The 142,461-nt window shown below is 47.1% G+C and overlaps 4 protein-coding genes and 1 non-coding gene across 6 annotated transcripts in view; 1 reads left to right on the top strand and 4 right to left on the bottom strand.

Annotated features, from left to right (window-relative positions):
- The window catches only part of Etf1 (eukaryotic translation termination factor 1), a 27,563-nt gene extending 16,231 nt beyond the window's left edge, over window positions 1-11,332 (top strand). The window contains exons 3-11 of the mRNA XM_036204900.1: window positions 285-460; window positions 736-875; window positions 4,310-4,448; window positions 4,627-4,817; window positions 5,139-5,268; window positions 6,652-6,807; window positions 7,147-7,211; window positions 7,780-7,927; window positions 9,109-11,332. Coding sequence (XP_036060793.1) covers window positions 285-460; window positions 736-875; window positions 4,310-4,448; window positions 4,627-4,817; window positions 5,139-5,268; window positions 6,652-6,807; window positions 7,147-7,211; window positions 7,780-7,927; window positions 9,109-9,191 — 1,228 coding nt within the window. The 3' untranslated portion in view covers window positions 9,192-11,332. The remainder of the gene's footprint in view (window positions 1-284; window positions 461-735; window positions 876-4,309; window positions 4,449-4,626; window positions 4,818-5,138; window positions 5,269-6,651; window positions 6,808-7,146; window positions 7,212-7,779; window positions 7,928-9,108) is intronic.
- LOC118595098 lies at window positions 6,021-6,139 on the bottom strand. Its single transcript, XR_004946471.1, has one exon. It is a non-coding gene; the product is annotated as a small nucleolar RNA SNORA26 (small nucleolar RNA).
- Window positions 11,333-46,987: 35,655 nt separating the features above from the next.
- On the bottom strand, window positions 46,988-50,802 carry Egr1 (early growth response 1). Its single transcript, XM_036204792.1, has 2 exons — window positions 50,196-50,802; window positions 46,988-49,523 (listed from the first exon to the last, which is right to left on the bottom strand). The coding sequence occupies exons 1-2, from the start codon at window positions 50,500-50,502 to the stop codon at window positions 48,220-48,222; spliced, it is 1,611 nt and encodes a 536-aa protein (XP_036060685.1). The 5' UTR covers window positions 50,503-50,802; the 3' UTR covers window positions 46,988-48,219.
- Window positions 50,803-65,504: 14,702 nt separating this feature from the next.
- On the bottom strand, window positions 65,505-74,432 carry Reep2 (receptor accessory protein 2). Its single transcript, XM_036205085.1, has 8 exons — window positions 74,195-74,432; window positions 72,537-72,609; window positions 72,127-72,203; window positions 67,851-67,971; window positions 67,541-67,654; window positions 67,141-67,288; window positions 66,706-66,836; window positions 65,505-66,625 (listed from the first exon to the last, which is right to left on the bottom strand). The coding sequence occupies exons 1-8, from the start codon at window positions 74,224-74,226 to the stop codon at window positions 66,557-66,559; spliced, it is 765 nt and encodes a 254-aa protein (XP_036060978.1). The 5' UTR covers window positions 74,227-74,432; the 3' UTR covers window positions 65,505-66,556.
- Window positions 74,433-75,974: 1,542 nt separating this feature from the next.
- On the bottom strand, window positions 75,975-141,152 carry Kdm3b (lysine demethylase 3B). Of its 2 annotated transcripts, XM_036204541.1 has the most exons (24): window positions 140,853-141,152; window positions 126,556-126,723; window positions 123,711-123,824; window positions 122,121-122,226; window positions 120,628-120,752; window positions 117,921-117,995; window positions 112,646-113,245; window positions 107,518-108,769; window positions 106,568-106,769; window positions 102,401-102,615; window positions 101,247-101,399; window positions 95,466-95,573; window positions 93,402-93,529; window positions 92,345-92,624; window positions 91,018-91,274; window positions 87,897-88,163; window positions 86,861-87,032; window positions 86,417-86,507; window positions 86,142-86,272; window positions 85,410-85,529; window positions 83,814-83,953; window positions 81,972-82,148; window positions 80,587-80,721; window positions 75,975-77,418 (listed from the first exon to the last, which is right to left on the bottom strand). In XM_036204541.1, the coding sequence occupies exons 1-24, from the start codon at window positions 141,045-141,047 to the stop codon at window positions 77,338-77,340; spliced, it is 5,292 nt and encodes a 1,763-aa protein (XP_036060434.1). In that variant the 5' UTR covers window positions 141,048-141,152; the 3' UTR covers window positions 75,975-77,337. The 2 variants fall into 2 exon arrangements, with proteins under 2 accessions (XP_036060434.1, XP_036060435.1); XM_036204542.1 differs by lacking the exon at window positions 112,646-113,245 and having other exon boundaries at window positions 76,267-77,418; window positions 140,853-141,072.
- Window positions 141,153-142,461: the final 1,309 nt, after the last annotated feature.

Here is a 142,461-nt window from a genome sequence, read left to right as displayed (position 1 = left end):
ATAGCTTCTCCCACTGAAGAGCTACCAGAATCTGATTCCAGCTTGTTGGTCCTGCATAGCAACCTTCTCTCTTCATCTTTAGAATGAAGTATTTCCCCTTGAGTGCCTAATCTCAGTACTGAAGTCATTGAGCACCTACTGTCTGCTGACTCTTGTTAGCTTCCTTTGGAAAATGCTCCTTTGGAAAATGCGCCTGTGTGTTTCTACGATTTCTGGAGTGTCTCACCGGAGCTCAGTTTACTGATGGTAAACATGAATTTAAACTGGTGTGTTTCTCTCTCCAGCAATGGCACGAGCATGATATCGCTGATCATTCCTCCTAAAGACCAGATTTCACGAGTGGCAAAAATGTTAGCAGACGAGTTTGGAACTGCATCGAACATTAAGTCACGAGTGAACCGCCTTTCTGTCCTGGGAGCTATCACATCTGTACAGCAGAGACTCAAACTTTATAACAAAGGTAACCATTTCCCCCTCTCTGTTGCCCAGCTCCTTCCATGGTGCTTTCTTCCTGTGTCTTAAGCCAGTTGACGTCATTGGTCTTTAGCTTTTTGTTTTCATTGTGCACTAAGTAGTATTTGCTGTACTTAAGGAATAATAGTACTGGAACATCTTCGAGGAAGTTTTGGAATTGGGTTGAGAATTTTGCCTATGAGTCTTAAGGGTTTTTCTGTTTTATGTAAATTGTAGCTATGGGAACTATTAAAGTAGAGAAATTGTTTATGTTCTTTGCAGTACCTCCAAATGGTCTGGTTGTTTACTGTGGAACAATTGTAACAGAAGAAGGAAAGGAAAAGAAAGTCAACATTGACTTTGAACCTTTCAAACCAATTAATACATCATTGTATTTGTGTGACAACAAGTTTCATACGGAGGTAAGATGAGCACAGAGCATTCCCAGCTACAGAAGCCCCGTGCCCATGAGCGGCTGCCCTCTTCCCTCGGCTTCTCCAGCCCCAGGCCACCACTAATCTACTCTCTGTTACTAGAGAGTGGAATCCCATAGGCTAGCGTTTCTCTTCATCCTTTTTCAAGACTGTTTGTGTGCCAGCCTAGTTCTGCACTATTTGACCACTTCATCACTGAGTGCTCTGTGCTATTAGATAAGCCACATTCCCTACGTGTTTATACATTGATGTCTTTGGGTTGTTTTTCACTGTCTGGCTTTCATGAACATGTCACTGTAAACATTCATGCACAGGGATTTGTTTGTAACCATTTGCTTTTCTTTTTTTTAAATTTATTTATTATGTAGACAGTGTTCTGTTTGCAGGCCAGAAGAGGGCACCAGATCTCATTACAGATGGCTGTGAACCACCATGTGGTTGCTGGGAATTGAACTCAGGACCTCTGGAAGAACAGCCAGTGCTCTTAACCTCTGAGCTATCTCTCCAGCCCTTGCTTTTGTTTTTGTAGATTATATATGTAGAAATAGAATTGGTAGCTCAGATAGTAATCATAGTTAATCCTTTGAGAAGTCACTTTTCTAAACCATAGGCAACTGTAACCTTTTACACAGGCTTTTTTTTTTTTTTTCTTTTTTCTTCATTCCTTTGTGTGTGGGGGGGGTGCTGGTGGTGGAGGAGGATAAGGTCCATGTTGCTGAGGCTAGTTTTAAATTCCTGGTCCTCCTGCCTCCACCTCTGAAGTGCTTGGCACTTCATCTGGGCATCCTCCATCACAACTATTTTCAAAATACCGTATGTTGATTATGATGTTTGAGGAAAGTGCTAAGTTGGATTTAGAGAACTAATTAGAGGCAGGTGATTGCCTGCTGATTGATGGATACCTCTCACTCTTTACTAGGGATGCTTGCCTATATTCTTGCACGTTAGTGCTAAGCTCACAAATTGTTGAAAAATAAGCAAATAAAATGCATTTAATGACTGGGTTCTCTCCCTCTCTCCCTCCCTCTCTCCCTCTCTCTCTCTCTCTCTCTCTCTCTCTCCCCCTCCTTCCCTCCCTCCCTCCCTCCCTCCCTCCCTGTTCTTATGAAACCTGAGTGACAGAGCTAACTGATGAACATTAAGTGTGGAAAAGAGACCTCATTAGACTGACCTAAATCAGTCAACAGGAAGCAATCAGGAATCCACAGCTGGCCCCTCCTTTAGTCCCTTGTCTCTCGTCAGCCTAGAGAAAACCCTCTGCAGTGGAATTAGAGCTGACATTTGTCCACTGTGAACAGTGGGTGACTTGCTAACTTGACAGGAAGTCCAGTCCCAGCCGAAGCTTGGTTGACTGTATGATGATCTAGCTTCCTTCTTCGTAGCCTCCAGTGTCCTGGCAAAGGCCTCTTGAGACTGTTAGGCACTCTGGCTTATGGATTTGCTTATATCAACTTTGATGAAAGCAGACTTTGGATCTTTCTGATTTAAAAAGTACCCAGTAGGTGTATTGTCTGGCTATTTAGCTTAGTTATTACATTAGCATAATTGATTTTTAACTTTCCTTCCAATAATTAAAATGACTAGTAGAGCTAAGGGTGAAGATTTTAATACCCCAAGCACCCAGCATTCCCCCATACCTAGTTTTTTACATGGATCCAAACCAAGGTCCTTATGCATAGCAAGTCACTTCCTTAGCCCCTATTGGAGTTTATTTTGTTGAGACAGGATATTCTCAAAATTGTTGTATGACCAAGGATGACGTTGAACTTCTGGTCCTTCTGACTACCTGAGTGCTTAGGATTACAAGGGAATCCCACCACACCTGATTTTCTTGTTTTAAGACAGGATCTTGCTGTCTGGCCTAGGCTAGCATTTTGGACTCAGTTCTCATGCCTCTGCTTCCCAAGTGCTAACATTATAGGCATGCCACCACACCAAACCTACTACTAAATTTCATTTGTCTGAAGATAGATCGCTAATTGAGGTAGCTTACATTCTAGACCTTTTTATAAAGAGGGTTTCTTATTTAATTAAAATAGAATAAGTGATTTCTCAAGGCTATATAAGTCTCAGTCCATCACAGAAAGTATGTCTCTGTGGGCCCCAGGGCTGCTTACATGCCTCTCAGGAGAGGCAGAGATACAGCATAGTGTGTATCTCAGTAGTCCACCTATAAAACCCTAGTCCAGGGCTGGAGAGATGGCTCACCAGTTAAGAACACTGACTGCTCTTCCAGAGGACCCACATGGCAGCTCACACCTCTCTGTAAATTCCTGTTCCAGGGGATCTGACACCCTCACATAGACATACATGCAAAACATCACTGCACATTAAAAAAGCAAAAACAAAAAGTCTCTGATCTCAGGAGTCAGAGGCACTCTGAGTTTGTAGCCTAGGCTACATAGAAAAACCCTGTTGGGGGTGGGTACTCTTTAAAATTGAGAGAAACATTCTGAAACGAAAGTCTTTTCAGACGCGTCTGTTTCCCTTTACTTGTTACTATAGAATTGATTTACAAAATTCTTTTGCTGTGGTAGTGCTGTCTAGTAATGCTGAGGTCATTGATAGTTAACAGAAGCTAAGTTGGCTGGGAGTGACTAGCTCAGAGTGCAGGAGGCTCCCTGGGGCCAAGCCCTTCAGCGCACTACTCTAGAAATTCAGAAACCAAATTTTGAAATTCATCTTTAATTTGGTCGTTGCAGTCTATATGCCTTCTATCTAAATAAAATGATGGAAAGGAAAATAAAGAGACTACACTTTTCTACTGGCATTTTGTTTGATTGGTTGGTAGCTGGTTGATTGGGTTTGGAGATGGTCTCTCACTATGCAGCTCAGGTTGGCTTTGAACTTGAAATCCTCCTGTGTCTGCTTCTCCGGTGCTGGAATTATAGAATGCCACTGTGTCTATCTTAAGTTTGTGATGTGTGCATTGGGGTGGGTAAAAGGGGACAGACACTGTGGCTTGCTTGTGGAGGTCATGACGACTTGGTTGATTCTGTCCCTTCCACATTGGTTTTGGGGACCAGGTATAGTCAGTCACTAGGCACCTTTACTTGCTGAGCCATCTTGCCTGCCCAAGTTTAGATTTTGAGATATTTTGTTTCTTCTTGGTTTTACTGTGGTAAAATCCAGATAAATCACCTTAGCTGCTTTTAGTTGTGCAGTTCAGTGTGCATCATCACTATCTATTTCCAAAACTCACTGTAACTGTACACAGTAGGTACTTCCCCTTCTTCCCTGCAGAGTGGAAAACACCATTCTACAGGAGTGTTGCATACAGGTTCATAGCTGAGGTCTCTAAATGACTCCGTTCCCTCCATAGTGACATACCATGTTGAGTGGGGTAAGAGTTGGTGAGTCGCTGTGAACGCGGCCCCGCCTGGCAGGCCCGGAGCTGATGGTAGTGTTGTGTTTGTTTTTAGGCTCTTACAGCACTGCTTTCAGATGACAGCAAGTTTGGTTTTATTGTAATAGACGGCAGTGGTGCTCTTTTTGGCACGCTCCAAGGAAACACCAGAGAAGTCCTGCACAAATTCACTGTGGATCTCCCAAAGAAACACGGTATATAGGAGGGCTGCTTGAGTCCTTTTACTTATGTCTAACAGTACTCATCAGTTTGTGCTAACCAGTTACGGAGGTGGTGGTTTTTCTGTGTTTAGCTTGACTGGTTGTTTTTACTTGATGGCATGTTGTGCTCTTTAATAGTTACCCTGTCTTCCCTACCACTTTTGTGTCAAAGGCAGAGGAGGTCAATCAGCCTTGCGTTTTGCCCGTTTAAGAATGGAAAAGCGACATAACTATGTTCGGAAAGTAGCAGAGACTGCTGTGCAGCTGTTTATTTCTGGAGACAAAGTGAATGTGGCTGGTCTGGTTTTAGCTGGATCAGCTGACTTTAAAACTGAACTAAGTCAATCTGACATGTTTGATCAGGTAAGAGATAAGGAACTGCCGTTTCGGGAGTCTGGGATACATTCATCCTCAGCATATTATGCATGTGTTTGCATCCCTAGCCATAAATTCCCTAGGTTAAAAAAAATCTCTGGGTGGAGAGATGGCTCAGTGGTTAAAGGTGCACATAGCTTATGCAGAGGACCTAAATTTGGTCCCAGCACCCACATCAGATGGTTCACAAATACCTATAACTCCAGCTCCTGGGGGATCCAGTAACATTTTGTTTTTGTTTTTTAAGAGAGAGTGGGATTTTAGTAAAGGTATTTGAGATCCTAATGTTTTTGTTTCTATTTGTGCCAGAGGTTGCAATCAAAAGTTTTAAAATTAGTTGATATATCCTATGGTGGTGAAAATGGATTCAACCAAGCCATTGAATTATCTACTGAAGTTCTCTCCAACGTGAAGTTCATCCAAGAGAAGAAATTAATAGGTATTACTGAAATGCTACTATTTTGCTTATTCTGTGAAATGTTTTTGGTGTATGTCTGAAGACACTGAAAAGGTATAAAAGAAAGGCCTAGGGGGTAGTAGTCCATACTAGTAATCCCCACACTAAGGTGGCCACAAAAGCTTTTAGGCCAGCCTGGTTTGTATGAGACTGTCTCATACAAAACTGAAGTTAGAAAGAGTAAAAGAATGGAAAACTGCCCGGCGGTGGTGGCGCACGCCTGTAATCCCAGCACTCGGGAGGCAGAGGCAGGCGGATCTCTGTGAGTTCTGGGCTACAGGGTAAGATCCAGGACAGGCTCCAAAGCTACACAGTGAAACCCTGTCTGGGGGGGGGGGGGGACGACGGAAAGCTAAACATTTTCACTGAGGAAAAGTATCAGCTGGACATGGTGGCACATGCCTGTGTAATCCCAGCACTCAGGAAACTGAGGGTGTGAAGTTGCCACAAGTTCCAGCCAGCCTGATCTCTCAGGGGGCGACCCCGGGGTGAAGGTTGGGGCCAGTGGGGCAGTGGCTCAGTAGATAGAGTGCTTGCATAGCATTCACGAGCCCCCTCCAGTCAGTCCACAGCACCAGTATGATATTCTGGTTGGGGAGCCTGTAATCCCAGCACTCTGGGTGCTAGAGACAGGAAGATCAGAAGTTCAAGGTCATCCTTAACTATATAACAAACGTGAAGTCAGCCTGGGCTGCATAAAACCAAAACCTGCATGGAATCTTTTTTCTTCCCCCAGCTGTAACTCTAGACAGGATCCAAAGGGGAGGCTTCCAGTCTCTCCCTGGATCTCATGGAGTTCCTTTACCCTGCTGTGTTAGCTTCTTAAAGTGCAGCCGCAACCTTAAAAGGATGACTTGGGAAGACCTAGGAGCTCAACAGAGATGGTCCAGGAAATCTTGGTCTCAGCCACGTGGGCCTGCAGCTAGGCACTGGGAACAGGCTCTGGTGGGTTATCTGTCAAACATGGGCTTGAAAGTAGGATTCTCTTTATAGTGATCAGGAATGTGGAACTGATTTCATAATCTTGTGAGTTATAAAATCCACAGCTGTGCAAGACCCTTAGAGAAATTGTGTAGTATTTGCATATAATCTATGTACACCCTCCCATGTACTTTAAATTATCTCTTGATTACTTGTAATACCTAGCACGTTGTAAATATTATGTAAATAATGGTATGCTATCATTTAGGTTACAATAACAAGTAAAGGTCTGTGTATATTCAAACATAACCATCATGGGCCTAGCCCCATAGTACACTTTGGCATGCCGTGCTTACTCTTCTGAATGTTTAATCCATAGTTAAGATTAAGTTCATGGATACCAACAACAACCATATATTTTATTGCTATGTCCCTAATCCACAGGGCGATACTTTGATGAAATTAGCCAGGACACAGGCAAGTACTGTTTTGGAGTCGAAGATACACTAAAGGCTTTGGAAATGGGAGCTGTAGAAATTCTAATAGTCTATGAAAATCTGGATATAATGAGATACGTTCTTCATTGCCAAGGCACAGAAGGTAAAACAGAAGAAAATATTGTTGCTATTACATTTCCTGTGTTCAGGAAGCCTTGGTTTCAGGCCCAGTTAGACGGGAACATAAAACTGCATAGGGTCTAGGGTTATGTGTCCCCGCCCCCCACCCCACCCCCAGCTACTTGATGTCTGTTACCAGTTAAATTTGCCAAGGAATGTTTCCTTATAGGAGCAGGGTACCAGGGGTGTATGCTGTTCATGGGAGGCTTGCTAGCGTTGGCCGAAGACTCCTTTTCTTATCTAATCTCCTTATTATTTATATCTATTAGTATTGTGATGTTAGGTTAACATTTTTTTTCTTTTTTAACTTTTAATACTACAGAGGAGAAAATTCTCTACTTAACTCCAGAACAAGAGAAGGATAAATCTCACTTCACAGACAAAGAGGTATGTCCTTTTTTATTTAATGATAACATACAGAAAGCATTGTTAGAGCATTAGTAACATAGAGTATCAGCCTTGGGAAACAAAGCCTTATTCTCGTCTAACTGCCACACACTGATCTGAAGTAGTCAAGGAAGCTGGAGGATTGGGGGTGGTAAACGTCTGTAATCCCAGCACTTAGGAGGCAGAAACAGACACTTGTAGGTTTGAGGCAAGCTAGAACTACATAATAAGTCCCTATCTCTTTAAAAAAAAAAAAAAAAAAAAAGCAGGAAAACATTATTATCCTTGAAATAACATAGATTTGCATTGTCTGGCCCTGTGAGACCAATGTTGCTGTATTAGTTGACAACTAAGTATGGTTTGACAGTTTGTTGCTGAGGCTACAGCTTGAGGGTAAATTTACTGAAATAATCAGTTTATCTACCCAAGAACCAGGATATATTTAGGATCATGCATTTCTAGTACCCAGTGGGTAGGAGGATGAGTAATGACGGGCAGGGATATTGAGAGGGTCAGGCTGCAGTTTGTATTCTAATCCGAGTGTTTCTGTGTCGTGACTGCCCTGTAGACTGGACAGGAGCATGAACTGATTGAGAGCATGCCCCTCTTGGAATGGTTTGCTAACAACTATAAAAAATTTGGAGCTACACTAGAAATTGTCACAGATAAGTCACAAGAAGGATCACAGTTTGTGAAAGGATTTGGTGGAATTGGAGGTGAGTAGCAAACTCCAAACAGGGTTTCTTACCAGGGCCTGAAATAAGTTACTTCAGGGTGGCATATGCTTGCTCTACTTGGAAGAGGTGTGGACAGCAGCAGGTGGCAGCACATTCCTTAGTTTAAACCACTTTGCTTATCTTTAATGGTTTTTATTAGCATGTATTTATATGTAATAATGATCTCCTGAGGGGGGGTTTTGTGTGTGGTATATATGTGTGTGTGGTTTGTTTTGGTTTTTCAAGACGGGGTTTCTCTGTGTAGCCCTGGCTGTCCTGGAACTTACTTTGTAGACTGGGCTGGCCTTGAACTCAGATCCGCCTGCCTCTGTTTCCTGAGTGCTGGGACTAATGGGATTAAGGCATATGCCACCATACCGATTTTTTTTTTTTTTTTTTAAAGCATGTACATAATGTATTTCAGTCTTTTGAGCTGAGGATCCAACCCAGGATCTTACGCTTGCTAGGCAAGCGCTCTACCACTGTGCTAAATCCCCAACCCATATTTCAGTAATATTTAATCTCTGAGATTTTGTTGTTTCGTGTGTTTCTATGTTGGCACAAGAGTGCCATGGAGGGCTGGAGAGATGGCTCAGAGGTTAAGAGCACTGACTGCTCTTCTAGAGGTCCTGAGTTCAATTCCCAGCAACCACATGGTGGCTCACAACCATCCATAATGAGATCTGGTGCCCTCTTCTGGCCTGCAGTCATACGTCATACATGCTGTATACATAATAAATAAATCTTTTAAAAAAAAAAAAAAAAAAAAAAGAGTGCCATGGCATGCATATGGAGGTCAGCCAGCTTGCAGGAGTTGGTTCTACCGTGTGAGTCTGGTTGTGCAAGTGCCTTGACCTGCAGAACCGTCTTGCTGGGCCTGTGTTGTGTTTGAGGGAGTATATTCCATCATGTGGGTTCCAGGAATGGAAGGGTCATCAGGCTTAGCACAGGCACTATTATTGTCCACTCCATCTCTCCCCTCTCCGTTGTGGGTTTTGGAGGTGCGCACAGGGGGCTGGCCTGGGACTCACTGCCACCCAGATTGGCCTCCAGCTGGGCAATCCTTGTGCCTTGGGGCTGATCGTGACCATTTTGTAATTCTGGAAGAGGATGGGCTTCTGGGAAGAGCAATCCCTTCCTGCTTCCAGCACCCAGGTCACTGACTCTGCTCTGTTCTCCAGGTATCTTGCGGTACCGAGTAGATTTCCAGGGAATGGAGTACCAAGGAGGAGACGATGAATTTTTTGACCTTGATGACTACTAGGTAGTCGACATGGGTCCGGCAACATGTGCCTCACCCTCCAGCATTCGACCCAAGGAGCATACCCGTGGTGGAGTCCAAACAGATCCCTGCCTTACAATTGGAGCATTTCCAGAACTTAACCCGTGAGCATTGGAGACTGATGACAAAAGGGAAACAAAAGCAGCCCCAACCCACACTTTGGCCTGTCATGGCGTCAGCGCAGCAGCCACAACTAAGTTCCTAAATGCCACTTCGGACTAACTTAAAAACGAATCCCAGTTTTTACTTTTACTTGATGGTAAAATTGGTTGCTCTTGTATTTTATGAAAAAAATGATTTTTTTAACCTTCATACATAGAAGCAAAAATACTTTAACTGCTGTAAACCTTCAAAAGTTAGTAGAAGTGAGATCATACTGGTTTGTTTCTTACTTTGATCGGAGAATAACTCAATTGCTGCATTTCGCAGTGACCCATTTACATGGCATTCTCAGACTAGACTGCACAAGCAGAAATATATGTGGTGAAATATTGGAACTGTTTCTCTCTTGGTCTCTGTTTAATGTTGAAAGGGTGAGCTGATAGGAGGCCGTTTTGGCCTCACTCCCTCACTTCCCACTCCCAGACTGTTTCAAAGGTGCAGGTTGACGAAAAGTCAAACTGAGTGCTGGAACCCGGGGCCAGTGCGCTCCTGACTTCCATCTCTTTGGAGGCACATCTGTGCCACGCATTTGGGAGCCCTTGGTGTCACTGACGTTAATGAAGCTGCTGTGATCTCAGCCTACTAGAAACCAGTTGGGGATGGACACAATGGGGCTTCTGTGCTATTGCTGGGATTGGAGAAATAAAACATGCAACTTTAGTGGAACCAAAAAAAAAAAAAAAAAATTCAAAGGTGATTTTGCTTGGATCTATTCTTGATAAAGGGAGGTGGTCGTGTTTCCTTGTGTTGGATGGCATGAGATTATGTGAATGTTTTGATTTTTTTTTTTTTCCTTTCAAATGAACTGCAAGATTTTTCACAGGAACGACAGACAAGACATGTATGACTGTGCATGTTTCTCGAACCCCTGGTGGGGCTGGAGCATCTTTTTCAAAAGTGGGATTTAGAAGCACCTCTCAGATGAGAAAGTATGGGAGGAGGGTGGGGAGGGCAGGGGTGGGGAGGGATGGAACACAGTTTCTGGCACCGTGGATTAAACCATGTTAGATCCAAAAGTTGGTGTACAAGGTCATGGTGTGCTCAAGGTGCAACAGCAAATGAGTGTAGGATGTGCCCAGTGGTAGCGATGGGGAAGTGTACCAAGTGGACTTTTAGGACCAAAGGTTGTTAAAGTCGATTGGTATCACACACACTCACCAGGGTGGTGGGGTACATTGGGCATCAAATTGGGTACTTTTAACACTTTAGTGCCTGACTGCTGTTCTTCACTGACTTGACTCAGTCACTTGTAGCTTTATTGGTCTGAACCAGCTCCTTGTTCCCAGGTTACAGACCTGCCTATCGTTCCAATAATCCTGTCTCACTTGAATGGAGGGAGTATGTCTGCAATGTCAAACTTCTGGTTCTCACACTGTACTCTGAGGTCCAAATGACTGTCTGTCGTGTAACCTGATGTCTCAACCCCCCGTGAGAAGAGTCGATCCTTTGGTGTTCACCAACATGGGAGGCTTCACCAGAACAGGCTTTTGCTTTGGGCTCTGCTGTTGGTTTGCAGAACACCCAAGAGCAAGCAAACACACTCTTCCCAGCAGTACCTTAGGGTTTTGCCATTGTAAATGGGTCTAATGTGAGATGACAAGACCAGAGAAATTGGATGTAAATTTACATTTTTGAATATGCTTGTTGTTTCACATGATACATTTAGGGTATGCAGCTCCTTTTGTAGTTTTTATTTTTACTATTTAAGTTTGGAAATGATGCCAAATTTTTGTATTTCTTTAATCAATGTGTTCTCCTTGGTGATATATATTGCATTATATATTGATGTGTGTATCAATATATACCGATATGTGTTACACTTACGCATACAAACACACATAAGTGAGAGGGGTAAAACCGTAGCCTGCACTCCCTAGCCTCTGCAGAGAGACCCTAAGAGCAGAATCTCGGTGTTGTGATGTACAGAAATGGAGAAGAGTATTAAACCATATTTAAGACTATTTTGTGTGCTTGAGATTTTTTAGGAATGTTCCTAGAAAAGTCTGAACTACAGAGACTGTCTCCTCCTATTTGTCAGATTAGCTATTCCTAATGAATGCTCAGCCTTAGAGTTATTCCCACAGTATCTGTCTGTGTGAAGGATAGCTGAGGTTGCAACCAGGCTTACGCTTTCACACCTGTGCCAGAAGGAAATCTGCATGTGTTTGGCTTTGGATTTTTGTTTAAGATATTTCAAACCTACCTGTACTCCATAGGGGCATAGGTGGTGCTACCTTCTAACAGGTAAGAAGGGTTTCATTAGCAGCTTTTCAGTGATGAAATCAAAGTTTTATCCCAGTCTCAACTCGTAAGTTAATCCTATGTCCACTTGCCTTTGAGTCCTATAAAAGGGCTCATGATCCAGTGTGGTGGTACATAAACTGGAGGCAGAGGTGGGAAGGTCGCAAGTTTGAGGCTAGTCTTGGCTTCATAGCAAGACTGTCTCAGAAAATGAATGGAAGAATAACTAGTCCAGGGGGGTGAATAGTTGGCTCAGCATTTAAGGGGACTGGCTGCAAGCCAGGCGAAGTGGCAAGTGCCTCGAATCCCAGCAAGGGAGGCAGAGGCAGGTTCCAGGAGAGCCAGGGCTACATGGAGGGGAAAACCCTGTCTTGGAAAATGGGAGGAGCAGGGCACTGGCTGTATGCTAGTGCATGGCTTCAGTTACCAGCACCCACATGGTGGTTCACAATGGCTGGAACTCCAGTCTTAGGGGATCCAGTGCCTTCTGACCTCTACTGGCAACTGGCTCACACAAGTGCACATAAATGCAGGCAGGCAAAATTCTCATAATATCAAGAGCAGAAATTAGCCTGGCACTTTGCTTTATCTGGCCTCACCCCTTGTTTTGGGCTAGAAGAGCAAGGTTCCAAGGCAGCATTAAGAGTAAATCTGGAGCAGGGCGGTGGTGGCGCACGCCTTTATTCCCAGCACTGGAGAGCCAGAGGCAGGTGGATCTCTGAGTTCGAGGCCAGCCTGGTCTACAAATGTTCCAGGACAGCCAGAGAAACCCTGTCTAGAAACACCACCCCCACCCCCACCCCCACAAAAAAGTAAATCTGGTGTGGTGTGGTGTGTGGCTGGCACATATATTTAATCCCAGCAGGTGATCTCTGAGTTCTAGGTCAGATCTTGGCTCGATAACATTTCTTTTTTCTCCTTAAAGGTTTAGGAACCTAGAGGTTCTTTGAGCGCTTTAGCCTAGTTGAGAAACGGCTTGTATGTTCAGAGAAAACTGACGAACAGGAGCTTTGCTTTTTCCGGTGCTCTTCCTGTGCAGTCCAGAAGGTACTCTGATTAAACCAGACTTCCTCTGCAAAGAGGCAGGCATGCATGCAGCACAGCAAAGGTGGCGTTTCTCCTACAGCACGCCTCAGTGTATTCTTAAAGTCAAGCTGCTGGGAGTGCAGGATGTGTGAGCTACGCACTCGCCTGTCTGGCCGCAGCACTTACCATCTTTTGTTCTCCAGCTCCATTCCCACACCACAACACTCCCAGACAGGCCCACTCGATTGAGGGCTGAACGCCAGGGTGGAATTTAAGGCTCCTGCCAGCATCCTCCCTGCAGCCAACTTGAGTGCCAGTTGGAATTTGCACCTGTCCCACCCTGATGGGACTGTGCCTCAAGGGATGGAGGAGCTGACTGGCCAGGGGGTTTGGAAACATGGCGTTGGAGCTGTGAGACAGGACCCTTTCTTGTCTCGCAGCTGTCTGGATGTTCCCAGGTGCCGTGAGGCCGAGTGGGAACTAGAGGCATGTGCAGACAGCCATCTCCACGGTGTTCTATATGTGTACATCTTAGCTCATGAACTACCCTGGAGGATAGAGCCGTCTCCAGGAATTGAAAAACTTGGCAGGCTTAGCCTTACCAGGGTTCAACTAGGAACCAGCCTGGTATTAGTAATTCCCTGTAATCCCTGCTACTTGGGAGGCTTGGGCAAATCAAAGTCAGCCTGGACAAACTAATGAAATCCTATCTCAAAACAAAGGGCTGGGGGTGTAGTTCAGTGCATTGTTTGTCCAGTATATGGGAAGACTAGGTTTGACCCCTGGACCTGGCCAGCACATGACGTTAACACCTGTAACATCAGCACTCTGGAGGCAGGAGCATGGTGAGTTTTCCCGGCCAGCCTTCTTATCTGCAAAGACCCTGTCTTACAGACTAAGAATTTCATGAAGGTCTGTACCTGGAACTGATTGGGCCTATAATGAGACTTATCAGGGTTCCTTGGCTTCTAACCTCCATCCCATGCAAGTGTCCAGAGTGACTTTCTGCTGGTGACCACAAGGTGGTGCTATGCTGCTGGGGATGAAACTTGGTTCATCTAAAAAGGCTGATTTCTGACCCAGCATCAGCAGATGTCTGGGACAGCTTGCTTTGTCCTTAAAATCTAGAGAAAACGCTGGGCGGTGGTGATGCACACCTTTAATCCCAGCACTCAGAAGGCAGAGGCAGGTGGATCTCTGTGAGTTCGAGGCCAGCCAAGAGTAGGTACACTGAGAAATCCTCTGTGTGTGTGTGTGTGTGTGTTGGGGGGGGGGGGTGGGAATCTGGAGAAATAGGGCAATCGACCAAATGGAGGAGGGTTCGAGTGTATGAAGAACTCAGGAGGCTCACTCCACCTCTGCACAGTTTCTGCCCTCTGAAATCTATATTCAAACTGTCACCTGTAAAATAACTATGGTCACTGACATTTGTTAAATTATATAATCCTTAAAAAAAAAAAAAAGAGACAGATGTTTCTATCTGTCCAAGCTTTTATATGGCAGTCTAGGACTTAGGTCTATTTGTTTCCAAAGCCATGAAATGCAGGCTATTTTTTTTGGGGGGGGGGGTCTTTTGTTTTGTTTTTCGAGACAGGGTTTCTCTGTGTAGCTTTGCGCCTTTCCTGGAACTCACTCTGTAGACCAGGCTGGCCTCGAACTCACAGAGATCTGCCTGCCTCTGCCTCCCGAGTGCTGGGATCAAAGGCGTGCGCCATTCTTGAGTTAAGAAAAAAAGAAAGTTGGTTGGGACAAGTCAGGTTAAGTGGGTTAACTGCCCAGCCACTGGCATGCTTTCCAAGGTGACCGCATGCCTTAGTTGTGTCTGGAAGTACCTATTAGCACGTCTCCCTTCCCACAACACACATTTCGACTGGCTAGCTGGCTTATCCCCCAGCACAGTTGAGGATGAATAAGGGGGTCCCATGACCTCCCTGGAGGGGACTCCTAGAAGTTCTCCAGCATCATCAGCCAGACCTTGGTGAAGCACATTTAAAATTCTAACACTTGGGGGTTGGGGATTTAGCTCAGTGGTAGAGCACTTGCCTAGCAAGCGCGAGGCCCAGGGTTCGATACTCAGCTCAAAAAAAAAAAAAAATTAAAAAAATTTTTTTAAAAATCTAACACTTGGGAAATGGAGGCAGGAAGATCAAGGTCATCCTACACTGTGTTTAATGCCAGCCTTGGTTACATAAGGATCTGGTCTCAAAGGAGAGGAAGCAATTTATCCAGTGTCTTCATGGAAGAATAATACATACAGAATTTTTCAAATGATAGTGTTTGTCCTTGGTCTTGTATTAGTTAATCCCAGTTCTAGGATTGAACACTGACCTATAGGCTAAGCTTGTACTCTACCACTGAGCTACACTGTTATCTCCCACCCACCCCACCCCTTTGTAGCAAAGAAGGTCTTGCTAACCTACCCTCAACTGCCACAAACTCTTCCTCTCAAGTAATTTTTGTTGTAGTTGCTGGGATTTTGTTTTGTTTTTTCGAGACAAGGTTTCCCTGTGTAGCTTTGGAGCCTGTCCTGGAACTCACTTGGTAGACCATGCTGGCCTCAAACTCATGAGACCTGCTTTCCTTTGCCTCCAGTGTGCTGGGATTAAAAGCCATGCACCACCACTGCCTGGCTGTAGTTACTGTTTTTATTTATTTATTTATTTTATTTATATTTTATGTGTGAATGCTCTGTCTGCATATATATCTGCACACCAGAAGAGGGCATCAGATCCTATTATAGTTGTGAGCCACCATGTGGGTGATGAAAACTGAACTCAAGACCTCGGGAAGAGCAGCCGGTGCTCTTAAACTCTGAGCCATGATTCCATCCCTGCTGTTTTTGTTTTTTGAGACAGGATCTCTACATAGCCCTGCCTGTCCTGGCATTCACTCTGTAGACCAGGCTGGCCTTAGACACAATGATGCTCCTGCCTGTCTCTGAGTGCTGAGATTAAAGTGACCATTCTTGCCCTTCTTTCTTGGCATCACGAGTAGCTGGCAAGGGTGGCAGGTACATGCATTGTGCCAAGTTTGCCCCGTCTAGGTTTTGTAAATAAAAATATGGTAAAATTGAAAACAGTTTTTAGAGGTGTATGCCACAGCATATGAGGAAATCAGAGGATAGCCTGTAGGTGGTGGCTCTCTCCATCTCCCTCCAGCTGAGCTCTCCTGCCTGCCCCCTGCCCCTGCCCTTCAAATTATATCATTGATAGGACACAACACTGAGATGTGAACTATAGAAAGAACTACCACAGTTAAATCCTAGCTTTATAATTACTGTGGTTTTGTTAGGGATTATTTTAAGTACATGCTGAGGTTTCAAATAGGTGAGGCTTATTAAGGACATGTTCGAAATTTCAGAAACTTGGAGGAAAAATAACATCACTGAGCATGGTGGCACATACCTGTAATCTCAGCACTCAGGAGACTGAGACAGTGGGATTACCAGGAGTCCCAGAACTCCACAACCAATCTCAAACCAAACCACAACAGCATCATGTAACTGGAATCATTTAGGGACAATGTGAACATCCATGATAGGGCAGGTATTGGAGTCCTAACTGGTTCAGAAGGTGCTGAAACTGGTTTGATTATTTGTGCAAGTTGGCTTTGGACTCACAATTTGGGTTTGACTCAGGTCAGTCCCACTGAGTCAGTCAACCTGGGTCTGAGGCCCAGGAGTTGCCTAGGAAAGAGAAGAGGCAGGGCTGGCCGAGGAGCTGCTCTCTGGCGCACTGGGGATAGTCTCGGGCTTTGAACTGGGATGTCTAAAGAACATGGACTAGCAGGTGCACACCGTTAATCTCAGCACATGGAAGCCAGAGGCAGGCAGACCTTTCTGAGTTCAAGGCCAGCCTGGTTTGCAGAGAGAAACCCTGTCTCAAAAACCAAGGACGAATAGTAGGCCTCTGATGCGAGACAAGCACCAGGTGGTGGAGAAGCACAGCCACCTGAGAACGTGGAGCTCAAGCCGGATTCTGTTCTTTGTCTACAGTGGTTGTTCCCTCTTCACTGCAGTAACCTAATACTGCCACTTTTCAAAAATAGTGTTTGGGGATGGGAGAAGTAGCTCAGTAAGAGCACTGGAATCTCTTCCAGAGGACCTGAGTTCAATTCCCACCACCCATTCACAACAGCCTGAGATCTGATACCCTCTTCTGGCATTTACAGGTATTGCACACATGTGCACAGACACATGCAAGAAAAACACCCATACATATTATTTTCTTTTGTGTATGAGTGTTTGGCCTTCATGTGTGTATGTGCACCAACATGCCTACAGTGCCTGCAGAGGTGAGAAGAGGGCATCAGATCCCATGTAACTGGATGGCTCTGAACCACCATGTGGGTGTGGAAACAGAACCCAGGTCCTCTACAAGAGCAACAAGTGCTCTTAACTACTGAGCCATCTCTCCAGCCCCCAATACTTTTTTTTTTTTTTTTTTGAGCTGAGGATCGAACCCAGGGCCTTGCACTTGCTAGGCAAGCGCTCTACCACTGAGCTAAATCCCAACCCAATACTTTCATTTTTGAGACAGGGTTTACTATGTAGCCCAGGCCAGTCACAAACTTGCAGTGATCCTCCTGCCTCCACCTCCCAAGAGCTGGATTACAGGCACGTGTCACCATGCCTGTTTCTATCTTTGAGAATCATAACTTTAGCACTCAAGAACCTTAGATCTTATCCGGTTCCCTTCACAAACAAGAAAAGGTGGCTGAAGACCAGAGAGCAACACCATAAATGGTTTGCCAAGCTGAGTTTAACATAAACGTCCAACAACTCCAAAGTCTTGGTCTCAGCAAATAGGTGACCTTGTTCTTCACCTAAACCCTGTTCCCTCCGATGTTATGGATGAAAGAAGAGATTATAAGAGAGGGCAGGTGAATGGCTGTCAGCCAAAGAAGGCTGGGAGGGGAAGGGAGGTCAGCATCCAGGTGGTTAGGAAAGTGTTCTGAAGTCACTTCCCTGTGAGTCAGGGTTGGCTTGAGTGGATGACTCAGTTGCTTCTCCTGCCCCAGGCTTCCAGCACCCTCTGCTACTGTGCCGAGACACCCTCCATGGCTGTGCCGAGTCATTTCTGCTTGGCTCTCCAAGACCACTCCAAAGGAAAGCTGGAGGGTCCATTCCTAGGGATGCCAGGGAAAGAGAGCAGCAGCTTCAGAAATAGGTCCCAAGCAAGCAGGAGCAAGGATTTTGTGAGGTAGAGGCAAAGGAGACACTCTTCTCTCTGGGGGCAAAGAAGAACTTGAAAAGAACAGAAACCAGGACTCGATGCCAGGACACAAGCCTGTTCCACGGCTGCCCAAACTGAACGAGTCCCCGGACTTGGGGAGGGAATGAAGCGGATGAAAAGATCACCGGAGGGCATGCAGGGCAGGCTCTAGAAGACAGGACGGCCACTGGGGAAGAAAGAACGCTCCTTCACATAGTTCAGACTGTTGTACTGGCCGGGATAACGGCAGTCGATGGAGAGGATTACCATGCAAGTGTCAGGCCCTGCAGTTGATCCTCAGCGGATGCTCAGCCTTCTGAACCCTCCCTTGCCCCACTTTAACTTTGTAGCTCAGGTAGCCCTTGGATTTGCTCCCCATCCCCTTCAAATCTGATTTGGAAGGGAGGCAACATGTTAATTCTAGCCTGGGGACCTCAGAAACTCAAATGCTCCAGCCTGCTGTCTACATACACACCTCACTGCCACGCCCCCCCAGAAACCCAGACTCCTCCAGCCTGCTGTCCACATACACACCTCACTGCCACCTCCCACCCCCCACCCCCCACCCCCAACTTAGACACGGGCTAACCTCGTATTCTTTCACTCAGCAAGCATTCACAGGTGGGACCTACACACTGCACCCTGTGCAAGATGCTGAGGCTCGGTGGTGAGTGGGTGATGAAGAGCAGAAGACACCCCCCCACCCCCGTCTCTGTCTTTAGTGGTTATTGTCCGGAAGCAAAAAAAACCAGTTAATGAGGCGTTAAAGATGAAGAGTGGGGAGTGTTCAGGAATGTGGAGGATTCAGAGCAGCCCCTCCTCATGTGGAGTTCTAGACCTACACGTGAGTTTGAAGAGAGATGAGTCGGTCCTGACTGGATTCAAAAACAAGTCACTCAAATGTCAGGATGCTGATATTTTATACTCATCATTTCTCACTTGTTTATTAACTTTATAGTTTACATAGAGGGAGACTACCTTAAGCCATTCCTAAAATAGGTGACCATAAAAGTCACACTATAATTTCATTTTTTGAGACAGTTTCACTATGTAGCCCCAGATGGCCTGGAACTTGCTATATAGATCAGGTTGGCTTTGAACCTGCCAGGATCCCATAGTGTACACTGCTATGCCTATTTTTTTTTCTTTTTTTTCCCCCCCATAACCATGGTCTTTTGTTTTTCGAGACAGAGTTTCTCTATGTAGCCCTGGCTGTCCTGGAACTTGCTCTATAGACCAGGCTGGCCTCCAATTCACAGAATTCCACCTGCCTCCGCCTCCCGTGTACTGAGATTAAAGTTTTGCGCCACCACGGCCTAGCTTGGCGTGGTCTTATACTATATCCCAGGGTAGCCTGGAACTCACAACACAGCCAAGGCTGGCCTGGGAGCTTCCTGCCTTAGCCTTCAGGGGCTGCATTCTCACGTACCACCACACCTGTGAGGACCGAACCCTTAAACTATGGCGTCTGCACTAACTTCAGCTGTCAAAATTGAGCTGAACTGTTGGACACCCAGTTCGTGTCTGAGGAGATGGAGGGTTGGTAGGTGTGGGAAGAGACCCCACGTACTTGGTGTTGAAGTGTTGCATGTAAAAATCACAAAGAAGCAGCACCCCACTGTACGGTATCCCAGTCACTGCTTCCCCTGTGGATCTGGGTCACTCCTAGTTTTTAGCTATGGTGACGAATGTTACTATTAGCATTCATATATGTTTTTGAGTAACTCTTGAGGGGCTAGGGAGACAGCTCAGTTGATAAAATGCTTGCCCTGCAAGTATGAGGGTCTGCGTTTGAACCCCAGAACCACACAGAGAGCTGGGCATGGTGGCGTGCCTTGTAAACTAGGGTTGGGGAAGCAGAGCAAACCCCTGGGGTCTATGACCAGCCAGTCTAGACTACTTGGTAAGCTCCAGGTCAGTGAGAGATCTTGTTTCAAAAAACCAAGTGAGGAGCTGGAGAGATGGCTCCGCAGTTAAACGCACTGGCTGCTCCTCCAGAGGACCCAGGTTCCACTTTAACCACGTGACAACCATACAAATTTCTGTAACTTTAAAAAAACAAAAAGGGGGGCTGGAGAGATAGCTCAGCAGTTAAGAGCATGGTCTGCTCTTCCAAAGGTTCTGAGTTCAATTCCCAGCAACCACATGGTGGCTGACAACCACCTGGGATGAGATCTGGTGCCCTCTTCTGGTTGGCAGGGATACATGTAGACAGAATACTGTATACATAATAATTAAATAAATCTTTAAAATAAAAATAATAAAAAAACAAAAAGGTACAGGCATGGTGGCGCACGCCTTTAGTCCCAGCACTTGGGAGGCAGAGGCAGGCAGATCTCTGTGAGTCTGAGGCCAGCCTGGTCTACAGAGCAAGATACAGGACAGCCAGGCCTACACGGAGAAATCCTGTCTGGAAAAATCAACAAAACAGAAGGAGGCTCAGCCGGTAAAGCACTTGCCATGTAAGGGTGAAGAATGGAGTTCCAATCCCTAGAGTCCAGATAAAAGACAGAGGAGCATTGCAGCCCACCTGAAATCCCAGCAGGTCAGAGATGGAGGAGACAGGGATGCCCAGAGCAAGCTGGCTAGTAGCCAAAGCGGTAAGCTCCCAGCTCAGGGAGAGCCTTGTCTCAAATCCCAGGTGGGGGGCGATACAGGAAGACACTAGACAGGCCAACCTTAGGCATCCACTGGAAAGCAGAGACACATGCACCTGCATCCACACACATGCAAAAGAAGACAGTCTACATGGGACGTGTGCACATGTGTACACACACAGGCTGTTCTGGCTTCTCGTGTCCTAGTTATTTTTTTCAGGTGCTGTGACAAAGCACCATGACCAGGGCCACTTGTAGAAGTAAGGGTTTATTTGGGGCTTACCGTTCCAGAGGGACGGAGTCCATCCATCACGGTAGGGAGCATGGCAGCAAGCGGCGTGGTGCTGAAGCAGCTGCTGAGCACTCACATCTTCATCCACAAACAGGAGACCGTACAGCAGGAACGAAATGGGGCTATTGGAACCTCAAAGCTCATCCCCAGCACCCCAGCACGCACCTCCTCTAACAAGGCCACACCTCCTAATCCTTCCCAAACAGTTCCACCAACTGGGGACCAGGCATTCAGACACAGGAGCGTATGGGGGCTGTTCTCATTCACACCACCAGTCAGGCTGACATTTCAGAATAGAATCACTGGGTTACATAGTGTATCTTGGGTTACATAATTTATCTTGGGTTTTATTGGTTTTACTGGATTTTGTCCTCGTTCTTTGTTGGTGTTTTTGTTTTTGGAAAGAAGAGTATCAGGCAAAGCCCAGGTTGGTGATAATCCTCCTGTCTCAGCCTCCTGAATGCTCGGGTCCCAGCATGCACCCCTATAGCGGAATGTTTAACACCCTCCACAAGCCTCCAAAGAGCCGTTGTCAGTTGGCTCATTTTACATTCCCAACAGCAGTGCAAAGCTCTCTGAGCTCTCCACCACCCTGCCAGCCTTCTAGTCTGCTTCTTTTGTTGTTGTTGGGGTGCTTTATTTTGTTTTGTTTTACAACACAGGGTCTCTCTATGTAACTGGCTGTCCTGGAACTCATTCTGTAGACCAGGCTGGCCTCGAACTCAGAGATCTGCCTGCCTCTGCCTCCCCATTGCTGGGACTAAAGGCGGGCACCACCACTGCCCAGCTAGTCTGACTTTTTTGTTCCCTCCTCAGTGAGTGGGAACCAGAAAGTCAGCGTGGTTTTCATTTGTATGCCCTTAACGAATCTTATTCAAACACATATTCATGTGACTGTCGGCCATTTGCGCAGTACTGTGTTCCTGTCCTTTGTTCATTTTTCACTAAAAACAAAACAACAACAAAAACTTGCCAGGTAATGGTGGTGCTCATCTTTAATCCCAGCATTTGGGAGGCAGAGGCAGTTGGATCTCTGTGAGTTCGAGGCCAGCCTGGTCTACAGATCAAGTTCCAGGATAGCCAAGGCTACATTGAGAAACCGTCTTAAAAAAAAAAAAAAGTCCTGCAACCCAAGAACACAGAATGACTTTCTACTTATTTAGATTTTTCTTTCTGTCAGCAATGGTTTATCATTTCCATTGTATAAATCTTTCTAACCTGAGTTAAATTTATTCCTGGGCATTTCTTCGTGGTTGAAAGTGGAATTGTTTTCTTAATTTCTTTTTCAGATTGTTCGTTGCTGGTATTATTATGGTTTTGATTTGCATGTTCTGATGACTAATAGCGGGGAGCATCTTTTCATATGCTTATCAGCCATTCAAATGCCTTCCCTGATCTTCTTTAATCTCAACTCTGCAGTTCCCGATTACAGAGAACAGCTCCTTGGTTTCCTTCCCTGATACCGTCTTCCCCTCGCCTCTTCTCTGTTTTTCTTTTTTTTTTTTTTTTTCAATGAATGAGCATGTGCCTGCATTGTGTCTGTGCACCACAGGTCAAAAAGGACACTGGATCCCCTGGAACTGGTGGAGTCACAGACAGTTGTGAGTGGCCATGTGTGTGGGTGCTGGGGATCAAACCTGAGGCCCAGCCCCTTCTCTGCGGTTTTACTTTCAAGAAGAACTTAACAGATGTGAGGTGGACATTGGAGTCAGCTGTCCAGGTTAACAGTGGCATTCTACTTAAAGGCTTGGTGGCTTTGAACATGTTACTTAGCCTTTCTCTCAGGCTCAAGTTTGAAATAAGGTTTTATTAAATATCCTAAGTTGTTTCTTACATACTCTAGACAAGCAAAGGGCCAGCTCCAGGAACATTTCATGAACAAATGAGATCACCCTAGACTTTCGGACTAGTGAATCACTGACGGATGTTACATCCTAATCATGACAAGTGCCTGAAGGAGACAATGTGTGAAATTGTGGGGCAACCTGACCTGACAGAGGAAAGGGACCCCTAGTCCAGAACAACTCATTGAGGAGGCCGATGTGAATGGAATCTTTTGAGCTGGGGGAGTGTAACAAAGGGTGAACCTCGAGAAACCAGGCAGACAGAGCCCGAGGATGCACCTCTGTCCTCCCAGGATGTGGGAGGTGGAAGGAGGACCAGGTCAGTTTCAGACACAGAGCGAATCTGAGGATTGCCTGAGACCCTACTTACTGCAAAAGGAAGAGAGAGGGAGGGAGAGGGAGGGGGGAGAGACAGAGAAGGGGGGGGGAGAAGCAAGCCAGGGAGCAGATCCGGCTGAGTGTGAGAGGTGGGGCTAAGATTACAACTCATTTGAAGAAAAACTGCTGAGATACTTTAAGCAGAGAGGTGATAAATGCAAACCTCTTTTTCAAGAGGTCCTTATGTGCACAATGCAGTTTGGAGAAAGGGGCCGGAGCATTATCAGGAAGCTCCAAAGCTACTTCATACCCAAGCAGAGAATGCCTACAGAGCCTGTGAGTGTGATCTTGGAGAAGATTCGGAACACGTGGAACAGCAAAGAGTGTATCCTCCTCCTACACCACCCCAGTCCAGTTTCCAGGACCCAGGCTCAAAGCTCCCAGCAACCCCAGCTCCAGGGGGGTCTGACACCCTCTTCTGGCCTCTCAGAGCACCTGCATACCAGTGCACACACCCATCACATGCATATGCACATAATTAAAAATAAATCCTTTTGTTTGTTTTTTCAAGGCAAGGTTTCTCTGTGTAACAGCCCTAGCTGTCCTGAAACTTGCTCTGTAGACCAGGCTGACCTCGAACTCACAGAGATCCACCTGCTTCTGACTCTCGAGTCCTAGGATTAAAGACGTGTGCCACCACAACCAACCAAAAATAAATGTTTTTGTTTTGTTTTTAAGATACGGAAGTGCACCAGATATGGAAGTGCTGGAGATATGGTTCCATAGCAGAATGGCTGCCTAGCCTGGGGGGGAAGACAATGGCTTTGATCCCAGGGATGCGAGGAGGGAGGAGAAGAAAAGATGAAAGCGCTTATGAGGCAGAGGCGTGAGGACAGCTCCAAGTTTGGGTTTGTTTTTTGGTTGTTTTTTTTTTTTTTCCTTAAGATTTATTTATTATTTATACAGAAGAGGACGCCAGATCTCACTACAGATGGTTGTGAGCCACCATGTGGGTGCTGGGAATTGAACTCAGGACCTCTGGAAGAGCAGTCAGTGCTCTTAACCTCTGAGCCATCTCTCCAGCCCTGGCTCCAAGTTTAAAGCTAGCCTGGTCTACACTGCAGAGTTCCCAGCTAGCCAGACTGTCCTTTGTGTTGTTGTGTCCTGTCAGAGCTGAACAGTACTGAGAAGCCAGCTAGATGCCAGGACTTGTCACAGCTCTGGGGGAAAGATCTAAACACCCCAAGCTGCTTTCCAAACCATGAGCCAGCATGGTGATGAAGTATGTGTGAAACATCATTCCACAAACAGTGCTGGCCACCATCTATTCAATTTATTCACGTGACAGCGGGCCTATAGCAGTCACCTCGGCAGACGTGTCAATCAGAAGTAAAACCCAGACAAAGGACAGGCACAAGGCCCTGGGCAGGAGTCCACGGGATGAGGGAGACAAAGTCAACAGACTTTCTTCCCGAGAGCCCATCTCCCAACCCCAGTGATTACAAATCTATAAGAAAAAGCTGGAGGGAGGCTTGCCAGTTAAAGGGCACACACTGCTCTTGCAGAGGACCCAAGTTCAGTTCCCAGAACTTACACATCTATGTCTCCAGTTCCAGGGGATCTGACACCCTCTTCTGGATTCTGCAGGCACCTGCATGCACATGTTCACCCACACACAGACACACATATACACAGAATTTAAACAATAAACAATAAAATGTTCTTTAAAATCTGCATTAGGGGGGCTGGAGAGAACACTCAGCAGTTCAAAGCCCTTACTGCTCTTAACCAGGATTTGGTTCCCTGTACCTGCATGGGTGGCTTACAATTGTCCATATGCCAATTCCAGAGACTCTAACATCCCATCTGACCTCCAGTGACACTAGGCACACCCACGGTGCACATACATACATGCAGGCCAACACTCACACACATGAAAAAATTATGCATATTAAAAGTTTCTTACTAAGGGTTGTGGACATAACTGAATGGGTTAAACGCACTAGCCACCAAGCCTGATGATCTAAATTTAATCCCTGGTTCCCACATGGTAGAAGGTGGAACTCCCAAGAGGGATCCATATGTGTACACTGTCAGATTCCCACCACCACCACCATCTCTCTCTCTCTCTCTCTCTCTCTCTCTCTCTCTCTCACTCACACACACACACACACACACACACACACACACACACACTAAATTAATTTTAAACCTCTAAGATATCCTAATAAACTCCAATATTGCTTCAAAAAGAAGAAAAAGGCATCCAATCCAGGTGAGGTAGGGAGAGGTTGGTACTATTAGCAGTGGGTGCCTTTTTTTTTTTCTCTCTCTCCTATGGAGATTTGGTTAAGGTAAGAAAAATGCACAAGCCGGGTGTGGTGGCACATACCTTTAATCTCAGCACTTGGGAGGCTGAGACAGCTGGATCTCTGGGGATTTCAGAGGCCAGGCTGGTCTACATAGTGAGTTTCAGAACAGCCAGTGCTATGGACGGGGACGGAGACCAGGGACACACACACACACACACACACACACACACACACACACATCCTGTCTCAAAACAAGATCTTGGAAATCCCAGGTAACAGTTACACTGCGTGTCACGTGGCTTTTTTTATTTCTTCAAAAAGGTTCACCTTCTCAACCCCGGTCAAATATCCAGCCCTCGAAAGGAACCAAAAAGCTGGCATCAGAGCTTTCTAGCCGACTCAGGACTGCTGCCAATTCGTAGGATTTTCTGAGACCCACAGCTCCCTCACCCAGAATGAGGTCTGCCCAAGCAGAAGCATGGGGTTCCCGCGAATCCTGTAGCATCCTAGGGCAGTTCAACACCTTCCACACCGGTCCTCCACCAGGCTGTTATAAATAGCTCTCTGGTTTCCAGCCCGGGATCTCGGTCTCACCAGCAGTGGCCGCCTCCACACCCTAAACTGCCCTCGACCGGGAGGCGTCGGCCAGCAGAGGGCGAAAGGTAGCGATCTCCCAGTGGAGACGTAGGTAGCCATGCTAAGGACGATGCTCAGGGCCCGCCGCTGTGGTAGGAAACCAGGCAAGAGGCCCCCAGGACTGGGGTGTGGTACCTAACTCCTGGACCTTTGAGAGCCTCTCCAAGCACCCTATTCACAGGCACTCAAGACGACCCGGGCACACACCGGGAAACTGAAAGGCCTTAGTTATAGCCACAGGGCAGAGTGTTTGGTAGCTAGTGGAGACTGGAAGCCTGTAAATCAGTCCCTTCTGGATCAAAACCAGAAAAAGGAAGTCTGGAAGGAGGAAGAGGAAGTAACAGTGACGATAAGATAGTTCTGCAGAAAGCACCTGCTGCCAACACGAGGACCTGAGCTTGCGCCCTGGGACACTCATGGTAGATCAGACTCCTACATATTGTCCCCTGATCGCGCGCGCGCGCGCGCACACACACACACACACACAAATAAATAGCCGGGTGGAAATGGCGCACACCTTTAGTCCCAGCACTCAGGAGGCAGAGCCAGGCAGATCTCTGTGAGTTCGAGGCCAGACTGGTCTACAGAGTGAGTTCCAGGAAAGGCGCAAAACTACACAGAGAAACCCTGTCTCGAAAAACCAATAAATAGATAGATAGATAGGTAAAATGTAATATAAAAATAAACATAACAACAGCTCACAGGCTGCCTGACACTAGGAACCCCTTCTCTGGCGGCAAGGCTCTCGAGATGGATACCAGGCAACATGGAGGCTTGCTTGCCTCCTCCCAGCACGAAGCCTGGACTTAATGGCCGTGGTGCCTGTCCCTCTCTCTGACCTTTTCTTCGTGCAGATCACCTCAGGGTACCTGCGCGTCTGGCCCAGGTTTAAGTCCGGCAGCTGCTGTAGCAGGGCCTGTAGGGGCTCGTCGGTGCTTGCAACAGTGCATTCAAAGCTGTCAGGCAGAGGAGGAGAGGCCACTCCGCATGGGGGTGGGGGACACCTCGTGGGTTCTGCTGCTGTAGCTGCACACCTGGCCTAGCCGTTGCTACTCCCCCACCCCACCCCTCCTCCATCTTCCCCTACAATATTGGATCACTCTGCTCGGGTTCTGGAGCTCCTGAGCCTCCACGCCACAGGAAACCTAAGAGGGCTGCGGAGGCCTGATAAGAGGGTCCTTTCCTGCTTCACTTTCACTCAAAAAATAGCATCATTATGTGAGGTGGGAACTAGGAAGGCCGAGACTGCAGTCTGGACAAACCAAGGGGCATAGAGCGGCCGGGTGCATCGCCAGCCGACCTGTGGGATGAGCATCGGAACGGTTTCCCTCGGGCCAGTAGCTTGAACCCCCTTAGGGGGAACTGGGAGCGCTCGCTCTACCGCAGGGGTGTGCGGAAGGCATGTGAGTGAAGGCGGGGAGCAGCGGGAAGCAGCCAGATGCTCCTAAAGGACCAAGTCGCCAAGCGAGAGGGCGGGTGGGGCGGAGGATGAAATGGCTGGCGACGGTGGGCGCCTCTGACCTTACAGGGCTGGCAGGCGGCGCTGTCCCGAGGGGCTCCGGAGCCCGGCCTGTCTGGCGTTCCCCTCCTTGGCAGGGTCACGGCGCCGCGGGCTGTTCTCGGAGGCCGTGCTCAAGCCCGCGGGCAGCCTGCCAGCTGCGCCGGGAAGGAAGCGCCATGTATGGGCCGGTGACAGGAAAGGAAACTCCTTGTAGGGCTCGGGAAGGAAGCGCCATACATGGCGCGGGGAGGCGGGGGGCGGGGCGGGGGCGGGGCGGGGGCGGGGCGCGCGGGACCCAGGCACTTCCGCCGCCTGGGGGGGCCGCCGGGCCCGCGCCGCGTTCCCGGCCCCAGGACGCGGGGCCCGGAGGGGGCGGCATGCACTCCATCCCAGCCCGGAGGCAGCAGCGTGCACTCCGTCCCAGGACTCGGGGCCCGGAGGCAGCAGCATGCACTCCGTCCCAGGACTCGGGGCCCGGAGGTAGCAGCATGCACTCCGTCCCAGGACTCGGGGCCCGGAGGTAGCAGCATGCACTCCGTCCCAGAATGCCGGGCCTGGTGGATTCCCCAGCCGGCGCGGAATCCCAGTGTGGTCACGCACGCTCTGCAACCTTGAGCAACCCGCCTTCTGTTTTGCGGGTGAAGCACCCCTGAGCCCAGGCACAGCCCAGAATGGCCACCCTGTTGTTGTGAGCTGAGCGGTTTCCCCAGATGTCTGCTGACTGAGTCCCCATAACCTCCTCCGGTTAAAAGATGGAACAGGGAGCTGCTTCGGAAGACATGCATAAAAGAAAATAAGGCGTCCCTCGGGTGTGAGGTTTCCCCTCCAAGGGCTCAGAGGAAGTCTAATCCCAGCTTCTCTCCTTACCCGCTGGTTAATGTTGGAAAAGAAACCTTCTCAGAGGCTCCAGGTCTTTGGTGAAAAGGGTCTAGGTTCCTGTGTGTGTGTGTGTGTGTGTGTGTGTGTGTGTGCTCTTTTTTTATTTTCCACTTTAAAACAGGGTCTCACTCAATGGCACAGGATGGCCTTGAACTCCAGCAGTACAGACTTGCCATCTTCCTACCTCAGTCTCCAGAGTAGCTGAGATACAGGCCTGTGACACCAGGCCCAGTTACATTGTATTGTCTGTACCTGAGGTGTGTGTGGTCCTGACTCTCTTTGGACACTGCCCTCAGGGACCTGTCCCACTGTCCTGTACTTCCTCCTGAGGAGAAAGGTGGCAAAAATGAACCCAGAGGAAACTGAGTTCCCATCACAGCCTGATCCTGGTATGTAGGACACCCTCCCGTCCACACCTGCTGTCAGTACCACACCCACACATTTCACCATCAGATGGGTATCACTCTCAGAAGAGCATTTCCCAGTCCAGCCTGTCCTGGAGTCCCATTGAAATCTAACCTGAATTTCCCTGCCCTGTCCTGCTGAGCAGCAGTTAGCAGCCACAGAGAGATTCCAGGCAAGTCTGTGAACACACAATGGCTGCCTGTCACCCAGGGCCTTGTTTCCTTTCATCCCTGTTGGGCAAGGAGGCTGTGGTTGGCATGGTAACCTTCCCTGTAAAAGTTGCAGCTTTCAAGGATGATTTTCAATTCCAGCGGGGACACAGCTCCTTCTGTGGGCCACAGAGTGACATGTGGCTTGTCATCCAGGCCTCCCCGGGAACAGAAATGTGCTGGTAGGTTCCCAGAGACTGGTTCCCAGAGAGCCCAGGGCTCAAAGGAGATGCAGATTGGATCTCCTTCCCTGTGTATCAGTCCTCACCTACCCAGAGAAGCCAGTTCTGAAGCCTTTTTGGGGATGCCATTGGTGAATGGTAAACATTTGACTACACAATCAGGCACCCAACAAATTGAGTGGTACTTACAGTTTCCATTGCTGTAGAATAAAACTGATAACTCACAAAGACTCCAGAATTCAGTGATTTTTTTTTCTCTTCAAACATCTGTGGAATAAATGAAAATCGACTCTCTCCTGCATTCTAATTTCCCACAGAGTATATCACCTAAGTCCTTGTGCAGTTCTATGAGATCTTAAAACACTTGTTTCGGAAACTGGAGGGTTAGAATTTGGGCAAACATCATAAATAGCATGACCAAAAAAAATCACATAGCCTAGCCACAGCATTAGGACCTTTCACTTTCAGAGTCCTGTCCCACATCTTCTGTGTGAAATCTTCTGCTCTGTTATATTTGTGCATTTGTTCTCTCTCTCTCTCTCTCTCTCCCTCTTTCTCCTATTATTTCTCCTTTGTATTTCCTTTTGTGCTTTGAGCTAGCCAACCTCCCCCCAGAGCACTGACTTTCTAGGGAACGCTCAGGAAAGAAGGGTGTAGCCTCAGCATCTATCTCTGGCCTGAATGTTCCGGTGTGGTCCCTTCTGGCTCCAAAGCACCCTCAAGTCAGCCGACTTGTCTCCCTCCGTCATGGAGTTTTCCCAGCAGAGGGCAAGCCTGGGGAAAGTGGTTCCCAGCTGCCAGTTCCATCTAGGCAAAATCACATTAGAGCTAGCCCGGCTTCCCTCAGTCCCTCCAGAGAGCACAGTCAGCTCCCCCGCAAAAGGGAGCGGAAGAGAGGCTCCCAGGAAAGGGAGGAAACTTCCACTTCTTCTCTCACTGGCTAGGAAGAATTTGGTGTCGGGCTGCCACCAGTGTAGGTGGGGAAGATTGATGCGGATCCGCATGGGAATATAGAAGTCTCTAAAATGAGCCTGAGGCAGAGCCTGGCTCGGCAGGGGTTAGCGGGAAGTCCCTGGGTAGCCGGGTGGAGACTCAGGAAGGAGAGGCTCCCAGATCTCCTCCTGCTGCTCTCTTGATGGCATTCAACTGTAAGTATGTCTCACTGTAGCACACCTACCTACACCAAATTAATAATTGTAACTTGAAACTTTTTAAAATGAGGCTCGGGGTTGGGAATTTAGCTCAGTGGTAGAGAGCGCTTGCCTAGCAAGTGCAAGGCCCTGGGTTCAGTCCTCAGCTCTGGAAAAAAAGACTGGACGCATGGGCCTGAAGAGTCAGGGATCCCCGAGACTGGAAGGAGCCTTGAGATGGCTCCACTGCCTCTCTGAACAGTAGTGATTCTTGGGACCCGATGGGAAGCCTGGTGAGTTTAGTCTGAGAGACTAACCACAACTGTTTGTTAACATGCCTGTCTTCATGCAGGTCAGTGGATTGCTTCCCAGAGCCCTTTGCAGACTGCTCTGCATTGGTACAGGAGCATGATTCCATTGCTCCCGCCCTGCGGCAGCCTGAGCGGGTGGAAAACACTTGAAACTGAGTCAGGGAAAAGGTTCCATTCTCCCTGGAACTGAAAGTCAAGGATGCAGAGTATGTGGAGAGGAAAGAACACTGGAGAGCGAGGAGAATACACCGCTTCCTTCCTTCCCGGCCAGCTCTTTTGTTTAGTTTTGAAACACTTTTTATTCCACTGTAGGCAATGCATGTTCATTGCAGAGGACCCGGGTGCTGCCAATGAGATTTGTTACTATGTTTATCCATTAAAAATAAAATCTCTCACACATCCATAAATGTCCAGCTTAGGATCTGTGCCCACTCACCCACTTGGAGTTTGGCCTTTGGGGCCTCAGTCCCGAATCTGTTATAATGCAGAATAAGGGATACTTGGGGTGTAGTTTGAAGAATGATATGAGGAACCTGATCGGTTGGAAGAGAGAGGCTTCAGCAGAGAAACGGCATTCACCCATGTAAGAAAAACGTGACGGCTGAAGAGAAGGAAAAAGGAATTTCTTCTCTTTCTTTCTTTCTTTCTTTTTCTTTTTCTTTTTTTTTTTTTTTTTTTGAGACAGGGTTTTCTGTATATCCCTGGTAACTCGATCTGTAGCCCAGGCTGGCCTCGAACTCACAGAGATCCGCCTGGCTCTGCCTCCTGAGTGCTGGGATTAAAGGCATGTGCCACCACTGCCCAGCTTCAATATTTTATAACTGAAAAAAAAAAAAATCAGATAGTTATCTTCCAGAGGTCATGAATGCCTGTAATCCCAGCACTTGGGATGCTGAGGCAGAAGGATCAGGAGTTCAAGATCAACCTCAGCTACACAACCAGTCTAAAGCCATCCCAGGCTACAGGAGACCCTGTCTTTAAGAAAAAAAAAAAAAAAAAGGTGGGTGCAGAGGAATCTGGGAGGGATTGGAAGGGGGGTGAATATGATCAAAGTACACTGTATGCATTCGTGAAATTCTCAAAGAATTAACTATAACTATAAGTGAAAAAGGATGAATGTTTAAAAAGCATTGTTTACCTTTTTCTCCCATCTATGACTCAGTCGAGAAAAATCCTGACTAATTATGCAAATAGAGTGGTAGAACTACAGAACCATTGCAACACCTAATGAGATCATGGTTAGACAAGAATCCTCAATAATGGGAAGCCAGGACCTGCACTGGGGCACCTGAGGTGAGGATCATTTCAGCCCTGATACTCAAGACCAAACTATGCAACACAGGAAGAGCCAACCCTAAAAACAAAACAACAACAACAAAAGCCAGGTCGGGGGAGGTTCCTGGAGCCATCAGGGAGTAGCGAGCAGAAAGGCTCTTTATACCATTATAATCTGGTGGTGCTTGAACCCAACAATTGTAACACCACAGAAATAGACAACCAGCCAGAGAATTGAAATTGTATGTTCATGGGAAAGCCTGGATATGATGGTCACAGTACCAATATTATTCTTGATAGCCTAAAGTGGTACCAAGCCAAATGCCCACCAATTGATGATGGGATAATTAAGATGGGATATAATCCTTTACTGGAATACCACTCAGCAGAAGGTACGGGCTGATGCTACAACATAGGTGTGCCTTAAAAACCTCATGCTAAGTGAATGACCCCAGACAAAATGGGACATACTGTATGATTCCTTCTGCACAGAAGCTCCAGATGAGGAAATCCAGAGACAGAAAATGAGGTTAGCAGTTGGCAGGTGCTGGTGGGTGATAAGGAATGATCGTGACAGCTACCTGGTAAAGCTTCAGGATGGTTTTAGTGTTCTAGAATTAGATAGTGACAGTCACCATACAACACTGTAAATACACTGAAAATCAGTAGAGTGTATGCTTTATTTATGGCAGTTAGGCTTTTCCAGTCAGTCTCTTATAGCATAGACTGACCTTGAATTCAGGATGTGGTTGAATATGACCTTGAACTTCTCAGCCTCTTCTACCCCCAAGTGCCAGATTATTACAAGTGTGCACTCACCACATCTGTATCACTGAGGCTCAATCCAGGACTTCCTGTGCCTGTTAAGTGGGCACTGTGCCAACTCAGCTCATCCATGTCCCTGACAGAACAATTTTTTTTTTTTTGAGACAATTTCACTGTGTAACAGCCCTGGCTGTCCTGGAACTCACTCTGTAGACCAGGCTAGCCTCGAACTCACAGAGATCTGCCTGCCTCTGTCTCCCCCGAGTGCTGGGACTAAAGGCACATGCCACCACTGCCTGGCTCCAACAGAACAGTTTAAAATGACAGATGGCTCCAAAGTCTAAATAGCACTTGCTGCTCCTGCAGACAACCTGGGTTTGGTTCCCAGCACCCACATGGTGGCTCACAACTCTGTAACTCCAGTTCCAGGTGATCTGACACCTTTTCTGACCTGAGCACCAAGACCACATGCTGCATATACATACATGCAGGCAGACACTTATGCTCATAAAGTAGATGAATCTTTACAAAAATAAAATAAAATGTTTTATGAATTACATTGTAGCTTTTAGGAATCACATCTGGGAAATTGAAAGGAGGAAAAGAAAGGGAAAAACCAGAAATTATGTACTCCTTACATTGTACTAGAAAGCACATAGCATGGCCTAAACATTGATCTGACCCAGCCTTTGGGTCACACAGCCAGTTCATAGGAAAGTTATTAGATTAAAAAGGCATATGAAGGCCTGGGCAGTGGTGGCTCGTGCCTTTATTTATTTATTTATTTGGGGGGGAGGGTTTTTCAAGACAGTATTTCTCTGTGTAGCTTTGTGCCTTTCCTGGATCTTGCTCTGTAGACCAGGCTGGCCCCAAACTCACAAAGATCCACCTGCCTCTGCCTCCTGAGTGCTGGAATCAAAGGCGTGCGCCAACCACCATCTGGCTAGGCTCATACCTTTAATCCTAGCACCTAGGAGGCAGAGGCAGGCAGATCTCTGTGAGTTTGAGGCCAGCCTGGTCTACAGAGTGAGTTCCAAGACAACTGGGTCTACACAGAGAAACCCTGTCTTGAACCCCCTCCCCTTCAAGAAGATATATGAAGCAAAAATTAGAAACAAATGCAATCTGTCAAATTCTACTACAGTGTGATAGGATGACCCAACTCTAAAGGCACATGCCCCTTCCCACACCCAATAAATAAAATGTTAAATAAATAAATAAATACCAGGAGGAACTATCGTGGCTGAAAAGAAACTTTAAGACATATTGACCAAATGCAAAGTGTGGCATTTGGGATTCTGATTCAAACAAAAGTACTTTTAAAAGTTTACAAAGGTGTCCACTGACATATTTATAGATGGAGGTTATGTGATGTGTGGGATTTGCTTCAGTATTGTCCAGTGGGGGAGGAGAAGAAGGGTGCTAGAAAATTAAGGCTGGCTGTGAACTGGTAAGTGTTGAACGGCTTAATAGACAGAGATGGGGTCATTTTGCTGTTCCTTCCTGCTTCTGTGGATGTTGGAAACTTTCCATAAGAAAAAGTATGAGCCGGGCGGTGGTGGCGCACACCTTTGATCCCAGCACTCACTCGGGAGGCAGAGGCAGGTGGATCTCTGTGAGTTCGAGGCCAGCCTGGTCTACAGAATGAGATCCAGGACAGGCTCCAAAACTACACAGAGAAACCCTGTCTCAAAAAACCAAAACCAAAACCAAAAAAAAAAAAAAAAAAAGTATGAAGCTTTGGGCTGAGGTGGGTCATTTGGAGTTTCTATCCCGAACACTAAGGAGAACAGTGTGTGTGTGTGGGGGGGGGGGGAGTCTGGTGTCTCTGTGTCTATGTGTGTGTGTCTGTGTGTGTGTGTGTGTATGATTCAAGACTTGACCTGTCCATGAAATTAGGGTATATTTAAATGCATAGATATTCTTGTTTGCTTTTGGTTTTATTTTGAGACAGGGTCTGTCTACATAACCCTGGCTGTCCTGGAATTCACTATGTAGAGCAGGCTAACCTCGAACTCACAGAGACCTGCCTGCCTTTGCCTCCCAAGGGCTGGGATGAAAGACCTGCACCACCGCACCTGGCTTGTTAGATGCATAAACATTCTGTCTTAGAGAAAATTGAGTAAAAGTTGAATAACTGAATCTAAAGTGGTTCTCATTGACCGAAACCTACATATTAAAAGGAATGAAAGAGCCAGGCCTGGTGACTGTCCTGGTTAGTTTTCTGTCAACTTGACACAAGCTAGTCATCTGGGAAGAGGAACCTCCATTGAGAAAATGCCTCCATCAGATTGGCCTGTAGGCAAGTCTGTGGAGTATTTCCTTGACTAATGGTTGATTAGTGGGAGGGCCCAGTCCATTGTGGTGATGTCTCCCCTGGGCAGGGGGTCCTGGGTATGTATATAAGACAGTAGTCTGAGCAAGTCATGCACAGCAAGCCAGTCAGCAGTATTCCTCCATGGTCTCAGCTTCAGTTCTGCCTCAAAGGCCCTGTCTTGAGCTCCTGCCCTGACTTCTCGGGATGATAGGCTTTAAGCTGTAGGACGGAATAAACCCTTTCCTCCTCAAGCTGCTTTTGGTAACGTTGTTTTATCACACCAACAGAAAGCAAACTAACCCAGTGGCTCACAGCTGAAATCCCAGCAATGAGCCGCAAAGGCATCTCAGCCTCAGCACGGCAGGGTTGAAGCTCAGCCTAAGCATGGCTGGCCTAGAACTCATAACATAAAAGGCATGCATGAAATCTGGGGTGATTAGTCTAAATTATTGTCATTATTGTAATTGTTGGGTCAAGGGCGGACACTTGGCTCTTCTGAGAAGGCCAGAAGCATGCAGCCTTTCACACACACACACACACACACACACACACACACACACACACACACACAAGATGCGCCTGCTTGTACTGGAGCATCACTGAGGCTCTTCCAAATCTGGCCCCAACCTGCCTTTCCAGCTGCATTCCCGCCCCTCCTCCGCTTGTTTCCTGGCTGGCTGCACCACCATTAACTCACTGGTTTCTGCACATCATAGTCGGAGGTGCCTCTGCCGTGCACTTACTGTTCCCTGGCCTGTGGGACCTTCTCCTGTGTACTCCCAAGCTTCCTTCTCCACCCTGTTCCTGCATCCCTCCTCCTGGGCAGAATTAGTCACTCATACACACACTGTCTGGTAATTATTTCTTTCCAAATATCCCCCCACCCAATTCCCTGGAGTACTTATCTTATTTCTCTTCCTGTGCTCAGGGTTGGACATAAAAAGTGGCATTTGCTAAATGTTTGGGGAATAAATTTTGACTGAATAGCTAAAAGAGCCAAAGGATTCTGGACGGCCCTGCTACTCTGTGCTCTCGAGAAAATCACACTTGGGCTCTTTCTTAGTGACCACTAAACTAGGGTACTCTAAATCGAGCAGCCTGACTTGTGAATACCGAGACCACCTTGCTAACACCGACTTGGCAACATGTAGAAGAAAGAAATTGCAGAGAAGAAGGCTTGACCTAGTGCTCCATGTGAGTCCTGGTTGGAAATGGGAATTCAAACACGATCCGGTGACAGGCCAGATCTCCCCAGTTCTCTAAGAAATAGTTGAGGAAGGGCCGGTGAGGGTGAGATGGCTCAGCAGGTAAAGGAAACTTGCCATTAAACCTGATGACCTGAGTTCAATCCCCAGGACCCATAGAGTGGAAGGAGAGAACCAATCTCTGGAGGTTGTCCTCTAACCTCCACACAAACATTATAGCAAACAGGCACACACACACACACACACACACACACACACACACACACACACACAAAGTCAATCAATCAATGTAATGATAATTTTAAAAAAAATAGTTGAGGAAGTGGGACCTAGTGGTATGCTCCTGTAATCCCAGTTCCTTAAGAGGATGAGGCAGGAGGATGGCTGGAACCTGAAGTCTGGAGCCCGCCTGGGTAATCAGCAGCAAGGAGGTAGGTATCTGTAGCTAAATAGATAGATAGTAGACAGGAAGGATAGATACGACGGATCGGCAAATTACTAAAATAACTCTGCTTGGGTTTTTTTTTTGTTTGTTTTTGGGGTTTTTTTTTTTTGGTTGTTTTTGTTTGTTTTGTTTTCCATTGTAACAAAGACCAAACTCAGGGCCTTGGGCCTGCTAAGCAAACATTCTTCCTGTGAGACAGGGTCTCACTATGTAGTTCAGGCTGAAGCTTGCTGTGTCACTCAGGGGGACCCTCAACTTGAAATCCTCTGCATTAGCTTCCCTAAGAACTGGGGTTACAGGCCTGCACTACCAGGCCCAGCTTCATGTTTGTGCCTTATGGTTGTTTTGTTGTTGTTGTTGTTGTGGTTTTTGTTTGGTTGGTTTTGATTTTTCTTAGAAAGGGTCTCACTGTGCACTCTTGTACTCTGTAGTTCTGGTTAGCCTAGAACCCACTCTGTAGACCAGACTTGTCTCAGACTCACAGAGCTCCATCTGCCTCTTCCTCCTGAGGGCTGAAATTAAAGGGGTGTACCATCACGCCCAGGTCTTTCCAGTTTTTGAAAACCACATAGCAGTTGTTCCCAACCTTCCTAATACGTAGTTCGACTCTTTAATATAGTTCCTTATGTGGTGACCCCCAACCATAAAATTATTTTCATTGTTGTTGACTGACAACTGTAATTTTGCTACTGTTATGAATTGTAATGCAAATATCTGTGTTTTCTAATGGTCTTAGGCGACCCCTGTGAAAGGGTCCTTCAACCCCAAAGGAGTCACAACCCACACATTGAGAAACCTTATAGCCTAGAGATTTAGAAGCCAATGGCATCTGTCTGGCACTTCCGTCCTGTCGGCTTCTAGCAGAGAGAGCATCAGTCCACAGGGAGCACTGGATGGTCAACTTGCAACCATCCAGTAAAGAGCCTACAGTCCTGAGTCCCTAAAAGATATCCCCCTTCATATATTCACACTCTCCTCTAACACTCTGTTACTGAAGGAGCAGATCCCGAAAGGAGAGGAGATACTCCATCAGAGGCCTTCAGAAAGATTCACATCACACCTGGTTCTAGAAAATGATTATGACTTATCTAATCCTTTTAAAAATTGTACTTATAAGCCAGGTGTGGCAGCACACTTTAAATCCCAGTGCTTGGGAGGCAGGGGCAGGCAGGTCTCTGAATTTGAGGCCTCACTGGTTTACAAATCAAGTTCTAGGATAGCCAGAGCTACACAAAAAAGCCCTGTTTCAAAAACAAATAGCCGGGTGGTGGTGGTGCACGCCTGTAATCCCAGCACTTGGGAGGCAGAGGCAGGTGGATCTCTGTTCAAATTACATACTGGGTTCAAGGTGATGTTATATATGTGCATGTATTTCATAAAACTGGAATAATGCCGTGTGTGTAAGACTTGTTCTGTTTCTGAGGTAGCTGAGGTAGAGTCTCACTGTGTGACTCAGGATAGGCTACAACTTGTGGTAGCCCAGAATGGCCTCAAACTCCTGCTCTTCCTGGATCAGTCTCTTGAGTGCTAAAATGACAGGCAAACAACCCCAGGTGTGGCTCCAGGTAGACTTGATTACTTAGTACCTCTCTTTTCTTCTGATTTGGACATAGGGTCTCACTACAGAGCCCTGGCTAGCCTAGACCCAGCTATGTGGACCAGCTTGCCTCTGCCTTCTGAGTGCTAGGCCACTGTGTCCAGCTTACTCCTCAGTATTGTAAGTCTCTTTCAGATCAATATATGATTTATTACTTATCACAAGTACTTATTTATTTGTATGTTTACGCGCATATGCTACGGTGTGGCCAGAGGACAACTTTCAGGAGTCAGTCCTTTCCTTCTACTGTGCAGATTCCGGGCCTGAACTCACAGCACCAGGCTTAGCAGCAGGTGCCTGTTGTTGGCTGTTTTTAACCCTTTGCCTCTTTGGGGGCCCCCCGCCACCCAGCTCCCAAATAAATACATGAAGGCTTACTCTTTCTTATAGATCCCTGGCCTTAGCTTGGCTTATTTCTTGCCAGCTTTTAACTTAAATTATCCCATCTATCTTTTGCCTCTGGGCTTTTACTTTTTTCTATTTCTGCATATCTTTTCTTACTCCATTGCTGGCTGTGCAGCTGGGTGGCTGGCCACTGGCATCCTTCTCTCCTCCTTTTCTTGCTCCTTGATCTTTTCTTCCCAGATTTCTCTTTCTATTTATTCTCTCTGCCTGTCAGTCCTGCCTGTCCTTTCTCCTGCCTCGCTATTGGCCCTTCGGCTCTTCATTAGACCAATCAGGCGTTTTAGGCAGGCACAGTAACACAGCTTCACAGAGTTATCAAATGCAACATGAAAGAATGCAACACGTCTTTGCATCATTAAACAAATGTTCCACAGCATAAATGAATGTAACACATCTTAAAATAATATTCCACAGCCGGTCAGTGATGACACGTCTTCAATCCCAGCACTCAGGTGAATCTCTGTGAGTCTGAGGCCAGCCTGGTCTACAAAGTGAGTTCCAGGAGAGCCAAGGCTACACAGTGAAACCCTGTCTTGAAAAACCAAAATAATAATAATAATAATAATAATAATAATAATAATAATGTTCCACAACAGGTGCCTTTATCCACTGAGCCATCTTACCAGCCCAGAACATGACTTATAATAACTGACTTGTAGTCAATCATATAACAATTTATTCCAGCTGTCACTCACTGGATTTTTATGTGCATTTCTTCCCACCACAAATAATGTTGTGGCTAACAGCAGCAGTCCTGGTGGAATTGCTAAGAGAGAGGGCATGAGCTGTTAGAATAAGGCTCTCTGTCCATGCTGTTTCCTCAGGAAAGCGCCGGCCCCAATTCATTCTTCCTCTATCCACGCATGGGATTTAAGATGTCGAAGGCTTTTTACTTATTTTAGCATACATAGAAAGGGTAGCATGCTGTCTTAGCAACTGTTCTATTTCTGTGAAGAGACACCACGATCAAGACAACTTATATGAGGAAGCATTTAATAAGGGGCTTGCTTACAGATGCAGAGGTTATTAATCACTGTCACCCAGGAAGCACCACAGCAGGCAGGCATGGTGCTGGAGCCATAGCTGAGAGCTCACATCTGACCTGAAAGCATGCGGCAAAAGAGCATGAGACTGGGCCTGTCATGAGCGTGTAAAACCACACCTCCTCCAACAAGGCCACACCCCCTAATCCTTCCTGAACAGTTCACCAAATGGCAACCAAGCATTCAAATATATGAGCCTATGGGGCCGTTCTCATTCAGACCTCCACAGATGCGTTTACATTTTTCACACGGAGTATCTAATATTTATGCACATGATTGGTGTGTGTATGTGTATATGTGTCACCATGTGCTATGTCACCATGGTGTAGCTGAGGCTGGCCCAGAGCTCTCTCTTTCAATCCTCCTTTTCAAGTGCTAGGCTGAGGTTATAGGCATGTGCTGCCAAGCCCAGCCCTATTGTATTTTATAATGAGAAAACGTAACATCTTGTTCTGTTCTTTTTGAGAGTCTCACCCTGTATTTGGAGTTGGGATTGATTGGAACAAATTGAATTGATTTGGAACTCGTGATAGAGCCCCAAATGTCCTTGAATTTGAGGTGGTTCTCTGCTTCAGTCTCCCGAGTGCTGAGGGAGACACCATCTCCAGCTGATACCACCTTTCTAAAGAAGAAAAAGTATTTGACCCATTAAGCAAATGGAGAAATTGAAGCCTACGGGTGAATGCTAAAAGATTTTGCTCTAAGAAGGTGGATGGTGGGGCCCGAGGAAATAAAAAAAGGTGCTTTTGAGCAGAACTTAGACCTGAGAAGAAAGTTCTAGAACCTTCACTATTTCATTAGCATAAAGTAAAATGTGACTCTGAAGGAAGTAAGAGGAGACACCTTCAGAAACCATCTCAAACCTGAGGTGATAAGACTTCCTAGGTGTGTCCATGGGACTAGAAGCGGCCACTATAACTAATTTTTTTTTTTAATTTAATGTTTGTGTTTGTGTACACACCTTAGTGTGCATGTAGATATCAGACTTGTTGATTTATGTTATTTTATATGCACTAGTGTTTGTTATGCATGTTTGATTGTGCACTGCATGTGTACCTGGTGTCCACAGAGACCAAAAGGGAGTGTCTAGTGCCCGGAATGGGAGTTACAGATACTTGTGAGTGACTCTGAGCCTTACATATACCATCCCAGAATGAGGCAGAAATGTGACAACCAGCAAGTGAATGGGGATAGTATTCTAGAAAACTCACTGGGGGACAGTGAGTATAGAAGTATAGAAGTGGCCTCTTGAGACCAGGCTCTCAGGCCAACTTCCTATATCATTGTGATGGTTTAAATGGCAACTGCCCCATAGGCTGGTTCATATTTGAATGTTGTGTTGGAAGCTGGTGGAACTGTGCAACTGTTTGGGAAGGATTAGTAGGTGTGGCCCCATTGGAGGAGTTGTGTCACTGGGATGGGCTTTCAAAAGCCCGTCAGTATAAGCTCCAGCACCATGTCTGACTATCTGCTGCCAAGCTCCACACAATAATGATCATGGATTCTAACCCTCTGAATTTGTAAACCCCAAATAAATGCTTTCTTTTATAAGCTGCCTTGGTCATGGTATCTTATCACAGCAATAGAACAGTAAGATATCATCTAATCCTTAGTCTCTTCCTTTGTAAACACAGGAATGTCTCATGGATCTCTGGCCCACGCTCTGCTGTACACCTTTCCTCCATGCACAGCATTCCCAGGGACTTATGCATACTTGCTGAGATGACTAGATAATAACCATATACCTCACTTAGCCCAGACATCTCATTACCAGAAAGATATAAACCAATGGGATTAAATGTGTAATGCAGCAATAAAAATAATGAAGTGGGGCTGGGTGGTGGTGGCATATGACTTTAATTCTATCCTTGGGAGGTGGAGGCAGACAGATCTCTGAATTCAAGGCCAGCCTGGTCTACAGAGCAAGTTCCAGGACAGACAGGGTTATACAGAGAAAAATCCTGACTCAAAAAACCCAAACCAACCAAATAAACAAAAAGCCATATAGAAAACTATATTTCTGCAGATGCTTTCTAAGTGTGTGTATGAGTCACCGCATTATGGAGAAGACAATGCCCCAACTAAACATTTATGCCAGCAAATAAAAATTCCAGTGTCAAGAATGGGTTATATCTTGTTGAGTTGTTGGCCAAAGGAGTCCATGGCCTGTCTCCTGCAAACAACATACACCATTGCTAAGGCTACTGGTTACTTTTCCATAACCTGTTGATAAGGCCCTATGGCTGAAGACACCACTTACTTATGTCATCAAACATGGAAAAATCAAGCTGGTGCCCAACTAGAAGCTTCACCCCTACTAACTAGTAGGTGCTAGAAGGTACTTAGCACACTACCAGAGGAGAAAAGTAATCATAAATTTCACCCAGATACAAATCTTGCAGTCTACAAAAGTGACCTACCTGCAAGATATACTGATACAATAGTGGTACGAACGTTACGAGAGTAAACAACCACTTTTTGATTGGATTTGCAGCCCACTGTGTGAGACGGAACCCTTCCTTACCTGGCACTGTATAGGTCATGGGCTTGGGGAAAACTTGCTGCTATTTTTCTGCTAAAGGAACATAGTAATAAAATGACTCCTAATGACATTCTGCTAAACCCATAGATCAGCACAGCACTCAACTCTCATCTCTTCTTACAGTGAATGGTAATTAACATCGAGACCACAACTGAACAATGTGCAGAGAGGCTGGAGCACTCAGCCCTAAAGGGGATGTCAAGCCCCTCCTCTCAAGGCTTGGGATCTATGAAGGAGAGGAGGCAGAAAGATTATAAGAGCCAGAGGTGCTGGAGGACTCCCAGGAGACAGCATCTTCCAGACACGACAGGGACCATAGGAACTTACAGAGACTGGCGCATACACAAGACCCACACCGGTTCAAAAGCCAGCACTGAGAATGGGTAGAGGATACAAAGTTCCCTCCCTAACCAAAACGCATTTGCAGTTGAAAGGAAAAATCAATATTTTCCAATGGAATGTCACTGTGTTTTTCAACCACACTCCAGGGCAGGGCCCATGTTGTATTTTGTGTGTGTGTGTGTGTGTGTGTGTGTGTGTGTGTGCATTTCTTTTGGTATTTGGGTTGTTTTTTTTAAGTTTGTGTATTTTAGTTTTCATATTTTGTTGTTTTTGTTTTTCCTGGTTTTCTGTTTGGGGAGATGTTAGAAAGAGAGAGAGAGAGAGAAAATGAATTTTCGTGGGAAGGGAGATGAGGATGATCTGTGAGAAGTTGGGGGGAAGAGAAAGAAAATGATCAAAATATATTGTATGAACATTTTAATAATACACTATATATAATTTATTATATATCAGTTATACTTCAATAAAGTCATAATAAGTTTGCTTGTTTGTTTGTTTGTTTTTTGAGGTGGGGTCTGTAGCTTTAGCGGGCCTGGAACTTACTATGTAGAAGATGCTGGCTTCAAACTCACAGAGATCCGTCTGCCGCTCCCTCCTAAGTGCTGGGATTACAGGTGGGTACGACCAAGGCTGTCTCAATAGTTTCTAAGAACTCGTTCAGGGCAGCCAGAGCTCCATATCTCATCCAAAACCAAACACCACCAACCTACCTTTAGGACTGGCCAGGCGTGGTGGCTCACATCTGTAACTTCAACACTTGGAATGCTGAGGTAGGAGGACTGTCGTTAGTTCAAGGCCAGCCTGGTCTACATAGCAAGTTCCAAGCCAGCCAGAGCTACACAGTGAGCCCTTCTCTCAAAATCTAAAAAATAAATAGGCACCCGGGTGGTGGTGGCGGCGGCGGCGGCGGCGGCGGCATTGCCTTTAATCCCAGCACTCGGGAGGCAGAGCCAGGCGGATCTCTGGGGGTTCGAGGCCAGCCTGGGCTACAGAACCAGATCCAGGACAGGCTCCAAAACTACACAGAGAAACCCTGTCTCGAAAAACCTAAACAAACAAATAAATAAGAAAACCAAGGTGTACGTCTGTGCACCACACATGTGCCTGGCCAAAAGCCCGTGTCTGGTCCCCTGGAACTGGAGTTGTGGATGGTTGTGGTATGGATGCTGGGAATCACACCCGGGTCCTCTGTGAGAACACATGCTTTTCACTGTTGAACCATCATCTCTCCAGCCCTTGAATGCAAAACAAAACAAAACAAAACAAAACAAAAACCAAAAAAACAAAAAAACCTCATTAGCATTTGTTACACGAAACTTTTCTGGTGACGACCTGAACACATGGCTACTCACCCCACATAGGGCATGGACGTCAGATCAAAGTCACGATCCAACGAAGTTCAGCGTGGTGAGCCAAGGAGTTCGTTGAAGTTACTAGCAGGAATATAGGTTAGGGGTTACAGGAACATGAGTGGCTCAAGGCTCACCCCAGCATGGCTCAGGCTTCATGAAAGCTGCCTCCTGGCATCTCCCTGCACAACTTGTAGGTAGCTGGCAGGTCAGACTCTCCTCCACACTCACCATCAGCGTTTGTTTACACTTCAAAACCTTGGGGGTGGGGGGCCTTGTGAGCTTTAGCATTCTTAAACTGCAGAGATTTGTTGACTTCCTGAGTCTCAGGACCACCTTCCTCCCTCCAGGAAGGAGTGTTTCAATTGGAGGAAATCACCATACCACCATACCCAAAGGTTTCTGGGTAAAATGTTGAAATTGAATGTTCTTGACATCTGATTCTTTGAGACTTAGTCTCATTTCCCCTAGGGTACTGGGGTCTCCATTTGCCCACCCTCACCCCCCACAACAGTACTAATATTAGCTTGACGCTAGGAATGTAGTTAGATGGGGATGGGGCAGAAAATAGCCAGCCTGTGATCCTCTGAGCTGGTTCCATTTCTCCTGTGAGTCAGAAGAGGTAGAAGGAAGCTCACAGGAAAACTGAGCATAACAACCAGGCCAAATCCTTTCCTTCAGAGTGGAATCTATCAAAATGCATGGGACTGAACATTCCTGAAATTCAAGAGAGCAAGACCTGTCAAGATCGTAGAGAGAGCCAAGTGTGGTGGCACATGTCTTTAATCCCAGCACTCAGGAGGCAGAGGCAGGTGGATCTCTGTGAGTTCGAGTTCGAGGCCAGCTTGGTCTACAAAGTGAGTTCCAGGACAGCCAGGGCTACATAGAGAAACCCTTACTCAACACCCTCCCCCCCCCAAAAAAAAAAGAACTTAGAGGAACACTGGAGGGTTGTGGTTGTTTTCCTTCAAATCTAAATGTTTCTCTCCCTTTGCCCTTTTCTTCTATGCAGTGGTCTTGGTCTTTCCCATATTGCTGAGACCCAGACAATGCCCCAGGCAGCAAGCCTTTGTTCAGCATTCTCTCCAAGTCCCAACTTTTACAAAGATCACAGATTTTATCAGCACTGTCCTGAGCCTTCGGTTACAGAGGCCCCTCCGAGGAATGGGAGATGAAATTAACTTCTTATTTTGGGTGCTTCTTCTGGGCCCCAGGTTTTGGTACATGGTACGAAAGAGCTACATCCAGAGACCCTGCCGGCATACCTGGATTGGTCCATAAAACAGAGCAATTTTTTTTTAGTGGTGCCTTCTTTCAATCATGCAAAAGAACTTGAGTTTGGAGTATTTGAATCTAAGGAAACCTTGATGCCAAAGACCGATAAAAATTGGCCAGCAAGCTTGGCAGAGTTTCTCAGTCAGCCATCTGCCTAGGAATGACCTTGTTATCAAGGCCAATACCAAAAGCCACCCCGGATACAAGACAGCAATGGAACTCTCGGGGAAACAGGTCTGGTGAGCTCATTCTGGAGCCCTCAAACAGGAGATAGTCCAGTGGAAAGGACTGTCTTTTCTTCATCCTTCCCACCCAAGTGTACTTCCGATGTACTTTGTTTCTTGGGAATCCGGGGTGAGAAACTCTAAGGAATGTGTAGCAGGCACAGACCTGTGTGAGTCTACAGTGAGATGAAGAAGGGTAGGCGGGACAAGGAAGAGAGCTGCCAACACAAATGTCCTATGGGGACTTGGCAGTTTTGCCAGGAGGCTGACAGGGATGTGCCCTTGTCTAGAGAAGGTGCCTGGCTCCCCCTGGTCTGAGGAATCTGGAGTCATGGGAAGGGCAGAGAAAAGTGTTGGCAGGGAAGGACCAGAATGTAAAAGAACTAGGCTGATGTCAAAGGACTACTGGAATCTCCCAGGACCTAGGAGATGAGGGTTGAGAACCCAAAGGGCCCTCAGAGGAATCCGAAGGGGTGGAGGTGAGTTTACCTTAACTCCACTTAGTTCCTGATTATCGTGCTGGGTAGAAGGGATACTCTGGTGTCCGGGGTCAGAAGGTGAGTGTGGAGCTAAGGCTTGAGAATTCCAGCACACCAAATTCACTGTACCATCTGCCCAAAGGTTGTGGGTTGATTCACATGAGACAGAAGACACTTTGGAGTTGGAGGCGGCACATTCTAACTACACTCTGCACCAATGGCCACCGTCTTCCCTGCCTCAGTAACACAGAGGCATTGAGGTCCACCCCTCCTTCGGCTTCCCGGTTTAACTTTCCCACCTTTTCGAAGTCCCCAGCTGGATTGGGTGACGGCCTTTGTGCTTTCAGAGAGAGCCACATGCCTGCCTTATTGTGTAACAAACCTTAGTGTTGCAATTTTTGGCTCACATCTCCATCTCCCCAACCATCTGCATTCCTGGAACAGGAACTGTTCTTGTCTGTCTGTCATGGCCAAGCCAAAGGCTCTCACTGAGTAGACAGGTGCTCACATACCCACAAGGCTCACTCCAGCAATGAGTGTCCCTTAGGGACCAGGGTCAAGAGAACCTAGTACTGTGGACCTCCTATCCAATGGGAACACGCTTTGCCACCTCCTATCCACCCTGCCCTGTCTCCTAGGAAGCTGCCAAGAATGGCCTTTCCAACTGGCAAAGGGATGAGCTTTCCTTCCTGGAAGGTTTTGGCCAGAGAACTGGCCCTTGCTTCTAAGTTGCTAGGGCCATGCAAGATGGAGAAGTTGAGTCAGCCCTAGCTTTGTAACCGTTTCCCAAAGCCTGTGTCCTCCACCTCTTATCTCCCCCAAGAACATCTGGCAGGGACCAGATTTCTCCAATTCTGGGTAGAGATGAGGGGTAAGATTGGTTAATGCCTCTGGCCACATGGCCACCTTTAGCTCCAGCTAACCAACATAAAGCTACAGTCCACTATGCTGACACCCAGAAGGGAGTGCCTGCTTTTTTTTTTTTTTTTTTTTTTTTTTTGAGACAGGGTTTCTCTGGCTATCCTGGAACTCACTTTGTAGACCAGGCTGGCCTCGAACTCACAGAGACCTGCCTGCCTCTGGAGTGCTGGGGTTAAATGAGTTAGTTCCTGCTTAATTGTGCATGGTCAGTTCCCAGCACCAACACACACACAAGCATGCACTCACATCTCTAAAGTCCCAGTCTGAAGAAAACCTCAACCCCGTTTTTCAGGTAGGAATGACTACAGCCCTCCCCCTAGGCCAGAAAACACATGACCAGTTACAGCTTCTTTATTTTCCTTTTAATTTTTCTGAAGGATATACACCACATATCCCATAGGCAATAAAGCGCATTCAATGTGTTTATAAGCCAAACAAGTCACTTTGTTTAAGCAAACACAAGTACAAAGTAAAATAAAACCACAAAATGATGAACTTCATGTTCATAACATACAAAAATCGCCGCCTACTCAGTAGGTAACTACAACATTCCAACTCCTGAATAGATGTATAAATTTACATTTTCAGTTAAAAAAATAGACTTTTGAGAGTTCAGATTTTGTTTTAAATTTTTCCTTCTTACATTCTGGAGAACCAGAGCTCAGCTCAGCCCTCTTCCTCATTTTTCTCTCAAAGCCTCCTCCCAAACATCACTCCTACCCCCTTAAGGCTAGAGGCGAGCATGTCCTTCACAATTGCACATGTCAAGCCATCGGCAAGGCGTGTCACACAAAAGGCACCAAGACGTGGAACTTTTTAAACCAAAGGGACCGGCAAATTTTTTTTTTCCGGAAAAAAAAAAAAAAAAACCAAAACAAAACCCAGACAAACCATACTTTACCACATGTGAGAGTACAGTCGAGCAGTATTTACAAAAAGGTTAACGGAACACTCAGACACATGCTCTGGTTAATACCTAGGACTGCTGCTTCAAGAGATGCTCCAAACATATTGTCACAGCAGCGTCATCACAAAATAGAGGACCACCATTGGTTTGCTTGGCTCTGCTCCCCTCCCCCCCCAAAGTGAGGACGGAACTCCAAATAATACAATAGAGTATGCAAATTATCTTCACGTCAATACCTCAAGGAAAACAAAATCCATGGCACAGACACTGTACAAAAAGATACAGGGCAGGGTTCTGAGGGCCCCAACCCATTTTGCCAACTTGATGTCGTAGCACTGAAGGGAGCAAGGGTCAGGCATATGGTGGAGATGATACTGAAATGGTTTATCCAATACCCATGCAAATCAAGTTCTTTGGATAGAGGTGAAGAACTTGGACATGGCTGTTTCAGGCAGCTGAAGTCAAGGGGATTAGGAACGGGGAAGCAGGGACGGTATGTGAAAGGGCGGTTGGCCAACGGACCTCCTCTTCACTAGAGGAAGGACTTGGCTCTGACCTAGAGGAGCCCCTTCTGACGGCCATCTCCCTCTGTCCTTTATTGTCTTTCCTGGTTGCTTTGCCCCTCCCTTTTCGTTCGGTCTTTCTTTCTTTTTCTCCCCCTTTAGCAAATTTCAATTGTCCTAGGAGAAAAGGTAGCTGTCATGTCCGAAAGCCCAGTTGAGGTGCTGAACGAGTTGGTCACAGCGGCCGAAGGGAAGCTGCTGACCTGCGCCGGGAAAGCAGGAGGGACCGAGGCGTAGGTGGTGGCCACTGAGGGCGAGGGGAAGCCACTGTGTGCCGGGGATGGGTAGGTAGAGGAGCCAGGAGAGGAGTAGGAGGTGGGTACAGGGGACGGGAAAGACGTGGTGGCCGGGGATGGGTAAGAGGTAGCCACTGGGGACGGGTAGGAAGAGAGGGAAGAGGTGGCCGAGGAGGCCACCCCAGTTTTGTCTGCTTTCTTGTCCTTCTGTCGTAAGTGGATTTTGGTGTGCCTTTTGCGTTCATCGCTCCTGGCAAACTTTCTCCCGCAAATGTCACAGGCAAAAGGCTTCTCGCCTGTGTGGGTGCGGATGTGGGTGGTAAGGTGGTCACTGCGACTGAAGTTGCGCATGCAGATTCGGCACTGGAAGGGCTTCTGGCCCGTGTGGATGCGGATGTGGCGGGTGAGCTCGTCCGAGCGAGAGAAGCGCCGATCGCAGGACTCGACTGGGCAGGCGTATGGACGTTCGTGGGGGGGTGTCTTGCTGGGCCGGTTAGGGTACTTGCGCATGCGGCTGGGTTTGATAAGCTGGGACTGGTAGGTGGTATTAAGAGCCTTTAAGTCCTGGGAGCCCGATTGAGTGGCGAAGGCTTTAATAGTGGACAGTGGAGTAAGTGAAGGCTGCTGGGTACGGTTCTCCAGACCCTGGAAGGGTTTCTGGTCTGGGGTGCCCAGGCCCAGGTCTCCCTGTTGCTGTGAAAACAGATAATCAGGGATCATGGGAACCTGGAAGCCACCCTTGGTGGCAGGGTAGGCAGGAGGTGGGTACTGCAGGGCTGTGCCTGCCGAGCCTGGGAAGGCCTGGCTTTGGGGCTCAGGAAAAATGTCAGTGTTGGGAGTGGGAAAGGTGGGTGCAGCTGAGTAAATGGGGCTGCTGTCGTTGGACGGCACAGCACAGCTCAGGGGTGGGCTCTGGGAGGCAGAGGAAGACGTGGAAGCCGCTGGAGAAGGTGCCGAGGACGAAGAGGCTGGAGGATTGGTCATGCTCACGAGGCCACTGACCAGGCTGAAAAGAGGTTCAGGCCACAAAGTGTTGCCGCTGTTGGGTGCAGGCTCCAGGGAGAAGCGGCCGGTGTAGGTGATGGGAGGCAGCCGAGTAGTTTGGCTGGGATAACTCGTCTCCACCATGGCCTTCTCATTATTCAGAGCGATGTCGGAAAAAGACTCTGGGAGGAAAGAGAGGAGAGAGGCCTGGTTACTGGAGAGCAATCACTGGACGATGAGAACCCAAGCGGCCAGGCAAGAGGTCGCCCGGCTACCACTGACTCCCGAGGTGGTTAATAATTGATAGCAGCAGATTGCAATGTTCCTGGAGCTGCTCCAGTGGCAGAGCCTATTTCAACAGCTGACGCAAACAGAGAATCCCCCCTCTACTGCAGCCTGGAGAGCGCTCCGCAGCGAGGCTGCGCGGGCGAGGGAATCCCGCCAGCACCCCGGTGGCCACAGCTAATGCGCGCCCCCTACCCTGGGCGGCAGGGACATCCCTGTTGACAGATCTGAGCCCTTCCTTGGGGACAAGCGGCAAGCCACGCAGCGCCGCTCGCGCGCGGGGGAGGGGGCAACCCTGCTCATCAAAACAAACCCCCCCCCCCCTCCAATCACCCACGCAGCTTGAGCTCTCCATCCAAAACAAACGCTCTGCCCTCCGCGCACCGCAAGGATGGGGGGGGGGGGTTTGTCCCCAGACATCCCTCTAACACAAGACCCTGGAGCCGTGTGGAAAAGAGGGAAACCCCGGTCCCATCCCTAAGGTCTAGCAGCAGGTCCCTGCAGCAAAGGGCTGGACGTTAGGGTAACCACGAAGGGGGTATTCCCCCTCGGCGCAGACCACCGCTTACCTGTGGTCAGGTGCTCGTACGGTGGTTCTCCCGGCTCCCCCTGAGCACTGAAGGCGCTGCTGCTGCCGCTGCTGCTGCTGCCGCCCCCACCACCGCCCCCGCTGCTGTTGCTGCTGCTGCTGCTGTTGCCGCCGCTGCCCTCTGGGGCTCCGGCAGCACCGAGGAACTGGGGAGCCCCGTTGCTCAGCAGCATCATCTCCTCCAGTTTGGGGTAGTTGTCCATGGTGGGTGAGTGAGGGAAGGAGCCGAACGGGTCCGAGATCTGCAGCGGGGACATCAACTGCATCTCGGCCTTGGCTGCTGCCATCCCGGACGAGCGAGCTGGAGAGCTGATGTTGGGCGGTGGGCGCAGCCCGGGGCCGAAGCTACTGAGGGCACACTCGCCGGGGCTTGGCCGGGTCACATGCGGGGCGCAGGGCACACTGCGGGGGAGGGTTGGTGGGCCCCCAGGCTGCCGGTGGCCGCGGCCCGTGGTGGACGCAGGGCTGCAGCGGAGGCTGGGGTAGGGGCCGATCTTGCGGCGGCGGAAGCTGACGGTGGTAGCGGCGAATCGCGGCGGCGGCGGCTCCCCAAGTTCTGCGCGCTGGGATCTCTCGCGACTCCCCGAATCGGCCTCTATTTCAAGGGTCTGGAACAGCACGGCTCCGCCTCCGCCGTGACGTACATGGCCATATATGGGAAGCAGGAAGCCCTAATATGGAAGGACCGGCCGGGAGGACCCGGAGTGACGTGAAGCACCCCCATCGGAGAGCGGTGGGCACCTCCACCCCGAGACCCGCTCCGGCACGTCGAGCACTCAGGCTCTGGGGAAGCCGAGTATTGGAACAGGCAGCGGTGGCCGCCGGGGCCAGGCGCCTGGAGTTCCCAGCCTGCCCCCGCCCCAACCCCCCTAGCCCCTCCTCCCAGAGCCGGAAGCGGCAGGGCCATATTGGGCCGCTCCAAATAAGGCGCTGCCCAAATAAGGTCTGTTCCGGCGGGGGGGATCCTTCCTGCTCCTTATATGGCGTTTCCGGGTCGGCGCTTTCCAGCCCCCCTCCCCCCTCCTTGGTTCCCAGCCGGGAGCCCGAACGCGCGCAGGAGTCGGGGACGCCCGCGTGGGGAGGGCGCCAGGCGCGTAGAGCCGGGCGCGCGGCGGCTCCGACGGCCCCCGGGTGCGAGCTGGGCTGGGGAAGCCCAGGCCGGGCGCGGGGGCGAGGGCGAGTCAGGCCCGGGTTCTGCAAGCCGTCATCCTGGGCTCACCCGCCCACCTCGGGGACCGTGGGAGCGAGCCTGGCGAGAGGAGGAGCGGCAGGGCGGGCTGGGGCCGAGGCCGCCCAGGAGAGGCGGGGCCCTGACCCGAGCCTCCATCCACTACTGGCAGGGTCACTTAATTGCCAGGTGCCACCCGGGGAAACTGAGACCAAAAAATTTGGCAACTGGGCTCTGGGGACGCTGCCTGGCAGTCGGGCGCGTGTTCGGCCACCCGTCAGTAGGTTGCGGGGTGTTAAGACCTGGGGCTCCCAATGCGCCAGCCAGAATCGAAAGGCCAGAATTCCCTGGCCCCTGCGGTTGAGGGACCCACCTTTGGGGACCTGGACTGCAGACCCTGATGGCCCTAGGGCAATCCGGAGTCCCCGCCAGGGGCTGCTGGTTCTTGGGGTGGTTGGACACTTCCTGATCTTTATCCAGCCCCGGGACTGGTCGGGCGAACCCTGCCCTGTTCTAAAGAGGGGACTTTTCCTTGGGGCGGCCCGGCGACCCCGGGCTCGGCGTGCGGAGGACGCGCTTGCGACTCTGTGCTGCCCTCTGGAGGTCTCTCCGGGTGGGGCGGGCTCTTCCGCCGCCGCCTCCACGTCCCCCTCCCGTTTATGTGCTGGGCGCAGAGCCAGGCCGGGGAGAGCCTGAGACGCAGTGAGCGAGAACTGAGCAGGCGCGGCGGCCCGGGCCTTCCCCGCAGTCCCGGGGGAACCGCCACTGCCGAGGCGCCCAGACTCCGGGGTAACACTTCGTCACCGAGCCAGGCCAAGGGCAGGGAACGCGGGGAGGCGATGGCGGAGTGATTCCCGCAGATCTCCTGGGACCTTGACGCAAGCAGTCAAGCCCTCCTCCCCCCACCCCAAAGGGAGAAGGGATTCCAGGAGGGAAGGCTCTTGTTGTTTCCAAATTTGAATCCAGAGAAGGTGCTGCTTTTTATTATTTTATTTATTTAAAAAGAAAGCAAATAGTGTCTGTGTGGAAGGAGAATGAGATACAGAAGATAAAAGGGCATGGTCATCAGGGTTTAACCGGCCGAGGGGGTTACTCTCCGGCATTCTCTCTCTCTGAAACCCTCCCCCATCCCCGTATTTTAAAAACGCAGCTTAAGGAATCCAGCAATGAACCAAGGTTCCCTTGCGTTTGAACTCACCATCCTAAGTTCCTTGGCAAGTGTTAAATTATTCACTTAGGGGCCATAAGTCGTGTGCTTTTCCATAGCCTCCTGGCCAGAACAGGCAGCGTCCGTTGCTTGCTGTGTGAGAATGCCCATTTTGCCACTCTCGTGGGGGTTCTCTGACCAGACGTTCTGTGTAAAATGAGGCTAATGTTAACGATGTTCGTGTGGAAGGGTTGTACAGACTGGCGTTTACACAACCTGCTACCTGTGACTACCAAACACGGGCCTTGCATTGCAGTTAGCAAGCACTGAATAAGCAGAGGCTGTTGTTACTTTTGCTCACCCGCCCTCACTCAGCCTTCAAGAAAACCCAATGGGGCTGGGAATGTAACTCAGTTGATAGAAAGCTTAGCATGCAGAAAAACCTTGGTTCTGGTTTGGCATGAACCAGCCTGGTGCTGATAATCCCAATACTTAGGAAGTTGAGGTAGGAGAATCAAGTGTTCGAGGCCATCCTGGCCTGCTTAGTGCTTTTAAAGCCAACTTGGGCTACATGAGATCACATGAGACAGCATCATTAAAAAAAAAAAAAAAAAAAAAAAGAGCTGTGGGTTGGGGATTTAGCTCAGTGGTAGAGCGCTTGCCTAGCAAGCGCAAGGCCCTGGGTTTGATACTCAGCTCCAAAAAAAAAAAAAAGAAAAGAAAAGAAAAGAGAGAGAGAGAGGAGAAAAACAACAACAAAAAAGTGTGCAGAGAGAAAAGCATCCCAGTCCTAACACAAGAGACACTGTCCCTAACAGCTAATCTGTATCCTTTTTTATAAAGACTATATTAATTATTTTATGTGTATGTATTCATGCTTTGTCTATGTGTATGTAAGTGCACCACCATCTCTGTGCACTGCCCATGGAGTCTAAAAGATGGCATCGATCCTCTGAAACTGTGGTTACAAACTATTGTAAGCCTCCATTTGGTTGCTGGGAACCAAACCAGGATCCTCTCTGCAAAACAGCCTGTACTCTTAACAACTAGCTGCCACTCCAGCTCCTAACCTGTGCTCCCCCTGCTGCAGGAGAACATTTTTTCCCTAGATGCACAGCAGAATCGCCCGGGGGGCTCTGGAAAAGAGCTTTTATGGAGCAACCGAATCATGGAACTGAGAAGGTAACTCAGCCAAGGACCCTTGTATGTCTGCATCATTCTGTAGACTGCGAACACACACACACACACACACACACACACACACACACACACACACACACACACTGGCCCCAGTGCCAGGACAAGCAGTTGCCCCATGAGTCTAATGTGCAAGTCCTGCTGAGGTATCTGCATGTCTGCTTTTTTGTGTGTCCAGCAGCGGTTAATTTTTGGAATATTCCTCAGCCAGCAACGTCTTCTGAGGAGCTGCCACCACTCCTGAGGTTGAGCAGGGCAGATACCTCCACCCCTGAATCTAAGCGGAGATCTGTAACCCAGGCCTGGCCATCCAGATAGGATCCTCTAATCTAGGAGCACTCCGTTTCCTATGGTGACTGAATTGGATGGGCACATGACCCAAACCAGGCCTACGAAGATAACTTCTGGGACTTTCTTTGAACTCTTGAGGAAGAATTCTCCTTCTCTGGTAGATACAAAGCCAATGGAATGGGAGCCCAGAGTCTCAGGATTGGGAGAGCCTGCTTGAGAATGAAGCCAGCGGAAGGAGATCAGAGAAAAGAGATTTTCAGAGCCAGAGTTAGTTCTTAGATTTCGTCTTGGCATTTCCTTCTCGTTTAATAAAACAAGCATCCTCAGTTCCTTTTCTGTTACCGTAACCCAGGAGATTCTAATTCACACACCCTTCGCAACTGCAGTTGTAGACATCTCTGAGAAGGTGGTAGGGCCTGTGGTGTAGCCACCCCTAGCCCCTCTAAGGAGCTTACAGTGGATAGAAGCAAGCCTGGATTCTGTAACGAGAAGAAGGAATCACTCCTCTGGCCACCACATGTCAGCAGCATCCAGGGATGTAAGAGGTAAAAAAGGAGTTGGGTAGAGCGAGCATCTTGTAACTCGGTGACTCTAGCACCTGGGAGACAGAGGTAGGAGGGCTGTGGCAGTTTCAAGTCACTAGCCTGGGCTATGTGAGCCTCTGTCTCAAGCCGGTGTGAATCAAGCACTTGGGAATCTCTGAGTTCAAGGCCATCCTGGTGAGTCCCAGGACAGCCAGAACTGTTAGAGAAACCCTGTGTCGAAAAATAAACAAACAAACAAACAAAAAACAACAACAAAAACAGGATTTAAAAAGGGAAGGAGGTTCCAGAGAGTTAGACAGACAGAGACAATGAGAAGATTTTGGAGCAGAAAGAACATCCCAAGGACTGTACTTTATAGTGGGGACATGAGAGACTCTTGGAAGCCCAGCAGGCAGTTGAGTGGCCAGAAGGGTCCACTTAGGGTTTCTCTGTGTAGCTTTGCGCCTTTCCTGGAACTCACTCTGTAGCCCAGGCTGGCCTCAAACTCACAGAATCTGCCTGCCTCTGCCTCCCGAGTGCTGGGATCAAAGGTGTGCGCCACCATCGCCCAGCCAGAAGGACCCACTTCTAAGCTGTCTGGTGCAGATGATGTTAGACAGTGGAGGGTAGTCTGGATCAGAAAGGGCTGCTGTTGCCAAGTGGAGGAAGACTTAGTTACTCTATCAAATATTTTTGTCTTCTTTCTTTTATAGGAAGGGTCTCTCTATAGTCCATAACGTGTGATCCTCCTGCCCTGCCCAGCTTTCTGAGTGTTAGTTGATTCCATCCTTTTAAAAAAACATTTAGGCCAGAGTGCTGGTACACATTGTTAATCCCAGCACCGAGGAGGCAGAGCCAGGAGGATCTCTGTGAGTGTGAGACCAGCCTGGGCTGCACACTGAGTTCCTGACAAGCAACAGGGAGATAGTGATAACCACTCTCTCACTCTCAAAATAAAAATAAAACTCTAAAGAGGTTGGGTCAGGAAGAATGCCGTGAGTTGCAGGCCAGCCTATAGAATTAAGGCTGTAGAATTAAGACCCTGTTTCAAACAAACAGAAGAAACACACTCTGCACAGAAGGAGGCTCAGGCTCAGGCTCAGGCTCAGGGGTGGGGGATTCCATGAAGAGAGATAACTGCAAAGACCTCAGGAGGTACAGGGACCTGAACATGATTGGTCCAAGAACTCAAGCTAAGACACAGATAGGCTAAGAATGCCCAGCGCTGAACTGTACCATCTGCCCGCCCATACTCTCTGTTTAGTTTTGTTGTTAAAAGACAAAGAGGCTTCTTTACCTTGCCCAGTCTCCTTGGTATAATCTACTAGAAGGCAGATTCTGGCCAGGAACATGAGTGAGGAGCTGAGCTCAAAACCCTGTCACACTGCCCAGACCATAGCACTCTGTAAAGCGTAGAGAGAAGAAAGTTCTGGCCCACACACCCTCAGAGAGGGGCCATCTCAGCAGCCAGGCCAGGAGCATCCCCACCCTCTCCCAGTCTGTTCTACGGCTGGTGGCTGTGACTGGGAGGCTGGGGGACAATGATGAAACAGGGAAAAATTGATCCCTCCCAAGGAGCCAAGTCCCAATTCGGGCCTGTGAGGAATATCCAATGTATACCCAGTAACTCAGATGGAAAAGTGCCCTGAGGCCTACAGGAAGTCAGGCTGCATGGGCCTGGAGAGATGGGCTCGGTGATGACCTCGGACTCTAGGGTTCTCCATGGCCAGGTGATTGATGCCAGAGGCTCTAGAAGGCCAGATGCGTTGTCTGCACTCTGAGAGTGGAGAGGAGGAGGCAGAGGAGAACCCAGCTGCTGAGTCCCCAATAGAAAGCCAGTGGGCCATCTTGACTGTCACTTAACCCAAGGCTGAGCAAGCTGCAGCTCTCAGAGGAGAGCGAACCCCCATTTTCCACGGCCACTTCCTCTTCCCAGAGCTAGGTTGCGTCAGCACCCACATGTGCTGCTCGGGCCGTGGTTTGCCGCTTCTGTGGCTAGCCCAGAGCTCAGGAAGTGACTCTCTTTTGGGTTCTGTCTGGGTTGCCTGTCACACTTTCCGATGGCTGAGGGGCCCCAACCGAAACCCAGACAACTTGGCCTGGAATGCTTCTGGGTACAGCTTTGCTCCCACCCATGGAGGGCTTTGAGAGGTGAGAAGTCTGAAGAGGTGGGAAAGAAGTAGGGGACAAATGGGAAGTCATGGGAAAAGACAAGGACATGAGAGAGGATTGTCTCAGAGGGAGGAGGTCATCTTCCATAATCCTGAGACCTAGGCTTGGTGGGAAGGGCCATGCTGAGTGGTGCTGAGGCCTGGAACAGATGGGATGATGGTCTGAGAGGCCCCCTAATGGGCTGGAGTGTAGCTCAATGGTAGATGCTTTCCTAGTTTGTTCAGTTCCCCAGGTTAAATCCCCAGCAACACACACAGATACACACTCACATATACACACATACACACATGAACACACACCACACGCACACATTGAACACACACATTCTCACATACACTCATGCATACACATATACACACACACTCACATAGACACATACACACATGAACATACACCACACATGCACAATGAACATACACACTCTCACATGCACTCATTCTTGTGCGTGCACGTGCATACACACACACACACATATGCACAGATACACACACACTCACATATACAGAAACACACATCAACACACACCACATTCACAATGAACACACATTCACACACACACACACACACACACACACAGGTGAACCGATGAAGAGAGCGCCTCACCCACTCCAGAAATGATCCAGGCCTTGTAGAAAAGAGACCATGGGGAATTCGGCACTAGGTACAGGACTGCCCAAGGCAGTTGTGGTCTGGGTGGCTTGAATCAAGTCCTCAGAGCCCTAAGGGGTGATGAGCCAGACAGAGAGTTAGGTTAGTCTTAAAATGGAAGCCACTGAGGCATAGAGAGTTGGGGGAGGTTGGCACAGTCTGTCCTTAAGGAGGTCTGTGGAGGGAGGAGGAGCTGACTATCTAGACAGGCTCTCCGGATCTTTCCTGCCCTAGGGGGCCATGCAGAGGCTGAGAGAGGCTGCTGCCCTTGGAGGCTGTCCTTCTGACCTGCTGCACTGCATGGTCTCTCTCCCAGATCTGAGCCTGGGAGGACACTGGGCTCAGAGGACAGCCCATCCTGTGGTGCCTTCTCTGCTCTCCCCACCCCCAGCTGAATGTGCAGCAAAGCCAGCCGGCTGCAGAAATCTCTGGAAGCTCCCTGGGCAGGGGAGGGAGGGGACTGTTACATAAGAGCCCTACTGATGTGCAGGAAGTCAGAAGCAGCCTTCAGATTCAAAAAGCAATGTTTCCACCCAGCCCAGAAAGGCAGGAATAGAAACGGGTTATTTCTGGCCCCTCACCACCGCCCAGCGCCAGGCTGCTCAGCTTCTTGGTGGGTAAGCATGGATTCTGCAGACCTGGCAGGAGGGAGAGTCGGGGAGGAGACAGGCACCTTCTGGGGTTACCTGACTGGGGACTGTCCTCAGTTACCCCCATCCTAACAAACCCAAGAATGCCAGGGACACAGTAGTGACAGTGAACTCGCTTCTTCTTCTGACTTCCCTTAATCTCTGGGTGCATTTTCCATGCCCACCCACTCCCAGCACACATCGACTGTGTGACAGGCTCTGGGCTAAGCGCTTCTTGTCTCCACAGTGCCTGATGAGGTTGGTCTCATTCTCAGCCCCATTTCATTGATGGGGAAAGACGTGCAGAAAAGACAGGTAACTTGTTCAAGGTCACAGAGCTGAACCAGGAGTCTATTCAGGATGGTCTGGCCTCAGAACCCTTCGCCTAAACTGCAGTTTATACCAAGATCTGTTCTCTGGGGTCCCAAATAAATCTGAGAAGCTCACTCTCTGTGGTGCTCAAGTCAGTTGGAAATAGGAACCAGACCAGCAAACAGGTCATTTCTATTCATACCGTATTTACTGACCAAACATCTGTTCTATGATATGAGGAAGTTTAGGAGACTCCTGCAACCCTGCTCTTGCTGTTGCCCAGCCTAGTGGAGACAGATATGTAAAGAAGCGATGGTAAGCTGGTATGATGGTCCATGCCTGTCATCCCAGCGTTTGGGAGGTCGAGGCAGGAGGATCAGGAGCTTAAGGTCATCCCCAATTACATAGGGAATTTAAGGATAGTCTGGGAAACTCAGGACTCAGTTCCCTTCCAGTCCAGGTGCAGAGGGTCGTCATGGCAGTATGCGTGTCTTGAAGCTGACATTGGACATCTTCCTGGCTTTTGCTGACTCAAAATTTAAAAAGAATAAACAGAGAAAACAGCAATGGTAGCAGTGTGACCCATTTTCTCATGGTGTGTGTGTGTGTGTGTGTGTGTGTGTGTGTGTGTGCACATCTAGTCCTTGATCTAGCTTCCACCTCATGTGCATCTCAGCCCATCAGAAAGCCAAGTTGCCACTTATAAAAATCACAAGAAAAAGCAGGATGTCATAATAATCCCAGAGCTTGGGAGGCAGATGCCACAGGGTTGCCAGAAATCAGAGGCCAGCCTGGTTTACAGAGGAAAACCAAAACAAAATATCCTGAATAAACAAGACAAAAAAGAAAAGAGCCAGGCGGTGGTGGCACACGCCTTTAAATCCCAGTACTTGGGAGGCAGAGGCAGGTGGATCTCTGAGTTCGAGGCCACCAAGGTCTACAGAGCAAGATCCAGGATAGCCAGGGCTACACAGAGAAACCCTGTCTTGACACGGGGCGGAGGTGGGGGGCACAAGGGGCTGAGTGGGGAGTTGAAGGAGGAGCATCGGGCCCAGGTTGTGATCTAGAACGGAGGAGGTGTCTGGAAGCATCAGCACCTGCTATTGTTGGGGCTGCCACAGGCAGCATCCACTCCGAGGCAGAAAGACAAATGGACAACCAAATTCAAAGAGAGTCAGTCCATAGGGCTATGCATTTCTCTTGGCCTGGAGACAGTATGGTAGCCAGGAGACTGGAGAGAAGGGCCGTGTCCTCTTTCCTTCTCCAGACACCCTCCTATCAGCTCTCTCCATGTGGGATTCAGACTTCCGGAATCAAGCTAAGCTGTACAGCGGTAGTGGTACCTCACACCAGAAGAAGAGCTTCCTGCAGGTGATCACTGAGTGGCTGTGGAAGGAAGGGTAGCTGAAGCCTTTGGGGTACGCCAGGAGGGCTCTGCCTTACTCTGTGCATGGACAGCACCACTGCTTCTACCAGCAGGCAGATGGAGGGGGTCTTTGGAACTTAGGGGACTCAATTTCCCTCCAGTTGAGGTGCAGTGGGTCAACGTGGCATGCCTTGAAGCTGACATTGGACTCAGCATAAAATGCTTTGCCGAGATAGAACACAGGAGGTCTTATGATTGATTCCTAACACTGTCAAAAATTGATTGTCTGGGAGGCAGGGCCAGGCAGATCTCTGTGAGTTCAAGGCCAGCCTGGTCAGCATAGTGAATTCCAAGACAGCTAGAGCTATAGAGATAACCTGTCTTTGTACACATAAAATTTACCATTGTAGCACTTAATTTATATTTATGACTCAGGGTTATTACTTACATTCACTATCAACACTATCCACTTCCAGAACTTTTTTTTTATGACTTATTTATTTGTATTTTATGTACATTGGAGTTTTGCCTGCATATATATCTGTATGAGGGTGTCAGGTCCCCTGGAACAGGAGTTATAGATAGTTGTGAGCTGCCATGTGGGTGCTGGGAATTGAACCCGGGTCCTCTGGAAGGGCAGGCATTACTCTTAACCGTTGAGCCCTCTGTCCAGCCCCACTTCCAGAACTTCTTAATCCTTCAAAATAGAAAGTCTATGCCCATTAAACAACGGCTCTTTATCCCCTTCTCCCAACCCTTGCTAACCTTTGTGTATGCATTTGACTCCTCTTGGAACCTCATATAAGGCAAACGCACTGTGCAGTCTTTGGTGTCTGGTTTATTTCATTTGGCATGATGTTTTCATGAACTGTTCTTTCTTTCCTCCTCCTCCTCCTCCTCCTCCTCCTCCTCCTCCTCCTCCTCCTCCTCCTCCTCCTCCTCCTCCTCCTCCTCCTCCTCCTCCTCCTCCTCCTCCTTCTTTTTGAGATAGGGTTTCTTTGTGTAGCCCTGGCTGTCCTGGAACTTGACTTGCTCTGTAGACCAGGCTGGCCTCGAACTCAGAGATGAGCCTGCCTCTGCCCCCAAGTGCTGGCATGAGGAGCCTGGCTACGACACCTGGCTTTCGTGGACTGTTCTCATTGTAGCATCCCTGTATGAAGATCAAATCATCCACCATGCCATGTATATTTCACAGTTTATGTGTCCACTTATTTGAACATGGATGGGGAGATTTCCATTTAAATATTGTTTTTGTCTTATGTGTGTGAATGTTATGCCTGCATGTATGCCTGTGCACCATGTGTGTGCCTGGTGCCTGTGGAGGTCAGAAGAGGGCATCTCAGATACCCTGGAAATGGAGAGTGTGAAACACATGTGAGTGCTAGGGATTGAACCCACGTCCCTAAGAGCAACAGGTGCTCTTAACCAGTGAGCTATCTCTTTCACCCCTTGTTTTTTGTTTTGTTTTCTGTTACTGCAGTGAATAAGGCTACTGAAAACAGTGGTGTCCCAGTGCTGTGGATGCAGAATTAATTTCTTATCCTATGGTGGTAGCCATATGGTGTGGGTGATAGCCCGTGGCTACCTGTGTCTCTCTGAATAGGCTTTTTGATATTGCAGTTCTGGGTAACTCTTGTTTGTTTGTTTGTTTGTTTGTTTTGTTTTGTTTTGTTTTTGTTTTTCTGAGACAGGATTTCTCTGTATAGATTTGCGCCTTTCCTGGAACTCACTCTGTAGCCCAGGCTGGCCTCAAACTCACAGAGATCCGCCTGCCTCTGCCTCCCGGGTGTTGGGACTAAAGGCGTGCACCACCACAGCCCAGCTCTGGGTAGCTCTTAGCCCATGGCTTCCCTCAGCCATGCCCACATACTCTGAGGGAACGCTGAGTGAGCTGGTGGAGGAAAGGACCTGGGTCTTTCACCGACTGGGGCTCTGGGTGATTAGTTTCAGGAAGAGCTCCCTGCTCTTCTCTTGGACTCCGGGTAGGTTTTTCACCATCTCCAAGCCCAGGCCCAGCCTTCTTTCCCTGGTAACATCCGTGCTGTCTCACTTTTTCTATCCCAGACTAAATATGGAGTGTGAAACTGCTCTTCTTCCCGATTTAGCATTCGAATTAAAGCGAGAACTGAATGTGGCTGGAAGGCTGACTCCCATCTGTGTGTGAGAAAGGGCTTGCAGTCTGATGGGGAAATAGACTCCAAAGCAGACACTAAGGAACCGGGCTGAGGGATGACAGCAGGAAGGACAGATGTGATGGCGGCCTGGAGGGGACACCTGGCAGCTTGGGGGTGAGGGATAACATCTGAGCTGAGATTTGTGCACTTCAGGAGCAGGCTTAGTGGAGCGGGAGAGCGGGGTTCTTGGACAGACAGACACATTGTGGACATTTGAGTGGACACGGCTTCTGCTGAGCACAAAGTGGGGAGGGTGGAGCATGAGTTAGTGCGAGAGCTTCCTTCATCTCAACTCTCCCCTTCCTTCCTCCTCTTCTTACTCTTCATGCTGGAGAATAAACCAGATGAGAGTGGCCTGGGCCAGAGACGGCCGATCACATGATCACTTCTTTTTTTTTTTGTTTTTTGTTTTTTGTTGTTGTTTTTGTTTTTGGAGGCAGAGTTTCTCTGTGTAGTTTTTGGTGCCTGTCCTGGATCTCGCTCTGTAGCCCAGGCTGGCCTCAAACTCACAGAGATCCGCATGGCTCTGCCTCCCGAGTGCTGGGATTAAAGGCATGCACTGCCACCGCCCGGCCACTTTTATTTCATTTGTGTGTTGTGTTTTGTTGTGACAGGGTCTCCTATGTGGTCCTGTCTAGTCTGGAACCTATGTAGACCAGGCTAGCTTCAACTTGGAGTGATTCTTCTGCCTCTATTTTCTGAGGCCTTGGATTACAGGTCAGCACCTTCTGCTTAGGCCACTCCGAAAGTGGACCTGGCAGGCCCGCTGTGGACAGAAGTAGGATTCCGATGGCATCACCGGAAATCAATCAGGAAGGGTCTCTGCTTGTTTCCACCCAACTAGCCTTCTCGGGCAGCTGGGTTAAGTTAAGCTCTCACATCTCCTGTGGAAACCGAGTCATGATTGTGGTTCAGATGGAATCAGGTGGAAATCTTGGCCTAACAGAAGCCTTTTATTGGCAACGTGAATGGGCTGCCTAGAGGGTCATGGCCCTGCCAGGCACAGCTGAGGGAAGCTGGTGTAAAACTCTCCATCAATATTTCAGGCAACATTATTTATTGATCACTCATCTGGCTGGGACAAAAGGAGAGAGTAATTCACCAGGGATACGGGGCTGCCTGGGGTCAGTTTTGGGGGAGAGGTCAGAGAAAGGCAGGTCACTGAGGAGGCTTCTCTACCCTGCCAGACCCTACAAGAATACTTGGGGATTCTAGGAGTTGTGGGGGGGGGGGGAGGGTAGAGGTCCTCTCTTCCAACTCCATAATATCCTTGATGAAAACAGTGGAAAAGGTTGGGGGTTAGGGGAGCCTGGGGCAGGCCTGGGATGCCAACAACTATGTGGAACTCTTTCCCCACAACCCCCAACTCTGCGCCTCTCCTCTCCTGACCCTGAAATCCGTTTCACTAGGTGTCTCTTAGATGCTAGTTTGGAAGCCCAGGTTAGGTCCCTCCTGGAGGAAGCCTGCCTGGCATTTTCCCCTGCACCCAGAACTGTGCAGGATCCTTTCCAGAAGGTTTTATTTTCTGAGTCTGTGTGTCCACCTCCTGTTCTGAGTGGTGGGGCTGCACACAGACTGGGTTCGGGCCAGAGATTTCTGGAGAACCCCCAGCTGTCCTGTCTACCCTCAAAGATGCTCCCCCCCCCCCCCCCCCCCGTTAGTCTCCTTTTCCATGGAGTAGAGTGTGAGGCTTTCTGGTCTCCAAGCCTTTGAGCCATTGGAGAGAGAGTTCTCTGCCTGAAGATGGAATTTCACAATAGGAGAGAGCTGCGCCACCTAGTGGGCCTTTCGACGCCTTGCAGGCAGAGCTCTCACAGCTTACGCTTGGGTAAGACCCAAACCGAAGCCGCTGTCCAGCTCTCGGGACTGACTTGAGGTGCCCGTTTTCTTCCTCAAGCCAGGCGTGAGACCTAGAACCGAGAGGAAATAACTATGGCGCTTGGGAGGGTAATGATCACGCACTAGCTGAATTTTAAGTTAACAGGGAAGCCAGCAGGGTCTTTCGACCCGGAAACAGCTCTTTCTTGTCCCCCGGGATGCCGCAAGATACACTGCTTAGGGTCCCACGCTCCTCCCTCCTTGCATTGCCTCCTTGCAGACTGAGCAAGGCTGCGCTTAGCTCTGCTAATCACGGTAGAGCTGGCACAGGCGAGAGGGAGCTGCTTGCTGGCTTCCCTCTGACGTCAGGGCCTGGAAATCCCATTTTAAGCAGGTTCTTGGGAGGTTGGAACACCCACAGAAAGGGAGGAGAAGCCAGCTAAAGCAGCTTCAGGCCCGAGGCCATCACAGTCTGGAACACAGGCCCGAAGGGTTGCCATTAGGGCAAGGAGCCTGGGCATGTGACATAACACCAGACCCCAGACCTAAAGCTAATACCTCTCAAAGCCCGCTGAGGACCCAGGCAGTGACTCAGTGGTCTCCACCTAGCTGACCAATGTCCTTTATACTTCTCTAGCCTGAGAAGATCTGAGGCAGAGGAGAGAGGGCAGGTGGACCTGGGGAATGAGGGGACAGCATGAGGTCACCCAGATCCAGTGTGTCCCACCAGCCAACCTTCTCCTAAAAGGCTTTCAACTAGTCTGTCATCCTCCATCTCTCCTGTCCTCCCCTGCACCACAGGAAGTAGGTCCTGTGCCCAGAATTCTGGAAGCCTTAATGTTTCCATGGCAACAGAACAGGGAATTTAGAAATCTGCACATACTCCTTTTGACACCAAAAAACCCAGATATATATGTAAAGTCTGGCCATGCAGAATCTGGCAGTGGTCTCCTAACCTAGCCACCAGTGTGTGTGTGTGTGTGTGTGTGTGTGTGTGTGTGTGTGTGTGTGTGTGTCTGTGTGTTATGTAACAAATCAAATTTATACAGAATGCCTGACCTGTTTTCCTGGCTATATGTAAGTGCTAAGCATGGCACTAACTTTACTTTATGGGGAATCTTCTAGAATGAGTCTCTTCCTTGGCTGGTACCTTCCTCTCCTTTCCAATTAAAAAAAAAAAAAAAAAAAAAAAAAAAGCCAAATTCCTCCAGGGCGGTGCTGGCTAGTTTTTATGTCAGCTTGACACAGGGTAGGGGCATCTGCAAAGAGAAAATCTTGAGGAATTGCTTCCATCAGAGAGGATGCCCATGGTGCATTTTCTTAATTGATGACAGATGTGGGACCACCCTGTGGCCAGTGCCGCCCTGGGAAGGTGGTCTTCCATATGCAGATGCGGACTGAACAACTCATGTTCCTCAGGGGCCTCTGCTTCAGTTCCTGCTTCCAGGTTCCAGCCTCGAGTTCCTGCCCTGACTTCCCTCAGGGATGGAGTGTGACCTGAAATAAACTCTTTCCTCTACACATTGCTTTGGGTCATGGTGTTTATCAAAGCAATAGAAGCAGACTTGGGGGCCAACAGTGAAAGGAATGCCTTCAGAGGCCTTGACGAGAGGACTCCAGAGCGGGTTAAAAAGGATCTTTATTTATGTATCCTCAAGACAGGGTTTCTCTGTGTGGTTCTGGCTGTCCTGGAGCTTGCTCTGTAAACCAGGTTAGCCTCGAACTCAGAGATTGCCTGCCTCTGTCTTTTGCTATCCCCTCACAGTTGGGTCTTACTTCTCAGGGGAGGGGGGCCCTTCCCACTTACTGCCTTGGTGGGACAAGAACAACACAGAGGCCATAATGGAGGAGGTGGCAGAATTTCATTTATTGGCTCATCCAGTGGGCACTACCGAATTAGGAGCCTCTTGGCTCTTCTCTTCCTTCTTCCCGGGTTCCACTTGGCCCTAAGTGAAGCTGGGGGAGCCAGGACCAGGGGAGCGGCCCAGGTTGGTTCTGACAGGGGTTTGCTTGGCACAGGAAGGAGACCCCATGGCAAGGTAGGACGGGTCCCCTTGACAGGAGAGGAAAGGAGCCAGCTCACAGGACCTCCACAGTGGGCCCTAGGAGAGGAGGAGTCCAGCCTAGGGGCATGAATGGGTAAAAGATCCAGGATGGAAGGGTAGGGAGAGGCCCCTTGGAGCCTCCCTGTGTCAAGGGCTCGGGTCCTCTGAGGTTCAGAGACCAGCAGGGGGTGGGGTGGGGTGATAAAGAGGAAGAAAGACCAGGGCTGAAGCAGGAAGGAAGTGACCACTTTTCCCAACCTCCCCAGCATGCATACCCCAGGAATCCCTCCTCTTTCTGGGGGGTGATGTAGAGAGCACAGCCCCTACCAGGTGCAGTTCTGGCAAGGCCATGTTGCTCATTTTCAGCCCGTGTCTGCCACTCACAGTGTGCCCGAGTGACACCCTCCCCGCTCAGATCTGCCTTAAGGCCCCCTCCTCGGTCTGGCTGGACTGTGGCCACTACCCCTATTCACGGAAGAGCGGTGGAGGCATGTGGGGCCTCAGAGAAGGGGCTGGCCATGGTCTTCAGCAAGGCACTGGATGGGCGGGGTGGGGTGGGGCTGGAGCAGCGAGAAGGGCAGGGCTGGCCAAGGAGCCCCACCTCCTCCAGGGCTCAGTCATCAGCTTCTGTCCTCGACCCTACAGCTGCGCCTCCCTCCTCTTTGCCAGGGCCCCCCTCTGGAGGAGAGTCCGTAGGGAGGGGGCACGGGAAACAGCCATCTAGGGAGTTCTCAGGTCTGAAACACTTGGGCTAGTGGCCCACTGTGGAGCGGGCGGGGGGGCTGGGGCTGCAGCTCTTCCCAGTGCTTGTTAGTGTCTTACACTGGAGGGGTGGGGGGAGGGGAGGACCTCAGGCTGAGTCACCCCCTCCTGAACTCTTCTTCTTGGGTCGGGTCTTCAGCGTCTTGGAAGCCACTGGCTATGGAGAGAAGATGATGGGGCTCAGCCTGGTCCCACTCCATCATCCCCATTTCCCCAGGCCACAGCCTGTATTCTCACCTCAGCTTTGGGCACTTTTTTGATAGATTTGGTCCTCTTGATTGCCTTATCTCCCAGGTCATCTTCTGAGGTCTCGGTCCGGAGTTCTGCCTGGCTTGTGCTAGACCTTACATTCAGGGCAGGGTCATCTCCTAGTTAGGGGAGGAAAAGAAGATAAGGTGGGGCTGGAGAGATGGCTCAGGGGTTAAGAGCACTGGCTGTTCTTCCAGAGGTCCTGAGTTCAATTCCCAGCAACCACATGGTGGCTCACAACCATCTGTGATGAGATCTGACACTGGCCTGTAGACAGAACACTGTATACATAATAAATAAATAAAGGAACAAACAAATAAACAAATAAATCTTTAAAAAAGAGAGAGAATAAGGGTCCAGGGGTCTCTCTGGCTGGTCTTTTCAACCCTGTCCTCTTTCCCACAGCCCAGTGCCTGCCATTACCTAGGTCTTCAATAGTGTCCAGGAGACCCCCAGGGCCAGGTCGGAGGCGGCCATCTGGCCCCTGCAGTGACAGCGCATCCTCATCTCGAATAAGAGTCAGGTCCTGCATGCTGAAGCTCCGGAGCTTTTCAGACAGCACCCCCTGGCCCTAGGGTTACCACCACGCACCAAGAGAGCAGGAGGGGGGGGGCGGGGTGGAAACAGAGGTTACCATGGTGTTGGGATATTTTTCCCTTGGGCCAGATGAGGAAACTGACCAGACAGTAGAAGAAAGGAGCTTCAAGCTGCACAGCCCAAAGCCTCCGAGGCCTGAAGACAGGGTGGGTGCCAAGGGGCCTGGACAGGACACAGGATGGACAGGGTGGGAGCCCCGGGGAGTCTGAACCCACCCCTGTCTCACCTTGGCGGCAGCTGTGACTGCGGCATTGGCAGCCAGGTTCAGGCCCCTCTTGCCCACCCTCATCATGGTCTCATAGCTCTTGTCTCGGGCTTGTGTGATATATTCGTCGATCTCCTGGAGGGATGGGAGACCCGAGAGGTAAGGCTGCAGGCAAGTTACCTTTGTTCACACCTGTGCAAAGACACGACCCAGGGAGCCGGGCTCTGCAAGGGCGCCCCAGGCTCTGGCCACCCCCAGGAGATGTGTGTGGCTGCAGGCGTGGGAGCGCCTCAGCTGGGCCAGGCTGGGAAGAGCCAAAGGTAGGGCAAACCTTTTCCTTGTTGGACAGCGTAGGATGCACGAACTTGCGGTAGAGAACACTGGAGCCCTTGGTGTAAGGGGACAGCAGCCATATCACAAAAGCAATCTTGAGCTCAAAGTAGAAGGGGAACCTGTCGGGGGGACAGAGGTGCGTGCAGAGCATATGAGTGAAGGGGTACACTGGATTTAGTAGTACTGACCCTGGGCAGTTCCCACCCCTTAGTTCTCCAGGGCCACCAGGTTTCCAAGAGGACTGGGAGGGGGGGTGCTAAACTGAGACTCCCTATGGGAAGTAAGAAGTGACCCCAATCGGGGTACATGCCTATAATCCCTGTACTAGGCAGGCTGATCACAAATTTGTGGCCACTCTGGGCTACCTAAGACCCTTTCTTTAACCACAAAACAAAGGCCAGGCATGGGGTACTATCCTGAATCTCAGGCTCCTGGGAAGTGGAGGCAGGAGGATCAGAAGTTCAAGGTTATCTTCAGCTACACAGGTAGCTCAGAGTCAGCCCAGGGAACATGAGACCTATCTAAAAAAACTAAAGCAAAAAGAGATCCCAGAAGGAATTTCCCAATCAAGGAGCTCTCCTGATTCCTCTAAGGCCCAGCATCTCTCCTTCCCAAGCCCTCTGTGCTGAGGTCTCCTGTCTTCCTGGTTCTTGCCCTCTTTCCATGAAGAGGACGGAGTCTCGTTCGATCCTTGCTGCCATAAAAATCGCCCACCCCCTTTATTCTTCTTTTCGTATTGGCCTCAAATATGCTTGGCTCTCAATCATTGGGTTCTAGCCCTAGCCTTTGACTTTTTTGTTGTTGTTGGTTTTTTTTTTGTTTGTTTGTTTGTTTGTTTTTCCAAGACAGGGTTTCTCTGTGTAGTTTTGGTGCCTGTCCTGGATCTTGCTCTGTAGACCAGGCTGGCCTCGAACTCACAGAGATCCGCCTGCCTCTGCCTCCCGAGTGCTGGGATCAAAGGCGTGCGCCATCACTGCCTGGCTGCCTTTGACTTTGTAGTTTTTACTAAGTTGCCTAGGCAGCTCTTGGGTCTGCAGTCTTCTCTCCTCAGCCCCCCAAGTAGCTGTGCTTGCTACGTGCTCATTGAGGTGTGTGTGTGTGTGTGTGTGTGTGTGTGTGTGTGTGTGTGTGTGTCCCCGTGTGCATGCACGTGTGTGTAGACCAGAGGTCAAACCTGGGTATCGTTTTCTCACTGGCTTGGAGCTAGCCAGCCCTAGTAAATCCACCTGTGTCTGCTTCCACCAGCTGAGATTTGTAAGCATGCGCCATCACACCTTTTAAACATGGGTCCTATGCTAACCAGCAGGCTTCACGCACCGAGCCATCTCTCTAGCCCGCCCGTCAATTTTCGTTAAAATTTGTCTTGAGATGTGTCACTGTGTTGTTCTCACTAGCCTCGGACTCTTAGATGCAAGTGGCCCTCTGCTTCAGTAACAGGCACTCAGGTCCTTTGATTTCTGAGTACTGTTCTCCATTTCCCACAGGCTTTTATACCCAGGCCACAACCTCCCTCAAGTCATCTACATCCTCACAAAGCCCTCATCAAAGCCCTCTCCTTCACTGGAACCCAGGGAATCTAGACCTACCACCCTGAAATCTTTTTGTTTTCTGTTTGTTTTTGAAGACAGGGTTTCTCTGTGTAACAGTCCAGGCTGGCCTAGAACTCACAGAGATCCGCCTACCTCTGCCTCCTGAGTGCTGAGATTAAAGGCATGCACCTGAATCTTTAACAAATCTTATATTTTTGGTTGTGAGCCTAGCCTTTAACGGCTGAGCCATCTCTCCAGCCCTTTAACAAATCTCTAAATTACCTCTCTCTACTAAAACTATAGCTGGCAAATACAAGGACTTTACAAATGAAATGATATTTTGTCTTCCAATCTTTACATTTTTTGTCTCTTATTTAAAAATGTTTTTGAGCCAGGTGGTGGTGGGGCACGCCTTTAATCCCAGCACTTGGGAGGCAGAGGCAGGCAGATCTTTGTGAGTTCAAGGCTAGCCTGGTCTACTGAGCGAGATCCAGGAAAGGCAGAGAAACCCTGTCTCAAAAAACCAAAAAAAAAAAAAAAAAAAAAAAGTTTTTGAAGTCAAGGACAACTTTATTAGAGCTTAAAAGGAAAACAAGGGCTGGAGAGATAGCTCAGAGGTTAAGAGTTCAATTCCCAGCAACCACATGGTGGCTCACAATAGTGAGATCTGGTGCCCTCTTCTGGCACAAAGGTTTATGTGCAGGCAGAACACTATATATAATAAATAAATATTTAAAAAAAAAAAAAAAAGAGGAAAAGAAAAACAAACAAACAATCTCCAGGCAGGCAAGCTTCAAACTTGGTAGCTTCCTGGAAGAGGAGAATGGAAGGAAGAAGGAAGAAAACAATACCATTTAAGCCAGCATGGAGGCCAGACACATGGCTGACAAGCTGTCACATGGTGGGAACGAGTGAAGAAGCCAAAAATGTTAGAGAAGCTCCAAGTAGTAAGGAAAACATGTTTAGAAAAGAGATGGGCCAGCGGTGGTGGTGCTCACCTTTAATCCCAGCACTTGGGAGGCAGAGGCAGGCAGTCTCTGTGAGTTTGAGGCCAGCCTGGTCTACAAAGCGAGTTCCAGGACAGCCAGGGCTATTACACAGAGAAACCCTGTCTCGAAGGAAAAAAAAAAAAACACGAAAAGAGATGACTCAGTGGTGTGGTTAAGAGAATTTGCTGCATTTGCAGAGGACCTAGGTTCAGTTCCCAGCACCCACATGGTAGCTGACAACTGTAACTCCATTTCCAGGCGATCTGATGACGCTCTCTTCTAGGACCAGGCACACAGGTCGTGCACAGACAGACATACATACATGCAGGCAAAACACCCACACATATAAGTATCTCTTTTCTTTTTCTTTCTTTCTTTTTCAAGCGAAAGTTGGGCATAGTGGTGCAGTGTACACCTGTGATCCTAGCATTTGGGGAGCTGAGGCAGGAGGGTCATTGCAATTTTGAAGCTAACTTGGGCTACATAAAGGGTTCCAGCCAACCCAGCCAGAGATACATCATGAAACTCTATCTGGAGAAAAGAGAGGGAGGGAGGGAGGGAGGGGGAGAGGGAGGGAGGGAGGGAGGGAGGGAGGGGGGAGAGGGGGAGAGGAAGGGAGGGGAGAGAGAATAAAGAGAGGAGAAGAAAAATTATGCTTTTCTGAATTAAAAAACAAAACTAAACTAAAAAGCAGACTTAGGAAGGAACATGGCTATGGCCAGTAAGTAATTGCCTATTTTTTTGTTTTTGTTTTTGTTTTATTTTTCAAGACAGGGTTTCTCTGTGTAACAGTCCGGGCTATCCTGGAACTTGTTCTATAGACCAGGCTGATCTCGAACTCACAAGAGATCTGCCTGCCTCTGCCTCTGAGTGCTGAGATTAAAGGCGTGCGCCACCACTGCCTGGATGCTATTGCCTCTTTTTAAAAATCTTAATCATGTATATGGTGTGTGTGTGTGTGTGTGTGTGTGTGTGTGTGTGTGTGTGTGCACGCGCGCATGTGTGAGGGTCAGAAGACAGTATCTGGGGCTACTTCTCTCCTTCTACCCTTACATGGCTCTCAGGAATCAACCTCAGGTCATCAGGCTCGAGCTACCTTGCTGCCTCCTGCCCTGAGATGATGTAGCCCAGGTTAGCCTCAAAACTGCAATGATACTCCCCACCTTAAGGTCCCCAGTGCTGGGGTTACAGGTGACTCCAATTCCCTGTACTGTGTACTCTTCCAGAGGGGCCAGCTCATGCAGTGAACATTTCCCAGTGGACTCAGACATAGTCCCTGTCCCTATAACGCTCCTGCACTTCGGGCCTATTAGTATCTGCAATGCCTTGGAAATATAAGCATCCAGTGTCCACACGCTTGAACTACATGCCTGTCCCACAAACAAGGAAGGTGAGACTTAGAGACTGGTGATCTGTCTACTGTCCCAGTAAGGATGAATTCCACTGTGGTGCAGTGGCTATCACCAGAAAGAAATGTGGAGGTTCTGGCTTTTCCCCCTCTGTTTGAGCTAGGGTAGCTCCAGCTGTCCTGGAACTTGCTATGGAGATTCTCCTGCCTCTGCCTCCATGCTGGGGATTAAAGGCGTGGGCCGCCATGCCCGGCTTCTTACTATGCTGATATCAGGCTTTAAGAGCAGTATTAAGGACACTGAGGGACGGTTGGGAGTTGGGGTCCCAATCTTCTGCCTATCTGTCTGGCTAGAGGAAGAAAGAAATCTGGGTCTTGAAGATGTAAGGAGGGGACATTGGACCTCACCAGGACAGTATTATATCCGTGAGTGTCTCGGCTGTGGTGAAGAAGGCAAAGACGATCCAATACATCATCCACTTTACCTGAGGGACAAAGGGTAGTGTTAAGTGGGGCTTAGGACGGAGGGGATGTAAGCACCCAAGGTCCCCCAATACCAGGGCTGAGCCAAGGAGACCCAGGACCCCATACTGCTGCCTACTCTGTACTGAAGTCATGGGAGAAAGTTACCCCTGCCTGACCTCACATTTCTCAATCGGACCAAGCCTGGGTGGGGAATAGAAAACATCGCAGAACCTCTTTTGCTCAGGGCTTTGGTGGATAATGTGGCACAAAGCCACACTCTACCCCTACCTGGAATGTGACAAAATGTGCACCACCACCCCCCATTTGTTAACGGGGAAGAGTTGTACACTCACATATTCCTTCACGTTTTTGGTCTTCACGGCCTTGTAGGAAGAATAGGCTGGGTACAGGGTGCCGAAGATGAGCCTAGGGAGGCAGGCATGGTTACTCGGCCCTTCTCTCTCCTAGCTCCACATCAGCCTCTGGGGGGCTAAGGCGTAAGGGGACAGAGCTCCAAAGAAGCACTAGCCGGCTGGGGAGCTCTGGTCAAGGGTTAAGGCCAGAGCAGTCAAGACTCTGAGACACACATCCAGCCTGCGCGAGTGAGGCCCTTTCCCTAGACCCAGAGGCAGGAGGATCCAAAGTGGGCCCTTCCGTCAGAGTCTTTGGCTATGCCCAAGCATGTTATAAGAGTTGAGGGGGCTGGCCACTGCCATGAGATGTCTTCCTTCTTGGCCTAATGCCCACTCATTCCATCTGTTCATACTCTCCACTTCCTTGTCTCAGAGACAGGCTATGTAGGACCAGTTCCCCACGGGAACCTAACATCACCTAACAGGGCACCCAACCTGGCAGTCGGGGAGCTATTGGGGTCCTGGGACCAGAGGGCACAGGTGTAGGAGGCCCTGAAAGAGACAAAGAGATTTGTAATCCCATGTCAATATAGTCTGGGGTCAAGTACAGAAGACCTGGGTGTTAGACCATGTCTGAGCATCCCATCAACGGGGAGGAGTCGTGTCCTGTAGGGAGTTTGCCCAGGTCAGAAGCAGCCTTCCTGAATGCCACACAAGATAAGGCGGTTAGGGGGTGGGAAGAGGAAACTCCAGTGGTTTGAGAGGAAACCAGACACAAGTACGTGACAACATTGAATGGGCAGAAGGGTGGGGCTGCTATCGGGATGCCAGTCCTGACAGCGGCTGAGGGGCAGAGCCCTAAACTAGAGGGTTGGCTCTCAAGCCCGGCCCCTTCAAGTGTGGGTGTTGCCTTGCCAAGGCAGGGCACTCACTGCCCGTGCTGATGTTGGGTAGTGGGGCAGAATCCTCAGGGCCAGCCAGCATCTAGGCTTGTGTGTGTTTGGGCGAGGGAGGTATTTTTCCCTGTATCTGGGGGAGGTGCCAGGGCCACGGCTCCACAATGTGACTGTTACAGTGTGTCTGGAATTAAGGCCACCAAATGTTTTCCCATCCTAGGCAGATAATACACATCCTCCATGCTGTCACCTCCCCACACTTTGTCCTCTGAGCACCTCGCCTTCCATGCCCAGTCTTCCCTCCTGCATGCCCTGGACAGGTGTCCTCATCCACAGCCAGTGGAAGTAGGAGGAAGGCCTGAAATCTTTGGGACCTGAGCTCTGGAATGATGAGGCTCCTGCCATGTTCCCTACTCTTCCTGAGGGAAAGGAAGGTCTTGTGTGCTGGGCTCCTCCAGCCTAGATCTGCTCAGTGGGGGAGGGGATGTGCCCGCCTCCCCTTATAAATCAGTAGCTGCTCAGCCTCTAGGATGGGGGAGGGCGCAGGAGCAAGGCAATTAAGAATAAACAGGTTTTAAAAATAATACGGGTGAGGTCTCTGGGAAACCAGGCCTGCCATGCTCCCGCTGTGCTCCCCTTCCAGTCTTCCGTGTCTGTCTCTGGGGACCCCACATCGGGACCCCCGGCTAGTCCATCCCAGGCTCGAATACCGCGCCCTCCATCACCCCCAACCCGGGCGAGCCCCGCTGCCTCCGCACTCACACCACCAGGCGAGAGATGATCCAGGACACCATGGTGGGGCGGGGACCCAGCCTGGGCGAGGATGCTGCTGCCCGAGGCCGGCGGTGGAGGCAGCAGGAGCTGCAGTTAGCAGCGGCAGCCGCCGTGGGGTCAGCGGAACGCGGAGTTGCCGCCGTTAAAGGGGAGGTCCCTGCCGCAGCAGCGGGCCGTGGGCGGTGGCGGCTCTTAAAGGGGAGGCCGCGGTGTCGGCGCGCCCCCCCCAGCACCTGCTGTGGCTGGGCATGCGCCTTCACCCTCAGTGCCCAGCCTTGCTCGAAATCGCTTCTTCACTTTGCTTGGGCTTCGAGCTGGAGGCCAAGCTCCCGGCGGGGACCCTTTCGGTTCCATCCTTTGACATCAGCTCCCGCCCACCTCCGGCCCTGCCCACATCAGGTTGAAGGCTTAACTATCCCCGAGGGGCAACAGCTGCTTTATTGCTTAACTGCCAGGCACCGTGCTTAGAGCTTCGCAAGCTATTTCATTGAATCCTCACAACTACCCTATAAGGCAGAAGTTATAATTAGCCTCATCTTGAAGGTGGGGGTTATGGTTTCGCTACTATGCTGGGGGGTGTGTGTGTGTCACAAAACCATCAAGTCATACTTGTTATGATACGAAACTAAGATGTTTATTTTACAGGCTACATGCTCCAAAACCTGACCATCAAAAACTCTTTCACTTTGCAGGCCCCATAAGGACGTCTACCTGGGCGCCTGGGGCAGGTGCAGCTGCACCTGCCCACTCCAGTCCTCGTGAATAACCGCCATTCCCAGATTAAAGGGAACCCGCCCACATGGTTTGATCGGACCTCTGGGTGGTAAATTGTGCTGGGGTTAGGGATATATGAAATTTAGTTTCACGGGGAGGGGGTAGGAGAGAGGAGTGGGTCTCCAGTCAGTGCGAAGTCCAGAGACCTCAGCTCCACCCACATCGGGAAGTACCACTGGTAGTGGATGTCCTAATTCTGAAGACATTTATATCCAGAATGTAGGCTATCCTGTCTTCTGATTTTCACCAAAGCAACTCCATTCCAAAGCACCCTCCTCCACTGCCCTTCTTCCTTGTCCCATTTAAAGCTGCCGCATCCTGGTGCCTTTATGTTGAGGTATAATCCTTTTGGTGACCACTCTATTCACCTGTCCCATCCAGGCTCTAAGGACATGCTCAAGAGCTCTGTATTTCAATTCAAAGACTGATTCAAACCTAGCACCCTTGAAAAACACAAATGGTCTATTTCTAGCCTGCTAATTATGTTTCTGGACTCAAATGCTTTGGAAGGTGTTTTCAAACAGGTTTCAGAGGAGCAGGCCCCTTTTACCTAGAATGCAGTCTGTCTTTACCCAGAGAACACTTTCCTTTTGCTTAATAAACAGACCCCTGTTGAGTCCCCTTCCACCATTCCAAGGCTGCCTCGGGCCACACACTTTGTGGTGTGCAGCTGCATAACCTCACAACCTTGCCTGGAGCTTTGTTCAGGCTGCACATTAAGGCACTGTTCTCCCATCCTGCACCCCAGAGAAGGGGGACCCCAGTTACCCCTTTTTGTTCACTGAGAATAAACTACAGGGAAACAACCCCTCTGCCCACTCACCAATCAATTCAGGTGGTTGCTTCCTAGCCTCACTGGGCACAAGGCAACAGTGAAGAGTGATCACCAGGCCCAGGGCGGCAAGCAGACCTGAAATGAACCCATCTCTGCCCACCCACAGTGTGGTCTTCATGTTAGAAAGGTTGGCACACAAAGAATTTTGTCTACTCCAAACAGATTTGTTAGATTTTTAATAAGAACATGGAAATCCCAATCAGCCCTTCAATAAAATTAAGTACAGAAAGTGAAATTAAAAGTATTCTACAGTAAATGACTTTTATTAAAAAAAAAAAAAAAAAAAAAAAAAGAGGGTAACTGTGAACATATGACCAAGGCTGCAGGGCGGGACACCTGGAAAGAGATACATTTCCCAATGTATCTATGAGCCAGTGAATTCCATCATTTCCAAGTAAATTCTTAATAAAAACTCCACTGAGTTGTAAAGTTTTGTTGAAAATATTTCCAGACAAAACTCCAAAATAAAAACAAAAGACTCTTATACTGGAAACCAAACTTTCCACCCCCGTGGAAACACCCAAGGAGTCCTGTGGAAGCTGGTCGTCGGCAGGCAGGCAGCCAGCTCCTGGGGTCAGCAGTGTGCACTCGGGGAGTGCTCCACAGCGCAGACATGACACAGTTCCTTCTCAGACGACTGTCCCTCAAGATAAAACAGAGAAGAGGGAGAAACTCAAAGAATTTTAGTTCAACGCCAATTCTTCTAACTTACGCTTTGGCTGGTCTTGTGCTATAAGGGGCAGCTGAGTTCTAAAAATCAGATCTTTTCTAAGAGTTTCATTGAAAGGAAGACTAAAGTAGTGTGCCTTTCCTCAGAGTCCAGGAAAACAACTGTGTTATTTCAAAAGTTCTAAAAATATCTACTTTCATGAAATAGTAACTATTTCACTACAAACCTATTTTTCACTAAATACACACGTTTCCTAATCCTGGAGCCTCCTGGGAAAAGCCGTGGGCTCTCCTTGGGTCCTGAAGACTCCAATGCTCACAGAGAGTATGGGGACGGCTGCTCCCCCATCTCCTGGGATGGGCCAGGTCAGAAGTCATGTGCGGAGGGAGACACAGCCAGGCTTCCACCAGGCACATTCAATCGTCACCTTTCTTGACCGGTTCTGACTTCTTCCGCCTCCAAACACAGTCCCACTCAGCTAGGCACAAGAGGAACAGAGAAGGAAGGTGTGCCCACATTCCTGGTTTCCATGGTCTCAAACCAGGAGAATGTGCAGGAAAGCCCAGCGGTGTTCAAGCAACCTGGATTCCCAAAAGGCCACTGGATGGGAATGTGGCACCCTCAGCTTCGAGTCTGAAACTGTGTGTGTGAACAGTGCGATTTTCTTGTGTCGACCTTCAGTGTTGAGGCAGCATAGAAAGAGCGGCTGGAGAGTTTGTAATACTGACCACCACACTGGCTCGGGGAAGGGCGTCCGCTCCTGCAGAGAGCCCTGCGTTCCCTGGTAAGTGTTGGGAAAGACCTGCTGCACAGGAGAGCCACTGCACAGGAGAGCTGCAAGGTCCCCAGGCCTCACGACCTTGCCAGTTTGGACTCGTGGGCCTTCAGAGTACCAACAGCATCTTTCACTGCGTGGTATATGATGTTCTTCACCTAGAGAGAGTTAGCCCTGTCAGTTCACGGCAGTCACAAATGGAGATCCATGTCCTCCTCCAACAACAAGCCACTGAAAAGCTAATGGGGACCCCCGGCAGTACCTATGCGCTTCCCAAACCAAGCCCCGATGAGTTACAAGTCATGCAGGGTATGAGGGTCACACTCGAGTAAACGTGTACAGCCACCATGCCTCCTGTTCTCACTAGGTGCTGGTGTCATAAAGCTATTATGTGGGCTGTTGGTTAATCTTTGCCAAGAGCCCATGAAGTACATTTTATCATGAGCCTTGTTTAAAGATAAGATACTGAGAAAATCAAGTTCCAGGGAACTGGAGCGGGCACAGTTGGCACATGTCTATAATACCAATGGCTGAGGCCAACCTGGAACAGACTGTCCAAAATACCCTTGCCCAAGACCCCACATCGATAAACAGTGTGAGCAGGTAGGCAAGGGGATGTTTGCACGAGGTGGGTTCAGTGACTAGCCTTGGTCACCAGGCTTAGCCGCAAGTGCGGTCACTGGGTGAGCCATGTTGCCAGCTCCTCTCCCCCATTTCAGGGAGTTACTATTTAGCCAAGGCTGGCCTCTAACTCTATGAGCTTCTTAATTTAGATTCACAATGGGATTACAAGACTGTCTCACCAGGCCTAGAGCTTATGTGTCTATTCTAATTTGTCTAGAAGAGCCATATTTTACATGTGATGTTGGAGGATTTCATTAACGATATTAAAATAAACTGTCAGGCTGAAGACTTTGAAAGGCCTGAGAAGAGTATTATCTCTAGGGTGGAAAAGACAAAAAAGGACAGACTGGCACTTTAACAGTGTTCTATGTGTACACACGTGTATTCCATGTGTACATACGACACAAGAGGCCCTCTGCCTCTTCTGGTCCTTTCCTGTTACTTAACAGAAACACACTTTGTGCTGGGGAAAGTTGTCAGCGAAATAAACTTCTGCCTTCACCACGCTTAATTAAGCTTACATTTTAGCAAGCTAGCCATGAACACAGAGACCAATGTCAGATGGTGAAACCATTACAGAAAAACAAAGTGATCAATGGGACCTGGGGTCTCAGCAGAGCCCATGCTGCCGTCATATTGTTCTCAGAATTACATTTACGTATGTGCGCGTACACACCGAGTACGTGTGCAGGTCAGAAGACAGCTTGTCGGGGTTCTCTCCTTCACCACATGGAATCAGACCCAGGTCATCAGGATTGGCAACAAGCACCTTTACTTGCTGTGCCACCTTGCTGATCCCAATGCTGCTGTTTTTATTTTAGAAGATTTATTGATTTTCAGGAAGTTGTGAGCCCTGGGAACCAAACCCAGGTTCTCCACAACAGCCTTGGCTCTCCCAGAACTTTCTCTGTAGACCAGGCTCGTCTCTGCCTCCTAAGTATTGGTATTAAAGGCATGTGCCACCATGCCTGGCTAGTATGTGTTCTTAACCTCTGAGCCAGCTCTGCAGTCCAAGATGCTATAAAAAAAGGCTGTAAGGGCTGAAGAGTTGGCTCAGTGGTTAAGGGTACATTCTGTTCTTCTAGAACACTTAGTAGCTGAGTTATTGTCCAGAATTCTGGCTCCAGAGGATCTAATGCCTTATTTTTTAAAGGAGACATTTATTTATTTAATGTATATGAGGGCTTTATCTGCATGTATGCCTTTATGCCAGAAGAGGGCATCAGATCCCACTATAGATGGCTATGAGCCCCATGTGGTTGCTGGGAATTGAACTCAGGACCTCTGAAAACCACTGAGCCATTTTTCCAGCACCCCCTTCCCCCATCCTCCCACCTCTGGTCCCCACAGTGCCTTCTTCTGCACTGCACACACATGCACAAAACCATGCACACACATAAAATTTAAAAAAAGCATTAAGAGTAAGAGGACAGTCCACCAGGTGAGACCTGGAAGAGGTGGGGTATGAATGTGATTACACATAATGTGTGTAAGAATGTCCATCTGCAGGGCTGGACAACCATTAATAATGAGATCTGGTGCCCTCTTCTGACTTGACATACATGCAGGCAGAACACTGCTACATAATAAATAAACAAACAAACAAACAAATAGCAGAATGTCCATTTGGTGCCCTCTTCTGACTTGACATACATGCAGGCAGAACACTGTATACATAATAAATAAATAAACAAACAAACAAATAACAGGACGTCCATCTGCACCAATCTGCAGAACAAGGAACATGTGATTGAGGCCCTGTACATGGCCAAGTTCAAGTTCCCTGATCACCAGATGACCCTGAGGACATGTAGCTGAGAAGCTGCTCTCCCAAAGGCTGCAGTTAAACACATCCCCAGTTGCGGTCCCTGGACAAGTGCGGGCCTGCCACCTGTGGCGCCTTCGACTGCTAGGAATGATGAATCCACTTTTTGAGTAAGCTGGGCCTGCTGGCACAGGCTTATCACTCTAGCTACTCTTGAACATGACGCAGGAGGATCACAAGTTCTAAGCCAGCTTGGGCTACAGAGAGTTCAAGGCTAGCTTGGACAACTTAGTAAGAACCTGTCTTGAATCCTGTCTGAAGTTGCTCAGTAGTAAAGTACCTGCTTACCATGTGCACAGCGCACATTCAGTCAGCACACAAAAAATGTACAAAGGAACAGGAGCCCTCCCTCCCTCCCTCCCTCCCTCCCAAATAAAAACCTTCCCCAGTAGTCTCCCCTGACCAGGGATGTAAGTCTACTCAGTTATCAATACTAGAGGAACTCCCAAGGACAGACAACAAGGGAACCATTACACTGGAAATGGGTAGATTAAGACCCCTCCACACACACAACACAGGTCTCACTCGGTAGTCCAGGTTGGCCTGGGACTTGTGATAATGGCTCTGCTTCAGCTGGGCTATAGGCATCAATTAAGATGAGTGGGCAATAAATCCTGTAAAGGAGCTGGAAATAGGATCAGGAGTTCAAGGCCAGCCTGGGCTACTTGATGCAATGTTTCAAAAACAAAGCAAAACAAAAACAAACCAATAACCAAAACTCAAAAATCCAACTGAAATGGTTAGGTTATCTGTTCCTGAGGAGGAAGCCTTTATATGTCCAGACATCATTTTTCTGAGTCATTTCTCTACAGAAAATACCCTATGAGGAGTATGTGTCTACATGAGCATTACCTGGGAAGACGGGGAGATTATTTACCTGTAGCTTATCCTCATGATTCGTATGAGTGTTGGAGAGATGCCTGAACTCCTGAGTCAGGCGGAAACAGTGCTTCACGTGCTCTGGAGATACAAAGTCTTCTGCTACTTTTATGCAACTATACAGATTGTGAACCTGGAATGAGGCAAGTACAGCAGGAAAGTGTAGACATTAGAGATTCAGTGACTCACAAGAAGCAGCACACGCCTTTAATCTCAGCACCTCAGAAGGAGGGCAATGGACCTCTGTGAGTTCGAGACCAGCCTGGTTTACATAGGAGTTCTAAGACAGCCAGGGCAGTTACAAAGAAAAAAAAAGAAAGGAAGAAAGGAAGGGAGGGAGGGAGGGAGGGAGGGAGGGAGGGAGGGAGGGAGAAAGCGAGAAAGAAAGAAAGAAAGAAAGAAAGAAAGAAGGAATGCCCAGCAGTGGTGGTGCACACCTTTAATCCCAGCACTTGGGAGGCAGAGGCAGGTGGATCTCTGTGAGTTCGAGGCCAGCCTGGGCTACCAAGTGAGTTCCAGGAAAGCCAGGGCTACACAGAGAAACCCTGTCTCGAAAAACCAAAAAAGAAAGAAAATACTTATGAGGGTAAAACGCAATCTGCTTTCTTTCTGCCTTTCTTTTTTTTTTTTGTGAGACTTATTATGTCACTCATCCTGGCTTTTAGTTCCCAGGTCCCAACAATCCTCTTGTCTACACCACATGCCACTGTCTTCTGTTAACACCACAGAAACACTGAATGCAAGTTCGAAAAGAAGGGCTGCTAAGATGGAGGTGGCTCACCAGGCACATGCACTTGCCACCAAACCTGGCAGCCTACGTTTGATACACAGAACCCAGTAAAAGCTAGTTGTGAGGCCAGGCAGTGGTGGCACACGCCTTAACCCCACCACTAGGAGGCAGAGGCAGGCGGATCTCTGAGTTCGAGGCCAGCCTGGTCTACAGAGTGAGTTCCAGGACAGCCAGGGCTACATAGCAAGACCCTGTCTTGAAAACAAAACAAAACAAAAAATTTAGGTGGTACACACCCTTAATTCTAGTACTTGGGAGGCAGAGACAGGTCTCTGTATGTTAAAAACAAACAAACAGAGGCTGGGGATTTAGCTCAGTGGTAGAGTGCTTGCCTAGCAAGCACAAGGTCCTGGGTTCGGTCCTCAGCTCTAGAAAACAAAACAAAACAACGCCCCCCAAAAAACCTCCAAAACAAAACCCAAAAAACAACTCCCTCAAAAACAAACAACCAAATAAGCATTTAGAGTTACAGGAATCAAATGAAAAACTCCCAAGTCATGATATCAGAGCAACCGGCCAATGCTGCCACTCAGGGCTACAGACAGATGCACCTGTGGAGCTGCGGCGCAGCCAGCCTCCACTGTGCAACCCACCTGGTGTGGGGCCCCCGCAGGGATGAAGACAGCATCGCCCAAGAACTGCACAATGGCCCAGCCTTGCACACCATACTCCTCAAAGAGTCGCTTCCGGAGGATCTGGTCCAGATACCAACTTTGGTCATGAATTGGGTCATGATCAGGAGGGTTCTCTTGGCCTTGCTCTTCTCCAACCTGAAATCATAATCAAAATTTAAAAAAATGTAGCTCTTCCTTCCTCAGTTTCTATAGTTTCGTTTATTTACTCACAGTCAACTGTGCTCTAAAAACACTACATGGAAAGTCCAGAAAGGATGTGAAGTTTGAAACTGTTTATTATGGTGACATCAAAGACTCTCCACTGTCCAGCACAACCTCGTCTAGGATAGCTGTCTCTCAGGCTCTGTTCCGGTTCAGAGGGCTGTGAGGTCTCAGAGAGCACATGTTCAAGTACTCTTGAGGCGACAGCAGCTCCCGATGGACAAAAGCAGCCATGAGGGCAAATGACAAGAGACCGCCATAAGCCGGGGGTGGCACATACCAGCAGGATTTGCTCAAGGACAGGGAGGCAGGAGAAGAATGAGTTTGAGGTCAGCATGGGCTACACACAGCCCTTAGTGGTGGTGCATGCCTCTAATCCCACTACACGGGAGGGAGGCAGAGGCTGGTGAAACTGAGTTCCAGCAGACTGGTCTACAGAGTGCCAGGACAGCCAGGGCTACACAGAGAAAGCCTGTCTAGAAAAAACCAACAACAACAACAACAAACTCCACAAGACAACCTCTTCTTGTCTGGTATGTCTCAGTACCATTGTTGTTGAACTCTTACTGACCCTTATTAACTCAGTATTTGGTATCAGTATACATATATGGGGGGAAAAAGATGTAGGAGCCTCCTAGGGGTCATGGAATGCATTATCCCTTAAATACACGAAGTATCTTCTTTATTCTGCTGAACACGTTTTAGTGTGAGCTCAGGTCCCTTGGGTATTTGGAAAGGTTTCTTGGCCAATAGGTCCTTCTCTTTTCTTCAGTAGTGCTGAAGATGGAACACAGAACCTTATGCTTTTGTTTTTTATTTCTTCATTTTATTGGCCTTTTGAGACAGGGTTTCTCTGTAGACATGGCTGTCCTGGAACTTGCTCTGTAGACCAGGCTGGCCTGGAACTCACAGAGATCAGCCTGTCTTTGCCTCTAGAGTGCTGGGATTAAAGGTGTGCACCACCATGCCTAGTCAAATTTTATTTATGTATTTTATGTATATGAGCACTCTATTTGTATATATACTGCTACATGCCAGAAGGCAGCAGATTCCATTATAAATAGTTGTGAGCCACTACATGGTTGCTGGGAATTGAACTCAGGACCTCTGGAAGAACAGCCAGTGCTCTTAACTGCTGAGCCATCTTTCTAGCCCCCTCCCCCCTTTTAAAAAGACTTTATTTTATGTGTATGAGTATTTTGCTCACATGTATGATGTCTGTGCACCACATGTGTGCCTTGTGTCTAAAGACTTCAGAAGATTTACAAATGACTGTGAACTTCCATGTAGATGCTGGGAACTGAACCTGGGTCCTATGCAAGAGCAACATGTGGTCACCATCTCTCCAGCCTCAAGTTCTTTGTTTTTTTTTTTTTGTTTGTTTGTTTTTTTTGTTTTTTTAAAGCTAGGGTCTCTCTGTGCAATCCAGGTTGGCCTCTAACTGAGATCTTCCTGACACTGGCACTCAAGTGCTGGAATTAGAGGCCCCCACCAGGCCTTGTATAAACAGGTCTTCACTACCAAGCGACTTCACGTAAGAGGCCTTGGTGGCTCCTAGCTCCTAGCCTGGAGCCGAGGAGGCAGCCCAGCAGGGTATACCTTCCTGAGCAGCTCTCGGATCTTCTCGGCGTCCTTGGCTGCATAGATGTGCCATAAAGCCCCTGGTTTCTCTTTACCGTCATGAATCCTCTGCTTGGTCACCTCATCAGCATCTCCCTCATCAATCGTTTTGAGGACTTCTGAAAAGAACGAAGTAAGCAGTTTGATCAGGACCTCTAGGGAAAATGTCTAACAAAACAAGTTGGGCTCCCTTCTTCTCTATCTGAGTAATCACAAGAAGCAAGAACCAAAACTTGCTAGGCATGGTGGTGCACGCTTTTAATCTCAGCACTTGAGGCAGAGGCAAGTGGATCTCCCTGAGTTTGAGGCCAGCCGGGTCTACATATGGAGTTCTACATAGACCCTGCTTTTAAAAAAAGCCTCATTTGGGGGCTGGTCAGATCGTGCAGCAGGTAAAGGCTCCTGCTGTCATGTCTGAGGACCTGAGTTGGACCCCAGGGACCCATGTGGTGGAAGGAGAGATTGACAGGGTCTCACTATGTAGCCTTGGCTGGCCTGGAATTCACTATATAGACTAGGTTGGCCTTCATCTCTCAGAGATCCACCTGTCTCTTTCTTCCAAGTGCTGGGACTAAAGGTGTGCGTGGCCACTCCTGGCTTCTTATGGGGAATCAAACTCAGGTCTTCATGCTTGCCTGACAAACATTTACCAACTCAACTTTTACATTTCATCTTTGCTTGTGTACATGACCTGGCTTTGCCACTTACCATTCTACAGTTGACATGGTTAATACGTCAAGTAGATGGTCAGTCCTTCCTTTCTTTGTTTTGTTTTGTTTTTTTCTCTTTCATTGTTTGAGAAAAGGTTTCTCTGTTTAACCCTGGCTGTCCTGGAACTTGCTTTGTAGACCAGATTGGCCTTGAACTCACAAAGACCCACCTGTCTTTGCCTCCCACTGCTGGAACTAAAGGAGTGCGCCAGCAGTCCTTTCTTATTTAAAAAAAAAAAGGGGGGGGGCTGGAGAGATGGCTCAGAGGTTAAGAGCACTGACTGCTCTTCCAAAGGTCCCAAGTTCAATTCCCAGCAACCACATGGTGGCTCACAACCATCTGTAATGAGATCTGGTGCCCTCTTCTGGCCTGTGGGGATATGTGCAGACAGAATACTGTATACATAATAAATAAATAAATCTTAAAATGCCTGCCTCTGCCTCCCGAGTGCTGGGATTAAAGGCGTGTGCCATTGCTGCCTGGCTAGGGCAGTGCACTTTTTTTTTTTTTTTTTTTTTTTTAACCTTTTAGAGCTTTATTGGGAGAGAGAGAGGGAGGGAGACAGAGAGACCGGGAAGAGAGCGGAAAGAGAAAAGGGAGGGCAGGGCACTTTTAAGCACTGTGCCCTGGCCCCAGTCCTGTCCTTTCTGCAGGCTGCATACTCGAACATCCCCGAAAGGCAAGGGTCTGGTCAAAGGTTCAAAGCAGCACCTGCTAGAACTTCCCGCAGTCTGACTATTCACCAGGGCAGATGAAGCCTGAGAGGAACTTCAGAAAAAGCCCCTGTATCTGACTCAGGACAAGCATCAGTTCCTCTACTTCTTAGGGCAAGCTGCATTAAAGTGATCTTTCTAGAAAACCTACCTTCATCATGAGCACCCTCCCCGACAGGGATCCCAACATACACCATCACATTAACAGCATCAGACACATCTAAATGAAGGTTTGTTGTACCAACTCTTCTGTCTTCTGCTGTTATCAAGCCTAAAGGGGGGAGGAAAATATGAAAGGTGAAGGGGTGCAATCCCAAAGGACCCATGCCAACCCTGAAAATATGCTCAAGTACCCCTGGGAGAGGAGGGTATGCCTGTTTACCAGGAAGTCAGTTCAGTGGTAGAGTGCTTTAGCTAACATGCTCAGGCCCTAGGTTAAGTCTTAGCACTACAGGGTACAGGGCTGGGCACCCAGAGGGGGCAGGAGGAGAGAGGAAAGGGAAGGCCATCAGCTAAAGCACCCGTCTTCATTTTTTTTTTTTTTTTTTTTTTTTTTGGTTTTTCGAGACAGGGTTTCTCTGTAGCTTTGGAGCCTGTTCTGGACTAGCTCTGTAGACCAGGCTGGCCTCAAACTCACAGAGATCCACCTGCCTCTGCCTCCCAAGTGCTGGGATTAAAGGTGTGCGCCTCTGCCTGGTGAGAAGAAACTGTTTCTAATACATTTACAAGCTTATGAATGGTACACAAATCAGTACTGACAAAGAAACATTCAAAACTACCCTGGGTATGGTGTTCCCCAGCACCTGTCACTGCCCCAATCACCACTGTATACGGAATGAGCACAGCAGTCCCCAGAGGGGACATTCTGTCCTCTCCCTCATACCATAGGCGTTGTACATCTTGGGTCCCAGATCAGGCCTTACAAAGTAGCTGGGTAGCCTAGAAGCCAGATTGAGCCTGCCATCTCGTTTGGTATATTCTGGCAGAGGAAGATTCTCCATCAGATCTTCAAACCTAAAAAAAGGGCAGGAAAGATGACTGGGCTTGTTACAGGGAGACAAAAAGAGGTAGCGTTCACATCTGTGGTTATGTTGTGTCGACGTCAGCCAGGCACAGGCCAGGCCTCTGAGGAGGATGGCACTCCCCGAAATCACTAACCTTGTTGGCATCATGTCCCGAAAATCTTCCCCAGGGGGCCAGTCTTTGAGTTTGAGCACCATTGGCTGCCCATCTTCTGACCGCAGTCTCTCTAGAAGATGGACAATACTCTCATAAACCTGCTGCTGTTCTTGGGGCTGAGTCTCTGGAGACAGCAGCTCCTATTTCCAGCTTTCTCCACCCACTGCCGTGTGCCACGTCTCTCCATTTCACAGGAGTCCTACTCCCTTCCTCAGGGCTACAGAGCTCCATGCAACCCATGTGTTACCTGAGCCGCCACAGGCCTGTTCTAGGAGCCACAGGCCGGCCATGCAGCTGTGGAGCTGGCACTGAGACAGACGGTCTCCCGACAAGAGGACACTGTTTGTTACCTCAGGCGCAGGACCGAGTATTTAGATGCTTCTACCCGCTGTCACTGTGTAACCAGATAACAAAGTTACTTACTGCATATAATCTCAAAGCCGTCCCAGAAGTCCCGAACTTTGACGTCAGAAATGATAGCACAATTCCTGCAGTTCACCAAGTCCACATCCTGGTCTCCAAACTCCTGGCTAAAGGCTTCTGGCTTCCAGAGTTCAGACTTGAGCTTTTTATGGACCCCTGAAACTAGCACTGGCTGTGGAAACAAAGAGGACCCATCAGAACAATCTAGGAAATATGAAAACCTACTGTCGCTCTCCAGTATATAATCTACAGCGTCCTTATTAGCTAGAGAATGGAAAGTGGCTCTACTCGGTTGTTACAGCGGGCTCTCACTCTGGGAACGTCCACTGAGGAACTTCTTACTTGGTATCTGTCAGTACTGAGGTGAGGAGACACAAATGGCAAATGCAACTTTGGGAATATTTCCTCACAATAAACTGCAAAGCAGGTGAGACTCCATAAGTGCCTCCTTCCTCAAGTACCTGCTAAAGTATAAAAATCATGGAGCACCATCACATTATCACATATACCACTAAAGACTCAAATACCAGAATCCTGCTGCTCCAGCTCATACCTCACCCTATCTAGCACTAGACTTGGGGTTCTCCTCCAAAGGTGTCATGAGTGGCAGCTCAGTACCCACAGAATTTCAACTTTGTATCACAAATATAAAGTACCACCTAACATTAAAAGATGCACAAAATGTTCTTAGGGATCACCTTGATTTTGTTTTGTTTTGTTTGTTTTGTGACAGGGCGTCTCTGTGTGACAGTTCTGGTTATCCTGGACTGCTGTTTATAGCCCAGGCTGGCCTGGAACTCACAGAGATCCACCTGCCTCTGCCTCCTGAGTACTGGGGTTAAAGGCAAGCACCACCCTGCCCAGCTTTCCTTGATTTTGAAAAGCAATGTCAGCTTGAAATAGCAACAATGTCTTTAATGAACGTACAATACATACATCTTCATGGCAGCAGATTTCTGGACAGGCCTAGGGTTACCTTGGCAGCTGGGACCGCCAGGGAAACAGCAGGCAGAGAAATCAACTCAGTTCTGCTTACCTGGCCTTGTTTCCAGCACTCTCGGAAGATCTTCCAGTTGTTTTTGTTGCTGGGATCATGGAGACACAGAAGCCTCCCGTCACAGAGCCAGGAATGAGAAGTCTGGGGGTCCAGCACATTTAACCCCATCACCATCTCCTTCACCTCCTTTTGGGCGTCTGTCAGGTTGCAGGACCGCTTTGAAGAATCTGAGCTTTTCTTGTTCTCTACCACCGAGGCAATGATGTGGTCGAGAAAGTTGGGTAGGCTGGCTTTGCTCTTCACTCCCTTCACAGACAAACCCTCAGGTAAGCTTGACTCAAGCACCGTAAGAACATTAAAAAGCAATGTCTCACTGCCTCACAGTTATAGTTCCAAGTTCTAGCTATCTGATTAAATCCCACACTCCTAAAATATCTTCTGTAATTGCAGGGTGTGTGTGGGGGAAGCTGGGATTAGAGGTGTGTGCCTCCAAGCCTAGAAAGGAAGATCTCTTAAGACCTGGGAAATACATCTTTAGCATTGAACTCTGCGTTAAGTACATGCATGTAGACTACAGAGTTCATAAAATGCTCTAACTGATTTAAAAAGGTTAATTTAGAAAACTTTCTCTTGGCTGGTGAGATGGATCAGTGGGTAAAGGTGACTTGATTTCTCTCCTGGGACTCACAAAGTAGAAGGAGAGGTATGAACTCTGCACATGATCCACAGTGGCAGGTGAGCATCTACTCAGGTACTAGAAAGGCACAGAACACTTATCTTACAATCACCATCCAAGTACCACACACTCTAAGAGTGGTCTCTGCTGTCCAGGCCTCCTCCTGTGACCATCTACTCGGAATTTCTCCTGTTTTAGCTGACGGATGGGAAGAAAGCTCGCCATCACCAGAGGGGAAGGCACCCTGGGTAAGTCACAGCAGAGAAGACGCCTATAAACCTGACAATCCTGTTTGAAGCACCACTGTCCACTTATACCGCAGGTGGGTCTCTGTTGGTCCAAGGCCAACCTTGTCAACACAGCATTCCTAGCCAGCCAAGGCTACATAGTGAGACCCTGCCTCAACAGACTAAAAACATATAATTACATAATGTTGGGGCGGGGGAATCAGAAAAGGAAACGGGGGTATATGTAAATACAAACATATATATGTGTGTGTGTGTGTGTGTTTGGTTTTTCAAGACAGGGTTTCTCTGTGTAGCTTTGTGCCTTTCCTGGAACCCACTTGGTAGCCCAGGCTGGTCTCGAACTCACAGAGATCCGCCTGGCTCTGCCTCCCGAGTGCTGGGATTAAAGGCGTGCGCCACCACTTATCTAAAAAGAAATAATCTACATAATAAAGCTCCAACTACCTAAGATTTCAGAGCGTACCCATTAATCATAACTAGCATCAGAAATATATTTATGTACTTGTTTAATCTACAAGAGCTATACACTGAAAAGCAGAAAAGCAAATGGAGAACAAACTTGGGTAAAACTGAAGCAAATGATATGCATGTGGCGACATTTCTGAAATGACACTCAAGAAGCAATGCTGGGTCGGTCAGCTGGCTCAGCATGACGGCTGGTGCCAAGTCTGATGACCTGACTCCCACCCAGTGGATGGGAGGAGAGCACGCGCATACACACGTGCGTGCACACACACACACACACACACACACGCACGCACGCACGCACGCACGCACGCACACGCACTCACGCGCGCACTGGTGACCCAGAAAGAGAAAGGGAAACCAAGAAGACCTCCTTTGAATGTATGTGTCCCGCCTGCATGTTGTTTGTGCACCACATGCATTCCTGCTGCCCTCAGAGGCCCAAAGAGGGCATCAGATCCCCTGGAGTGGAAGTTACAGAGGCGTGTGAGCCGCCGTGTGGGCACTAAGAAGTGAACAGAGGTCCTCTACATCCAAAGCTCTTAACCACTGAGCCATTTCTAGCTCCTCCATTCCATTTCTATTATCTCTAACTTTTGTATTCTGAGAATTCACATATTCCATCAGCACTAGTGAATAAAATGCCTTCAGTAAAGGCAAGAGAAATTCAATGAACATATTATAAGTGCTTTTATGTGTAGAGGGTGGGACTGTAGCAAAAACCCAGGTGTGCTGGCAAGGCATGTACTCTCAGAACTTGGCAGGTAGAGGCAGGAGGTTTAGGAGTTCAAAGTCATCCCTAGTTATACATCAAGCACTGGATGTAGAGGACCACTCCAGGGGATCTGGTGACCTCTTTTGGCCCCTGAGGGCAACAGGCACGCATGTGGCACACAAACAGCATGTGGCACACAAACATCCGACGAATGAATGATGTGTGAAATGTAAGAGGAGAGTTCTAAATGACTCCAACTGGGGGAGGAGCCACCAGAAGGGCAGAGAAGCCACTGACCAGGGAAGAGTAGGTGCACAGGTAGGAAATCAGGGGCTCTCCTGGATGTTTAGAGATAGAGCACACTAAGAAGGCCCTGCTCAGCTTACAAAAACCCAGTGTTTGCAAGAACATCAAGTGGATGAATGTAATAACTCTCTGATGGAGCCCCCAAAAGGAAGACTTCAATTCTACTAACTTCCTTTAAAGGGGTTGGGGAGGCTGGAGAGATGTCTCAGAGGTTAAGAGTATTGGCTGTTCTTCCAGAGGTCCTGAGTTCAATTCCCAGCACCCACATGTTGGCTCACAACCATCTGTGATGAGATCTGGTGCCCTTTCCAGGCCTGCAGGCATACATGCAGGCAGAACACTGTATACATAATAAATCTTAAAAAAAAAAAAAAAAAGTGTGTGTGTGTGTGTGTGTGTGAGAGAGAGAGAGAGAGAGACAGAGAGAGATATCTCTGCATGGATGGGTGCTTTTCCACGGCACCATGTGGAGGTAAGAGAACAAGTTTAGCAGTAGGGAGGTCCTCTCCTCCACTGAGGTTAGGGATTGAACTTAGGTCATCATGCTGAGCATTTTACCCACTAAGCCTTCATTCTTACTGACTTCAAAACAGGGTACCAAAGGCTCCCTACTAAAAATAATCTCAAACATTCCCAGAACTTTATGTTAAAAGAGATCTTGTCGGCTTGACCATGTAAAGAGCACAGTTGCCAGGATGCCTGACTCAATCGTCTAGACACCAAAGGCTAGAGTTATGGGTGGATACTTACTGCTGAGGATGCAGAGAAAACAGGCGGGAAGGGTATGCCTGTATCCAGGGGGGGTTGAGGAAGCTTTCCGGGCCCAGAGTGGAGGAGGTCTCGAAGGCTAGAACCCTCAGTTTTGCTGTTGGAGGCAGTAGGACCCAGTAGCAGACTGTTAAAAAGCTTTGGAGTCAGTGGAGAGACTTTTGCAGTGGAGTTGAATGAGTCCAGCCCAAAGGGTGAATGAGATTCTTTATTGAGCACCGACCTCAGGGACCCTGCTTCTGTAAGAACATAAAGGGAGAGAGCATCAGCCAGGGAGGAGGAGCCAGCAGACAGACTCTCCCAACACAGCTAGGTGGGGAGAGGGAAGACTCGCTTTGCCCCACCCCTCCCTGCCCCTCTCTGCCCCGCAACTGTGTAGGATTTTAATTGTCTGTGACGAGGCTGAAAAGCTATGAACACAGGTTTCAGGGATACAGAAAAATTCTCTACTGCTTTCTTCTTGCCTATGTTTAGATCACAAAATTCCTCTTTTCTCATCTACCTTTTATTTTCTAAGACAGTCTAAGTGGGTCTCCAGAGCTCTTGAACTGGAATCATGGGTGATGCTTATTAAAAATGGAGATCAGTCCTTATCTCAAGAAATTCTAACTTAATGAATGTTCTAAGTGGGGTGAAAGAATTGCATTTAAAAAATAATTCCCGCTGGGCGGTGGTGGTGCACGCCTGTAATCCCAGCACTCGGGAGGCAGAGCCAGGTGGATCTCTGTGAGTTCGAGACCAGCCTAGTCTTGAGAGCTAGTCCAGGATAGGCTCCAAAGCTACAGAGAAACCCTGTCTCAAAAAACCAAAATAAATAAATAAATAAATAAATAAATAAATAAATAAATAAATAAATAAATAAAAAAAATCCCAGGTGGTTCTAAAGCCCACTTAAAATGACTGCTTGGCAGATCTCTGAGTTCAAGGCCAGCCTGATCTACAGAGAGAGTTCCAGGATGGCCAGGGCTACACAGTGAAACCAAACCAAACCAACCAAATAAACAGGCTGCTCCTTTCAAGGCCGGCTGAGACCCTGCTTCAAATAAAACTGCTTTCTATCTGTCAACTCAGGCTGTAGAAACACACTAGGAGGGAAGCTCACTAAAAACTGCCTCAATTCTGACTTAGTTCTAGGTAAAGACCAGGATTGCTCCACTTTCTAAAAAAAAAAATAGAAGAGAATCCCTCATGCTGTGTGCTCAGCTAGAGAAAGCAAGTGGCACCTCTCTAAATGGGCATGGTTACATGTTAGTTAAAAAAAAACAACCAACGCTCCTTCCACAGCCAGGGCTCAGGTGGTTTAACTCACCTTTCGTTTCTTCTTTAGCCTTCTGAGTTGCTAAATCCGCCAGCCAATGCAGGGCAGAGGAGGGAGGGGTCGTGTCAGGGCACGGGGGCCTGATGGCTTTTAGTTCACTATTGCTACTGGATGCAGGCCCCTCTGCTTTTAGGGGCTCCTCGGACCTGCTGTCACTGCTGGCGCCTTTGGGAACTTGGTCCGGCTCCGGATTTGTTATCGCTGCGGTTCCGCCTCCGCCCGAGAAGGTAGCTTCGTTTCCAGAAGAGGCACTAGGGGTTACACTGGGAAGCTGAAGAACCGAAGGTTAGAGGGTTAGTGGGGAGAGGGTTAGGATTCTCCCGGGAAGCTGGGAGTGCCAGGTAGAAGCACTGCAGAGCGTGGGTGACCTTGGGCAGAGAAAGCTCACCCTGATTACCCATGGCTGTCAGCTGTCCGGGAAGAACAACCCGGAACTGAACTGTCTCAAACCATGGTATTTCCTCCATTCTCTAACTCCACACACATCTATTGAGTCTACAGTGCCGGGAAGTTCATGCTAGGTTGAGAAACAAAGCGAGTAAGACTTAAACTCCAGATGCCCTCTTCTGGCCTATAGGTAGGAATACACGCAGAGCACTCATCCATTCTGGGGATGAAGAGATCAAATGTAAGCTGTAGACTATGGTTCTTATTTGTTGTTCTGACTTAGCTCCTGAGATGTAGTCTTGATACACTGGCCAGAGGATCCTCGAAACTCACAATTCTGTCAGCTCAGCATCCTGAGTAGCAGGGACTGATATTTTTTTTAAGTCTTTTTTTCCTTTTAAATTGAAAGCATTAATTTTTGTTTTAACTGGCATATAAAACAACAGGGCCCAATGTCATTTTCATACACACTTAGTTTTGGTTGCACCCCACCCCCAATCCCCGCTGTTACCCTTCTACCACCCCGCCTGCCCCAGTACTGCCCTTCTGGAACTAACTCTTACATAAAATTTTAAAAAGAAAGAAGGAAAGGAAGGAAGGAAGGAAAAAGGAAGGAGGGAGAAAAAACCAAGGCCATCTCAGCTGTGGCCCCACACTGTACCTGTGACATCCCATTGGTGACAGCAGGTCTCAACACCGACTTGCTTTGCCGACTAATGCAGGGGCAGTTTGCTTTAATGCCCCACTTCCCCCGGGCAGCATGTACCATGTCTCCAATGTTGTAAAGCGCTGAGGAGAAGGAGACAGTGAGCACACTGGGACACGTGCACGGGGACTAAGGCTCGCTTTGTTTTGAGACGGCACCTGAGGACCCAGGGTGGCTTTGCTCTCCTGAGCAGGAATTGCTGCAGTGACCTGGGATTATGACCCAACACAGCAGTCCTTCCTTCCGTCAAGACAGCTGCCGTCTTCATAGACACAAGTGTTTGGTTATGCTCAGCTGGAAATCCCCTTGCAAGCTGAGTAGAGAACCCAGGGCCTTGCTCTGAGCTAAAGTCCCATCCCTCAGCTGGGTACTTTCACGATTGTTTATTATTGTTTGTTTGACCTGAACTTACTGTGGAGCCTAAGGTGGCCTCCAATCAATCCAGTGCAACCCCTCCCCTGCCTCTGCTTCTAGAAGTGTAATTATGTGGTATCATGGCAGCTCTCAGTTGGATCTTTAAAACATACTTAGTTTTTGGTTTTTTTTTGAGTCTGGGTTTCTCTGTGTAGTCCTGGTGTCCTGGAACTTGCTCTGTAGCCCAGGCTGGCCTCGAACTCACAGAGATCCGCCTGCCTCTGCCTCCCAAGTGCTGGGATTAAAGGTGTGGGCCACCACTGCCCAGAAAATACGTTTGTTTTGATTTTATTTCACTTGAATGTCTGCATGTATGTATGTGTACTATATGCATACCTGGTTGCCCTTAAAGGCCAAGAGAGGAAACTGGACCCCTGGAACTGGAGTTATACATGGCTGTAAGTTGTCCTATGTAGGTGCTGAGAACTGGACCTAGGTCTTCTGTAAGAGTAGCAAGTGCTCTTAACCACCAGGCCACCTCTCTCCAGCCCCTTAGCTAGATGTTCATAAGTTTAAAGCCCGAAGTCTAGGGTGATGTTTCTCATTGTCAGCTTAATCGGATTTAGAATCACTATGGTCACACAACTCTGGTGTGCTGAGCATATTTCCAGAAAGGTCTGAGTAAAGAGGGAAGACCCATCCTCAGCATGGGTGGCAACATTTGTAGGATTTGAGGCCCAGAATTGGATAAAAAGGAAAAGTAAGCCCAATACCAGCATTCATTTCTGAACAATCCCGGAGTGGCTTTTCCCAGTTTTCTCACAGAGGTGAGAAAAGTACCACGAGATCTAGTGACTGGCCCCAAGTTACAGGCCTGCTTACGCTACATAAAATCACTTCCTGTGGGCTGGGGATGTGACCTCGGTTGGCCGAGTGCTTCCCTAGCCTGCGTGAAGCGCTGGGGTCATCCCAGCCCATAGAAAACAGTATGTCATGGCAGACTCCTATAATCCCAGTACTTAGGGCCAGGAGGCAAGAGGATCCTAACTACCTGCTTACATAGTGAGTTTCAGGCCAGTCTTCAAAAGGCTGAAACAGGGCCCAGAGTGAACCAGCAGGTAACAGTGCTTCCTGCTCTTCTAAGAGACCTGAGTTCAATTCCCAGCACTCAAGTCAGTAGCTAGCAACTGCCTGTAATTCCAGCTCCAGGGAGGGCATCTGATGGCCCCTTCCTCTTACTTCTGAGCTCCATGGGTACTTGCAAACAGACATACCACATAGACATAAATAATAAAAAATAAAAATAAATCTTTGAAAAGCTAAGGGGAAAAATTGCTAAAACAATGAAGCTGAAGAGACAGCTCAGAGGTTAAAAAAAAGCACTTGGTGCTTTTATAGAGGCACGGGTTCAATTCCCAGCACCTACCCGGTGGCTCACAACCCTTTGTAACTCCAGTTCCAGGGGATCTGATGCCCTCTTCTGACCTCCATGGGCACCAGGCATGCAGACAAAACACAACCCGCCCCCCCACCATCTAAACCAACACTCAGGGTAGAGATGGAGCTCTGTAGTGAAATGTTGACCTGGCATGTAAAAAGGCCAAGAGTTCAATACTCACCACTACAAAATCAAAACAAATTAAGCAGATAACCCTTTTTTATTACCTGTGCCGGGGATGATCTGTGTAGGCATGAGGTTCTCTGGTTCATGGGACTGTCCCTTTGCACACTTTAGCCAGGAGAAAACTTCTTCATCGCCCATTTCTTCCGTCTCTGAAACAGAAATTAACTTCTCATCTTACGGGGTCCTAGATGGATCTTTCGGTAAGAGGAAGTTTCAGAACCTCAAGGGCAGTTTTCTTACGGCCAAGGAAAACAAGAGCTAACTCAGAAACTAAACAGCACAGTCTGCTCTACTGGTTACACTTCATAAAACTGAACCAGCACTCTAAAGCAGGTGGCTTTTCCCTCCCCAAACTTTGCACTTAACAATCCTTTCAATCTTGGCCATCACCGTTTTTGTTGATGGTTTGACAAGGTCTGATGTAGCTGCAGATGACACTGAACTTCGGATGCTCCTGCCTTGACCTGACAAGCGCTAACATTACAGGATTGCTGACCACACCCAGGGCTCCATGGATGGTAGTCGAAGAACATTCTACCAACTGACTGACATCCCCAGCCCCACTCATTAATTTTCTAATACTTAATTTTTCCTTGTTAAATTTTCATGTAAACAAGCATACAGGATGAAGTCATCTGTATTGAGTACCACTTGAAATTTTTATTTTAGACAGGATTTTACTATGAAGTGGAGATTGGACTTGAGGTTTAATTCAGGTTGGCTTCAAACTCAAGATCCTCATGCCCCAGCCTCTGCCAGAGTTAAAGTAGGTTTCTTTTGAAGTAGGTTTTCATGGATCTCAGGCTGGCCTCAGACTTGCTATGTAGCCTAAACTATCCCTTACCTCGGAACACTCCTGCTTTCTTCTGAGTAAAGGATTATAGGGGTTTGCTGCCAGATGTCAAGTAGGTTTAAAAAAATGTACTTCCCTTATGTTTGTGAATGAATGCTGAATGTGTACAGGTGCCTGCCATGGCCAGAGAAGGCACTGGCTCCCTTGTCCTGGAGTTAAAGGTGTCTAGGAACAGCCTGATACGAAGACAGTGCTCTTGCCAACAGGCCATTTCTCCAGCCTCAGAGACTAGGGTCAGCAGGATTAATCCTTAACTTAGCACAGTCTATCTTCGGCTATTACATACTCCACATACCTATACACACACACACACACACACACACACACACACACACACACACACACCCCTTTGTGCTATTTGTTACATATTTTCTTTTTATCTTTACACTATTTATTTAATTAATTAATTTATTGTTATTATTTTTTAGTTTCTGAGGCAGGGTTTCTCTGTGTAGCTGTCCTCAAACTCGCTCTGTAGACCAGGCTGGCCTCTGCTGCCCAAGTACTAGGATTAAAGGTGTGAACCACCACTGCCCAGTACACTATTTTTATTTTTTATGTATGAGTGTTTTATCTGCATGTATGCACCATGTGTATGCAGTGCCCACAAAGGCCAGACATCGGACCCCTTCTTACTGGAGCTGGACACAGTTGTGAGCTCCCATGTGGTGCTAGGAATTGAACTTGGCCCTCTGGAAGGGCCATCAGTGCTCTAACCATTAAGCCATCTCTCCATCCCCTATACATTTTATTTTAAAGTTAAAAACTCCTAAATATACCATTTCTGTGTTGTGTTTTTTAATTTTTATTTATTTTTAAAATGTAGTCTTCAGCTTGGTACAGTATAAATGCTTATCTTAATAGTGAAATGTTTCATTGAGGCTTGCTCATTAATTAAGTAAAACCAAAACTTATTATAAGCCACAGTCATCCTAGGGTCCCCCCTGCTATGTATATAGCCTCCATGATTCTGTGGGTTGCAGTCTGATTGTTTTTTGCTTTAATGTATACATGTTTTGCCTGCATGTATTTCTCTGCACCTCATGTGTACCTAGTACCCTAGGAGTCTAGAAGAGGGCTTTAGATCCCCTGAACCTGGAGCTGTAGTAGATGGTTGTGAGCTGCCTTTTGGGTGCTGGGAATTGAACCCAGGTCCTCTGGAAGAGCAGACAGTGCTCTTAACTTCTGAGCCATCTCTCCTACCACCTGTGGTTATTGTTTGTTTGTTTGTTTGTTTTTTGAGACAGGGTTTCTCTGTGTAGCTTTGCGCCTTTCCTGGATCTCGCTCTGTATTCCAGGCTGGCCTCGAACTCACAGGGATCCGCCTGCCTCTGCCTCCTGAGTGCTGGGATTAAAGGCGTGTGCCACCACAGCCCAGCAACCTGTGTGTTTTTAAGTTACATTTGTTTATTTGTGTGCATGTATGTGTGCGCTCATGCACGGAGGTACAGAACAACCTGGAGGAGTCAGTCCTCTCCTCCTGATATGAGGCTCCTGGGGTGAACTCAGGTCCTCAGGCTCGGCGTAAGTGCCTCTACTCACTGAGCCATCTTGCCACTTCTTTATTTTCGTTTTAGCTATTGTATTGAAATATTTTCAGTTTTTGAGATAGGGTCTCAGACATAGCCCAGGCTGGCTCCCAACATGATCTTACTGCCCCTGTTTCCTAGGTTGTGATTACAAGTATGCAACATTGTATTTTGCCTAGCAATTATTTTGAAAAATTGATTAAAAATGAGTGGGGGAGAAAGGACCTTTTGTATTATATATTAAAAACAATATTTTTCATTTCTTTGTGTGAACCTCAACTGTATTATACCACTTTTTAAATTTTTTTTTTTTTTTTTTTTGAGACAGGGTTTCTCTGTAGCTTTGGAGCATGTCCTGGACTAGCTCTGTAGACCAGGCTGGCCTCGAACTCACAGAGATCCACCTTCCTCTGCCTCCCGAGTGCTGGGATTACAGGCGTGCGCCACCACCACCCAGCTAAAATTTTTTTAAGCATTTATTTATTTATTCCTATTTTATGTGCATTGGTTTACCTGCATGTATGTCTGTGTGATGATATCAGATTCCCTGGAACTGGAGTTACAGATAGTTGTAAACCGCCATGTGGGTGCTGGGGATTGAACCTGGGTTCTCTGGAAGAGTGCTCTAACCACTGAGCAACTTCTCCACCCCCATCAAACCGTTACTCTTGACTGCGATCAGATGACAATTTCAGGAGTTGGTACTCTTCTACTATGTGGGAACAGGGTACAGAACTCAGACCATCATACCGCTCTTTACTGAGACTGGATGACAATTTCGGAAGTTGGTACTCTTCTACAATGTGGGAACAGGGTACAGAACTCAGATCATCAGGATTGGCAGCAAGCATCTTTATCTACGGGCCGTCTTGCCACCCTTCTATTCTCTTACAGCCTGCTTTTTCCTCCCTCCCTTCCTTCCAGAAGGAAGTCTGTTGAGTACAGTGCAATGGATCATAGTGACCAGACACACTCTGAAACTTGGTCTGAAAACAAGTTTTCTCACATTTGGAAAATATTTTGAGTGTTAATTATGGTTTGTTTTCAACACTTTAAGATGTTATGATGTTGTTTTCTGGCCTATATGTTTTCTGATAAATTGGCTGCCATTTAAAAAAAAAAAAAAAAGATTTATTTATTATGTATACATATGTCCCTGCAGGCCAGGAGAGGGCACCAGATCTCATTACAGATGGTTGTGAGCCACCATGTGGTTGCTGGGAATTGAACTCAGGACCTCAGGACCTCTGGAAGAGCAGTAGATGCTCTTAACCACTGAGCCATCTCTCCAGCCCGGCTGCCATTTTTATACATAAAATGTATAATAAGTAGTTTGCTATCTACACATTCCTACCTTTCTAGATTTTCTTTATGGAAAGTCTGATTTTGATTATAATTTTAAAGAAATGCAGGCAAAACACCCATAAACATACTAAATAAACAAACTAATTGCCTGAGTCAGGTAGAACACACAAGAAAGTAAATGCTGTGCTTTTGTGTGTAGCTTTCTTTTCTTTTTCTATGTACTGTAACAGACAAACCTGAGTATAAAGTGGTATGCTAAGAGAAGCCCGTTACAAAAGGCCAAATATTATGATTCTATCTATATGATATGAATGTGCAAATCTACAGAGACAGAAATTAATTAGTAGGGGCCAAAGGCCAGGAAAAGAAAACGACAGCTCATAAGCACAGAATTTGGTAGCATGGTAACACAATTTTACAAATTAAACTACTGGCTTGTAGTTTGAACTGGATGTGGTGGCACATCCCTTTAATCCCAACACTTGGGAGGCTGAGGCAGGGAGATTTCTCAGTTTGAAGCCAGCTTGTCCTACAAAGCAAGCTCCAGGACAGCTAGGACTGTTACACAGAGAAACTTTGTCTGGAAAAACCAAAAGGAAAAAAGGTTAGTTTGAGAAAAGAAAAGAACAGTGACTTGGCACCTGGAAGATGGCGCAGTGGTTAAAAGCACACATTGCTCTTGTATAGGACCTGAGTTCATACAAGCACCTACATGGCAGCTAAGAGCAGCTGTAACTCCAGACCAGGAATCTGATGTCTTACCTGTTTTAGTTTGGCTTTTTGTTTGTTTGCTTTTTTAAGACAAGTCTCTCTATATAGCTGTGGCTGTCCTAACTTGCTCTGTAGACCAGGCTGGCCCTGAACTCAGAGACCCTTCTACCTCTGTACCCCAAGTGATTAAAGGCATGTGCCACCACTCCCAGGCAGATTTTTCTTTCTGGCTTCTGAGGGCACAGTACTTGTTCATAGACATGCATAGACACAAACATATAGTTAAAAATAAATCTTTTTTTTCCTAGCCAGGTGGTGGCGGTACACACCTTTAATCCCAGCACTCAGGAGGCAGAGGCAGGTGGATCTCTGTGAGTTTGAGGCCAGCCTGGTCTACAGCTCGAGATCCAGGAAAGGCACAAAGCTACAGAGAAACCCTGTCTTGAAAAACAAAAAACAAAAAACAAAAAACAAAAACCCAAACCAAAACAACCAAAAAACAAAAACCCCTTTCCCCCGTTTTGAGACAGGGTTTCCTAAAGCCCTGGCTCTCCTGGAATTCTTCTTCTTTTTTTTTTTTTTTGGAGCTGAGGATCGAACCCAGGGCCTTGAGCTTGCTAGGCAAGTGCTCTACCACTGAGCTAAATCCCCAACCCCTTGGAATTCTTAATGTAGACTAGACTGGCCTCAAACTCAAAGATCCACCTGCTTCTGCCTCTCCGTGCTGGGATTAAAGTCATGTGCCACTGTGCCCAGCTTTATAAATCTTTTTAAAAAAGAAAAAGGTGAATGTAGGCTGAGGATTTAGCTCAGTGGTAGAGGCTTGCCTAAGGGAATAATCCTTCTTGATTTTAGGCTTCCCAAATCGGCTGAGTATTGTCAATTTTAAACTTTTTAATGGGCTGGCATGATAGTTTGGCAAAGGATCTAAGTTTGGTTCCCATCCAAGCCTGCTCAGAACCATCTGTAACTCCAGCTCCAGGGGATCCCACACCTTTTTCTAGCCTCTGTGAAAACCTGCACCCACCTGTGCACATACAACAAGACAAACTCATACATTCAGAAAATTAAAAAATAATAAAACAAATCTTAAAAAAAAAAAAAAAAAAAAAAGATGTTGAGCCGGGTGGTGGTAGCGCATGCCTTTAATCCCAACCCTAGGTTCGAGGCCAGCCTGGGCTACAGAGTGAGTTCCAGGACAGCCAGGGCAAACCTTGTCTTAAAAAAGAAAAAAAGAAAAAAAAAAAAGATGTTATGTGTCTCAAAAACAAACAACAAAAAACCCTGATATGACAAAGACAAAAGAAGCCAACCATCTTACAGAGGAGGCAGAAGCCCATTCCCGTCTGATTCAATTACCAAAGCTCATAAATATATGCCTACCAGTCATGTTTAGAGCTCCTTAAGACACACTGCTTACTCACCACTTCGAGGACGGCTTTTCCTGAGCCGGTAACAGTCAAGGCAGACCCCAAATCCACACTTTCGACAAACCCAGTGGATGTTGAAGAGGGTTGTTTCACACACGTCACACATCTCCCTCACTCCACGCACAGCCCGCTTCCATGCCACTTTCTCTGGGGAAAGAAGAGTATTGTTGGTAGTGATGACTATGACTGATGGCATCTGACCCCAGACTCACTGACAGGCACTCATGGCATTTTGTCCGTGATAAGGATGGTAAAAATAAACAGGTTTGTGCTCCTCGAATTCTAAGAGAAACAAGTACATGGAACACTCAGTGCTGTTAGGGTTGTAGTAACAGTAGAGAATAGGATAACCTCGTGTCTATAAAAAACTCATGTTCCATGTTATCAGTTGACAAACAATTAAATTGTAGATGGGTTGTAATCCCTACATTTTGAAGATAGAGTTGGGAAAACAGGAGTCCAAAGGCCAGTCTTAAATATATAACAAGTCTAAAGCCTGTCTGGGCTAGATGAGATCCTGTCTCACAAAATAGGTAGTATAAAATCTTTAATTAGGGAGAACTTAACAAAAGAGAATTTTTCTCTTTAAATTTAAAGCATAAATTCATAGTAATTTCCTTTGGTTTGGGAACAGTATGCAGTATATTTGCTTTGTCTCTCTATAATAATGATTATTATTATTATTTTTTTTGGAGCTGAGGATTGAACCCAGGGCCTTGCGCTTGCTAGGCAAGCGCTCTACCACTGAGCTAAATCCCCAACCCCAGTAATGATTCTTCCAGGTGAGAAATAAAGCACTAAACAGCACCACATCTCTCAACAAGCCATTGGTACTGACGCAATTTTGTTGACTGCAAACTGAAGCCAGGCTGACGCAATCCCAAAGTGGTACCCAAACGGTTCTTTTGGCAGATGCCGGACTAACAAGAAAGGCATACTAAGGAGGAGTATGCTTTTACTCATTGTCAGCACTGAAAGGATGAGATCTGCTAGGTACAGTTATGCTCCTGACTATGGGCTGCTATGAAGAGGAGTCTTATCAGAAGAATTCATGCCTAGCAGACACCTTCTCCCCCACTCTTTCCCTTCGGTAACGAAAATCAAGAGTGCAGGCAGAGCAACTGGGAGCAGCCAGAGGGGTGACTTACGGTGTGGTTCCACCATCATCATGGCCTCCTTCTCAGACATTACAAGCTGGCAGAACTGGTCCCCAACATTGGCCAAGATGTATTTTGAGGTTTCTAGGTCTATTCCTTCTGCTAGGGAAGAAGAGGGAATCCACAGGTTCATGGCATCAGGGTCACTCTGCTGAGGGCTTAGAAATCCTTCTACGCGGAGTACCCCCTTTCGAGTGAAGACCAACCTAAGACAAAAGGGAGAGAAGTCAAGTACTACTGCCCCTTGGGAGCTGAGGGGAACGGGTAGAGGCCATACTTCCTAGTGGGCCATGGTGCCTACTCCCCTATCAAAGTCTGTGGTGAAAGTCTCTCATATGACACAGTACTTCACTACAAGTTTCTGCAGTAGGCTACTTAAAGTACTTAATACAATGTAACACTGTAATGGTTACATATAATATTACTATAATACTTGGTTTTACACTCTACTGTTTAAGGACTGGGGAGGGGCAAGGAAGGGGTGGACGTGACAGTGAGATGGAGCAAAGGGTAGAGGTACTTCCTGTCAAACTGGACAGTCTGAGCTTGATTCCCAGCCACTCCTTCAAGTCATTCTCTGGCTGCCAAATGCTGATAGTATGCGTGCATATGTGCATACACACACACACACACACACACACACACACACACACACACACATTTTTAAAAATTTAACAGAGGCCAGAAAGGGCATCAGATCCCCTGGGACTGGAGTTACAGATGGTTGTAAGTTGCCATGTGTGTGCTAAGAATCAAACATGGGTCCTCAGTTAAGAGCAATCAGAGCTCTTAACCACTGAGTCATCTCTCTAGCCCCCGCCCCGTCCCCCAAATAAGTAAGTAAATATAAAAATAGGATGAGAAACTTCTACCAGACTTTCAAAGAAGAACTAATTCCAATACTCTTCAAATTGTTCCACACAACAGAAACAGAAGGAACATTACCAAACTCTTTTTATGAGGCTACAATTACCCTGATACCCAAACCACACAAAGATGCAACAAAGAAAGAGAATTGCAGACCAATCTCCCTCATGAACATTGATGCAAAAATACTCAACAAAATATTGGCAAACTGAATCCAAGAATACATCAAAAAAATTATCCACCATGACCAAGTACGTTTCATCCCTGGGATGCAAGGATGGTTCAACATACAAAAATCTGTCAATGTAATACACCATATAAACAAACTGAAAGAAAAAAAAAAACACACGATCATCTCATTAGATGCTGAAAAAGCCTTTGACAAAATACAACACCCTTCATGATAAAGGTCTTAGAGAGATCAGGAATACAAGAAACATTCCTAAACATAATAAAGGCAATCTACAGCAAGCCAACAGCCACCATCAAATTAAACAGCGAGAAACTCAAAGGGATTCCACTAAAAACAGGATGGAAAAACCAAAGTTTCTACAAGTTTAGCAAGCATGTAATAAGCCTAAGTAAGTTTTCAGTCCACTTATTTAAATCTATGTGTGTGGTACCAGCATAGATAAACTACTTGTGTTTTTTGCTAGTAGAATGCTTAGTAAGTCTCCATTCTTTAAAAAGCTCCCATTACACCATTAGAGTTGTCTGAATCTTCCCATCCATCTGTTATGGACCTGCAACCACGCCACTAAATGTGACTGGGAAAAAGCAGAGACAACTTCATCATCACACTTAAACTTTAGATGGGCCCCTTCCTTCTTATGCCCAGCAGTCACGATGGCTCACTGGTGCACTCCTCTGCAAGATTCTAGTCTCGTGTTTCTTTTCACAGCTGCAGTATTACCCTCTCCCTTACCTCTTATCATATGGAGAATATCTCTAAGCTCCTCCCACCACCTCACCGCCAGAGCTTCCTGCAAACAGACCCAAGTTCTCCATCTGATGAGCCATTTTAAATATGCTCCCAATCAAGGTCAGCATCTCTATGTATATCATCCTATGCCTTTCCCCAACTTAAAGGCATTAAGTCTTCTAACTCTTTCTCTTTCAAGACAGGGCCTCATGTAGTCCAGGCTGGCCTCAAATTTACTACATAATCAATGCAAGCCTCAAACTCTTGATTTTCCTACCTCTGCCTCCAGAGTGCTGGGATTACACACATGCATCCACATACCTTCAGGCACTTACCAGCATAAAAGCCAAGGCTCCTGGAAGGGTCCTTTAAAACAGGGACCCATCAGCTTTAGCTTGCTTAGCTGGCAGAGTGCCGACCTAACTGCAGGAGGCCCTGGGTTTAGTCCTCAGCACCTCTCAACAGGGCACGGTGCGACAGGCCTGTACTCCAAGCACTTAGGAGGCAGGCAGGAGTTTCAGAGCTTAAGTTCATCCTCACCTTCAGAGGAGTTCAAGGCTATCCTGGGGCACGTGATAACTCATCTCAAACAAGCAACACCACCACACAGGCCACCCTGAGTCCTCTGGCCTCCATCCCTCCTGTCCCTTGCTCACCCTAGTGCTCACCCTAGTTCTCCAGCAATGGAGCAGCCTCATGGGTGAACTTCCCTTCACATATCCCAGTTAAAACAGTTTGCCTCCCCTGGGCTAGCCATGGTGGTATGCATATTTTCTTTTTGAAACGGTTTCTCTGTGTAGCCTTGGTTGTTCTGGAACCCTTTGTAGACCAGGCTGGCCTTGAACTCAATGATCCACCTGCCTCTGCCTCCCAACAGTCGGGACTAAAGGTGTGCGCCACCAGCGCCTGACTAGTGGTGGTGTGTATCTTTAACCCCAGCACTCAGGAGGCAGAGGCAGGTAGAGCTCTTAGGAGTTCAGGACAAGCCAGGGCTCACAGTGAGATCCTGTTTCAAACAAAGAAACAAGCCTCTCTACCCTCCCCTGAAATGTCAACTATCTTTTCTTGATTTTAAGCCTCAGATGACCAGACTTCTTTTTGTATGTATAACATATCTTTAAAGATTTATTTTTGCTGGGCAGTGGTGGAGTACAACTTTAATCCCAGCCCTCGGGAGGCAGAGGCAGGCAGTCTCTGAGTCTGAGGCCAGCCTGGTCCACAGAGCGAGTTCTAGGACAGCCAGGGCTGCACAAAGAGAAACGCTGTCTTGAAAACAAACAAAAGAATTATTTTCATCCTTTTTTAATATATAATTTTTAAAAATTTTTATTTACTTTTATTTCATATTCATTGGTGTTTTGCCTGTGTGTATGTCTGTGTAGCGGAGGTGGAGCCTCTGGAAATGGAGTTATAGACAGTTGTGAGCTGCCATGTGGGTGCTGAGAATTGAACCCGGGTCCTCTGGAAGAGCTGCCAGGACTCTTAACCTCTACTAAGCCCTCTCTCCAGCCCAGACTTATTTTCATCTTTAGCATATGTGCGTGCAGGTCCCTTGAAGTAGGAGTTGGAGCGGTAGGACTCCTGACAAGGGTGCTGGGAAGCACATGTGGCTGCTTGCTCTAGCCTTGTGACAGAATGCTCTGTTTTTAAACTTCTTCCTCTTCTCCAAACCACAGGGCTGGAATTTGGTGCTTTGCTCCTGAATCCACAAGGGAAATGGTTGATACAATAATGGCCTGATAGATAAAGGAACTCATGTCAAACAAATGGACAATGTATATTTCTTTACTTGATCTTAATCAAAAAAGGCTGAGAATGGATTTCTTTTTTCAATAAGTAAAGATTCTTAGTCAAGTGTGTTAGCAGACATCTAGTGACCCCAGCACTTGGATGGCTGAGGGCAGACTGAGTCCGATAGTTCAAAACCACACTCAAGACACAAAAAAGACCCTGTTCCCCAAACCACGCCAACAGAAAAACAAAGGAAAAACAAAGCTTCTTCACACTGTCTCCCAATCTTGCCCCATCTCTCACGTTACTCTACCACTAAAGAAGGGCAGGTGGTCAGGCGGCTCCGTAATATAAACTGAGTCCTGCTTATACCACCACCTTCAAATGGACCCGACTTGAGAATAACTCCAGGAACAGCACAGGGTCACAGCTAAAACCGTTCAACTCCATTCTCTAAGGGCCAAGTCACATGGTATTTCAGAACCCCGCTGGGTGACTGACCACTCTGGCAGCCTCCACAGACTCGGAGAGTGAGAAGGACGGCAAGACACCTTTGCGGATCCTGGGGAAGAGCGGGCGGGCGGGAGCCACTGCAAACTAACGGGGACTGGGAAGGAGGCAGACAAAGGGCCTGGTACCTCCGGAAGTGGAAGAAGCGGCAGGCTACAGTGGAGTCGTCCTGCTCCTGCTCCTTGAACTTGCGGTACCTCTCCAGACGGCACTCCCGGCACTTGTGCAGGTGTGGGGCCACGTTGATGCAGGAGCCGTCCTGCAGGAAGGGCTCTCCAGACTGCTTCAGCTTCTTCACCTTACTCACGTCTTTCAGCACCGACTGGCCCACTGGGAGGAAGGAGAAAAGGCTCTCATGGGAGGAATAGATAAGGTCCGATACCAATCCTCTTAGACATGTCCTCATTCCTGACCTGAGCTGTTTCACTGTCCTCCTGAGGGGTGGAACCAGAAAGAGTGCAGGAAGCAAAAGGCTTCATCAGCTGGGAACTAAGAGCCACAGAGAACTATTAGCAAGTGACTCAGAAGTGGAAACACTGGGTCTGGGTGTGAGAAAGCCCACAGAGAGAGAGAGAAGGCAGCCACCACCTGAAGCTGGGCTCCCAAAGTCTGTCAATCCTGGAAAGAAAGAGCTGCTTTTACCACTAGACTCTCCACAATATCCTGTCGTAGCTACTGGACTCTGGTAGGTGGTAAGTGTCTTGAGGGAGGAAGAAACTGAGGCTGTGAATCTGTTGGCTTCATCAGATCTACAAAAGGTTGCTATGGGATCAGTGACTATCTCTTCGGATCTCCCTGAAGTAAAAGATGGGTCTAAAGTGAAGTAGAAAGGGATGGGCTATACACAGAAACTTAGTTCCCAATGTAAAAAACAAAAGCAAAACGACCGAGAAGATCAAGAATTTTCTTTGTGGCCAGAAAACCCCAACAGCGAGACACAGAAAACAAGGGTGCCCTGCACCAGGTTGGAGGAGGGCCTCTGTCAAGCCCCTCGGCTCTGGACTGCCACGAGATAAAGACTTTTCCACCAAAGCATTTGCCCTTAGTGCAAAGCCCAATACGGCCCCAGCAGGATCACCTTTCAAGGGAGCAGTCCGAGGCCGGCCCTTTGGGGCCTGCTTCCCTTTGCCCTTGCCCAGCAGCAGCTCGGCACTGCGTTCCCCGTTGGGGCCTAGCTTCCCCATCAGGTGCTCTGGAATCCCCTTCAGGCCACTCTTGGCCTGCAGCTGCTCCTCTGAGTCGCTCAGATCTGACAGGTCACTGTTGGTGCTGGAGTCTGAGTCCTGCCTGCAAGCCAAGCTCCGTTCATCCAATGAGAACCTCCTTACAGCTTCAAAAGGAGCTTTGTTCTCCTGGGCAAACTCTGCTGGGGAGGACAGAAAGCTGCCTGAGTGCCTGCCAAAGACGTTACTGAAGGTTTTGAGGAGAGGATTGTCCTGCTGGCCAGGCCCCACAGTTGGCCTCTCTTCTGTGGGGCTGGAGGAGAGAGTAGGCATCTCAATGGGCTGGGTGAGGCTGCTGGTGGGTGAGCTGGAGCGGCCATTCCCCATGGCCGAGAGGCTTGGGCCCCCAGTGCTGAGAGCTGATCCCAGAACACCAGACACCAGCTTCGAGGAGTCAGTTGTAATAAAGAGGGTTTTTTTCTTTGCTAAAGATGCAGAATCTGCAGAGGAGTGAGACTCGGGCCAGCTGGGTGTCGCCTTTGAGGTGACGGTGGTAGCGGAGGAAGAGCTGCCTGATGCCTGAGACGATGCAAAGCTGCTGAAAGGGCTGTGCTCGACCTTCTCCACAAACGCCAGGAAAGGGTTAGCAGGTTCTTCTCGGGATAGTTTGGGGGGCTGTAAAAATAGATTCTCATGACTCTCTGGGGTGCGGGTGTTTAGGAGGCTCCGTGGGAAGGCTGGAGTGAGGGTGGGCATAGACTCCGCAGGCACTTTTCGGTCCACAGAGCTGCCAGCCTTGGGACCTGGCTTAGTGTCTGCCCCAAGAGCAGATCTGCCTTTACACAGGCCCGAGCTCAGGCTCTCAAGGCTTTGTTTGAAGGAGTCCCTGCTAGAGGAATCATCAGCCATACTCTCTGACACCGTGCTGAAGTAGTTACTGCTGGGCAAATTTTGGGACATGCATTGAAAAAACAAGTTCTTGGAGAGATCTGAGTCCTTCTGAGACTCTGCTGCAGAGCTACCGCTGAAAGAGAAGGCCAAAGGCTTGTTTTCTGTGGCTAACACTCCATTGGACTGGCTCCTTCCACTTCCAAACGGCAGCGGCTGTGATAAACTTGAGAGAGATGTTCCAAAGGCAGGAGAGGCCAGACCAGAGCTTCTTGAGTTCTGGAAGGAAGATTTCAGATCAGTTAGTGATGCTGGCTACAACCTACTGCTCTTTCTCTGTCATAGCTATCAGTAATCAACATTTCTATAAGCCAATCAACTCTTCCCTCCTGTATTTTATAAACCTGTTTTTAGAACTGAATTTCACCGGCATGGGTAGGGAGGAAACTGGCCACAGACCCCAGAAGTCATCTTTACTTTAGCAAGGTGAGCCAGGGATGGCAGGATGTCATCCAATCTGCTACTCAATTGGTCATTGTCTACCTGGAAGGCACTGTGATGTGAGTTAGTCTTAGGATCTACAGTAGTTGGAAGGAGATTCCATTAAGGAACTGGGGGAAAGGGTTCCTGAACAGTCAATTCTTACTTTGTTATGTAAATCAATCTACTTCCTAAATGCCCTATTACAGAAAGGCATTGCTTTGCTTTGCTTTTTGAGACATAGTCTCATGCAGTCCAGAATGACCTTGAACTTCTGATTTTCCTGCCTCCACTTAACAAATGCTGAGGTTATAGGACAGGTGTGTGTCAACACGCCTGCTTTACGAGGCAGTGGGAACTGAACCCAGGATTTTGTGTATGCTAGGCAAGCACTTTACCAATAAACTCTATAGCCCTCTAAATAGTTTTATTACTTAAGCTATTGTGAATAGCCCACATTACAAAGTTATTTCACTTTCATTACAACTCCCTGCACATTAAAGAATTTTATTAATTTAAAATTTCATAAAATAGATCTTTTTGGAAATCAGCCACCTACTAATAGGTTCATATCAACTTAATTAATTAATATTTTGAGACAGGGTCTAAGTAGTGCTGGCTGGCCTAGAACTCTATGTAGACAAGGCTGGCCTTGAACTCCCAGAGCTCCCAGTGTCTGCCTTTCTAGTGCTGGTATTTGGTATGTGCACCACATGCCCTGCTCACGTCAACTTAAATTGAACAGATGCCTCAACTTTAATACTAAAGATTCTAACTCACATGAGGCAATTTACTGAGACCTTTTGCAATTAAGGCTCCCCAAAGGAAAATGTGTATTTTGAAATATATGCCAAACACAAACATTTAGGATAACAAATTAAAGAATAAAAGAAACATTTTGACATTTCTTCCTTAACTTTGAAAATGCTTAACTTCCATATGTGAATGACTATAGGACATTTTCATGTGCATTAGGCACCCAGACCTAATATACATAAACAGGCACACTCATAGGAACCCTTTCTTATTATTGGTTTAATTTAGTAATACTTAGATCCTAGCACCTGGCTTGCAAATCATATACTATTAAAAAGAGAATAATATACCTAAAATTCACTTTAAAATATTGAAAATAAAAATTATTCCATAACTGAAATATGGTGTATTCTTTGGATTTGAGGAAAATCTCCTGAACTAGTAATGGTTCCAGCTTTCTAACACCTTGAGTGTACTAAGCACCACAGAACTATACACTTTAATGGTTACAATGATAAATGTTCTTCAGAGTAGCAAAGAAGCCTAAAATACCAACGGCTTGTCTTCAGCTGATATTTGCTACCAAGACCTCTTTAGGACATTTTAGAGTTAAAAAGTTCAAGTTCATTTTCTTTCCACTAACCACACAAGTACTGACACACCCCCACGTGCATGAAAGAGAGCAGAGGCTGACAGTCCCGAGGCTCTCCAGCTGTTTTACTAGCCAGAAGGATGTCAGGAACTCTAGCAAACAGCACATGAGCGATAGTGATTTGACTGCCCTTCCTTCAGATGATTAAATTCCATCCTTGTCTTCTAAGAAAGTCATGGAAACTACTGCAACTCAGTTTTAGGAAAACGTTCTTGGTGGCCTCTCAGTTTCTCTGTTTCAAATTAATCAACTGTAATGGAAACATTCATGGCTATACTTTGATTCTAAAAGGCAGGATGAAATATTAAAATGAAGTGCTTGACAGTCCAGAAATTCTCCAAGCCATCTGACTATTTTGTAAGGTGAAGTGAGGGTGGGGATGACTAGGGATTGAACCTACCTAGACTGTAAGATACTAGTCAAGTGTTCTACCAATGAACTATATCCCTAGCCCTCAACCTATTCAAAGAAATACCCTTTAAACTCACATTACTTACATTTATTCAGCTTTTCTACTTCAAGAAGAGAAGCATTTTGTAACACATAAAATTTGTTTTATAAGCCCATTTACACTTATTCTAACTTTGACACAGTGTTAATTTGAAATAATTTAGGCACTATTGACAACTTATCTCTACTAGAAATCACATAAGAGCCACCCGGTTCTTTTGCTAACACTGGTTACCTAAGAGAGGACAACTATAAACAGTATTATATTTACAGGCCTTCTCTTCTGTCTGGGCTTTTCATCTCCCTCCCCATCCTTGAACACTAAGGATTTAAACATTTCACTTTCTGGGAAAGGGAAGAGGTCAACTGAAATCGATAAGCCATAGGTTTTCATCGTGGCTTTCTGTAGTGCTAGAGACTGAAACCTGGATCTTAAACCTAGCAGTCCAGTGCTCTCCCATTGAGCTACATCCTCACCAAATGCTATTTTTACCTGGCATTCCTATACTTGAAATGATCCCATTTTATTTAGTAGGTGAGTTCCTCCAAATAGGGATTTTTCTTTTTAGGGTTGCATGTAGCCCAGGCTGGCCTCAAGCTCTTTAGGTAGCTGAGAATAACCTTGAACTTTCAGACCTTCTTGCTACCTCCAGAGTGCCATGACTACAGGAGTCATGAACAACCTCCATGCCTGGTTTTCAAATATAATATGCAGTACTTAGCACACAGCAGTTCTTTATATACAATTTCTGGTTTGGGCTTTCTTGTAACTTTGTAACAAAGTCTTACACTGCCCAGGCTAATTATCTTAAACTCCTGGTTCAAAAGAACCCCTCTGCCTCAGTTTCCTTAGTACCCGAGACAACAGGCACATGACACCAGATCCAACTTTTAGATATGTTTTGCTTTTTAAAGACTTATTTTTATTTTGTGTCTGAGTGTTCTGCCTGCCTGCATGTATGTCAGTATACCACACACATAGAGGCTTGCAGAGGCCAGAAGGTATCAGATCCCCTGGAACAGAATTAGTCAGTTATGAGCCACTGTGTGGGTCCTGGGGATTGAAACCTGGTCCTGTGCAAGAGCAGCCAGTATTCTTAACTGCTGAGCCCCCTACTTTTTATATTTTTTATTTTTATTTTTTTTCTTTCATTTTTTTTTCAAAAGTCAAGGATTTCATATTCTAGTATGAGTTAACAGCCCATTTGAAAGAAAAATGTGACTAGCATCATAAATTATACTTTGGTGACTAAACTTGGTCAAAGACCATGTAAAACTAATTTTTATATTGTCATTTTAGCCCATCTAGAATGATATCCAGTAAACTGGATATACTGTGACCAAATCCATCAGCTTGTACAGTCCTGCTCTTTAAACGGCAAACAATATCAAACAGCAACAAGCCACCCACGAGGGAAACGACCACAGAAACAGAACTGAAGACAGGGTAAGAGCAGCTTGTTCGGACAGCCTTCAAGATGGGGTTCACTATCATCAACACTGCAGTTCATTAACTTTGCCTCTCAGAGTCCTAGGAACAGATAACGGAGAAAGATTCCCCCACCAGATCTTTTCCACATCTCATTCAATTGAATTGTCTTTTGGTTTTTAATTAGTTCAACTGTTCAGATGACTTTTAAGAGCTGATAAAGTTATTAACAAATACACATTTGCCAAATGAGCAGAGTAAAATTTAAATCCGTATCAGAAATCTTCCTTCCATGGGCATTTGAGATGCCTTTCAATGTGTTTATTAACAATGAAGGAGGGTGGGAGAGTTAATGCAAATCTGCCAAGTCTGCCCTGAAACCACTCACCTCTCCTGAGGCCTGCGACCAGCTGCCTTTCTGTTTGTCCGGCCCAGTCCCTGATGCAAGGCCAGTGTCTGAGATCCTCACCGTGGTTGGGGTGGAGCTGGCGGTGGTGACTACAGCTGCTGGAGCCACCATGCCCTGGCTAACTTGTTCCAGGGTCTTTCCTGCCTCTTTGTTCTCAGCTCCACCCACCTCTGGGGTCAAAGGTGTCTGAGCCGTGGCTGAAGAGTATGGGGTGAAAGGTGCAGGCACGTCCCCGCCTACGGGCTCATCCTGCACCACCAGAGTCCTGCCGTTTTCTTTGGTGTAAGTGGCAAAGCGAATGTTGCGGTTAATCTGGGGAACAAATGTAGACGGTGGCTGCTTGGCTCTTTGTTCCAGCCCTGGCTCTCCACTGGCATTACCTCCTCTCCAGGGCCCTCGGCTTGCCTCACCTCCGTCACCCCCATTACTGTCTACTTCACCCCTGTCTCCTTTCAATTTCTTTGTAGCAGGGTCACACCCAGAGTCCGAAGCGCTTTTCCTCCTCCGGGCATCTCTCCCCTCTATGCTCTCTCTCTTCTTCTTTCCTTTGGAAGATTTTACTGCTTTTATGGTACCCCCCTACAAAACAAAATTCGAGAGTTTATTGTGAGGGGTCTTCCGTCCTGTGAACGCCATCAGCCACCGGCGCTTTCCCATCCCCAGAAGCAGAGAAAGCAGCAGTTCTGACGCCAGCTCTAAGACGCTCAGGAAACCCCACTCTCCCGTAGAGACGCACATTGAGGGTAGTAGCTACTAGAGGTTACTCTCCTTGGTAAACGCTTGCAGGTAAGATACACTACTTCACAGTGGCTTTTCTGAAACAAATTTTTTTTCTGAGCATTTCAACAATTTGTGGAATTTCTGCTACAAAACAAATTGTCAGAGCTAGGCTGGGAGCATATTTGTCTAATAATGAAATGATGACGGCGTATTTATCTCCCTGAGTTGTGTTTTTTTTAAATTTTCATGTATGTGTATATGTGTGTCTTCCATATGTGTGCAGGTACCCTCAAAGGCCGGAAGTGGGGCAGGACCCCTGGTACTGGAGTTACAGGCAGCTTAACCTGCCCGATCTGGGTTCTAGCTCTCAGTACCAGCAGCAGCTCTTCACTGCCGAGCCATCTCTCCAGCATCCCTTCAAGACTTTTTCAGACAGGAGGTGGCGGCACTCGCCTGTAATCCCAGCACTAGGGAGGCAGAGGCAGGTGAGTCTGAGGCCAGCCTGGGCTACAGAGAGTTCCAGGATAGCCAGGGCTGTTATATACAGAAACCCTGTCTCAAAAAAAAAAAAAAAAAAAAAAAAAAAAAAAAAAAATTAAAAGAAAAAACAGGTAAGGGTGGTGGTGTGGTGGTGGTGGTGGTGGTGGTGGTGGTGGTGGTGGTGGTGGTGGTGGTGGTGGTGGTGGTGGTGGTGGTGTAGTGGTAGAGGTGGTGGTGGAGGTGGTAGTGGTGGTGGTGGTGGTGTTGGTGATGGTGGTGGTGGTGGTGGTGGTGGTGTAGTGGTAGAGGTGGTGGTGGAGGTGGTGGTGGTGGTGGTGGTGGTGGTGGTGGTGTTGGTAGTGGTGGTGTTGGTAGTGGTGGAGGTAGTAGTGGTAATGGTGGTGGTGGTATGGTGGTGTGGTGGTGGTGGTGGTAGTGGTGGTGTTGGTAATGGTGGTGGTGGTAGTGGTATGGTAGTGGTGGTGGTGGTAGTGGTGGAGGTGGTAGTGGTGGTGGTGGTGGCGGTGGCGGCGGCGGCGGCGGCGGCGGCGGCGGCGGCTGGAGAGACGACTCAGTGGTTAAGAGTGGGCTGCTCATCTAGGGGACTAGTGGACTCCCACCCAACATGGCAGTTCTCAACCACCTGCAACTCCACTTCCAAAGGATCTGACGAACTCAGAATTCTGACATTCAAGGGCACCAGACATGCTCAGGTACACAGGCAAAAACATCCATTCACATAAGGTGAATACTGTTTTTAAAAAGATGAAGAATGATTTACTTATTTGTATTTCTTTTGAGAGGGGGAGCTCAATAGGTCACACTGGTCCCTATATAGACCTCAGGTTAGCCTCAGACTCAGAGCTTCCGCCTCTGTCCCCGCAATGCTGGGATTACACGTGCACCATCTTGTCTGTTTTTGACAGGTTTGCATTCAAGTACTGAAATACAAAAATTCCTCTATTTAGAAATCACTCAGGCCGAAATGTGTGACTCCTGACCAAAGGAAAGGCGAACCTGACAGATCTCAACTGCACACAGACACTCAGTCTCAGCTGATTCTAGACCTTATCCAAACCTTTGTCAGGGAATAGGGAAAATAAGACCAAACCACAAACCTCTTTTCTAGTATCTCATACTACCAATGATGTCTTGTGATTTCTTTGAGAGGCCAGACTACTAAGAAGACAGGGATCAGAAAGGACAATTCTCATTAAGCTGATTCAGAAACACTGGGAAGTACTGAGGTGGTAATAAGCTAGCTCTATGTAGTGATAAATATTTACCATTTAATAAATCTGTCCCCACCACTATCAATACTTACACAGCCATATCTTTCCTGGGATCATTGTATCTGGTATGTCAACTTTTAAATTACTTAAAATTTCCTTGGAGCTGGGTGGATTGGTGTACGACTTTAATCCAGCAGAGGCAGGCAGAGCTCTGAGTTTGGGGCCAGCCTGATCTACAGAGAGCATTCCAGGCAAACAGGGCTACATAGAGAAACCCTGTCTTAAAGAAAAAACAATTCTTTCTTTCCAATCTCCATATTTTTTCTTCTTTACTGTCTTAATTTTTTCTCCTTTAATTTTTTTGTAAAATTTATTTTTTTAAAAGATTGATTTATTTTATGCATGTGTGTATGCCTGAGTGCATGTACATATGCCATGTGCATGTGGCTTTTGGAGGCCAGAAGGGGCATCTGATCCCTGGAACTGGACTTAAAGGAGATTATGGGCCAGCATGTCAGCCCTGGGAACTGAACCTGGAAACTTTACAAGAGCAGTGAAAGCTCTTGTCCTGTGAACCATCATTCCAGCCCCTCCTATAAAACTCAAAACAAAACAAAACAAAACAAAACAAAACAAAAACCACCACTCAAGATTTGCTTCCATGTCTCCATACTTCTAGTAATATTACCTGCGTTTCCACAGAGACAAATAACAGGTATGAACAAATAATAACATACTCACCGTGACTAAGCACCTATCATATTTCTGGAAAAATTACCTAAGTTCCCTATACTTTTAGTCAAGAGTTGAAAACACTTGGTTGAGTACAGTTTTTATTTCACCCTCATTTAAAACTATCCATTCTGCAGGTTTTCAGTCTACCTGCAGACGCATATTTACTGAGATGTGTCTTTCTTGTTCTTTCACTCATTCTCACACTTAAAGGAGATGAGGAGGTTGATCTTGGATGTCTAAAAAGGGTTATTATAAAACTCAGCACCGCTGGGCAGTGGCGGCAGTGTACACCTTCAATCCCAGCTCTTGGGAGGCAGAGCCAGGTGGATCTCTGTGAGTTCAAGGCCAGCCTGGTCTACAGAGTGAGATCCAGGACAGGCTCCAAAGCTACACAGAGAAACCCTGTCTCGAAAAAACAAAAACAAAAAAACCAAAAACCAAAAAACAAAAAGCAAACTTGACACAGTATCAATAATAATTATACAGCTAGTCAAGAATATCGTCGTCATACCATGACAAAGCCAAAAAGGAAAGAACCATTATCGTTAGCTAAAAAAACCATAGATCTAGTTTCTTTCATTTTTTTAAAAGAAGTATTTATTTTATGTATGAGTGCTCTATCTGCATGTACCCCTTTATTCCAGAAGAGGGCACCAGATCCCACTATAGATGGTTGTGAGCCACCATGTGGTTGTTGGGAATCAAACTCGGGACTTCTGGAAGAACAGCCAGTGCTCCTAACCTCTGAGACATCTCTCTAATTCCTAGATCCAGTTTCTAACTGATGGCCAAACCGCAGACCTGGCTCAGAGCAGTCTTCTACCATTCTCTACACAACAGATGTAGGTCCTATTATGCTGAGCTGTTCAGATATGAGCAGACAGCACAGGGCAGTGAGAGCTATACAGGCCCTCCAGTTTTATCTAACCAACTGAGCAGTACCAATTATATACTAAGTACATAAGCAAACAAATGAAATACAGAAAAGAACAGCAGAGCTCAATACATCATCAAAGTAATAGGTATTCGCAGCCACACACATATAATAGGGCTTATCCTATTCATGGTAATGTAACTCAAGAGCTATTAAATTAACCTGGTTCTTTCCTTTTGATCTTGTTTCAACAAGAATGACTGCACAGCAGTGCATGGTGGCATACACCTTTAAGCCCAACACTTGAGAGACAAAGGCAGGCGGATCTCCAGGCCAGCCCAGTCTACATAGTGAGTACCAGACATACCCAGATCCTGTCTCAATAGAAAAGGAAGGACTGCATACTTGTCAAGAAAGAATGAGCTGGGCGGTGGTGGTGCATGCCTTTAATCCCAGCACTTAGGAGGCAGAGGCAAGCTGATCTCTGTGAGTTCGAGGCCAGCCTGGTCTACAGAAGGAATTCCAGGACAGCCAAGGATATACACAGAGAAACTCTGTCTCAAAAGAAGAAAAAACTTTTGAGGTAGGGCCTCAAGTAAACCAGGCTGGCCTTGAACTCCTGATATTCCTGCTTGACCATCAATGTGCTGGGATTCATTGTCAGGTCTGGCTGGCTCAGGCAGACTTTTAATGTAGCCTTTTTTGTTGTTTGTTATAATAATTTTGAACGAGCCAAAAGTTGGCCTGGTTCATAGTAATTATAAAACAAACCACTGTGTGCAGAGCACTGAACCAGGCATTTGTTTAATTTGAATCCAGTACAAAGACAGAATTTCAGTCTATCTCGGAGCTCACTGGGACCTGATTGGGGTAGGGAGGATACAGCTTTTCCTTTATTTCCTATTAGGTAAGCTATTCTTATCATTATTGTTCACCATAGTTTTTACTATCTATTAACTTGTCCTGGGAGAATATAAGAAGAGGCCATTGATTTTACAACTAGGTTTTAATTTAACTAAGACATAACTAGGACATTTAAAAGGTTTGCTCAAACTAGGTTTTTTTTCCTCTTAACTAGACAAATCAGGGAGAAAACAGAAAAGCATGGCAGAGCCAAGCAACTCCAGGGCATTCATGGAAAACATGTAACAAGGGATCCCCAGGGCAGAGTAACTACCACAAGCTCACAAATCTCCCAAGACTATTACTGTACCTCACTCTGTGGTGTTGAACTGTCCATCAGCATCACATGGATGAGTCTGGGGTCCACTGACTTCAGCTCACCAGTCTACAGAGCAGGAAGCACGACACATGAAAAAAGGGAAAAGATATTTAATACCTTGACAACCAAAATAAAATATTATACATCTTCCTCAACAATACAGGTATCTATTTGTAAGGAGCAGCTGGTTTGATTCCAGAGTGTTTGCACCTAGCTTTAATCAGCCCTTTTGTCTCCAGTACCTTCCATTTGAAATGTCAATCTTGTCTGAGAGTTTCCTAAAGGTGCAAAGCCTATGCAGAACTTGGCTGGCAGAGAACCCAGCAAACCGAGGTGCCTCTTAAATGAGAATTTGCATTTGGTATCGTCCCTTTGGGGGAACTGAGATAAGAGGTTTTGGTATATGGAAATTAACTTGTAAAGGTGTGAGTTGTGTAACAATAAAAAAAAAAAAAACCTTTGCTATGTGCCTGTGTCTTCTTTCCATGGACCAAGTGAACCACACCCAATACACATCTATTTTTACTTCCCTACAGAGATGGAAAACTTCCTAAGAAGAGTGATGTCCAATAACAGTATTGGAAATAACATCTAGAATTTGGCAAAGATTAATATATTTGTTAAGTTAATGAATTAAAGAGCTGACTCAATTCAAGATCTAAGTATGTCTTTGATCTAATAATGTCTATGATCTAATAATACCTTAGCAATATTCATTTAAATTTCTGTATCTCTAAGCCAATAATCATTAAAAGAGGCACTTAACTATTAAAGAAAAAAATAAAAACTTTAAAGGTGGGGAAAATGTGATAAACTACAAATTTATTCTATTTCTAGCAATTACACACTAAGGAATTTATTTAATTTAATTTATTTATTTAGTTTTTCGAGACAGGTTTTCTCTATGGCCTGGAACTCACTGAGATCCTCCTGCTTCTGCCTCCCGAGAGCCGGGAATAAAGGCATGTGCCACCACTGCCCAGCCAGGAATTTACTTTTTAACATACTTATTTTAATTACTTGTATGTATGTATATATGGGTTTATACGTAGGTATGTGTACATGAGTGCAAACAGCCAGAAGAGAGTATGGGATCCTTTGTAACTGGAGTTATAGGCAGGAGCCACCCAACACAAGTGCTAGGCAACAAACTCAGGCCCTGTGCAAGAGCACCAAATGCCTTTATTGCTAAAACACCTTCTCATCCCTACACTAAGGGTTCATTCTAATAAGTAACATGTGTGAAAGAATGTGTAAGTGTGCTAACTGTGCCAATACCTGTGTTAGTGAAAATACTGCACAGGATTTAAAAGTCCTCAAGACTAAATTAGTTATCATATATCCACTTAGAATATACATGTATTTTAAAAGGATCAGTCAAACATCTGTGTGTGTGTGTATACACACACACACACACACACACACACACACACACACACACACACACATAGCATGTAACATACAATTACGTTCAAAAGAGGAATTGTGCCTATGTACCATATCATATCAGTCACTAAAGCATAACTTACACAACTCTACTTCATATAACTAAGAACATATTATAGATACACACTTAGATAATATTAGGAAGACTATGGAAGACACCACACTGGTGGCACCACTGTGAGAGTGACAGCTTCTTAGGGGCAGTGGAAGTCTTCATTATCACTTTACATGTATGTCTACCATTTGAAAAAAGAATGTCTTTAGTGGGGACTAGAGAGATGGGACAACTCAGTGTTTAAGAGATCTTGTTGCTATTTCAGAGAATAGGACCTAGGTTGACACCAGGTTTACCCAGTGCCCACAAGGTAAATCCTAACTACCTGGAACTCCTGTTCAAGGAAATCCCACTCTCTTGACCTCTATGAACACACTATGCACACAGTGTATATACATACTTACACATAAACTAAAAATAACTTCTTAGAACAAGTTTCTGCTTGCTACAAATTCAAGCCTGATAGTGCTCTAACCTGTTTCTAGAGTTTGACATGGTCCCGACCCTATGGAGTTTGACTCACACCTTGAACATACCCTGTTAACACCTTGAACATATCCTGATAGGATGTTCTGCCAGATAATTTTGAAATGTTCAACCAAGTTCCTATGAAACCAAAATTCTTCTGAAAATCCCAACCCTTGGAAACCCTGAGGCCTTTAAGTTTGTGGGGCTATATAAAACCTACCTTCTCCTATGTTCAATGCGATTTGCTCAAACTCTGAAGAAGACATTCCTGTCTGGCAGAAAATTTGACCAAAGAATTTGAGTAATGGTCTTTACTCTTGTTTGGTGGGATTAACATTTCCAGAGTGCTGGAACTACATGTATGTGCAGTCCCACCCAGCTTGTAAGTACTTTCAAAGATTATCCCAATGCTATGAAGTCACTGGACTTTTTGTTTGTTTGTTTTTCAAAATAGGGTTTCTCTGTGTAACAGCTCTGGCTGTCCTGGAACTCACTCTGTAGACCAGGCTGGCCTTGACCTCACATACAGCCAACTGCTTCTGCCTCCAGACTGCATGTGCTACCACCACTGCCAGGTGTCTGGGGTTTTACATGTTTACCTCTAGCCCACAATGAGGTCACAGTTATGCGGCCTTCCTCAGGCTCCCTCAGAAACAGAGGCAGAGGTAGAAACCAGTCTTCTTACAATGCTGAACCTCACTAACTCGTACAAGGTAAGAAGAGCCTCACCTCAGTTATAGACACCTCCATGAGACGGGAAATGGAGTCCTGACGGCTTACGACACCACAGATCCATACTTCTTCTCCTTCTGGCTGGTACACTTTGACCCTGTGACCTTGAACACTATAGGGACCTAAAGGAGAGCTCAGTTAGAAATGAATGTTTGGGCTAACCACATGAGGCAAACATTTAGCATTTTCTGTGCAGAGCCGAAGGGAACAACTCTAATTTTCCATACTCAGTAGAATAAAAATGAAACACATTTTTTTTGTTTTGTTTTCTAGTGAGTTTTATAAACTTTATTTCTAAGGAATCTCCTAAGTCACCAATTCTATTTTTTCCCCCTCAATCATAAAATTCTGAAAGGCTACCCTAAGTTATGAAGCAAACAAAACAAGCCAGGCCACTAAGTTGAATGTGCTATCAGGTAAAATGGCCATAGGAACTATAAATGAAATGCCATTGGGTGGAGTTCAATTCATGCTGAAAATATAGGCCCTTGGATTTTGTCTAGTTGACTACAAACTCTAGCACAGTAAGTCTACTAATGGACTGCTTAGTTGATGCTTGTTTTTGCTTTTTGGGGGCCCCCACCCAGCTCCCAAGTAAATCACACATGGAAGTTTATTCTTACTTACAAATGCCTGGCCTTAGCTTGGCTTGTTTCTAGGCAGCTTTCCTTATCTTAAATTATTCCATCTACCTTCTGCCTCCAGGCTTTTCCTGTTCTCTTACTTCTGTGAATCTTACTTGGACTCTGTGGCTTGCTGTGTAGCTGAGTGGCTGGCCCCAGAATCCTCCTCATTCTCTGGCTACTACTTCCTTTCACCTTCCTCCCCCCTTTCTCTCAGTTTTCTCCTTCTATTTATATTCTCTCTGCCTGCCAGCCCCACCTACCCTTTCTCCTGCCTTGCTATTGGCCATTCGGCTCTTTATTAGATCATCAGGTGTTTTAGACAGGCACAGTAACACAGCTTCACAGCACAGTTAAACAAATGCAGCATAAACAAAAGTAACACATCTTAAAAAATAATACTCTACTACACTTCTTTAGGCACATACTTGGTTGGTGTTAGCAGCTTTTAGCTCTTAAGAAATCTGCAGGTGGTAAGTAAAACTGTAATCATAGCAAAGGTTTTCTCTAATAGCAGGATCTCTATCACTTGACGTTTTGTTTAATATGTGGTTAACTCCTTATAAACTTAAGAAAACACAAAACTTTGTGTTTTGAAATGCAAAAAGAAGATCTGGGTGCGTGTCTGTCACGACTATTAAGTAGTGGACAATATGGAGACCATAAACTGACCCCTCTACCCAGTGGTAGAAACTCACACAGCAGAATCCCCAGGGTCACTAAACAGAATGGCCCAAGTAAAGGGCTTTTTTATTTTTATTTTTTTCAATTTATTCTAGAAATCCAGCTAATTACAGACATTCTCTCCATCATTACTGACTGCCCACCTGATCTGGAGTCCAAGGACAGAAAACTGCTTGTTCTTACCTCGGCTGAATATCTCTTGTAGCTTTTGGTCACTGATCAAAGCATTAACTGTTTCCCTTAATGCAGCATGCTCTAAAAGAATTTGGTTTTGAGCATCTGTTCCCATCTGGTAAAGATAAAAGTAAACACCTGATGTTAAAATGAAAGGCAATAAAACTTAGTAGATGAGAAAACGCAGACCCAAACACAAGGCATAAAGATGAGTAAAGCAAGGATGTTGAGAGGGAATGGCCCCTACTAAGGACGACTAACAAAGAAACTACCGTTAATATCTCCTAGAATGTAGTTCTGGAAATATCATCGGTCTTAGCTCTTCCAACCAAAGAGTAAAACCTTTACAAGGTTCAACTTTCAGATAGCCCGTACAAGTGAGAAAAAAAAGCAACTTTCTTTAAAAATGTCTTATTTTAGACTGATTTATTTTATGAGTGTTTTGCCTGTGTGTCTGTGTGTAACACGTGCATGCAGTGTTCTCAGGGTCTGAGGAGGGCATCTGACCCTGGAAGGGAGGTCATGGGGGACTGTGAGCCCCCACGTAGGGGAGGGAATCAGTGCTGCGAGAACAAGCACTCTCATCGCTGGACCATGAGTCCAGCCAGTGGCATCTAAGAAACTACAACTCTGATGAGAGTCCGGCTAAACTATCCGCTTATTCCTTTGCTTTGTATGTAAATATATATCTCTTCAATACTTCATGCTGCTGGGAACCAGCTGTTACTCACTCCTGCTCATCTGCCACTAAAGTAAACATAAGCCAAACTAGGTCCCAGCTACAGGAGTCATGTCAAAAGCCATCTTAGAGAAGCCCCTTTTCTATTTATGCATGTACATTCTTATTTTTTTTAAGTTTGTTTTGTTTTGCGTTTTGTTTTTTTTGTTTGTTTGTTTGTTTTTTGTTTTTTGTTTTTTGCCAGAGCTGAGGACTGAACCCAGGGCCTTGCACTTGCTAGGCAAGTGCTCTACCACTGAGCTAAATCCCCAATCTCGTACATTCTTATTTTATGTGCAGGCACCCTCAGGGGCCAGAAGAGGGCAGTGGTTCCCTATAGCCTCAGGATGAAGGTGTGGGGAACCAAACTGAAGTGCTCTCACCCTGCTAAGCCATCGCTCTAGCCCGAGAAGCCAGTTTTTCTGAAGGAACTACTACATGGTAGTCTTAAGTCCTGGGTGGCTTTAGAGGGGGTGAGAATGGGGGTACAGAAGAGAAAGAAGTGTCATTCACCAAATGCACTTTTTATTTTTTACTTATTTATTTATTTGTTTGTTTGTTTACTGGGTTTTTCGAGACAGGGTTTCTCTGTGTAGCTTTGCACCTTTCCTGGAACTTGCTTTGGAGACCAGGCTGGCCTCGAACTCACAGAGATCCACCTGCCTCTGCCTCCTGAGTGCTGGGATTAAAGGCGTGCGCCACCACTGCCCAGCCAAATGTACTTTTTAAAGAAGCATAAAACTTCAAAAATGCACAAGGTAATTTACTACAGGAAGCAAAGTAATGCTAAAAGAACAGAATAAATACCCATGTTTGAATCAACAAGGAAATTAGCAAGGAGGTAACTAGTAAGCCCATGGCTAGCTAGAGCAGTCAAGTACCTGGAACAGATGCAGCCCGTTAGCATCTGACATGAAGCGCAGCTCTCGATCCACAAGGTATTCAACTGGCACCACAGACCCCAAGCCCAGTTTATCCACCAGGGGAGTGAAAGTCTGCGAAGCACAAGGACAATGACAAGAAGTGGATTAGGTTCACTAGCTCCAACGCATCTCTGACTTCAGAGGAAGCGTCCACTAATACTCTCCTCTCCTCCCAGTGAATACAGACTCGCTAACGAACAAGGCCTAGGGAGCACTCCAAACAGCCTCTGTTGCTCAGGTAACCACAGTGAGCAAACCAATGGAGAGAGGTGGTCGTCTCCTCCTCCTCCTCCTTCTCCTTTTGATTCTCGAGGACAGGGTTTCTCTCTGTAGCTATGGCTGTCCTGGAACTGACTTTGTAGAACAAGCTGGCCTTGAACTCAGAGATCTACCTGCCTGAGCTTCCCAAGTACTGGGATTAAAGGTGTACACCACCATGCCTGGCTATGTTTGCTCAGTATTTTCTAATTTCTGTTTGTTTGGTTTTTAGCTCAGGTCTCATACTACAGACCAGGCTTGTGAGGAATTTGCAGCAATCCTCCTGCCTCAGCCACTCAAATGCTGGAATTAGAGGTGTGAGCTACCACGCCTGATTTTTATACTTTTAGGTCTAAAAAGGGCAAGTGGAGTAAGAAATTGACCATTGATTGTCACTAGGGATCAAGTGCTAGGCTTCATAAGGCTAAACAGCAAATGTCCAGAATGAGAGTTGTAGTCAAGGTGTGAAGTACATGACAATAACCCCAGCACTTGGGAGATGATCAAGGAAGACCCCCTCCTCCCCCTAAAGTTGCACATAATTTCTATAGCTCTTGAAACCTGTGTGAGATTTATAAACCCTGGAATAACCAGGTATAAAGGTGCATGCCTTCACCCTTTGATGCCAGCACCGGAGAGGCAAAGGCAGGTGGATCTCTGAGTTTCAGTCTAGCCTGATCTACAAAGCCAGCCAGAGTTCCATGGTGAGACCCTATCTCAAACAAAACAATTACCGTAATACATGTTTAGATAACCCTGGCTGGCCTTGAGCTCTCTATAAACTAAGAATGACTTTGAACCTCTAGGATCCTGCCTCCAACCTCCTAGGTACTAAGATTACAGGTGTGTACCAATATACCAGCTTTTATGTAGTACTTTATATAAAACCAGGGGCTTTATGCATGTCGGGCAGTACTCTGCTAAATGAGCTATGTGTTCCAATCTCCTCCCCCACCGTCCTTTAATTATATTTATTTATTTTCTGAGAGTGTATGGTATGCTTAAACATGAACAGCAGCACCACAGTACTTGTGATTTCAGAGGAAACCTTGTAGGAAGTGTTTTTCTTCCACCATGTGCATTCCAGGGTTCAAATTCAAGTTGTCAGGCTTGTTGACAAATGCCTTCACCCACTGCGACAACCTGCCAGCCAAGTGTGCGTGTGCACTTTGGGATGGGGGTCTCAATATGTAGCTCCTTAAACTCCTATCAATGTCCCTGCCTCAGCTTTCTGAATGCTAGGAATACATACACACCACTACGACCAGGCACTCTTATTTTCTGAGACAGTCTCACTATACAACCCACTGTCCTCAAATTTATGATCCACCGCTTCCCAAGTGCAGCTATTACAGGTATACACCATCAGACCAGACTGGGTAACTCAGGGAGATACTATCTGAAAGTGCAGGACAGAAACATAAGGGCAAGCCAGGTATGGTGGCGCACGCCTTCACGCCTTTAGTCCCAGCACTGGGAGGCAGAGGCTGTTGGATCTCTGAGTTTGAGGCCAGCCTGATTTATAAAGTAAGTTCCAGGACAGCCAGGGCTACACAGAGAAACCCTGTCTGGAAAAACAACAACAACAACAACAAAAAGGAAGGAAGGAAGGAAGAGGCAGTTTATTAAAAGATAATACTATACCAACAGATTGAATATAATTTTTGTTTTGTATATTATTTATTTATTTTGGGTTAGCCACAGGAAAATTAAGATTTAAAAGAAAAGTCCGCATTCATGCTCACAATTTGCTTGCTAACAGGACAAAAGAACAAATGGACACTCACAAAATGTAATATGCACACACCCACACATATACACATGATCAAAACGAAAGATAACTAGCTGGGTGGTGGTGGCGCATGCCTTCAATCCCAGTACCTGGGAGGCAGAGGCAGGCAGATCTCTGTGAGTTTGAGGCTACTACAGTCTATAGAATGAATTCCAGGTCAGCCAGGGCTACACAGTAAAACCCTGTCCCGAAAAAACCAATAAATACATACATATATACATACATACCAACCTTTCTTCAGAAAATAAGAGAAAAGAACTTAATTATTGCTTCGGTAACTTCAGAACAAAATCTGTTAAGGACAAAGCATGTAGATTTTTTTGCAATTTCTGAAGAGTTTATAGCTATGAGGTAAATATTTATAGGTATAAGAAAAAAGGTCAAATTGCTCCTATTTAATAAAATTGACTCATTAACTGGGCTGCAGGATGTAGCTTCGCACTTGCGAAGGCCCTAGGAGGCCCTAGATCTGCTACCCAACACCATAAACAAAAAGGAAAGACAATCAAAGTGCTGCCTAACATGTATGGGTCTGGGTTTGACAACCTTCAAGGTACAAACGGGGCTGGGGTACACGCCTGCAATCCCAGCCTAGAAGGTGGAGGCAGGAGGAGGAGCTCAAGGCCTGCCTGGAAGCCAGGCCGGAGTATAGGAGCTCATGTCTCCAACTCATCCCCGCCCTAATAATAATAATAATAATAGTAGTAGTAGTAGTAATAATAATAATTTATAATATATATAAAAGCTACTTACCAGTGCTGGCCACTGTGGAACTGAGACTCGAGTGCCTTGGAGAAGGACTGGGTCCTTCCGGGGTGCCCAAACAAGTGACCCTTCTAACAGAAGAACAATGACTTCTTCAGCATGAACTTTAACCCACGAGTGTTGCTTCCAGTTACAGCCATCAAATTCTACAAAGATCTGCAAGAAGATATCAAAAGCAGCTTGAATGTCATGTCTGGGGAAATGCCATACTATATAATACATAAAAACCATTTTCCTAGTTTTACACGACAGACTAAGAAAATTTCCATAAACTTACTTCTAAGGTCATTTTGGTTGATATTTTCTTTTGTTTACAATTGCTTTAGGGTGTGTGCACATGCATGTGGAGGTCTGGGGAAAACCTGTGGGAGGTCTGGTCTTTTCTTCCACTAAACGGGTTCTGGGGCTAGAATTCAGGTTTGGGGACAAGGGTCTTTACTTGAGAACACACTTTACTGTAATTTTTATTACATTTATTTACTGATTTTGTGTATATGTGCAAAGACGAGTATATACATGGAGGACAACTTGTGGGAAACATTTCTCTCCTTCCACAGTGTGAATTAACTCAGGTCAACAGGCTTGGCAGGCAGCAAGCGTGTTTTATCTGCTGAGCCACCTCACTGGTTCCCCACCCCAGACAGGGTCTCATGTCTCCCACGCTGCCCTCAACTGGGATTACATGCATGTGTCACCACACCTGGCTTTATGCAGTACCAGGGATCCAACTCAGCTTTGTGCATGGTAGGCAGGAAGGATTATAAACTAACTAAAAACTAGAGGCTGGGGGGTTAGGGATTTAGCTCAGTGGTAGAGCGCTTGCCTAGCAAGCACAAGGCCCTGGGTTCGGTCCTCAGCTCTGGCAAACAAACGAACTAGAGGCTGGGAAGGTGTCAGGGGTGAAGAAGAGCAGAGCACGTGCTCTCCTTGCAGGGGACCTGGGTTTAGTACTTAGTGCTCACCTCCAGCTCCACAGGATCCGGCCCCTTCTGGCTTCTACAAGCACCAAATATAGATGTGGTGCATATACATACAAACAGGCAAACATTCATACAAATAAGATAAAATGAACCTTAAAAAACCCAAAACTTCGGGGTATGGTGGCACATTTAATCTCAGGACTGGGGAGGCAGAGGCAGATGGGTTTGAGGCCAGCTTGGTCTACATACTGAGACTCCCCCACCAACACTGAAAGAGGTAAGACAAAGTATCAATGGTGTTTAAATTCACGTTAGTGACCTTAAAGGAAAACAGATTTTTATGAACTCAAAACCAACGACAAGGGGAGGGGAGGTGGCTCAGTGGTGAAGACATTTGACACCAAGTCTGGCACCCGAGTTCGATTCCTAGGGCACACATGCTACAAGGAGAAAATCACTTCCAGTAAATTGTCCTCTGACTTCCACATAATCATTTCCACACATGTGCAAATCTCCCCTCATACATGTAATTTTAAAAACTTAAAAAGTGATGGGTGTGGTACATGCCTTTAATCTCAGTTCATGGAAGACAGAGACAGGTGGATCTCCAAGTTGGGATGTCAGCCTATTCTACATAGCAAGTTCTAGACTAACCAGCCAGGACTATATGCTGAGACCTGTCTCAAAACAAATAAAATTTAAAAAATACTTCGAGCTGGGCGGTGGTGGTACATGCCTTTAATCCCAGCACTTGGGAGGCAGAGACAGGCAGATCTGTGTGAGTTCGAGGCCAGCCTGGTCTACAAAGCGAGTTCCAGGAAAGGCGCAAAGCAACACAGGGAAACCCTGTCTCGAAACACCCCCCTCCCTCAAAAACAAACAAACAAACAAACAAACAAAACTTCGAGTGTGATAAACTCTGATAGAAGTAATATCTGGCTTATGTCTGCCATGTAATCATCAGTTTGAACACTGGCTGCTTCCCAAAAGCACTTTTAATACAACTGGTAAAGCTGTTATTCATTTATCCACTCACTCAGAAACACGGGCATACACACACACACACACACACACACACACACGCACGCACCTTCAGGGTCTGAGAATGTCCGGGTAAATAAGGTAGGAAGACATCTCCCCGAGTGGGTGAGAAGAATAGGAGTTCCCAAACAGTAAAGGCCTATGACGCTATGCTTGCTAGCCTGGACTTTCAGACAGGTAATATCAGCAGAGAAGAATCCTCCCAGAAAGAGCTGGTGTTCTGGCAAAGACGTCTCCTTTAACTGGGACAGTGTTTCTCTTCCCTAAGATACACTAACTTTTAAGTATGCATACTTGAGTGCGGGTGCACAGGAAGGCAGCAGAGCTCCGGGAAGTTGCAAGGCTGTGGAGGAGACCAAACTCAGATCCTCTGCCAGAGCAGTATTTGCGTTCAACTGCTGAGCCACTTTTTTCAGGGCAGAAGTGTAAAGAATTGAACTCAGAGTCTCTGCAAGAGCAGTGAGTGTTCTTAACCAGGGAACCATCTCTCCAGGCTCTCTCGTTTTTTTGTTTTAGTTTTTTCTTTTTTAAAAAAAGACTTCTGGGCTGGAGACATGGCTTAGCAGTTAAGATCAGCTACTTTTCCAGAGGACCCAGGTTCAATCCCCAGCACCCACATGACAGCTCATAAGCATCTGTAACTCCAGTTCCAGAGGAATCTAATACCCTCACATGTTACGCAAGAAAAACATAAATGCACATAAAATTAAAAAATGGATTTCTATTTTTATTTATGTGAGGCTCTCCTGCATTTGTGCATGCATGGGTGCATGTGGTTAATTAACTTTGATAACGTGTCCCATGAGTGCAGATGCCTAGAGAGTCCACAAAGGACATCAGAACCCTGGAGCTGGAGTGGTTGTGAGCCGCCTGCGGTGGATGCTGGGAACTGAACTTAGGTCCTCTACAAAGAGCAGGACAGGCTCTTAACCACTGAGTCATCTCTGCAGCTTCTTTTTTTCCCCTTCCTTCCTTCCTTCCTTCCTTCCTTCCTTCCTTCCTTCCTTCCTTCTTAAAGTTTAGAGACAAAGTTTCTCTGTATAGCCCTGGCTATCCAGGAACTTGTACTATATACCAGCCCGATCTTTAATTGATGAAATCTGCCTGCCTGCCTTTGCCTCCTGACCACTGGGATTAAAGGTGTGCACCACCATACCCAGACAAGTCTCCCTTGTTTCTAATATTCATCTGAACATTTTCACAAAGTTATTAATACTCTCTGGCAGCTACTAAAATCCACTACACCATTTATTATATGACTTTGCATTTTGTTTTGAGACAGGGTTTCATGTAGCCCAGCTGGCCTTAAACTCACTACCTACTCAAGGCAGGCTTTGAACATTATCTTCTTGTCTCTATCTACATAGTGATTCTAAGTGTATGTTGTTTGTTCATAGAACTCACAGAGTAAGTTTTGGAAAAGCAATGCCACCTGGCAAAATAAACTGTTTAAACAGAAAATCAATGTGAAATTACAAAGTATCTTTTTATTTGTTTATTTACTATGTATAGTGTTCTGTCTGCATGTACCCCTGTCCGCCACAAGAGGGCAGCAGATCTCATTCAGGATGGTTGTGAGCCACCATGTGGTTGCCAGAAATTGAACTCGGGACATCTGGAAGAGCAGCCAGTACTCTTAACCTCTGAGCCATCTCTCCAGCCTTATAAAGTATCTTATAATTAGATGACTAAAATACAACAGATACTATGGAATAAACACAAACAAGTGTTAAAAAGTGACAGCTAATAGATTGATGCGAAGACTCCCAAGACATGGGGTTAGAAGAAAGTTGAGGATGTTCCACACTAGGTAGTTACAAGGAGAACTGGGACAGGATGGGTTCCCATTTCCTTTCAGTAGCCCCTAAGCCCCACCCCATCCACAGCTGACTGCTGACTGGTGCAGTTCATGATTGCAATGGCTTGGCTGTGTCTTGCCCAGGACTTTGACAACCCTTCTTTCCTGTCTCCAGGCTCTTACATTCTACCTGTCCCCTCTTCCACTATGCTCTCTGAGCCTCAAAGGAGATGGTATGAACGTCTTGTTTAGGGCTGAGCATTCAGCCATCATTCGTTCTCAGTGCCTTGTGTAGCCATGGGTCTGTACATCCACTGCAGTTCATTGAAAAGAGATGTTTCTCTGATTTCAGCGGAGAGTAGCATTTATCTATGGACATAAAACATCTGATTTTAGCTGGCGGTGGTGGCGCACGCCTTTAGTCCCAGCACTCGGGAGGCAGAGCCAGGTGGATCTCTGTGAGTTCGAGGCCAGCCTGGTCTACAGAGTGAGTTCCTTCCAGGAAAGGCACAAAGCTACACAAAGAAACCCTGTCTCGAAAAAACAAAACAAAAACAAAAGAAAAAAACAAACCCACATCTGATTTTTATCAGATGCCTTTTCTTCAATGAATGAATGTATCACTTATTATTTAGGTAATTAATTTTAAAGGGAAAAATTAATTTTGGATTAGGCTTAAAAGATAAACTATGAGGGCTGGGGATTTAGCTCAGTGGTAGAGCACTTGCCTAGCAAGCACAAGGCCCTGGGTTTGGTCCTCAGCTCCAAAAAAAAAAAAAAAAAAAAAAAAGATAAAACTATGGAGCAAAGAAACTGTAAGAAGACCATTTACAAAGAAATAAAGTTGAAAAAACCCCCAGTAAGATTTCTATGAATGTAAAGTATGGAGAAATTAGAGATAAGAATAACAGACTGTGATTGTCAGAGTAAAGGAAATAAAGGTTAGTTACTAACACTCCGGACTTTTCAGTTCTCTTCCTATTTCTGAATGTGAATTGCATGCAGTTTCACGAAACTGTAAGACACGTGGACAGCTAAGATGAGTGGGGGAGCATGACTATATGCTGCTGTTTTCAATGACAATATTCCTATAGTTCACTTCAATTTCCATACCCTTCCATACCCACCTAACACTATGGCTATTAAATGGGAAGCAGTTGGGGTGACAGATAATCTGAATAAAAATTCAGATATGTACGTACAGCATTTTGAGGTGCTGTGAAGTCAATGCTAGGTGGGGTTCGTACCCGACTCCCCATGTTTCTGCTTTAGCCTCTTGGAGCCCCACTCCTTTGCCTATAAACTGGAACAAGAAGGGCCTCGGAGGAGGCCTGGAGGGCCAGCGTCCTTCCCCAGACGCGCTTGCTTTACTTACTGGTCACGGTATTAGCTGGTACAACCTTGAAGAGACAAGTGTGGGGCATGGCAGTGTATGCCTGTAACCCTCCAGGTCTACCATTCCTGCAAGCCTAAAGCAGCATTGGGAGTTCCAGGCCAGCTCAGGCTGTGACTCTGCCTCAGACAAGAAAACGTAAAAATATATCTAAAAATCTTGCACGTTAATAATCAGTGATACCACTCCTGCAATGATCTTAATTACTCTAAATACAAAGAAGTCTACTCAAAACTTCTTGTTACCAAGGTAAGCATGGTGGGAAATGCCTGTGACCTCAGCATTCAGGAGGCTGAGGTAGGATAGAAAGCTCCCATAACCTGTTGAAGCTACAGACACCCTACCTAAAATTAAAAAAACAACAAAACAACAACAACAACAAACCCTCCAGCCTTTACCTGCCTGGTCTAGGATTATAAGTATATGCCACGCGTATGCCAGACGGAGCCCAGGGCTCCATGCATGCTAGACAAGCCCTCTACTAACTGAGCTACACCCTTAGCCCCAGAGAGGATTGTTGGAGCCGAGGTCAATATATGTATACTGAATTCACTATGTAGCAAAATCTGAACTGAATTCCAAATGATCCTTTGCCTCAGCTATGAGGAACACACCACCTCACCCAGTTTATCATTTTTCTCCCTTTTGAGACAAGGTCTCAATTGTGCAGGGCTATCCTCAGATTTTATGGAAATCTCCCTGCCTCTCTTACTTATCTTTTTGAAATAACATCATGTTGCCTAGGCCAGTCAAAACAAAACATATGCCAGGCAGTGGTGGTACACACCTTTAATCCCAGCACTTAAGAGGCAGAGGCAGGGGGTTGGGTATTTAGTTCAGTGGTAGAGCACTTGCCTAGCAAGCGAAAGGCCCTGGGTTCGATCCTCATGAGGCTCCACATACAAAAGAGGCAGAGGCAGGAGGATCTCTGAGTTCAAGGCCAACCTGGTCTACAGAGTGAGTTCTAGGACAGCCAAAGCTACACAGACCTTGTGAAAACCAAACTAAAATAAAACAAAAAAACAAAGCTGGACACGATAGCTTTTAATCTCAGTACTTGGGTGGCAGAGGCAGGCGGATCTCTGTGAATTCTAGGCCAGCCTGGTCTACACAAAATTTCAGCCAGTCAAAACTACATCTGAGACCTCCTCCCCAAAGAAAAAGAAAGAGAAAAGGAGAGAGGGAGGGAGGGAGGGAGGGGGAGGGAGGGAGAGAGAGAGAGAGAGAGAAAGAGAGAAAACAAAACTCTAAGCCCAAACTGGGTATACTGGTGCATACCTGTAATCCCAACAATCAGGAAGCTAAGGTGGGTAGATTGTTCAGGGTTCTCCTGGGCTACATGCTAGGCTATCCTAAAAAGGGAGCAAGAACACAGCAATGGACCACAGACCACAAAGTGAGGGCTTATTGCTGTAAAGATCCCTGGGCCACACCCAATTTTCCTTGGATAATTCTCCTCAAGGCAAAAATCCTTCTTACCCTGAGCAGATGAGAAGATTTTCATCTCTACAGGTATATCCTCCATTGTAAATTAATAACCTTGCATATCGATTTTCACATCAGTCTCCAGAGAATTTGGTTAGTGAGTCAGTCCCCTAGAGCCCCATTACCTACAAACTCCCTAAAAATACAGAGCTTACCCTCCTGTAAAACTAGGAGGCCACACCACTTGAGTGACTACTAGTTTTACCCATCTGGAGAACAAGAATAAAAGACACTAGCATTGGGCATGATGTGTTTTGGAGGGCTTGAAAGTCACCAACCTATCAAAGGCAGTGGAAAACTGAAGAGTAGCAGGTGCTGAGTGTCCCCTGGGCCTTCCGAAGGCAAACCTACAGGCGCACGCACCACAGCTGCTGTTAAAACACCACCAGAAAATGTTTCTTATCTCTGTGAAGGGAGACCAAATCAACCAGAACAAGCTAGGAGAACACACAAGTGCCCAGCTCTTGGCAGATGAGAACCGGGTGATGTGGATCCCTGGTAAACAAATGGGCCGTCAGGAGGGAAGCTTGGAGGGTAGCACACACCTACACCACCAGGCCAAGGCCAGCCTGGCTGGTTACAAAGTTCCAGACCAGTCAAGGACACATTCAGTGCTCTGCTTTAAGTACAAAAACAAAACCCAGCCAGGCATGGTCGTACAGCATGGGGGAGGCAGGGGGAGGTTAGAAGTATGTCAGCTGCAGGCCAGCCAAGACTACAAAGTGAGACCCTGTCTCAAAAAATCAACCAGCCCAAACTACAAACCCAGACCAAACCAGACAATGTAGAAAGAAAAAAAGCTCTGACTGTGTGTGTGTGTGAAGGAAGGGAAGTCACTGCTGGACAGTGATGTGGGTGGGCATGTTGTCCAACTTTGAAACAATGGGTTGCAAAGACTGGGCACACCAGATATTTCAGCACTTGGGAAGCTAAGGTAAGGGGCTCTCAAATTCCAGGCTATCCTGGGCTACACAGCAACATCTTTATTAGTTTTATTTTGTTTTTGCTGGCCTACAACACGCTATATAGCTCAGTGTGGCCTCAAATTCCCCTTCCTTAGGCCTCTGCTTTGAGTAAAGCTGTTCACCACTACCCTAGGCAAAATAAATGTTTTTTTAAAAAATATGAACAGGAGCCAAGAGTGGTAGTGGTGCTTTCTTTTAATCCCAGAATTCAGAGGTAGGATCTCTGTGGAGTCTAGGCCAGCTTGGTGTATACATCAAGTTCCTGGTCTACATACTGAGACCCTGTCTCAAAAAAAAAAAAAAAAAAAAAAAAGTAGAAGCCTGGTGGTGGTGGTGGTGGTGGTGGTGGTGGTGGAGCACGCCTTTAATGCCAGCACTCAGGAGGCAGAGGCAGGCAAATTTCTGAGTTTGAGGACAGCTAGGGCTACACAGAGGAAACCCTGTCTCGAAAAACCAAACCAAACAAACAAACAAAGAGCTCTGGAGTTAGGATGATAGGCGTTCTTAGAGGGGATCCAATTAAACATTTTTATCGTTCAGATGAGTGGAATCTCATTTTAAGCCGCTCTCCAAAAGTCTAGAAATCACAGACTTGCATCACCATGCCCAGTTTATCTAAAACTCCAAACTGGGTGTGGTGGCTCACACCTGGAAGGCAGAGACAGGAGGATCTCAGCTTTGAGGCCAGTCTGGCCTATAAGGAGTTCCAGGACAACCAAGATGACACAGTGAGACTGTCTTAAAAACAACACGGCTCTCTAAACATATACTGATCCACAAAATGTATTTTATTTACATGCAGGCAAAACATACATTAACATAAAAATAAATCAATAAATCCTAAAAGTGACAAAATGGGGGGACACGACAGGGGGTGGGGGAGAGGATTAGCAGTAGGGTGTAGCTGCATGGGAGAGTGCTTAGGCTTGACCTCCAGCATCCAACCACAGACTCTGTCACAATCAGGGCTGACAATTCTACAAGAAGGAAGAAAGTAAAAACAACAGTCTGTACCCTGGAAAAGTGTTATGGTCTTGGACCTGATTTAATGACATCATCTACAGACACAGTGGGGAAGCAGGTGTTTTAGGGTTCACCCTCCCTACTCTGGCACAAAGAGAAAAAGTTGCTGTAAAAGCATTAGGCAGCCGGGTCGGGGATTTAGCTCAGTGGTAGAGCGCTTGCCTAGCAAGTGCAAGGCCCTGGGTTCAATCCTCAGCTCAAACAAACAAACAAACAAAAAACCCCCACAAAACTAGGCAGCTTAGTATGGTGGCCCATGCCTCTAATTCTAGTACTCCAGAGGCAGAGAGAGCAAGCGTATCTCTGCAGTCTGAAGTCAGCCTTATCTACACAGCGCCAGGTCAGCCAGGGATACAGTGAGACCCTGCATGAAAACCACCACCACAAAAAACAAACAAAAAGGGGGGATAGACACACTTTCGTTCATTCCTCATAGAAGACTTCCAACTTCCAGAGACAAGTCATTTGGTACTAGCCAGAACACTGCTACAATATATATCTCAGATCCTAACAAAGGCAACATTTTAGAGCCATTCTTCTGAAAAAGAAATGAAAGATTAAAAGTTAAAACATGAAGGCAGATACCCTTCGGTCCTTCTTGCAAGTCTGGAAAGCTGAACAGCTGTGATAGCCGAAGCAAACTAATGCTACATTTGCAGCAAATCCAATTCTACACACTGCAACAACAAAGCTCACCTCAATTAGTTGGTAGTACCACAACTGATTAGACAGTAGGAAAAACGAAAAGAGCAAATCAGATCGCCTGTTTTATAGCCAATGAAGAAACAGCAGGTGAATAGAGGGTCCAAAGATTAAATAAAGCGAGCCAGGAGAGGTGGAAAGTGCCTTTGACACTAACTAGCACTTGAGTTCTCCGGCCTGGTCTACATAATGAGTTCCGAGCACACCATGGATCCACATATAGTGGGAATGTCTCAAAAAAGAAATAGAGCAAGCCAGGTGTTGGTGTTACATGCCTTTAATCCCAGCACTCAGGAGGCAGAGGCAGGCAGATCTCTGTGAGTTTCACGCCAGCCTGGTCTACAGAGTGAGTTCCAGGAAAAGGTGCAAAGCTACACAGAGAAACCCTGTCTCGAAAAACAAAAACAAAAACAAACAAACAAAAAAAAAGAGTAGGAGCTCAAAGCTAGCCTGGATTATAATAAAACATTGTCTCAAAAATACAGGAGCCTAGAGAGATGTCTTATAGGGTGCTGCTCTTACAGGACCTAAGTTAGGTTCTGGCACCCACACAGAGTGGCTAAACACACACCTGGAACTCTACTAGTTCCAGGGAATCTGATGCCCTCTTCTGGCCTCCCCTGGTACCCATAACTACTTGCCCTGAATTCCCCACAAATAAAATACTTTGAATGAATGAATGAACGGGGGGTTAGGTTGGTTGGTAGAGTGCTTTCCTTCAAGCTCCAAGCGCTTAAAACCAGATCTAGAGTTCTAGAGTTGCTTGTTTGGTGTGTGGTTTTGTTTTTGTTTTGAGACGGTATTACTCTGTAGCCCAGGGTGGCCTTAAACTCATGTTGATCCTCCTGCTTCAGCCTCCCAAACACTGGATTACAGGCATGATCTAGCACCATCCTGTTAACATTTTTCCTGTAGAGCAAAGCAACATATGGACTAAGTCAAAAGAAAAATGAGCTGAGCAGTGATGACCCACGCCTTGGCACCCTCCTGGCACTTGGGAGGCAGGGGCAGGTGGATCTCTGTGAGTTCAAGGCCAGCCTGCTCTACAAAGTGAGTTCCAGGACAGCCAAGGCTACACAGAGAAACTCTATCTCAAAAACAAACAAACAAACAAACAAAAAGTATATGATTATAATTACAATATACTAGAGAGGTAATATAAGTTAATAACCAGCCTGGCAGTGGTAGCACACGCCTTTAATCCCAGCACTTAGGAGGCAGAGGCAGGCGGATCTCTGTGAGTTCAAAGCCAGCCTCGTCTACAGAGCCAGTTCCAGGACAGCCAGAGCTGTAACAGAGAAATCCTGTCTGGAAAAGGGTTAATAACCATATAAAGAACTCAGAATTAAAAAAATAACTCATTCCTCAAGAGAGCAAAAGATGCATAAATAGGAAGGAAGAGGAGGAAATCCATCCAGATAAAGACCAGTAGTCATGAAGTGTGTGTGTGTGTGTGTGTGTGTGTGTGTGTGTGTGTGTGTGTATAGAGAGAGAGATTAATTTAGTGCCCCTCCAAAGAAGACTTTAGATAAAGTGGATGTTCACCAAGAGAAAAAAGTAAATTACTAAATCATGGCACACTCATTCTATAAAATATGAAAGAGTCATAAAAAATGATGAAGATTTGGGAGTGTTGCTCAGCAGTACAGGACCTAACCTACCTAGTATATGTAAGGCTCCTGGGAGGGCTGAGGAGAATTGGGAAGTGTTTACAGTATCACCCTCTTCTGACCTTCTCAGGCACGGGGCATACACATGGCACACATGTATATATGTGGGCAAAGACACTTGTACACAGAAAATAAAATAAGTTTTTTTTGTTTTTTGTTTTTTTTTGGTAAAGAGCCAGTAGCAGATATTTTGTAGTAAGATAGCATTTATTTAAAAAAAAAAAAAAAAAAAAAAAAAAAAGAGCAAACCTTTGTAGAGAACTTTATAGGTGTGCACCCACCACCATGCCCAGTTTCTGCAGTGTGGGAATTCAACCCAGGGCCTTGTGCAAACATACCGAACGTGCTCCAGCTCTAGCCCTTTTTTCATAGTTTTTGCATGTACAAGTATTTTTCTTAGATGACAGAACTATACTCTTCCTTAGTAAGGTAGAGCTGGCAGGGTCAAGACTGCTGTGCTCTCATGTCTAGAACTTCGTTTAACATCCTGTGAATAGTTGTACTTTTATAAGCAAAAGGAAATCCATGGTATTTTTGTCTGTGAATCTACATATGTATTGGTCTGAAAGACTTTGGAGCTTGCACAGACCATAATTATTTAGGAACTCAACGTATACAACTAGATTAAGAAATAAGATAATGCAAAATCCACTGAACAAAGAGATCTATTTTGAACAACAAAAGCCACTATTCCAAGAGAAGCAGAGGAGAAAAATTGGGTTTGTATATGGTTAAAAAATCAGCAGTTGCTTGCCAAAGAGAAGTTTGCTGGTGAACACACCCACTCTTACAATCCTCACCAACAAATTTCCCAAGGTACAGTATTGGTTTTCATTTTTTTCCACATCATACCTTAAGGCAGCATATGGCATTGGTAATGAAATAAAAAAAGGTTCATTAAGTGTACCACCAATATACTCAAGTATTTCTGGGTCAAAAAGTATTTAGAAAGAGGGTATTAATGGAGCCTGAAATTGAGAAATGTGTTTTCAATCACTTCAGAAACTCATTCATCCAACCCTTAATTACTCATCCTTAACAGGGGGCGCCCTGCTATGCATTACTCAAAACCAAGCACGCCTGAAAACCTCTTAAAGATAACTGAAAGAAAATCTGCCCAATCACAGGACAGCTGCTGGCAAACTCCGCCCTTGAGTACAGGAAGAACACTTTTGATTGGAAGATAGTTGTGTTTACTACAAAGTGTGGTGCAAATTGGAAAGGTCCACATGCCCAGAGTCCAAAGACATTCTCGTCAATGAAAAGGGAAGGCAAAACGGTAAATTCAGATTTCTCACGAATCGCTGTCCTTAACAGAACCCCAAGGTAACAGCAATTCTACAACAGTTCTGCAAGAAGGTTTAAAAAACCAACTTAAAGGCCCAGAGCTCTGTTGTGACTGCTTTCTTATCTATGTCCCTGGATAAAAGTACAAGACATGCACAAATGTATTCACCAAACCTGCCTCTACCCCAATATTCACTCTGTGTCATACAGGACCTCAGCACCGTTGAAAGAACACCTTGCTTTTTTCCAAGAATCATTGCAAGTGTTTAGTTGGGTGGAAAATCCACTTCCACTGGCTAAGTGGTAAAATTATTAAGTATTTAGCCCTAGTAAGTGCCCAGCACTCAGTGTACTTCAAAAACCTCTGCCCTCACGGAGACAACAAACGACAGAGCGAATGTGTAGCCATTTCAGGTGCAGAGCTCATTAGCTCAAGTCATTTGATGGAGGAAACATGGGAACCACTATTCAAAGCACTGGGAAGTAAAATCTCAATCTAAAAGCCTGGAATGCCGATGCTCAGGTATGCGCATATGGGTGGATCTCAAGAATGCTTTACTGAGGGGGGGGGGGGCTAGTGAATCAAAGAAAGCGCCTCGGACCCATGAAAGGGCAGAGGAATTCCCGTCTTATTCACCACTCCGACCCCTTATTGTTGTGCTATCTTTTTACGAATTCATTCCACAAAAGCTTCATAAATACCCTAACAAGCTTTCTTGATACATCCTAGAGAACGATCAAAGCAAGTAGATTTGAAGCAGAAGAGGTAAAGCTTGAGCCAGGAACAAGCCAAACAAACAAACAAACAAAAACCCAAACCCAAAGGTTGCTTATCAGATGGAAAGACAGCCCAACACTTGAAGACTAGGAAGCAAAACCAGCAACAGACAGCTACATTAATCCTAAATCTCACAAAATATGTTCCTGTTTAGTGAATAAAATGTCTGCGGAATCAAATTCATCAAGAATATTCACTTTCTGTTTACTGTTCATAGGTAATTCCAAAATCCCCCTCCCGCCCATTTTTCATAGCTTTATCTCACCAGAGAAGCTAGGGGAGGGCGGCTCTCAGAATGAGGAACTAAAGAGGCTTGACAAATCTCAAAAGGTAACATTTTGCCGCCACATTAGCAAAAATAAAAGCTCACGGTCTCGAGTGCTACTTAACTTCTTACGGAACAACTTTCACCATAAAATAGACGGAGGCAAGCGGCCAAACCCTAATACAAAGTTTCAAAGCAAAACCTCTCTCAAGGTTAGGGGGGGAGTAACCGAGTTAGAAGCAAAAACCACCACTCCGCAGCCTCATTCGGCTACTAGCACAGACCTCGAACTTACCAAAAAGCTAAAACGGCAGCTCCTGTCACCCAGAAGCGCCAAAAGAAGGGCGTTCGAAAGCAGACCACTGAACTGGCCTTTCTGGGGACCGCCAGGCCGAGCCCTGCTCCAACAAGGAGGAAGTAAGTGCCAGATTAAAAAATAATAAATAAATAAAAGGAGCCCCGAGCAGCTCCAACTGCAGCCTCTGAGCCTCCCGCAACTCCCCACATTCCGGCCGCACTCAGGGCTCCCGGAGGAAGGGAACCCGATGGGAGTCCCCCGAGGCGGCCTGGGGGCTCCAGGTCCGCGTCTTCTAGCCCAATTTTGCGGGACCCGGGAACCCGGGGCTCGAGAGCCTGCTCTGAGGGTGTGTGTGTGCGTGGGGTGCGCTGAGCAGGGTCGCCCAGGAGGCGGGGCCTGCCGGCTAGAAGCAGCAGCAGCAGCTCCTCGCACCCCGGCCGCCCCCCAGGAGAAACTGGGGCGCGAACCCCGACGCGGAAGCCACGCCGGCCAGAGCCCGAGTGCCCAGGCGCCGAGGTGCCGGCGGGGGGCGCTCAGGAGAGCCGGGGGCGCGGAACTGGGTCACCCCCGCCTCGCCACCCCCCTCACAAAGGCCCCCGGGGAGGCCGCCCACAGGCCCCACAGCCCCGGCCTCGCGTGCCTGCCTCGGCCGCCACTCACCGCTAGGTCCTGGGGCACCGCCCCGCTCATGGCCCGCACCGTGCCGGCTCGCCAGGCCCGAGTGCGCAGCGCAGGCCCAGGATCTCCGCTCACCGCTGCCGCCGCCGTGGGGGCCGAGGCCGAAGCTGAGGCCGCAGGGTCCGAGAACAGAAGCAACAGCCGCTTGCCCACCGGGGAGGCCGCCGCGTCCGCCATCGCCAGGGCCGGCCGGACCCGCGCTCCCGCCCGCCGCCTCCCACCACCTCCGCCGCCGAGCGCCCGATCCACCCGCAAGGCCTCCCTCCGCACCACCCGCGGCCGCCGCTCCCCCCCCCCCCCCAACAGCCACCACCAACCACCGGCGCCGCGCAGCGCCCCCCGTGGCCGGGAGCGGAGGCACAGCCAGGGCGGCGCACAGCGCCCCCAGCGCTCCGGAGCCGGGCGGCAGCTGTCAGCCCCTTCGCAGCGCTCCGCCCCAACCTCCCCGGGGCCTGCAGTGCCCCCTGCGCCCGGGAGGGGAATTGCAAGTTCGGCTGGGGGGCGGAGAGGTGGGCGGGTCCTTCGCCCCCATCCCCATCCCCCCCCCCCCCAGTAGCACCATCCCTGGTCCCAGCCTTCCTCCAGTTCAGGTGGTCATGTGTTGAGGAGTTTACGCTTGCTCTCCTCAGACAACACCGAAGACTTTTTAAGAGGGTGGGGAGAGGAGGCAAGGTACCTAAAGGATGGATAGTTTGAGCTAACCCCAATAACCCATTGATCTTACATCCTAAAACTAGTTACCCTTGTTACCTGTTAGGAAATATCCACCCCATTGATCCATATGGGACACTACCTTCCTTCTTATTGGCCCATCAGTAGTTCAGTACGTGATAGGTTCCTTTCCCATTGGCCAATGCGTAACATCCATTGGGTGTGATTATGATTTCCGTTGGCGAAAGACCAGAATGTGCCTTTAATATTTTAGTGTTCTGCCTTGAACCCACAGAGCTTCTTTCCTTTTCCAATGGACCAATGTTACTGTTTTTGAAGATTTATTTTAGCCAGGTGTGGTAGTGGCACATGCTTTTAACTCCAACACTCTGGAGGCAGAGGCAGGCAGATTTCTGAGAGTTGGAGGCCAGCTTGGCCTATCTAGGGAGATGTAGGCCAGCCAGAGTAACATAATGAGACCCTGTCTTAAAAAAACAAAACCACCACCAAAAAAACCCTTTTATTTGTATGTTGTGTCTTAAGTGTGTGTGTGTGTGTGTGTGTGTGTGTGTATGTATGTGTGTAGGCCACAAGAGGGTGCTAGATCCCTGGAATTTGATTACAAAATAGTTGTTCTGTGGGTGTTGGGAATTGAACCCAGGTCTTCTGCAAGACCAGGAAACAGTAAGTGCTCTTAGCCACAGAGCCATTTCCCTCATCCCAGTCTGCCAATGTTATTAAGCTTAGATGTTACTCAACTAGTAGGGAAATGGGAGAGACCACCTAATTTAGTGGCATTTCATTTTACCATGGACATAATGGGGTTGCAGGCAAATAAAGTATAGTGGCATGTATTAGAACTATTTCCAGCATGAGATAGTCTGCAATCTCAGAAAAGGAGGTAGTACAGAGGGGAGATGCTGACTAATTCACAATAAGC

Source organism: Onychomys torridus, chromosome 13 (genome assembly GCF_903995425.1).
Source record: "Onychomys torridus chromosome 13, mOncTor1.1, whole genome shotgun sequence".
NCBI lineage: Eukaryota > Metazoa > Chordata > Mammalia > Rodentia > Cricetidae > Onychomys > Onychomys torridus.
This window is presented reverse-complemented; position numbering and strand designations above follow the sequence as displayed.

Excerpts from the sequence above, each read along its gene's own strand:
- Egr1 (XM_036204792.1), bottom strand. The coding sequence starts at position 50,502 with ATGGCAGCAGCCAAGGCCGAGATGCAGTTGATGTCCCCGCTGCAGATC. Across the intron at positions 49,524-50,195 it reads GTACGAGCACCTGACCACAG|AGTCTTTTTCCGACATCGCT; the intron begins GTAAGCGGTGGT and ends CTTTCCTCCCAG.
- Reep2 (XM_036205085.1), bottom strand. The coding sequence starts at position 74,226 with ATGGTGTCCTGGATCATCTCTCGCCTGGTGGT. Across the intron at positions 72,204-72,536 it reads CCAAAAACGTGAAGGAATAT|GTAAAGTGGATGATGTATTG; the intron begins GTGAGTGTACAA and ends TTTGTCCCTCAG. Across the intron at positions 66,626-66,705 it reads AAAAAGTGCCCAAAGCTGAG|CCAGTGGCTTCCAAGACGCT; the intron begins GTGAGAATACAG and ends TTCTCTCCATAG.
- Kdm3b (XM_036204541.1), bottom strand. The coding sequence starts at position 141,047 with ATGGCGGACGCGGCGGCCTCCCCGGTGGGCAAGCGGCTGTTGCTTCTG. Across the intron at positions 92,625-93,401 it reads TCACCAATGGGATGTCACAG|CTTCCCAGTGTAACCCCTAG; the intron begins GTACAGTGTGGG and ends TCGGTTCTTCAG. Across the intron at positions 82,149-83,813 it reads TCCGAGAGCTGCTCAGGAAG|GTTGGAGAAGAGCAAGGCCA; the intron begins GTATACCCTGCT and ends TTATGATTTCAG.